Source organism: Phoenix dactylifera, unplaced genomic scaffold (assembly GCF_009389715.1).
Source record: "Phoenix dactylifera cultivar Barhee BC4 unplaced genomic scaffold, palm_55x_up_171113_PBpolish2nd_filt_p 000488F, whole genome shotgun sequence".
NCBI classification, from domain to species: domain Eukaryota; kingdom Viridiplantae; phylum Streptophyta; class Magnoliopsida; order Arecales; family Arecaceae; genus Phoenix; species Phoenix dactylifera.
The window spans coordinates 165,328-268,745 of record NW_024067908.1 but is presented as its reverse complement, the minus strand read 5'-3'; the positions used below and the strand labels follow the sequence as shown (position 1 = coordinate 268,745).

The following is a 103,418-nucleotide window of genomic DNA, read 5'->3' as shown; positions in this document are numbered from 1 at the left end:
TTCCAGCTGCCCTGGTACCTTCATTTGCTGCACTAGGATCAGTTGATGGCGCATTCAAACCTTTTAGAGGAAATACGGCAGCCATAATGCTCTGACCATTAATCCCTTTTTCTTTTTTCTTTTTTCTTTTTTTTTCTTTTTTTTTTTTTTTTTTTTCTTTTTTTTTTTTTTGGTACAACGGCAGTTCACACCCTACAGATGTGGATGTGGTCAACAAAATTAGAAAACAACAAAATAGATAAAGAATCCGACACTCTGTTGTGCTCCATCCATACAAATCTGTCAGGGCCGCATAGGATGTAACCCAATTAGCTGCTCCGTTTCCTGCCTTGTGAGCATCACACTTCTGCAATAGTCTGCAAATGTTAAAAAGTAGTAGCCTATTTTGACTTGCACGATTCCGACCCCAGATTCAATCGATCATTGTGGTCGACTCGCCTTCGAAAATGAGCCGGACCATTAATCCGTTACAGAGTACTGGATCTTCTATGGTGCATATTTTATACGGCAGAGGGCTATACAACCTCGGATGGTGGCCGAGTCATCCATATTGGAGACTGGAGATTGGTACATGCGACTTCATTGAGACACATCATGTTTGGAACCATATTTGGAACCCAACATGACCGTTTCTATTTCTAAGAGGAGCCGAAGCCATCCATCACCAATACAGATGACGCTGGCAGCCAACCAGGGCTGTACAACCTTTTGCAGTACAAAACATCCACCGTTGAGGATCCAATTGTCGCAGAGGCATCATAATTTACTTTTACTTTAACTTGACTCCAGAGGTACCCCAAAGAAACATCAGTTTTAGGGAATGTAATTCCTCATTCCGGACAGGCCAGGAACCATACTGTATCAAAGCTTGTTCTGAATTGGTGCTACGAAACTCTGTCACACGAGACAAGGAGGGAGCCAATTTGATGGGAATTAAATATTCTCCATTCCTATTTGATGGTGAGCGACTAAACATTTCTTTCGCTATTTGATGGGAAGCTTAAAGTAGAACAAGAAAACAGGGCATGGTCGATGCTTCCTCATTGTATTTGAAACAAATTTAAGTATTAAACCTTAAAGAACTGACGCACAAGGAATGAATCCCCAATCTAACTCCGGACAAGAAGTTCAACTCTTGCATATTCTTTTAGGCTTCCGAATCCAGCCGAAAGATTGTGATTTTGAATCGATGGCCTCAGAGATCTGTAGATCTCCTTGATATTAATTTTGTTTTCTAAATCCATCGCCCCACTTTTAACATCTTGCTGTATAGCAGCCCGAGGAAGTTCCCTAAGTTTTACCGCTAATTATTTTTTTATTTTTTATTTTTTGGCTAGAACGGATGGATCATACCTGGCGGGTACGGATACATCCAATAAAGTCAAAAAATAGGATACTTCAAAGTGCCAAGGGCACCTCCCCATCTCCAGTCTACAAGATATCACCGGAGTGACAAGCTACATATGCAGCCAACCAATCCGCAGTACCATTGGCTTCACGGTAAATATGTTTGACCTGAAAGGCCCCTCCAACTCTAACCATAGCCCAAATATCTCGGAGCAATGGGTGGTCACAACCGTAACCCCTTGGACCCCCCCGGATCTAACTAATAACGGTGGTTGAATCACCCTCCAGGATGATGGACCTAGCCTGTAACATGCACCGAGCTTGTCAGAGGCCCGCCTAAGCAGCTCTCAGCTCCACGCTTGGAACCGAAGTGTCGAATAACTGACTGTCCCCAGCAGCCACAACCCTGGCAGACGGGTCTCGAATAACAAAACCCGCACCTCCTCTCGTGCCACCGTCCAAGATTGACCCATCAAAGTTGACCTTGAGAAAACTCGGAGGTGGGGACTCCCAAGTGAAATACACCGTATGGAATACTGCCGAAGTAGAGTAGAAACCCCAGATATCCCAAGCTATCAAGGTCCCTCCAACGGAAGTGGTATGACACATCTCTGCCGCGTTCCGGCACTTTCCACCACAAGGCGACATACGTCGTTCGCGAGCACTCTCCCCACTCCATTCACCAGAGTTAAAGGAGACTGTTCACCAAGTTTAACCCGGTCAAGGCCTCAGAGATTCTTCACCGAGTTTAAGTCAGCCAAGGCCTCCCCATTCTGATAGGAACAGCCATTCTAGACAGAGGTATATTATCACACCAAGGTTCGATAAAGATATTAACAGATTCCCCTCCCAAATAGACCATTTAAATTCTGCCTCTAAGCTCTTCCCTGCAAAGCTCACTGACTTCCAAATTCTTTAAATCAAATACTAATTTTGTTTTAGAAAAAAAGCACTTTTATTTTAAACTTTGAGCAAACTAAAAGAGATCCATAGCAATAAGGCAGTTTTGAATTTGAATGGCATGCTTATGACTTTGGACCCACAAGCGTCCATCACAGTGACTAAAAGAAAAACTTAACAACTAACATAGAGAGTTCAATCCCTACTCTCCCCTAGTATCCAAATCCGATTTCTATTCGATTCCGATTCTGGTCACGAACCAAACATGTCGGAAAATATGGCCAATCCGATTTCCATATTCCAATCCATACTGATTCTGATTTTAGTTGCGAACCAAATACACCCTAAGAGACAATACTAAGATAAAGCCCAAAATATCAAATTTATAAAACTCATATATGAACAGAGTGCAAAGATATAAATCAGAGCTTGTCCTACTGGTCACACGCCTCTCTTGCCAACTAGATATTCTAGTTTGGATGCTTGGAAGGTACATATCCAAAAAAAAAATAACTGTGGGTAATATGGCATAGATCTGGATCTGCATTCTTATAGTGCAAGTCAGTCCCCTTCCTTTCTCCCTAGTCCTTACAAAAAGTTGCAATCACAGGAGCTACTAGCGTCAGCAAAAATGATAACCAAGAATTACTTGTCTTAAAAAAGATCAATCATTCCAATTTCAGCAATAATCTGTGATTAATCTCTCTTCAATCAAATAAATCAGGCGAGCGGCTTGGCACGAGTTGCTGGATCTTCCTTGGATTCCACCCACATCATGAAGAGATAACCAAGCAGCCACAGAAACACATACTGGAAGGGAACCCAACATAAACTTGCAAGAAGACTCAGGATGCTTCCAATATACTGTGGGTCCTTAATGTACCCAAAGGGGAACTCTGTTACCCATGGAACACTCTTTCCGAAGCGTACACCATAGTAAGTGCCTGCCTCACCAAGCAATTGATACACCCTGACAATAATGATTTCTGAATTTAGAGTTGAAAAGATGAGAACAAAAATTCTGCTTCTTGACGAAAATCTCAAAGCCAAGTACTCAAACATTAAGCCAGAAACTCATGTAAACATATAAATATTATTCAATCTATGTATAAGTTTATTATATGCAATTACAAATAGCCCCCATTTGGATACCCTCTACTGTGCAATGGAACAAATATAACACAATAACAAAAGCATGCATATCAATCCTGATCCAAAGTACCAGAAAGTAAAACTGGAGGGGAGTGAAGCTATAAAGAATCCATTAAGATCCAAGATGTTTTTACGTATGTTTGCAGCTGCAGTACTTGGCTTCCTTTTGGGTTAGATGCATGCTATGCCGTACCAACCTGAACTAAATGGTACAGGGCATACCGTATCAATTCTGTACCGGTACCCGGTATGAGTGGCGTATCAACACTCGGTACACAAAAAAAAAAAAAATTCCGTATGATACCATACCGACACTGTGCTAGTATGGCACCGGTACGGAGTCCGGTACCAAGACGGTGAACCTTCGTTAGAAGTAACCATATCTTTGATGAACTAATCTCAGCAACTGAGAACGGACTAATTAACTATGATCATAAAATATCTCGATTAGGCATCCTAGAAACATCTCACAGCAAACACCTAAATACATTTCTACCATAGGTAAAATCATTCATCAACTGATCAGTTAACTATGGGCATGTTTGATATTGTAGTTACTTTTGTGTTTTTGTTTCACTACAAATTAGTGAAATACTATATGGAGATTGATATTGCAGATAGTGCTTTTCCTTGATTTTGTTTTCGGTCTTTTTGTAAGCAATAATCTCTGTTACCAAAAGCTCTAAAGATTTTTTTGCAAGTAATTTAAAAAATAAAAGGGTTTCATCATACATGTTTTTCATTCTAGTTCAATTTTCTTCTTGAGCTTTGAAAACAAGGACAGAAAAAAAAAACACCAAATAGGCCCTAAGATCTTCATAATTCATCCACAAAAAAAGCAGTTTACCCCTCCAGTATATTAGGAAGGTCTCAATTACCACAACCACAGAATTAATGATAAACCATATATCTACTCTGTGCACATATTCTGTTAAAGACAAGCTCTTCGGATGGTCATAATGGAGATGATGAACAAGCTTTGTTCCTCCCATGAACAGATCAGGTAGAAAGATCCAGTGAAATTATTTCAAATAAATAAAGAGAAGCATATGAACAAGCTTTGTTCCTCCCATGAACGGATCAGGTAGAAAGATCCAGTGAAATTAGTTCAAATAAATAAAGAGAAGCGTATGGAGCTGATCAGATGACCCAAAACCAGGACCAATAATCCTTACTTCATTCAAGAACAGCTCATGCAAAAATTAGGTTAGCTAACATTGAAGCACATGGAAATGGATTAAACAATCTGCCTATCCTCCATATTAATGTAGCACACTAAACCTTTTTGTATGTTTGTTTCTTTGTTTTCCGTGGCTGCTATAGAAACCCTTCTTGGAGTGAATGAATATCATTAACTTCTAGTAACTGATCACAACCAGGTCATGGTCTTGCTGGAAAAAGTAAATGCATATTCCTATACCACATCCAACCCTAGCATATATGCTGTTTAAAATATGGATTAGAGTCACAGACAAAAGGGATCTCGTAAACTAACTCTTCCACCATCCTGCTTCTGCTATACATAAGAATAAGGAGGTAATTGAGGATGTCTTAGGTGGGCAAAGTGGAAAAGGGAGATGACCAGAAGGTAAGTGTGGCTTAAAGCATATTAATGAATGCATGGTAAATATAGGAAAGATAATTAGTATATTTGAAGATGTGTAGCAACTACATGAAAACAAGATATGACGGTATGAAAAAATTTGAAATTATTCAGACATGTCAATCCTCGAAGACAGAAAAGCCAAGTGAAAAGGGAATACAAAATTCAGTTTAAAAAGTCAAGAAAGAGAAGTTCGAAAAAATAGATAAAAGGCTGCACTGAAGTAGTGAGCAGTTTATAGATGATTATATTTTGGAGAACTTAGGTTAAGAACAATGTCCAAAGAGGACAAATAAAATAGCACCAAATCAATGAGGCATGGTTCATCTCTTATGTTTATGCATATGTGTACTTGTGCAAAGTGATATATTTAAAAAAGGAAAATATGAGAAAAGGCATGTGGGAAACAAAACAAAAGTAGTAATCGCATATTTTACCATGCTACTAGTTGATCAAAGAACCATGGGCTGATATCCTGTTAGTTGATCAAAGAACCATGGGCTGATACCCAATCTCGACTCGGACCCGGACCCGGACCCGATCCAACCCATTTTTTTAGGGTTAGATTTTACTATTAAGGCAATAATTGCTTGATGTTATTTACTATTATATAGTGAAACTTTAAATATAAAAATGCATAGACCTGGATCTGGATCCAACCCAGATCCGACCCGACCTGAATGACCTGTTGGATCAAAATTTGTAGGTATAGACCCGACCTAAGCCGGCGTCGGGTCTGGGTCCAAAATTAAGACCCGAACAAAAAACCGAGTTGGATCGGGGTCACTCAGAATCCGACCCGACCCGATCCATTTGCAGCCCTAGAACCGATCACCCTTTTAACACAGCTACAATGGTCCTGACCATTTAGCACAGTTACAAATATTCTGATCAACGAGTCGCTGGGATAAATCCCACGATACCAAGGTTAAAGAGAACAATCCATCATGAACGCAAGCATTATATATTTCTTTAAATCCGAACTAAGATGAAAACAATCTTCCATAAACTAATCAAAAGACAAAAATGTGTGCGAGAGAGAGAGAGAGAGAGAGAGGAAGAGAGAGGCTCACTTGAAGTTGAGGTACTGGCCCACGGCGAAGAGGGGGTAGCAGTACCACGGCGGCCAGCAGAATCGGGCGACGGAGAATAGAGCGAGGAGCTGGAGGATCTTGAGGACGTGAGAGACCTGAGCCATCCGATGGGAAGGGTCCACGCCTTTCCCGCATACATCCACCCATGCCTGCGGGTAATTCCATAGAAGATAGTAGAAGGGGAAGGGAAGCACCGTCGCGATGCCCACGGCCACCGCCCCCGGCGCTCCGCCCATGCCTCCCCACTCTCACCCAGAACAAAGCCAAATGGAAACTATCCTGGGTAAATGGACGCGGACCGGGTTGCGCCCTTTTATTAATCCGTAGAATCGGTTCGACCGGACCGGCTTTGGAGTTGCGACCTTGAAGCCGAGGCGGAGGAGGTGTGTTTAAATATTTATTATGAGGTTCCCGAGCCGAGAAGGCTTTGACGGGTGATTCTATTGGAGAGAGGGTAAGGCGGCGAAGCGAGGGAGGAGAAGCGGAGCCCTCCAGGTACGATCCTTTTCTTATGAAATTAGGGTTTCTTTTTAGCTGAAAGGTTTATGGTTTGAAGGCTTCGTTGTCGGTTATTACTGCTAGTTTTTTTATGGACTTCAGACGATCGAGTTTTGGAAGGATTAGGGATTGAATTGTTTGATCTAGATCTAAGGAACATATTTTTCTAGTAAGGTTCTTGTTTTTGTTCAATCGATGTGCTTAGAATTTCTTGTGTACAATTTTTGTTAGTTTATCTGTATCGGTACTTCTTTTGTTTTATTTATTCTTGTTTTAGTTTGATTCCGTCAAAGCCGCGGACACTAACTAGATGTATGGGAGCGTCCATTTAATTAATTTTGTAGATTCTGTTTGATTTGAAAGCAAAATAAGACAAAAAAATTCTGATAGGAGGTGTTTGTAAGAAATAGGAAAATCCATTTGGTATAAAAGTTGTTTTGGGATTGAATACATCATCAGCCTTATGCTCTGTGCCGAGTAGAGAGTCAAATAGCACAGGCCGTGGAGGCATCTGTCGTAGGAGAAGACTGCGACGTTTATCTTGTTTCAAAAACTACGACGGGACAGCTTAATGTCAGATTATAAAGCGTTTCTAAATTTAAGTGAAGCAGTTGTCAGCATGAGGTTTGGGAAGACTAGGCAAACTTGGAGCAGGGAGGAGTTAGATTTGGTGAAGTTGGAAGTTTGAAGGTCATGGTCATATTTTTTTCAAAGATCCTTCTAATCTTTTTATTCATGAGTGACTGGTGAAGTGGTTCATGGTACTATTTAGTGTATTAGAAAGGAAAGACTGGGGCTGCATTGTGGATTAAGAAGGGTTAGTATGCATATTTTGTGGATGGTGACTCATATTAGATGACACATCTTAAATTTTTTGGTGGTAGATCACATCTACATGACAGTAATCTGGTTGGATGTTCATTTGGTGTTTTTTCCTGATAGGAATGTTTTAGTCACAATAATATCATTCGAATTCCTGGTCATTGAGATGGATTTTGATCAGAAGTGTTATAATGTGTATGCATACCCAATATGAGCATGTTTAATTTAATAGCATACTTTTTCATTATTTAAAATTGCAGCATGAGTTGGTGGAAGTAACAAGGGACTTCTAGATTTTATGCCGTGGGAGAATTAGATCAAGTGTGAGGTTGACGAAAACATACCTGGCAAATAGTAGTCTGGTATGGAAGAATGATTAGCAATAAATTGAGGCCTTAATTGTCTTGGAAGTTGTAACTACACCACTTTGCAATCACTTGATGTTATGTAAAGATATATGGAACTGTGGGATTTGGGGGCTTCCTACAGGCTTCTTGCTTGTTTCTTTTATGCTTTGTAAATTTAAACATGAAGGTTTAATTAACTATTTTGTTTCCAGACACCACTAATCTTATAGCAACTCTTTCCGGAGACAATGTTCCATACCCATTTCATCACAGAGATATTTCTTAAATCATTTGTAATTTCCAGAGTTATCCTTCTTTCTGGTTCACTTGTAGGCTTCTTGAATTGCTTTACCAGATGCAGAGGTTCCAACACTGGAAGTTGTAAGTTCCTATATTGACTTAAAATAGGGAAGTTTATATATGGGATATGAGGTTGTGTTGAGAAGCAGGAGATGCCATTGGTCATACAATTGTCTACTCTAGTGATCTAGCGATGGAATCAATAAGTGGATGACTCGAGGCTTTTGAGTTTAGTGGCGGCAAAGTGATTAACTTATTGATATGATATCCACCACATTACAAAATTCATTGTGAACCAAATTAACTCTCTTTGTTAGTTTGTGAAATGATATTTTATAATCCGCAAAGCAACTGTAAAACATGATTAATCTCCTAAAACATTCTTAATTTGACATACTATAGGATCAAAAATCATAACTCTTAAGACACAAATTACTTTGAACTATGAAGATTTACCAAACCAACTGAGGAATTAAGTCAAAAAAAATTCATGTGGGTATAATATGTTTTAATCATGCCTTATTATTTGACATGTTATCCATTTTGCATCACCAATCTCAGTATCTTACAGTTACATAGAGTCTTTACAAATTCTTGGTAGGATCCACTTTAAGGCGAGTCTACTGCATTATTTTGGCATTTTGTCATAGATGGCCACAAATCTTAATTGTATTTTTTTTTTTCAGAGATGGAAATTTTGTTTTTAGTGTGTTGGCATCTTTCTTGTGTCCCTAAGCTTCTGATCTCTTGGTCATCCATCCTTGTTCTCTTTGCTCATCCTTAAGTGTGGCAATGTGGCAGATCATTTAAGAAACACTTTATCATGTCCCATCCCTATTGATGAATTTTATTGTCTCTTGTATGGTTGGCCTCTCTCTCTTGTGATTTTTTTTTTTGTGTAGAAGGGATGTACTATTCTAATATCTTGATAGACATTCTTGCAAGGGCATGCCCTGAATGAATCAAAATTCTTTAATTCCTTTCTTCAGCCTATGCTGGAGTTTTGTCTTGCTCTTATTTGGGTGATTACACACACACACATATAACATTGAAGTTTTGTGATTGTAGCAAAAACAACAGCAACTTTTAAAGGATTTAGATTTTTCAATAGCATCAATCTGTTTTATGGTGGGGAGAGTGAATCAAAGGATTTAAATGTATCTGTGGTGGTTTCTGGGCTTTGTTTAAGTGTAATTGAGATTAATAATGGGAATGACAGGACTCTTATTTGTTGCATTTTTCAAAATCAGATCACCAGTTGAGGTGAGGAGGAGGTCGGGATAATGGATGGTTTGGATGACTAGTTTGATGGAGTTCTGCCTTTGGGATTATCAATGATGTAATTGTTATTACTTAAATAGAGATATTTAGGAGTCTTGGTTTGTATGCAAGTACAATTTTGTAGTGCACTGTGAACTTTTTTGCATTAGTTTTAACTCAATTATGAAGTGATTTGCTGGGAGGGGAGAGTGATGGAAATATGATGCAGAAGCTGTTAAACCAGTTTTCTCCAGATTGAGGCAAGAGAAAAATCCTAACCCTAAAATTATTTAGCATCTTTAACATTGTGGAGCAGACGCCAATTTACTATAGAGAAACTAGTTCAGTATGGTAGATTTGAATTGAATAATTTTACAAGAATATGGTAAACTTTTTGCCTGACATATGCTGTTAAGGTCTAATTTAGTTGATGCACTGTTACTTTTCTGTTTAATGTTTCCTAGGACTATAAGATATGTGATACCGATGACCCGTAAAGAGGGCTGTAGCAATTGCTGATAGCTCTCCTCATGAGGAGGTAGGATTTAGATGAATTTGACCTTTTTGTGAGATTGTCATTGTTTTAAATTGTGACATATTATGGTTATACTCGAGATTTTAAATTCCGTGGGACAAGTGTATCCTAGTTTCTCCACAGAATGGAACGGTCCGCTGTCCCACCCGTCAAGTTCAGAACCTCTGCTGTGTGAGCTTTGCATCGCAAAGGGCTATGCATATTTGAATAGGCAACATATTGCCCATCTCGGAAATGGACAGCTATAACCTATCGTGTTGGTATGTCCCTCTGCAGTGCAAAACACTCACCGCAGAGGATCCTAGCTTCCCTTTGTATCTCTCCCCTTCTTCTTTCCTTTATTTTAGTTGTTTGTTTTTTTTCTTCTTTCCTTCCTTTTTTCGTTCTTTTCGTCCTTTCTTTTTCTTTCTTTCCTTCCCTTTTTTTTTCTTTTTTCCCTTTTGTTTTATTTCTTTCCTTTTTTGCATTCTTTCCTTCCTTTTCTTTTCTCTTTTTCGTCTTCTTGCCTTTCTTTCTATCCTCTTTCTTCTTCTTTCCCCGTTTGGATTGGTTTTTGAGTCCCCCTCTCTGGTCCGGTTTTTTCATAGGAACAAGATGGGATGGCCAGGGCATCTTCTATCTTGCTAGAATTTGAAACATTGGTTATACTAATTGTGCTTTGTCTACCTTTTGGTTAGAGAAACTTCCCTTCTCAGAGAAACTTGCCCTGGATAGGATTATGATAAAATAAAGCCATATACATGACCTGAGAATTCACCTTTTCTAATTCTAGAACTGCGTTTGAAGTTGAGTAAACTTGTTAGTGGTAGTCCGGTAGATTTAGTTGTTTTCTAGAATAGATGAATATTGTAAAATTAGGACATGTTACATTCTTGAAGCATTGACCTGGATGCAAAGAACATACTACAGCTGCTTAGTCAAACTCTAGTCTAAAAAGAGCATAGTGATGTACTCCTGCGTCCTTTTGGATGATCATCTTTTTTTACAAAAACTTTTCTCATAACCAGATACAATTATGATAGCTTATTTCTTTTTGCAGTGAAATAAGGTAATAAATGACAAGATATATTTTGCATTGCCTTGTCTCGTTGAAATTTAATCGAGTCTTTGAACAAAGTTTGTTTGTCATGTTCTTTTCATGACTACTTCGAATTTCATTTCAAAATTCCTAAAAAGGGTCTGCTAGAATAAAAAAATGTCCCTTTGGCAAGTAGATGACTATAACTTTAGCACAGGTAGCTCTGTAACAATACAAAGAACATGAAGCACCATATTGCAAGGATAATAGAGATCTGTTGTCATGTTCTTTAAACTTCTAATCAGATGGGTTGACACCTGAGGGCATGTTACAGATTTCTCATCTGAACTTTGCAAATAACATGAATATATGTGTTTTTAGTGGCTGACATTTCTTTCTATTTTATCTAGCTATATGAGCATCGTATTATTGCAGATAGAGCTACACCTTGAAGCTTGGGAGTTGGAGGTATAATGTTGCCACATGCACTCTATTAAAACCTTCCTCTTTTGATGGTTGCAGGTACTATTGTTCTTCTGGAAATTTGCTAAAATGGGCCACGCAGAGGTTGGGATGCCCTTGCAACCAAAATCACCAGAACATCCAGCTATTAGCCAAAATTTGGCTGCGGCAGGTCCAACACCTGATTCAAAGCCAAGGAAGAAGATCTGTTGTGCCTGCCCGGACACAAAGAGGCTGAGAGATGAATGCATCGTGCAGCACGGCGAGGCTGCATGTGAGAAATGGATTCAAGCCCATAAACAATGCCTTCGGGCTGAGGGGTTTAATGTTTGATGCTTCATAGGACATTTGGAGTCAGCAGTCTTTTCACACCTGTGATTTAGGCTCCAGATGCTTTCTATACCGAGTTAAAATAATTGACCTTCTCATGAAGATTCATGAATAAAAATGGCCAAATGTACTCGAGTGCCATTTTCTCAGAAGATGTTTGATTATTATTTTGCATTCTCATTTAAGTTATTTGATTTTTGTTACAGAATATGCAAACAAACTTTTGACTTCAGCTTAGAATATACTTACAGATGTCCCTTAAACCTCCCCTTTTCCAGAGTGATATTAGGATCTGTCAGGGTAAGATCATTGCTGATTGATTTAATTTTCATTAATTCATCTTGTGTGTACCGGTGGATGTAATATCATTGTTAAATGTTTGCATTGCTGTTGCGTTGCATCTAGTAGGATACTCTTTTGTGGCTGTGATGATTCCAAGTATGCTGTGCGACGGTTCCTAAAAGTTTTATACAGTTGCTTTACGAACGTTCATATGCCAAAACTTCTGGATGTCAATGGTCTGCTGCTGTCTTAGCCTGTACTTTGTGTTGAAATTCCTGACCTTATTAGCTTGCGCATCATCTCTTTTTGCTACATTCGTGCAGGCTTATTTATGCAGGCAAGCAGCTTGCAGATGATAAGACTGCCAAGGATTACAACGTCGAGGGTGTTTTCTGTCCGCCATCTTGTTCTTGCTCTGAGGGGCGGTCTTTAGTAATAATCATTCAAGATGTGCCTAAAACTACAAGGAAACTGAGTATTACGTATGGATTTAATATTTTTTATTCAAGAGAGCTCTCCTAAATTATCAGATTGGTATCCAAAATGACAGAATGTTGATCCTGATAACAGTAGTCCCTTGCATGGGATTTGTGCATCCCAAAGTTTTCACTGTTAAATCTCAAATATACTTGCCTTATTGTGCTAAGTTATGTACTATTACCGTTATTCCCTTCCAATGCAATGCAGGAGGAATATGTTTGTGCTTTTAAGGTTCTAGATACAAATATATAGATTCTGGTGACTAAAATTTGTTTGGCTCCTGAAAAAAAGATTAAGGAACAAGATAGGGAAAAACGACTCCCCCTATATAAAGAAACTTTTCTGCCAATTTAGGATATAAAATCAATTTTAAGAAGCTATGGGAAGTAAAGCATTTTTATTACTACCTGCAAAGCAAAAGGTGTGAATCGTAGGAAACTAGTATGACGACTGATCATACCATATCAATGTCATCTACATGGTGTCTCAACAAAAATCCGTGTCCTAAGAATGGTTATGACTGAAATACCTAATATCATCAGGTAGAATAGGGTGGAAACTATAACTTAGAATTTTATCCAAAAAAAAAGCTAGCCAAAAGGTATTGTTTTAATTTCTTAGTTAGTTATGTATAAAAATTTAAAATCTATCTAGTGCATAACTGATGTAGCATTAATCAATATATACTCCTATTTTAGTCTCAGCATCCTCATTGGATTAGGAGTATTTAAATTCATCCAAATCCAATTACAAATTCTAAGATCCATCCATAATCAACCTAAATAAGCTTATGCTATATCTTCTACCATGTGAGTCATAAATTAAATCCGTTCTAATACCATTTGCAACAATCTAGAACTACATCCAAAAAAAAATCTCCTCAAAAAATATTATACTAAACTTTTTTAACCTATATAAATAGCTAAGATCTATCCGGTGCAACAGCTAATATAGGACTAAATTCATACCTACCTTGTAAAAACAGTGGCTGGCCATAATACACCAGCCCCCGCAATTATCGATGTACCTAGAAAGTTGATAGAGCTGAGATAGCCCACCATTGCGGACTTTGTGAGATGTTATTTCTATTGAGATACATAATATCCTAGTTTGAGAGAGAGAGAGAGAGAGATTAACCTCACAATGGTACTTCAAAAACACTAGACTGAGTTGAAGAGACTAATAATACAAAAGCAGCGTACATATTTAACCGCTCAAACCCCTTCCCAGTCCTTATGGAGGGGATGAGGAAAAAAATTCGAGCATTTGCTAAAACGCATAGAACCATCTCATCAGCTGAAACACATCCCCATTTTTCTATACAAAGGACAAGAACCTCCAACCCAAAACTACACTCACGAAACAGAGTATCTCCTTTGCCTTGACGAAGTCCCAGATGATTTAGCTTCTCCCAGCTTCGCGGAGGTCGGAGGGCTTTGAGAACTCCCTGATGTCTCGCTACTTTTGTTCTCCCTATGCCCTTTCCCAACCCAGAACTTGTCAAGTATCCTCCTTGATCGAGACTGCAGCAATAATCCACCACCCTTGTCCTTGCTATCCCTACTACTCTTCTTTCCCTTGTCACTCCAACACTCCTCTTCTACCTTCAAGTTCCCTAGCTGTTTCTTTGCAGAGGTAAGGTTCTCTGGCGCTGGTCTCTTCCAAAACTCTTCCACATTTGCTCTGGACCTCGTCCGGCCATGCAAGGTGTCATTGGTTGAAGCTGTTAGGCCACTAGCTGTTGCCCTCATCTGTTCAAAGAAGAGGACCTGCACCACCACTCTAAGAGGTAGCCGCTCATTTTGTGCTGCATGCAAGCAAGCATCTGTTGAGAGCTTCTTGACATCCATCAGACTACAAATCCTCTTCTTCTCCACTTTACTCAGGCTTGGATGCTCCTGTGCATTGTGACCATATCAGATTATGAAGATCGGCTTCAATAATTTTAGAAAGTGATAAGGGGGTGGGTTCACAAGGTGGCAGGAATTTTTCAAAAAACCTGCTGTCCTGTGATTTTCTTCTTCTATTTTTAAAAATCTTTACAATAATGCTGAAGAAGTGGTATGATGCAGAGCAGATCTTCATTGTGTTATTCCTGACAGCATGGTGGCCGAAGTGAAGAGTCACTTAAAACAGGAATGCAGGCTAATGAAGACAAGTTCAGGCTCTGCAGCCACTTCTCAAGGTTTTTATTTTAGTACTGAAAAAATGAAAAGAAAAAAAAATGTGGACATGATCATCTAATGTGAAATAACAACAGTACATCATCGAGACTAGTACTCCTATGAAGTTTTTACTCAAGGAGCACTAAGTAATGAAATGGGTGAAATTTATGAAGACACATCACAGAGTAAATTAACAAGATCACATTGCTGAAACCAAGAATGATGGATCTTGAAGAATGATAATGAACATGCAAGCAAGGATCATTTAATCAAAATTAACTACGTACTTTTAAAACTACAAATTGATCATGACTGAAGGATAAAAAGGGGAAAAAGAACATTATTAATATCAAAAGATACTGCTTAAAAATAACTGTAGTTGTGGCACATTAATTAAGCAGAAAAACTGTTTACTGAGAATTTTTGAGAGGAAGAAAAAAAAAAAAAAACAGATAACTTGGCAAAGAAAATATGAAAACTGAGAATAATTGATCATCACTTTATACAACATGAACTAGTAACTGCTACAAGGCACAACCGAATATATATATATGTGTGTGTGTGTGTGTGTGTGTGTGTGTGTGTGTGTATGTGTGTATATATGTGTGTGTATATATATGTGTGTGTATATATATATATATATGTGTATATATGTGTGTGTATATATATGTGTATATATGTGTGTGTATGTATATGTGTATATATGTGTGTGTATATATATATATGTGTATATATGTGTGTGTGTATATATATGTGTATATATGTGTGTGTGTATATATATATGTGTATATATGTGTGTGTGTGTATATATATGTGTATATATGTGTGTGTGTGTATATATATATATGTGTATATATGTGTGTGTGTGTATATATATATGTGTATATATGTGTGTCTATATATATATATGTGTATATATGTGTGTGTGTATATATATATGTGTGTATATATGTGTGTATATATATATGTATGTGTGCATATATGTGTGTATATATATATATATGTATATGTGTATATATGTGTGTATATATATATATGTGTGTGTATATGTGTGTGTGTGTATATATGTGTATATATGTGTGTGTATGTGTGTATATATATATGTGTATATATGTGTGTGTATGTGTATATATATATGTGTATATATGTGTGTGTATGTGTGTATATATATATGTGTGTGTGTGTGTGTGTATGTATATATATATGTGTGTGTGTGTGTGTGTATGTATATATATATATATGTGTGTGTGTGTGTGTGTATATATATATATAACTTAAGCAACAATAGGTAGTCATAGAATTTTCAAGAACATACCTTCAAATAGATATCGATGGCTGTGTAGAGTCCATCATGGATTGGTCTTGCTGCCTCTGGAACTGACATAGAAAGATCAACGAAGCTAGAAATTGACAGATCTGGATCACTGGCTATTTCAGCAAGATAACAGTCGATCAATTTTCCCAAAGTCAACAAAGATTCATGTTCTAGATCAATTTCATGCATCCTATTTTCACTCCTTTCCACGAAATCAGTATTGTGAGTGCTCCCAACCTGCAGCAGAAATCTACTGACCAGGCTTCGCACCAGATCAACATCATAAATAGTGTCACCAAGAGATTTTGCCGGAATCAGAAGGTCCTTTACAGAAGCTTTGTGCAATTGCACACTAATACGGTTCATCAACTCTTCCTTCAATAGATCCCCAGCTCCAACCAAGATAACAACTTTTAGCAATTTTAAAAGGAATCTACAGGAACAAGCTGAACCTTTATCTGATGGCAACAGCCAGATGATGGTTTCTACAAGAGTCCTGTTCCTTTTGGTGTAGTCATCAGCAACCAGGGCATCATAAGAATCAGGCAACCATCTAACTGCATAAGTCTTGAGGGCTTCTCCTATCACATCAGAAGAGATTCTTCCTCTAGACTTCACAGCAACCATTACTCGCTTGTAAAGATCAACATCGAGTTCACATATATCCTCAATCCACCAATGCTTGGGAACAACATGCTTTGTTTGTTGGGATTCAATTATCTCACCTGAAGCTGCTAATTTCTTGCTACAGGTATAGGACCAGTTTACATTAGCAGGGTCAACAGATGCTTTGGAAGCAATGGAATCTATGCATCTTCCAACCACCTCAAGTTCCTCAGACCAGGGCAGCAATGACTTTGTGGTCTGTAGAACAATGATGGAGTCTTTCCAGCTACGGAACACACTGGAGTTCAGGAAAACCTCGATTTTGAATATCAAATTACCTTTTTCAATATCTTCAGTCATCTCTAGGTACTCTGCTGCACATCTAGCAGCAACAACATTGTAGGCATTGAGAATTACAGTCATGCCATAGCAGAATTTAGCACATATTTCAAAGGCTTTTGGACCACCAGGAAAATCATGCATGAAGACTTCATCAATGCTGTCCTCACTAGCCTTGAGGATCAATCTCTGTAACCGGTGGCTCTTGGATAGAAGAGGGAACTGCATATAGAAATAATAAGTCCCACAGCTTCAATTGCTGTTGTGCAAATATGGCTCAATATCATGTCAAAAAGACAGAAATAACAAACAAAACATGGTAAAACAGCGCAAATATGGATCAAGGTCAGGTCAAAAGACAAATAACAAAAGAAACATGGCAAAACAGCAAGATCAATAGAGACGGGTAAAAAAAAAAGGAACTGAAGAAGAAGAAGAAGATAGGAGCAAATAAGAACACAGGCCCCATAGGTGGATGATGAAATTGATGATATTAAAAAAAAAAAGGGAAAAAAAAAGAATGATGAGCTTTCTGCAAGGATGCAAGAAAGGGGACCTTCGATGTAGACTTGTTAAACATCTTTCCATAAACAGAGGAATGAAAATTCCATCATTAAAAATGCAACTCAACTGAGTATTACATTTTTATTAAAAAAAACTTTTAGTGCTTTTTATCATTATTTGTAGCCTCCCTGTTTGGACAAGTTCAAAAGAGACTAGGCCAGGTATCTAGTTTTGCTCTGCAGCCTTATAAGGGGATTAAAGATAATTAAACAAAAGCAAATGTAAGTGTACAGATATATAAGTACATGCTCAGAGCATGCTCAATAAAATTGCAAATATTGTAAGTGCTAATTCAATTTACTATTTGAAAGGACAGGGAATGACCTTGTGCAAATAAAATCTCAATTCACCAACATGTATAATGACATCTGTTGCCAGCTCGGATACAACATACCTGCACCAGCCATCAAACTTGAGATATATATGTATGTATTATCAGAAACAAGAAATAAACCATTATTCTAAATTGATTGCAAGTAGATACTAAATGATTTGGAATAATATTTCTGAATTGTGCATCCAATATATAGATATACTGTCAAGATATAAACCATTATTCTAAATTGATTGAAAGTAGATACTAAATGATTTGGGATGATATTTCGGAATTGTGCTTCCAATATATAGATATACTATCAAGATATAAACCATTATTCTAAATTGATTGAAAGTAGATACTAAATGATTTGGGATGATATTTCTGAATTGTGCTTCCAATATATAGGTATACTATCCTATCACAAATGAACTTCTTACCATCTTCCAGCCAGGTTGCCTTCAGAGGGGCCCAGACAAGAGTTCAAAACAATGAAGGTTGAAGTGAATGATGTGTATCGATAAGCCAAGGAAATGCTATAAAAGAAGCTATCTCATTTCCCACATATATGGGACACACAAAATTCCACTTGCACTTGTATGACTATTTATTGATGGATTGAATTTTTAACTCGTTCTCATTAATCAAAAAAGTCATTTCTATCTAAAGCTTCTCTAACTACAAGCAATTGTATGTATCACCAGTTCATTGAGTATAATAATGGGAGGCCTAACTTCTAGTACCTCTGATTTCACTTTTTTTTTTAAAAAAAAGATCCACAACTATGAAAACAGCTAAATCAGGTAGCGGCATATGTGAACTACTTACTGATGGAAAGCCAGCAAATTAGCAGTCACTTGAGTTCTTGATTTACAAAAGAACTGCTGTATCTAGTTCTAGAAAGATGTTTGAGAAAGGTGTTGGAAAAAAGACTACTTCGCTTTATTTGATTTGAGAAAGATGATCGAGAATGATGTTGTCATGTGAACCACTGTCATGCCCGTCCAGTGAATGATTTGGCATTTCTTTCATACAGTCTCAGTAAATGGGTCTCCGAGCAATATGTAATCTGCTCTCGACAGGACACATTGTGTAACACCAAATTATTGGCTTCAAGACCAAGATGCACTTCTGTTTTTAACTCCCAAACCTTAGTTTTAACATCACAACCATTACGTAAATGTCAAGCTCCTATTCAGATCAGTGTTGCTCTGTCAAATTATGTTCGCGCACTTCATATATCGGCACTACTTGTGCACTCTTCTATCACAAGAAAATCACCTGTCAGTCATGTTCTTACAATTATTCTATCATTCATCCTTACGTATGCAGCATTGCAGCAGCTCAAACAGTGGAAACATGCAAGAAACATCTGCTCCTGCTTCCCAAGAAACCAATCTGGATCAGGCTTGTGACCAAGAAATATCAAGGGGCAGAGAAAAGAAGTGGAGAATGCAAAGGGGAGTAGCTTAGCGGCTAGTCAGTGGGGAAAGAGGATCCGCCTATCTTTTATAATGCTTTCATCTCTACCATACCAAGTTACAAACACAAAAGACCAGAGAAATGGCAAGCACGGACCAATTCGTCTTGGAAAAATTTAGGTCCTAAAAGAGACAGCAGACAGGAACAAGAGGATTTTCCAGCACCACAAATATTCAAGAAAGTAGCGGCGGACAGAATACAAGGTGGCAAAGAACTCTTCATCAAGTCTAGCCAGATTCGAAATTTCAAAAGCACCTACTCTTCCACTTTGATGAGATATATTGGATTGTAAAGTCTCTCCTTTTCTTATTTTCCGCGCCTTTTTTTTTAATGAAAATCCCATTTTTCAAAAACATTTAGTAAAATCCATGGAGCAAGAAGCCATAGAAAACAGGGAGCAACAGCAATGTGCTCTCTGTTTCATGGCCACCTCCCATAGAGAGAACTGTTTGAATCTAAAAACTCCGTATAATTAACCGAAAGAACACCCCTGCGACCAGGAACGGAAAAAACAGTGCCTCTCCCATCCCGAGCAAAGCAGCATAACCACAGAAGAAGGGGGGAAAAAAACTAGTTGTATTGCTTGCATTTCACCCTAACTCTAACCCCATAATCTTAAAAGCGAAATGTTCTAAGAGAATTAAATAACACATGCAGCATTTTAGATATACTGGTTACAGAAAAAAAGAAAACGTTAGAAATCAAAACGACCAAGCAATAGCTAAATCTCATTCAAAAAATTATTTTTATTTTAAAGAATCCACCATGCGGGAAGAAAGAGCAGAGATCAAAGAACAAGCACATAACCAAGCCTCACCTGTCGTTGCTCCCGTCCGACTGGAATGCTTCAGGCTTCGATCCCAGCTTCATAAACTTCATCTCTTCCCCTTACTCAAACCCCCACCCCCCAATCCCTCACCTCACTTCCTCTCAAGCCCACTCCACCATACCGCTCTTCACCGTCCACTTAAATCCCTGTTTCCCCGCGTCCGTACGCCGGCCAAGGCCAAGGCTCCCTCCTAGCCCTCGCTTCTCAGCTCTTTCCTCCTCCTAGCACTTAAAACGCAACAGGGCAAGGAAGCGGAATTAATTGCTCGCTACCGCGACCTCTGTGTCTCTCTTCTCTAATCTTCTTGTCTCGGAGATGATGACCTCCTTGTCGTCGTCGTGGTCGTTGTAGTTGAGAGTCATAAAGAGGGGGGAGGGTGGTGAACTTATCGCATCGTGTTATGATGATGGTTTATCTCGCTGCCTTGCTTCCTCTATTATTTTTTTTTCTTTTTTTCTTTTGTTATATCAATTATCGTTATTATGGTTGGTTGTTTCGCTGCTGCATGCCTGCTTGTTTTTCTCGCATCCAAGAAGAGTAGGATTTTGCGGGAAGCCGTGCGCCCAGAGAGACAGAAAGAGACGTCGCTTTCGGTGGTGCGGCGCTTCTCTCTCCTTCTCTCACTCACTCTCAATGAAAATCTACGGCGGTGGGATGTTGGATCGGCCGGAAGTGGGGGACCAGGATGATTTCCTGCCGCTAACTTCTTAAAATATTACATTTTTCTTATCCTGGAATGTTTACATATTGCCCTAGATTAATGTTTCTACACTGCTACACGCTAAAGGATAAATGTGACGTCAAAAATAAAAATTTTATTTCCATTTTTCAGATTTTTGACAGTAAAAAATATATTATGTTTATTTTTTAAAACAATAATCTCTCCAGCGTCACCACCAACTGTAATATCTTCTTGCACCACCAGATCTCCACTGAGAATAAGAATAAGAAATCCACAGGAGCGACTTCTAAGGGAACAACAACGAGGGGATGCTCTCATTCTCAAAGGATGTCAGGCTAAGAAAGTGTGGCCAACGACTGAGGCAACACCAAGAGGAGATGCTTGATCATGTTCAGACCGGGAGCCATGGCTTCTCCGGACGATAGCAGCGTTGCTTGCTGGATTTCCGCCTCCGATGCCTCCATGTACTCTAGCCTCATCACCCCACCCGACACTCCGCTGCTCCAGATAGCCATCTCCGACGATGGTGACACCCAGATCCACTATCCCGGCAAGGTCAGATCCCTAATCCAAAAGAAGGCTTCCACCCCATGTCCCTCCTCACCTGCTCCTAGATCGCCATCTTGATGCTCGAGAAAGTTGCAGCCAAGCACAGCTCATGTGACGTATTCGTCGGCGCCGACCACGATCTATGGGTAGAACTCACGGAGGATCTTCCAGCCGGCAGTGATAGAGTTGAGCAGGTGGAAGGGAAGGAAGAAGTTGACGGAATGGAGGAAGGGGTAGGCGAGAGGTGCGACGGACGGCAACGCTCTCCACGCCAGCGGTGAAAATTATTCACTTCCATGTTTTTAAAAAATCATAAAAAAAATATTTAAAAAATAAAAAATAAAGTAATTAAATATTTTTATATTAAATTCTACATTTTTTTAAAAAAAAAATATCAAATAGGCTCTACATAATTAATCCGTGCTGGTGTAAGATGCAGGTCCAGTTCTGACTCCTTGCTTGCTGAGCCCCAATCAAGTCTCTGTTCACGTTGGCTTTTGATCGAATTTATATTCAACATACTCAGGTGTACCAACCAAAAGAATTGACTTGATATGGGATTATATCCTCAACATACTTCAGCTAGGCTTCCATCCTATGTTTCGCTGGAAAAAAAAACTTTCAAGATTTAGATTTCATTTTTTGAGTTTCTTTTTTTCCTTCTAAATGGATTATTTGTTGAGGTCTAATTAGGTTAGTCATTGATTTATGATGTCAATACTTAATCCAGTTATAAATTTAATCTTGATACGGAACCCATGGCCAGCTTACATTGAGCAGTTGACAAAATTGGGTGGTATACAGATTGAATCTTAATCCACCCAATTCACATGCAAGCTTGCTATTATTCTGGAGTTTGCCCACCTTAACAATTCATGATGGGTGCATTTCTTTTATTGTTCATTATAATAATTTAAAATTGCACTAAGAAAAGTCACTTGTCTGCTGTAAAGCTTTTCTGTTGTTCCATCATTTAGGACATCAGTACTACTCCAAAAGATTGCCACAATGCACCATAATTGAATTTTTTGAATGTTTTTTTCTGAGCTTTTACTGTATTTCTTATTTCGAAATTTTATTGACACAATCTCATAAGATATCTCTATCTGGACCACTAGACTAATAATACATATATTCTGTTTGTTTTTATTTGGTGAAAAATAGGAGAGGAGGAGGGATGTATCCACTCGCATAGCAGCCCCCACTGGACCTTCTTCTACCAGAGAATGTTCGATGCGGGTCGCAAGTTTCCACGTGCCCTTTTTGACCCATGGGCTTCCTTCACGGGGATCAACACCCACATGTGAGTACGTCATCTCAGCACCACCGAGGCTACCAGCAGACCAATAAACCCTTCGAGTCCACGTATCCGAGCAGGGAGCATCTAGTCTCCTCAATTTAATCGACGCCCGCGCGTTTCGAACTCGGAACCATGGGGTTAGAAGTAAGGTCTAGTTCCACTGAGCTACCACCTTAGTGGCTTCATTTTCTTTTGTACTTATCAATGCGCTATAATAAACAATTTTAATATATTTTAAAATTAGAGATGGGAAAATGTGATGATGATAAATTGAGTATTTTGAGGGACAAATATGCTTTTATATTCACAAAATCTTCCGTAATATTCCTAGCCATCTCAATCACAAGACAAATAGTCTATCGTGAGCATTCTGCTTCATTCCTAGTCAATGCACTGTAATGGACAAAATCAATTCATCTGAATGCCAAGAATAGAGAAAATGATGATAATGAGCAGTTAGGTATTTCGAGCAACCAATATGTTTTTGTAATTTCTTTCACAAAGTCTTCCATAATAGTTCCACCTGAAGCACGAAAAATAATGCCGCGCATGTTGGTATTCCATTTGTATTCTGTCCCCATCCTTGCACCTTGATGATTAAAAAAGCACATTTAAATTTCAGGGATGGACCCAAAAAAAAGAATATGATGGTCATAAATTGGTGTTTACTTCTACTAACTTTATTTTTGCTACTAGAAAGAAGATTAATACTAACTAAATATTCTACAGTATTTTTTTTTAATATATTAAATAGTAGTCAACTAGGAGCGTTCGCAGCTACATTCGCTACATGTTATATCTTTTAAGAGGTCAAAATACGAAAATGAACCATGCTCACTTACTAATTTTACTGGATCTTTTTTGTGGAAATAAATATTTTTTTCTGAATTTTTAGATATTTTATATTATAATTTCTAAAAAAATTAGATTAATAAATTTGATTTATTTAAAAAAAATTCAAGCACATTTGGATGAGAACTCTCACATACGTAGGGGAACCAACCCACAATTTTTTGCTGCCAAAATTGACGTCGCACAATTCAAGGCTGCATCAACAAAAATCAGACAAGCACAGTAAGCTCGAGCCGCTACCACCAATGGAAGGAATGGGCCGCAAATGAGGCTACCCAGTCAGCTGCGCTGTTCGCTTTTCTATAGACATGTGTAGCCCACGAGAGACCATCCTCGTTTAAGAGTTTGCGAACATCGCATAGCAACAAACTCGAAGATGAATCTTTTTTCGTGCGAAAGATGCCAACCCAATGCCTGTGCCCTACGGGCCCGGCGGTGGCATGCACCGTCCTGAGCTTTGTTAATGGGAGGACCGAAAGTTAATTGATTTGTTAATTGGCAGTAGGGGGATTGGATTTGAACAACCATTATTCGGAGCTCACCATCTATAGTTCCAATCATAGTTCTTGATTGTAGGAATCATCTTCCTCATGCCAAACCCGGTGAGAAGATCTCATCATCATGAAAAACTACAAGAAAATTTGTGCTAATTGGTGCCACATCAATTTCCTACTAAACATTTAGTGCAGAGACACTGTTCAGCACATGCTGACATGCCTGCTATCAGCGAATCAACGCATCGTCCATGAACCCTTGGAGGTGATTAGGAACATGAAATGAAGCTTAGTGTACTGCAGGCTGATCGGTATTTTTTGTATTGTTTTGTGGAGCGTGGCTTCATGAGAGAATGACCGGTCTCTTTGGCCCTATCAGATGAAGTCAAACATAGCCTACTGATCTAGATCTAAATAATTAAAATATGTTAGAATTTCTGAAGCATGTGAGTGGCATTACTTTCCACTAAAATTATTTGAACAGCATACTTTACCGTTATTCTCTTTTTTGGTCCAACTTCTGCAACCCGACGCAAAAATATGACATAAAATAAAGAGATTATCTACCTTGTTAAATGGAGCCTGACTATGCTGGTACTCATCATTCTCAGTTGTCTTCTCTTGCACAATCTCGCTGCTGCAATCCAAAAATTTCAGACAAGAACTGCAACTTCTGGTATCTCACGCTATTCGGATGTGATCAAATTGATTATTTCAATACGGGACTTTTGGTTTTCTCTATTTTCTCTGTTTTATATATATATATATATATATATAGAAAAAGGGCGAAAAGGGATGGGAAGAACCTCACCCGCATAGCAACTTCCACTGGGCCCCCTCTTTGCTGGAGAATGTTCGATACAGATAGACAAGTTTTACTCATATCCTTCTTATCCGCGGAGGAGCCTTACTAATATGGCAGCCCCTTTCACGTGTGAGTACGTTACATGCACCAGCACCATCTAAGTACCGGCAGACAGATGGTGACTCCATTGGGCAAACCATGCGGAAGGCATCTGGTCTCCGCATTTAATCGATGCCCGCGCATTTCGAACCCGAGCCACTTCAGTGGAATCTTAGCCCCGTTCCAACCGTGCTACCACCTCGATGGTCTCATATTACTTCTCTATAATCTAATCTGTTAACTCTTTGTAACTTTTTTTCTTCTTCTTTTGTAATTATTTCTATATTTCGATAAAAACTGAGCGGCTGTTTTACTGGCCGGCCTCCTGTATTATAAAAAAAAATTATGGGGCACCTGTGGTTGCTAGAAGTCGGAAGATGCCTTTAGAAGTTACGTGCATGCATTTGAAAGGAGAAGAAAAAGTACCTACATCCCAACGAAACAAAAATAGCCTCCCTCTTTATACAAACTTGCATCAAGAATACGTATCACATGAAGGGTAGACTTTATCCATACGCGTGTAAGAATTAACCATTATCTAATAAAGAGACATTCCACCGCTAAAATTGGGTTCTAGTCACATCATTGAGGCTCCTTTCATAATATCATTTTCATACCTCTCGGTTTGCAAATTCGAATCAAACATCCTATTCCTGACTAACTAGTGTCTGCTCCTACCGGTGCAATGTAGTTTTCATCGGCTCGTTTGGTCCTCAAGTGAACAGGTTCAAATTGCATCAGGTGTAAAAAGGGGGGCAAAGTACACAGGGAAGTATTGTTGTTAGGTAAATTGTTAGGCATTCACATAGTTATGTCAGGAGATATAACCGATTGATACAATTGCCTCCTTATATACCCAACCCACGCCTAGAGGCCCCATTACTTCTGGTCCTCTTGCAGTGATCTTGTCTAATTTATATTATAAATGCACAAGTATACCTTCACTTACACTTCTGTCTTGGTGCAATGGTAAGGCTGCTCCGTCATGACTTTGAAGGTTACGAATCTAAAAACAGGAACAATCTTTTCATACCTAAGGTAAGACTCTGTAGATCTATGCCCTTTTCTTAAGTTGTAAGGTGAAGCAAGATTAATGGCAAAATACTTGAGTAGGTTATTCTCAAAATCGTGTACTTGAGCAGAACCTCAACTACTCTCCGGGGTTAACTGCATTTGGCGAATATTAGGAAGAGCATTTGAGTGCCTTTTTCAGTAGATATCGCATATGTTTCTCTTTATATTTCTATCGAGATGCACCTTGTAAGACAAGATGGCCCAGAGAAGCATATTAATTGTACCATATGACATGTTTTATTTGCATGCCTTTGTCTCCAAGCATGCATATATTGAACGTTGCAAGATCTAGAAAGGAGTAGAAATTAAAAATTTACTGTTCTTTTGTTCTTATTGCTGAGTAGGTTGCAAAATACTCCAAAAGACGACATCATTTCTAGAGCCGACAGCGAGAGAAAGTCATGAAAGTGCCAACTTACCAAACTGGTGAAGTCCTAGGCAATTGTATCAAATGACCTGGAATAAAATCCTAACTTCCCTGACTTTATGAAGGTTTAGGATGGTATTTGGAAGAGGGTTTCTTTCTACTAAAAAAAGTAAAAAAAAAACACATTAAAAACAAGAATCCATCAATATAACTACCACGAACAATTCATGTATTTACTAATTCAAGCAAACATAACAATTATATCCAAATGCCCAGTCGCTTGAATGAAAGGCAATGGAACTTCAACAGCTTGAGTGCGTCTAGGTTTCATAGATGAACACTTCGCCCACGATCAAATTAGACTGATGACATAATCCTAATGGAATTGCGATAACTTTAAGTAGATGATAGTAAAGAACTGGTCAATATTTCTGCTCTAACTTATTAAACAGTTTCGATTCAAACCCCTGATTTCATTAAATGCAAGAGGATATACCACTAAGTGCTTGAATATACTCGCTTCTGCGAAATGAAATGTCATCATCCAAAAACGAATTTCTTTCAGCATTGATCTTGTGCTGGACCCCTTCTCTCGGTGATTATTTTAAACAGTTGGACTCGAAGATTGTGTGTTTGTGCAGTAAAGGTACAAGTTTGTGGGCATAATAATCGTTGTGATGATTTACGACAATGTCATTAATAAAACATATACAATTATGGACCCCACGAGATTAGCATCGTAAACAGTAACCAACAAGTTTCACTCATTTTGTCAAAAGATTTGACTGAATTATATTAGTCTGGATGTAGTCCAACATGATTCATCAAGCCCCTTTCTCCTCCATGAAAGTTAATTATAGGATAATGCCGTAATTGACTTAGTCATACATATCATGCAGACTCCAACCAGACCCAATATTTGTCTAAATTCCTCATGTAGACCTAAACCCTTCCCAATGATTTACATGCAGCGGGACCTTTCTGACTTTAGTAAATCAAATTTAGATCCAAGAATATTGGTTGTTTTCTAATTTATTAACCGGGTATATGGAGAGAGACAACTCGGTCAAAAAAAAAAACCCTAAGGAGTCTAAAATGAGTTGATATTAATATATATATATATATATATATATATATATATATAATAGTACAATGAACCAGGTTGCATGTCATAAAAGCAAAGGCCATCCAAATGATTTAGGTGGATTTTTTGAATTAAATTTTAAATTTTAGATTTTTAATATGTGGTTTGATATGAAGCTGAGATGAAGTTATGGAAACGCTTTCCTCTATCCGTCCTCCTAACTTGGTTCTAATCTTTTTCCAATGGCACGGAAGCCTGGACGGTATAAACGTGGGCATGGCATGCAACTCCCCCGAGCTTCTTTTCAGACTTCCCAACGCCAAAACAACCCGGGTGTCAACGCCATCCGAGGCCGTATTCGAGTGGTCCGCGGTTCCAGAGTCTTAAGACCTTCGTTTTTTGGGCAATTCGATGCATAGGGAGGGATGCAGTACGCTGTGCGTGCCATCTGGGAAACCGGGTCGACTGAACCAGCTCGAATTGCTCAGGCACGGGTTCTGTCTTGCTGGCTAATCGTGCTCGCAGTTTTCATCATTTCAAGTCGCAAGGTTTTAATCTTGCAGCTCACAGTTTTGCTCCATTATCCCAGGCTGTATGAAACGTTATATTTTCTAAGATTGTGGTCAATGATATCATACATCCATGCAATTTTTTCATCTTTCCTTTACAACCTTAAATGTGTTTCTTTATCACAACAAGACCAGTGCTGTAGATTGGCAATTAACCACTTCTTTTTTGGACCCTCTCAAAATGCAAATTTTAGAGCTGCAAATTATTTTCTAGACTGACTCACTCATTTGTACATCTGCTTTAGAAAGCCTTACTTCGACTTCATTCTCCTCTGGGCTATTCCCCTATCCCTGATGCCACTTATATTGGTTGCTGCGAACATAGACTAGATCTTGAATCCTTCCTAAGATGATGGTATACCCACTCTTATCCTTAAAAGAGTTCTACTCTTCCAACATTATTCCATAGTTTTGAATTCTCTTATTGGCTAATTTGCATCATGTAAGCCATTTAGGCCAAGTCCGGCAGAGAGAGAAGGATATCAATCTTTTAAATACATAGATGACCTATATATCCATGTTATGTTTTTTAATTTTAATCTTAATTTTTGCAAGGAGACCTATCCATCTTAATTAGATGCGCTTGAGGCCTAAGCATTTTATAAGGTTTTCAACATCTTTGTATCTAGTTTTGCCCACTGTAGACTTACTGGCAATAGTCATGCCATGCAGGGGACCATCAATATGAGGCCACTACGTTGGATGTCAACAAAATATGGTTTATTCAGTACCAAGCAGGATCCAACACCTCTTGTTAGCCCCACTTGATCTTGAGGTTGCAAAACATCACATTTAAAGACATGAATACAGTGATACAACAAAGCAATTTGCGCGGGTGAGCATCCACGAGCTTTGATGCATTCCAGAATGCATGCAAACCTGCCTAATTGTGTCCTTGGATAATTTAAGACCGCATTGCTCATGCACCTGACCACACTCATGAACCCTACTTCATGTTGCCAAACCAACAAAGTAGGCAAGTGGTTGGCAATTCTACAGGTGTCATCCGAGAAAAGCAAACAAACAAACAGGTAGAAAGCTGAGGTTTGAAACAAGACCACCATCACTGAAGCATGCCTTCCTTGGGTCACTCTCTACATGAAAAGGAAGAAAAGGATAGGGAGCTAAAAGGTTGAACAGAGAGGAAGGATCCTTAACCACTGGAGAGGGCAGGAGAGCCTAGTTTATGGGCTACACAATTGTTAGTTCACACGTAATGGCTTCATCCGGACCACTTTGGATGCAACGAACTGTTGCATGATAAAGCCTTTTTTCCTTTTTTTTCTTCTTTCACCACCCTTTTGACCTATAGTTGAATGATTGAATAGTTTGTCTCGGAATATATGTATGTCCCAAATTGAAAGGGATCAGGATCAGTATTAATGCCAGTAGCCTATTAACTATGGCCTATGCAAGGGAAAAGGGAATGACAAGTTGGAAGGAGAAAAAGAGATGAGCATGCATGGATTCCATTATCATGCAGCCGCTTTTCCTAGTCACCTTTGGAAAATACTATGTCATGCAACAAATGATATATAAGTTCAAGGATTAATATGCAGGACCGAGGCATCGAGTACATGACTCTTTCTGGCGTAAGGTGGCAACTACTAATTATATCTCCATCCAGAAATTATATGGACTTTTTCTTTGATGCAAAATATTATAAGGACCTGTATATCGATATCAAAGTGACTACGTGCAAGCAAAGCAAACCAAGTAGCATCTATCTAATCCATGTCGAAACTATAGTATATATACAAGGCGTGACTTGTATCCACCCGGTTACAGGATTGGACATTATATATAGCTACTGGCCTATTTGGTAAGCTGGAGTTTATGTTTTAACTGGAAAAAATAAAAATCAAGATAGCGTGCAGCCTCTGGGACAAGCCATTAGCTTGTTGGAATCACTGCACCTGCATGTGTTTGATTGTGATACATATAATGGGATACTGAAACTTGCTGAAAAAAACCGAGGTGAGCAGAGATCTTGAAAGCTCATTTGAATGAGTTGGCCTAACTACCAGGAAATGTGATGATTTCTTAGGTATCGAAGAATTAAGGATAGTTCGTAATTAAAAGTTACTCATTCACTTCTCATCAATTGACCCTGCAACTTACCAAACGATCGACATCGACGTAGCCCTTCGATCGCACTATAACGGTGCAAATGCTAATAGAACGCTCCATTTCATTCTCGAATCTTGTTTAACATAACTAACCACAGTAAAAACTAGTACAAGTGGCTCATTTCTTTGTGTTCTTATGCATTTTATGCTGTTAGAGTCCCACTCATATCTACATTGTTGTTTGTACGTATCATTGCGTCTCTTCCCGTGAGATTCTCCCAAAAAGATGCTCTCGAGTCACCTGTGGTACCTCTTCTTTTATTTAGGGGTATCAACCAAGAAGAAAGTGTTTAGAAAAATTGATCATGGCTAAGAATGTCATGCCGAGTATATATGATCAAAACATGGCCCCAACTGAGCTGGACCCGGGCCGAGAGAGAGAGAGAGAGAGAGAATCAAGTGGCAATATGGCATGCATTCATGGCGTGAGGTGTTACTTATGATATTGCCATATGAACTCATGGGTCCAAAGTTTCAACCGAGTACTAGATTGATGGAATGATGGGCAATCATGCATCTCCATCTGCCAAGGAAAGTTGTGAGTGGATTATAAAAAACAAAAGGGCTTGCTTTTCTTGTGATGCTTCCTAGTTATCATGAGCTTTTTGAGGACCACACAACTCCTCCCTTTCTCATTATTAGATCTATGCACATAAGGAAACCCTACATATTTTTTCATTAGGTATATTGGATGCATGACTCCAACAGGACACCACCCTTGCCGTGTCTTAAAAGCTGCTAATATAGGGGTGCAACATGAGCTGGTTTATCTAAACCTAATCCCACCAGAACTTTAATCTGGTCTGAGTCAGGCCATCATATTTAACTTAGGCCACACTTGGGTTGCGCATGTCAGCAAATCTTAGTCAGGTTTCACTTGAAGTCCCAAGCAACAAGATTGAAAGCAACTTCATCAAATTTATATAACAACGCTTCGACCACCTCGAGAGAATTTGAATAACATATAAGCCAATCAGCCCTAAGCATGGTCCAAATTATAACATGAATTTGTAAATGGTGATTAAAACTTCATGATTGACAATTTTGGATTTAGTTCAGGGTTGGGCTTTGGTTGCTACATTTATTTTTGGGCCGGACTTAGTGGCTTGCTGGCTTGCTGATTCTACACAAGGCTTGCATCCTTTTATTGGTTATGTTAATGAAATCTTGCAAGGGAGCCAAATCATTAACCCATCTGAGGTAAAAATGGGTTCGTAGCCTGAACCATTTAGAAGGTGGTCATTCATGAGCACCATCAGGAACAGGGCTGCGGTCTGTAAGAAGGTTAGGTCCAATCTTGGCCCTCGGATTACAGCACAATTGGTGCCGGTGTCTTTTGACTCATCCACTCAGTAGGCTAGCTCATGGCTCTTCTCCGCTATAATCTAATTGCATGAAATAAACCGCGAATTGGATCCATTTTGGTTTGATTGGGTAAGTTTTGGTTCTAGCATAGCATCCTCAAAAACAAAAATATTTTTTTTCCATTGCGTCGTATATCCATTCTAGTATGGGACTTGTAAGTTAATTCATGGTTACATTTTCTAGCTACATGTCAAGTATAGGTTGGATTTCGATATACGCGGAACTAATATATATCCCGCTTAATACAAAGGATATGATTTTTTTTTAAAAAATATTTTTAAAATGCAATATAGCAGTGTAACAAATTATAATAAATAGAAAGATTTAATAGTCAAACTTTATTGCACATGAAACAATAAATTTTAATTATAACCAACTAGAAACTTCCGTCATTAAACCTATGTCATTAACAAGTTCTAATATAGTATGTTTTTCTTTTCTAATTATTTTTTAAATGTAGTATGAGATTGTAACAAGTTCTAATAGATATAAGACTAGCCAAATTTCTATTATACATTAAGTAATTAACTCTAATGATGGCCGAATATATCAATTTTAGTAATGCAACTAATTATAATAAATAGAAAATTTCAATAGCTAAATTTTTGTTATATTATATGAATGAGTAATTAAAAATTATTATTTATAGCTTCTAATTGATTAGTACATGATTTTTATTTTAATATAGAATGTGAGAAGGATTTAAATCCTGTCATATTAATTTTCTTACGGTGAGTGGAGAGCTGAGCATTAACAAAACCTTAATTTTAGTATTAACGGAATAGATGATAGATGATCAGGCTTTCAAGGCGAGGACCTGTCTCAATCTGGCCTACCTTTGACAATCAAATATAGCCCAAAGGCCTAGGTCACAAAAATCGAGGCCATATGAAACGATAATGTTAACCCGACTTGACTTCAAAGCATGATCCAAGGGTTCATCCTCTCGCTCGAATATCACTGGGTCGGATCAGAGCCCCCCAGCCTCAAAATTTTCAACCTGCTTGGCCTTAAGACCATGGACATAGGACACTAGAAGCATGTGTTTGATTCGCGGCTAAAATTGAAATGGCCATATTTTTCGATACATTTAGTTCATGATCAAAATAAAAATTCGAATCAGTTTGAAGATTTGGAGCATTTCTCATTCTTTCCAAAAATTGAAATGAAAATGAGACTCTTCTTAAACAAAAGGTTGGAATGGAAGACTTATTTCTATTTCCATTTCAAAGTCCAATCTTTTCTGCCAAACATACTTTAGAATTTTTTCAAACAGCCGTATCATTCTGTGGACGCTAGATCTCGGCCATCCCAAGTCACATCTAAGTTCTAATTCTAAATCAAGCTCTATGGGTATGACTTGGGCATTGGAAATCAAATAGGCCAATCCCCCAACAGCTAAGATGGTGCAGGTTTCCACTGATCTAATGCGAGCTGCAAACTATTGGATTTGGGCCTGTGTGTCTCCACCTCCTGCCACTCAAGCTCCACTCATTCCATATCACTTCTAAATCGTGTTAAGTTTATGCCTCCTTCATCTTATTCTGATATTATTCTTTTATGTATTAAATTGAAAGAATATTTATCACAACCATCTATCAAATGCTTCATTCTCTTGGACAAAACAAGTGCATTATATGTGCCAAATACTTGATCTTAACCCCAACCCGTTCTCCTCGCCATCGGATGTCTCCTGATTGCAATTCTTGAAATAGCACAAGTTTGGAGACTTGTCATCACTGATCAGGATATTTTTAGCAATCTTTCATTGATCAAAACATACTACATTGTCTGTTTAATGAGGCTGGTTCTACCTCGTTGATGTTCACATAATGACAGTGAGAAGCAAGGAAAAAAAAGTAATAAAAGCCATATAAAATTATTTAGAAAAACTTTATTAATACAATAATACATTAACAAGGCTTCATTTTCAAGAGCATTTTCAACTGTTGGATTGTGCTCTAGTAGAGCCTAGGCTTAATTCTTCCAATTTAGGAATGGTCTAGTAGACACGCAATAATTTTAGGACCGATAATTTTAAAAATTTTAATGCTCAAGATGAAGCTTAATAAAACATTCTGAGCATTTAAGTTTATGTATCTAGAGAAACCATAAAAGGGAACACATGGCCTTAAGAGAACTATATTTTTTCGGGTGACGTTTGGTATACCAAAAGGGATCGCTGAGGTGATCCTCAATATGGGATAATTTGATCCATAATGATCTAAGATCATTACATTTGGTATGATTATGTTCTCGTGATTAAAGATCTCCAAATATTCATGAGTAACTTGTTTGATAGTCTATAGAAATTCAAGATCATTGATCATATAATACCAAAATTATCCTTACTTAATCATATAAAAATAAATTAAAATAAATTATTAATTTTATTTTTTATATTAATTATTATATATTTTATAAAAATATATATATTCAGTTTATAAATTATCAGTCCGAAATTCATGCCACATAATTTTTCTCAAAAAAGAAATTCATGCTATATAATTTATGCATCCAGGCATAAATCATGCACGCATCACAATATTTAATATGAGTCGCATGTTTCCAATCACTGAAACAAAAAGAAATATCTCTTTCAAGAAGAAAAAGCCTCAACAGAATCCACTCCTCTGGATGGCAAAACTCTTGGCCGTGCACCCTCGACAGGCAGCCGTCAAGCCAAGTGCTTCTCTGACTCGGAGGATACCTTTCTTTACCGACCGCTTATAGACCGCCCCCATCAACTCCCCCATATATCAACATGGTCCAAGGAAAACTCGACCGTTTATCGATGTTCAATTCTTGAGGCTGTACGGAAAATAGGCGGCTTCGACCTTCCAGGGGAATTGAATGGGGTCACATACCTCTCTTTTTCCTGCTTACGTCGACGAGCTTTCGCATGCGAATCTCGCTTGAGCCCTTTCTCGGTTGACCGCAACCCATCCTTCCCCAAGCCAAGCTATACGTCCGCATATAAGTAATATACGAAACACGGTCGTTCGTACGAGTTAACTATGCTAATCCATCCAGACCGCTCGTTATATAGCGTCATTCTAAAGAAGCCACAACGCTTTATCATGACGCTAACATAGTCGGTTGATCCTTCTCCCGGATACATAAATTTATGCACACGATAAGAAGAGACACCGAGCAGCATAGCCCCAGCGGTCCCAAGAACCAGACTCGAGCAGTTCTAAATACACCCCCCCGATTGCTCAGGACACCCCCCAAAAATAAAAAAAAAATTAAATACTCTCTACACCCCCCCATTTGCTAAGGACACCCCTAAAAAAATAAAAAATCCTAAATTACCCTTCACCCTCCCCACCCCCTCACCTAAATTGCTCTCTACACCTCCCAAACCCCCCCCCCAACCCCGCTCTTCCCCTCCAAAACTCCACTCCAGCCGGCTTCTCCCTTCCGCCCAAAAAACTTCGCCTCAAGCACCTCAAGCACCTCGCCGGCGGCCAAACCCCCTCCGTCTCCCCCTTCTCCCTCGCCCAAAACCCCCCTGTTCCCCCTTCTCCCTCTCGTCGCCGGCATTCTCCCCTTCTCCCTCTCGTCGCCGGCATTCTCCCGGAACCACCTCCCCGGCCATCTCCCGAGCAACGAGCACCTCGCCGGCGCCTCCACGACCACGTCGAGGTAGCTCCCCGCCCCCCCGCCTCCAGTGCTCCGTTCGGCACTGGATCGCCGAACAGAAGGGTTCTGTTCGGCTGAACAGTGCCGAACAGAAGCCCTCTGTTCGGCAACACTCAACCGAACAGAAGCCTTCTGTTCGGCTGCACGGTGCCGAACAGAAGCCTTCTGTTCGGCTGCACAGTGCCGAACAGAATGGTTCTGTCCGGCTCTGAGCAGCCGAACAGAAGCCTTCTGTTCGGCTCTGTGCAGCCGAACAGAAGCCTTCTGTTCGGCACTGTGCAGCCGAACAGAAGGGTTCTGGTGCGTGCCGTGCTGAATTTTGTGCCGAACATTTATGTATGCAATTGAATTATTTTCTTTGATATAGCCTAACATTGAATTTCTATATTTTCAGACATGGATCCCCGTCCCGCCAGAGTTAGACCTACGGCGCCAGCTAGGAGACGTCGTGCTAGGATTGCTTCTCCCGAGCCTGCTCATATGCCATCGGACTCTCCTGAGTCAGAGCATGATGATATGCCCGCTAGGGGCGAAGACGATGAGTCCGTTGGACCATGTCCAGGAGGTCCAGAGGATGAGTCCGTCCTGATCAGTTTCAGGACGCATATAGCAGCTTCCATCTGGAGGCAACAGGTATTGTTTATTTGTTATAGCATTATATTTTGTTTATTGTTGTTTTATAAAGTAGTAGTAATTATACATTTATATTACAGGAACGAGCTCCACTAAAGTGCATGAACCATACTGCCAAGGTTGGTGAATGGAAGTGGTGGTCTTCAAACCAACCAAATACCAGGTTCAGAGCACTATTGAGGCAGTCGGGCCTCGTAGAGTTAGTACAGTGCTCTTATCGATTCATCGATAAGATTCTGATTTCGGGCTTCGTAGAGAGATGGCAGCCCGAGACGAACACCAGCGATCATTATACTCGTCTCTGGATAGGTACCGAACTCTCTCTGCAGTGCACTCCAGCGATCATTATACTCGTCTTCCGTGGAGGACAGCACTAGTACATTCCAACTCATAATAAATTTATCCCATTTCTCCTTCAATTCGAAAAATTTTTTGCACTTGGCCAAAACATTCCTACTAATATGCCATCTACATAATAAATGTCTAGCAGTAGGAAATACTCTATGAATTGCATTCATCAAAGCCAAGTCTCTATCTGTAACAATCAACTCAGGCAAAACATCATCAGCTATGACACTGCGCAATCTCTCTAATGCCCAAGTATAGTTTTCTTCCCCCTCAGAATTTAAGTATACAAAAGCAACTGAAAATGTCATGTCAGTAGATGTCACCCCCACAATCTCTAAGAGCGGAAGACGATACCTATTCGTCTTGTACGTGCAATCCATTATCAACACACGGGGAAATGCACGGAACAAATCAATGCTGCCAGGGTGTGCCCAAAATAAGTCATGCACAACATCCGTATTAGTACAATTCCTATGCCACTCAATATATTTAGCCTCTGATAATTTACCTAATAGATGTTGCATTTCAGACCTCCCGGCTTTCTCTGCAACCTTAAACCGTTGACGTACATTGTAGATAGTCTTGATAGTCGTAACATTGAGGGCATCTCTTTCCTTCAATGTGGATAATATGTCCTTTGGACGAACCAAACTCTTCGACATATCCACTAACAATTCCGTCTCCTGCTCAGATAATCTCCCTGCATATGAGTGCCCCTCCAGATTCTCTGCAGCGGAATGATTGTGCACTCCACATACGACCAGTAATATCCAATCATCCGCAGTATCCAATTTCTTTCCTCTTAATGCAAAAGGGCATCCACACTTCTTTGTCCCACAGGCAGTCTTTATTCGCTTTTCTTTTGTGGTTCGGTACGTCCCACCCCTCTCACAACCTAACGTAATTCTGGGTTTCTTAGAAATGGTACCTGCATCGGATGATTTGATTACAACAACAAAACCATTTCGCCTCCCAGCTTCACGACACCAATTACACAAGTCCTCTCTACTCTTGAAGATCTATACATTAAACAATTTATGTAAGTACACAGTTGTAAAAATAGCTCGCTAAACTAATACAAAATTGCACAATATATTATAATACCTCGTAAGTTGTAAATTCGCTTGTGTAATCCAGTACAAATTCTGATCCAATTATACTCGATTCGGTTGTAGCATAGCCCTATATATAAAATAATTTATCACCAAGAATTAATGAATCAGAGGATCTGTTCGGCACAAAATTCAGCACGGCACGCGATTTGGCACGAGAAGGCTTCTGTTCGGCTGCAGAGTGCCGAACAGAAGCCTTCTGTTCGGCTGCAGTGTGCCGGACAGAAGCCTTATGTTCGGCACTGTGCAGCCGAACAGAAGCCTTCTGTTCGGTAGAGCGTTGCCGAACAGAAGGCTTCTGTTCGGCACTATGCAGCCGAACAGAAGCCTTTTGTTCGGCGATCCAGTGCCGAACGGAGCACGAACCGTGAAAAAAAAAACTTTCGAAACAAGGTGGAACACGTACCTTTGCGGCCGATTCTTCGTCCCAAATCACTAGTTGCTTGTCCATGCTTCGAATGGGGCTTAAATCTCCTTCAAAGATCGCCTAAACGATGTAAATGGATCGAGGGGTTTAAGGGGGGTTTGAGGGGTGGTTTTTTTTTTCCTTTTCAAAACGAAACGGAGGAGGAGACGGAGGAGGAGGAAGGGGGGTGTACTGAGAAAATTTCAAGGGCAATATGGTAATTACACTAAAGGTTAGTTTGGGTATTTTTTTTTTGGTTTTTGGGGGGTGTCCTGAGCAATCGGGGGGGGGGTGTATTTAGAACTACGGGTAGTTCTATATACACCCCCCCTATTGCTCAGGACACCCCCCAAAAACCAAAAAAAAATACCCAAACTAACCTTTAGTGTAATTACCATATTGCCCTTGAAATTTTCTCATACACCCCCCTTCCTCCTCCTCCGTTTCGTTTTGAAAAGAAAAAAAAAAAACCCCTCAAACCCCCCTTAAACCCCTCCTCCCCCGTTCCCCCTTCTCCCTCTCGTCGCCGGCATTCTCCCGATCTCCGACCACCTCGCCGGCTTCTCCCGGAACCACCTCGCCGGCTTCTTCCGAAATTTTTTTTTTTCACGGTTCGTGCTCCGTTCGGCACTGGATCGCCGAACAAAAGGCTTCTGTTCGGCTGAACAGTGCCGAACAGAAGCCTTCTGTTCGGCAACCCTCAACCGAACAGATCTGTTCGGCTGCATAGTGCCGAACAGAAGGTTTCTGTCCGGCACTGTTTAGCCGAACAGAAGCCTTTTGTTCGGCGATCCAGTGCCGAACGGAGCACGAACCGTGAAAAAAAAAAATTTCGGAAGAAGCCGGCGAGGTGGTTCCGGGAGAAGCCGGCGAGGTGGTCGGAGATCGGGAGAATGCCGGCGACGAGAGGGAGAAGGGGGAACGGGGGGGTTTTGGGCGTTGGCGAGGTGTTTTGGAGGGGAAGAGCGGGGTGGGGGGGGTTTGGGGGGTGTAGAGAGCAATTTAGGTGAGGGGGTGGGGAGGGTGGGGGGTAATTTAGAAATTTTTAATTTTTTAGGGGTGTCCTTAGCAAATGGGGGGTGTAGAGAGTATTTAATTTTTTTTTAATTTTTGGGGGGTGTCCTGAGCAATAGGGGGGGTGTATATAGAACCACCCTAGAACTACCCACCAGACTCTCGACCTATTTAAGGAAAAGCCACTCCAAGAACCCGAAATTACCAAGCCGGCCCTCCCCGTCGCCCATCTTCTCGTTTCGGGCTCCCTTATAAGCCTCCCCAACAACCCCCCCCCTCCCCTTCACTCTCAGTCTCTCCTCGTCTCTTCGCTCACTGTTCATCTCCTCCTCCTCGGCTCCTCCTCCCTTCTATGGACGTCATATGCCCTAAAACTCCCATCGTAAGTCCTTTATTCTCTTCATTTTTTGGATTTGAATCCTTTTTGTTCTTCTTTTTTCTTGCATTTTTTTCCTTTTCTTCGCTGTTCTGGTGTCTTATCTTTGATTTGTGAAACTCGATTTCCCCTTCTTTTATCGGTAGTTTTTTGATCCGTTCCAAGAGCTGTTGCAGTTCTTGGTCTCATTTTTCTCGAATTCTTTTTCTCGGTAGTTTCTTGGAAGCATAGGTCATGATCCAGAGCTTGTTCTCTGCCTGATATGTTTATTTCCGTCGTTTTGATCTTCTTGCGGTTTATGTAACCCTAATTCTTCGCCAAAATAGGCTTCTTCAAATTCTTGATTTCTTTGCTAATGGCTTTCGTTTTGGTTTGCAGGTGTGGGATGGGAAAAGCTTCACGCCCTGCTTCGAGAATATATATCCTTTTTGGGTTCTTAGTGTCTTGATTCATGCCTTATGCCTCTGTAAATAGATTAACGTGATATTCTTGCTTCTTTTTCTTGTTCGAGAATCTTTTTTTCCATAACTTACTGCACAGTATTAGGCTTTGGAGCAAATATGATCACTGTAGCTGCGGTCGTAGTTCTTGGAGTAAATAAAAGGAACGCTACAACAACCAGGGTAACTTCTAATGGGCACTTGGTTCCCTTGTCGCTCCTAGAATCCTAGCTTTGCTCTCTTATCTGCGGTACTCCCTCTTTAATATATGTTTTCTCTGTATTTCTTTTTCTTTTCTTTGTTTTCTTTGAGCTGTTGTCAGCTCTTCTTTTGGCTAGGATTTTCTGAATTTTGCTCCTCTTACTAATGTTTTTAGTTCTTTTCTCTCAACGTAGTGTCTTTCATTGCCTTACCCTTTTGTCGTTGTGGTCACCATTCTATTTGTGTCTGTGCGAGTCTTTATCATTGATTTGATCTGATTTCTCTTTGTTCTCTCATTTTTGTATTGTTTGGACTTTTGACTAGTGTTCAAGTCCTATGTCATCTTTTGATTTCTTCATTACGACTCTGGAATTGAGGGGCTTGGAGCTTCTTTCTTTTATCTTCTGTGATATATGTCTTCTTTTCTTTCTTTTTTTTTTTCTTTTTTCCAGTGCTCATAATTTTCATATTTTCTGCAGAACATCAGGATAGGCCTTTTGGGAAAGGTGTTTTTACACATTCTACCTGCTTTTGGAGCATGCCTTTCTTTCTATGAAATGTTTTTACTTATGAAGAGCAGCCTTGAAGGACATAATGTTGAGTATCATGATTGGCTTTTCAGATGCTCTCAGTTTGCTTCATGGGTAAGCTGTCTGATCACTACCTGTCTCTGGACAAACACAAATTTTTCTTTGCTCAAATCCTGGCATACATTGTGTATGTGTACCTGTGCAGATGACCATTTTGCTAGTCTCAAACTTCAGTTACTGGTTTCATGTATTTTGCAATCCTATCTTATGCTTTTGGTGGATTTTGAAGCCTGTTCTGGAGATCCCTCTTTTGCTCACGAAGTTCTCATCCCTAGAGGTATTATGTAATCTGTGCTTGCATAACCTTTGTAAGCTTTGGGCTTGATTAACAATATGAATTCCTCTTTCTTCTGTCAATATACTGTTCATATGAAGAGAAATTGCCAATATTATACATTTACGTTCCATAGCCACAACATTGTCTGGTGATGTAGCTATGCTGACAAATGCAGTATATTGTGGATTCTTGTATAAAAGTTAGTCATAACCAAGGTAGGGCGTACCGGTACTGAATCGGTACCACTGGTTCGGCATTCTGTAGGCTTTTTTTTTGGAATTCTCTCTCTTTTCCAACTTTTTATATGAATTTAAGTCTAATTTGATATTTTTTTGTTGTCTTCTTCATATTTTTTTTATATTTTTTGATGTTTCTATGATCCTGGTTTAAGTTAGATGAGCATCCTTTTGTTTTAAAAATAATACAATCATAAAATGAACAATGTAAAAGATGTTCAAATCAAGATACAATCAATTACATACTTTTAAAGCACTCTTGGATATCTAAAATCGGGTCGAATGATGATGCTTCTCGTAGATATCCAGATCATCAGCATAATAAGAAGGCAGATCAACCCACCTCTCTAACCAAGCAGTGTTGTAGTCTTGTAGGCTTAATCCCTGAGGAATGCGCGCCGGGTTATAAGAACTCTCAGATCTCTCGCTGAAGCTCTACCTCTGAAAGGTGTCCTCTTGCTGATAATATGGCTATGGAGGAGCCCATCCAAATATGCCGACAGCAAAATCCGACCTGTGAGACTCTTCGGGTTGTATAGGATAGTAGCCATCGGAAGATGACTTCGATGCACCCTGTCCATAGGCTGCCTGAGGCTGCGAATAATAGGATCCAGTATACGACTCGGAACTTGATATATCTATGGATCCTACTCCAAATGCGAGGTCATTTGCAGCTGCATCCTGTCCTCCTAAACGACCTCGAGGAGTCCGTCTTCTATATGCAATGGTATCCTTACGGGCTCTATCAGATGGCCTACCGTGGTTCCTATTTTATGTAGCATGTGTAAACTGGGACTCACCGGTATATCGAAGACTAGCCTCTGCTTGTGTCTCATAAGCAGTACCATATTGTCCTTCACTCTCTCCATGGTTAGCAGATCCATCACCACCAGATCCTTTATCGCCACTACTCCAGGTCTCCTCGTCGACACTATTTATTAGGACCCTTTGTTTTTTTTTGGTTTGCTGGACAGCTACCTTCTTACCCTTCGTGTCTCTCTCTGCCTGATATGTTGCCCTCTTGACCGAGAAGACTGGATACGATAGTGTCCTCGTATGAGCATCTCTCGATCATGTCTTTGAAAGGGTGTCTCATACCAGTCATTTGGTGACTGGCTCCCCTCTGGCTGCGGTTGATCAATTGTTGGAGTGCGTGGAATATTGCGCCCAATCCATTGCTCTGGATTGACGCTAGCCTCACTAGCTATGAAGCCGATCGGTCGTGGAGGCGATTCTAGCTCGTCAAGCTCCGGCTCTTGCTACTGGCCCACAAGGCAGCTGACCATAAGATCATCGTCATCATCGTCGAAAGCCTTATATATTGGATCTGCTTACTTGAGCTCTGCTTTCTCCTGAATGCACTTTAGCCTCAATTGCAGATTGTAGTACATATATACAAGGTCGTTGAGGCGCTTCTGTGTCAAGCGGTTCCTCTACTTACTGTGTATGAGGGCGAAGGTGGACCAGTTGTACTCACAACCACTCAAAAAGACTGTCTAAAAAGGAATCCAGATAGCAATTCACTTAAGATTTTTTGCAGGCACCCCAAAATAAATTCACCATTATGTTGCAAAAAATAGATATTAGTACCATATTAGTAACCCTCTAACGCCAGTTGAATGTCCTCCTGATGCGTAACGTACCTGAATTCATAGTTGTCTTACTCACGACAGCTGCTCGCTGTCGAAAGCTGTTGCTGTCTTCTCTAAATAATTTGGTCTGTGAACAAGAAGCGTGTTGTATTATGTTAATAATAGAAGATACCAGTAAATTTACACATACTACTAAAGTTAACTTCTAGACATAGGGCCGCGACTTCTGGATTAGGCTCCATCTTATAAATGATATCGCAGAGCCGCTAGAAGTTTGTCATCCATACCAATTTTATGTTCGTTGTACTGGAATCGGGGGTTCAGATAGTATGCTGCACGTAGACGAGATCGTTTTAGTAAAATTATACAAGTACAACCATCAGTATAATTATTAATGTTCGTGCTTACCTGCTAGATTCAATTTTCTACCTATTTGGGCTCTCCACCGCCGCTCAATGATGTTGATGTACTCCTGGGCATGGGCTGGATCTGCCTCTATGATCTGAGCCTTTGCCCTCTCCATCATGTGATACAGGAAGCCTATCTGAGGGTACCTCTCGCTATCTACGGCCCGCATCACTTCATATAATGGTTTGATAGCCTTGACTATCGCAGTGGCTCGTTGCCAGAATGTCTGCCTCGTCACCAAGTCTTCCATTTTGCTCCCTTCAGTGTCAACCTGGGCATATCTACTTTTCTGCCACTCGGAACTGACAAACATCTAACGTAAAGCTCCTTTCTTTTCGAGAAGGCTATCAAGTCTCGTATGACTCATAACCTATATTATATATCAAGAATTTAGTGAGGGCCATGCACTTGCTGAGGTACCAATTGTGATCTTTTTCATTCTTATTGTCGACTCATCCATTATGAAATAATGTTGCTATAACATGATTACTATGCTGATTCTTAATCTTCAAAATAGAATTATCTGACTTTTGTCTGTGTTTTACATTTCTTTTCCTCCAAGATGCTATATTTAGGGTGTTGCACTTGCTCAAGAATTTCATTCTTGCATCTTCCCTTATTTATTGGGTCTTCCGATGTTCTTTGAATAATTAAAATGAATGTGATTTGTTGCTTGAGGATCCCATCAAGACCAATATTGGTTGGCTTTAAGTTACATTATGCTATCTACAGTTGTGTTGAACACTAATATATTCGGTGTACCGTAATACACAACCTCAAAATAAGTTTATTTTTGTCCTTTGTTATATTAAATATTCATTCATTTGTTATATTGAATGTTAATCTGGGCATATACCTATTTTTCGTCCACGTTGTTGCTAGTGTTTTACCAGCATATATGAAATCAGATCTGTGATCTTTTTTAGGAAACATGTAGGTAGTAAAAGAAAACCATGAATCTGTATATAGTTTTATTAGACCTAGTGTAACTTTTCTAGAATAATCTTCTTAGGGAGAAGGTATTGGTTCCTTTAACTAATTTCTTGCTATATTACTTATTCAGAATTTCATGTGACAGGTTATAACATGTTTGAAAGAGAGTTCTTCTATTTTTGCTGAATTCATGTTTGGTCTCTTTGTCATTGTGGTAAAAGCAATGCATGCATCTAATGAAGAAAGGTACTTCCTGTTTATCTATTTGTTTCCTGCATTCCTTTATGTCTTATGTTGTGCTGCTGGTTTGATCACCAGATGGCATCAAATTTCTGCATTATAGTTTCCTGCTTTATGGAAGATGCTATTGCCCAGATGGGATGCTGCATCATATAGTTTATATAAAAAAATGTGAAGTTCATTGAATATGGAAATTTAGTTGCAAGTTCTGACAATTTATTTTATTAAATTCAATGCCTCTATGGTTTAAGTGGATGCTGAAATATCTTCTGTAAAAGCAATTTTACAACAAAGAACGGCTATAAATAATGCAATATTCCCCGGGAAATCTTGAACTTACTCATGCAAAGCAATGCTTTTGACTAAGTGATTCTTGTCTCATAAATTGACCAGAACAACTCTTCAGAGCTTGATGTTGTATGCTGAGTGTTGTGGTGTGTGACAATTGGCAAGCTACAGAAAAATATAATTTATATTCTTAGAAAAAGAAAGAGCACCAGTAATTTTTTTTTCTTTGATTCTGATTTAGTGATGAATATACATATTTGGATGTAAACTAGGGCGCACCCTCCTTTGTTCATTGACAATTTCATTTTCTTTGTTACTATCACCAATGCTTGGACCTGAAATACTTCACTTCTCACAGTAAATTTGAACTCTATTCTTTCAAGAGTTCTACTGCATGTCTGTTTTATATATTAATATTAAATATATATGTGAATCACTTTATTTCTTTATTTCAAGGACTCCAATTTCAGCTTAGGATTATGTCAATATATCAGAATCTGTAGGATGAGTTCAATAGAATTGTAAAATTCTATAATGAGGACTACAGAGAACAGCATATCTGGTAGAGAAAAGCAGTAATATTTTATTTTAGCATAAATTGTTGAAAATGAACAAGGGATGAAAGTACGACAAACAAACTAACTGATACAAGTCAATATCAATTTCTCAATATACATATAAATATTTTGCAGCATGCAGAGATTTGCAAGGATCCGATCTGAATCTTACTGCTTTGAGGTTGCACCGACGTCAGATCTTGGAATTTTGGAGAAAAACTTTCATTTTATAAATTATCTTCTCATCACAAATAAGAAAGTAAATGATACCCAAAAACTTGATAACATGACCCGATTATTTTATAATAGTCGGCATGGATCCAAGTTTTCGATAACCTTATCGGTTCAAATTCAGATTTTATATAGGATCTGATTTCTTTTTGGGTAGAACTCGGATTTAACTATGTTTGAGACCTAAAACCAATAGCTTGAATTCTGGAAATGAACTATATATATGGTATATGTATATATAGGAATATAAAGATAATTGGCTACATAATTTGTGTTATATTCCTTTTCTTCATATTTGAATTTACATCTTTTTCTAATGCATGCTCTTCTTAACTCTTACATGTTGCTATTTTAATTCCAAAATCCTAACCAAAATTTAGATTTGGATCATGTTTCAATCAAACTAAATATAATAGAATTTAAATCTATTTCAAAGTGATTAGATTTTTTCAAAACCAGCCATTTACATCTTATATCATGCTCCTTTTGTATTACAATCTGCCACAAACTATTGTGATAAGAGTCCTTTTAGCAAGGGAGGAAGAGTCGTTCCAAACCGCCCGATTCGAGATACATCGAGCCGTACCGGCGGCGAATAGGGCGGTATTGGTGGCGGACTAGGATGGTTTCGACAATGAAATTAAGAAACTGACGAAGGAGAAGAAGAGAGAAAAGGAAAGAGAGGAGAAGAGAGAGAGAGTGGAGGGAGGGAGAGGAAGAGAGAGGAGGGTGGTGGACATTCGGCGGAGGGCTATGGATGCCTGGAGAGCTGCGCGGAGGGGTGGAGGATTGGGTCTGCCTCTGGTTTTCTTGATTCCTTCGAAGCAGGGGTTCTGGAGGGGGCCTTCTTTTTAATGTGTAAAATTTTAAGTCGGGGTCTGCCGACTTTACTTAAAATTTTTCAAATTAAAAAGAACCCCTTTTTGGGACCCCTGTTTCGAACGAAATAAGGAAGGCGGACCCCATTCTCCGCCCCTCCGAGTGGCTTCCCAGCCTCCGCCAGATGTCCACCACCCTTCCTCTCTCTTCCTCTTCCTCTCTCTCCTCCCTCTCTCTTTTTCTCGCTCCTGTTCACCCTCTCCCTCGCTCTCTCTGCCGTGTTGGGCTGCGCTTCGCCGACCTTCCTCTCTTTTCCTCCCTCCTCCCCTCTCTCTTTTCCTCTCTCCCATTTTCTCTCTCCTGTCCTTAGGGGTGCAAATGGGTCGTATCGGACCGGGTCTTGAGTAGCCCCGACCCAACCCTGTTTTTTGTTTGGATCCTAATTTTGGATCCAGACCCAACCTAATAGAATATCGAGTCGGGTCCACAGCCACAATTTTTGACCTAATGGGTCATTCGAGTTGGGTCTATCCAACCCAAAAAATTTGGGCCCGGTTCGGATTTGTGTCGGGTCTGTTTGTTCAGGTCCGGCTCATCAATTAAAAAAAATAACTCATTAAGTCCTAAAACCAATATGATCCACATAGACATCGCGTGCTTTTTCGCTCATGGCAACGGTCCATAATTAATTTCAAAAGGCCCACATGACCTCATGGGCCGATTCTCTAGTCTTTGTACATGGATCCTTTGACAGCTTCGACTCTCTCTGGGTATTGGATAACAACCTGCATTCTCTCATGAGCTCAAACACCTCCATGTCCATCAGAACTAAAATCGTATATACCTTCTTCGTTTAGCTATTTTGTCAAACATGCAGCAAGCGCCAAAAGCACTTGGATTTCCTCAAGTGCTCGGAGAGAAGGTTGGGGAATGGCGAGGTGCGTAGGTTCATGACCTCGACGACCTCTCTCACCTTGGCTTGCTTGCAGCGAGTGCTGAGACCGACGACACGGTGGGTGGTGGACAATCGATGACACATACGTCATCTACTCAAGTCGGTGAAAATTGGATCCTCTTTTAAATTTCTTACGAATCTTGTCTTGTCTTCTTGTATTATTTTAGCCATGCTGGTAGATATTAAAGAATCTCTTCTGCTCTCTCTCGTTGTTGCTTTTCTTGATTCAAACCCATCTCCCATCCTCCACTTCCCTGCAACTTGTCCCAATATTCCTCCCTCCTTTGGCTCTGAATCCCAGACCCCAAATCGTGAGATGCCCTTAGCTGAATCCAATTCATTCCGCACTGCCAGATGGTCTCCTTTGAAATCTCGTCCCAAGATTTAATCCTGCTCGGATTCTCCTGCCGGCGGATGGGTTCTTTCCCTCTGTTGAGCTCCTTCGAGGGCCTCCCGTTGCCGGAGAAGATGTCGGGCCCAAATAACTTCAGTTGTTTGGTTTGCACCCCTATGGCCCACGAGCCCAAATAATTACCAAAAATTCAAATGGGTCGGGTCTAGATTCAGTAAACCCAGACCTGACCCAGAAAATAGAACGAGTCCAATTTTAGAACCCTACCCGGCCCCACGGGTCCTTTAAAACGGGTCGGGTCGGTTCTAAGCGGGTCGAGTCGAGTTAGTTCACGGGTCAACCCGACCCATCCTCAGCCTTACCTGCCCTCTCTGCTGTTTAGTATGGGTCCGATAGGAATGACATGGGGGCGTACTGAATGGTGTTGCCGAACAACTAGTTTGGGACCTAGAACTGGCACAACGAACCTTGCATTTTAGTTTTAAAAATTGTTAACCCTTGGCTAGTCGTGCCACTAAAATCATGCACTAAATTGACCTAAAAAACTCAAATCAGAACTCGGATCTAATTGTTGATTGAGTTTGAATGTGAATTTGGAGCCTACTTATTTTGATAGATTTGAACGTGCATCCGAACATGATTTTTCTTATCGTGTTTGGATGTGGATACAGCATGGATCCAATTTGAATCCATCTCCTCTCTTTCTATCTCTCTCTCTCTCTCTCACTCTCACCCTCTCTCCTTTGTGTGTATCATCCTTTCTTTTACACAAAAGGAATTCACATAGTGATCATCAAAAAGAAAGTGCAATCTTGTTCCTTGATCTAGGTAGTCTTGAAGCTTGTCAGATGTAAAGCAACCTGGAAGAACCTAAAGTCATGTTTTGCATCTGAAATGAGTACAGAAGGGAGAAGGTATTACTCTCAAACAACCGAATTTTCACAAATCCTTGCATTAGAACCTCAAGAAGTTTGATCTCTATGTTTATTGCATGATGACTCATGCTTAACCATTTGTGAACTTGACATTTTGACATTTTCAACCCGAAAACCAGCCTGATCATTTTCATTTGTATAGAAATGCTTAATTAGAATCTTCTCAGAGGCGTGGCTGCAGTCTACCAACTAGTGGATTGATGAAATATTTTCATCTTTCGGTGGCTGATAAGGGCTCCAAATACTCTTCGCATTTCATTCACATCTATGCTCTCAAACTTATTGTGTTTATATATGGTTTAATACATTTTTCTATGAGTTTCATGGTGACTCCCCTAAGCTATGTCAAACTTCTGTGCACTCTCAGAGAATTTGATTCTATCGAAGATCCTCTTCTCCCACGTGATTCAGTGGCAAACAAAAATCACATTATAGATGCAGTAAGTTCTTTATGTTTTCTAATAGGTAAATGAAGAAATTGTTTTGTGGAGCATAGATTTCAAATAATGCTTGTTTGAGATAATACTTTATTTATATCTTAAGTTGATCATAATTTTGTCTTAATTTGATCCCGTATTCTGTATGGTAAAGGTCAGAGCCCTCAGTTAATGATGTTAGTGCTCTATTACTGATTGATTATACTATTACCCTTCCTTATTTGAATTTCCAGTTTTCTAGCATATATAATACATGCTGAAGTCTCCATTCCTTGTTTTTAGAAACCTGAATAGATCCATTGGATAATCGTGTCCTAAATCATGATTATCATATGATAAATATTTGAATGATATAAATCATCAGAATTCAGAACAACTCTCCTCTTTCTTCTGCATTTATACTCATATGCTTTAAAATCCTTCGAGATATCTGCTGTAATTATTTAACGTGTATATGCAGGTACGTGAGTTCTTTACTGTAATATGTTTTGTGGAATTTCACCGTTCTTGTGACCATGGTCTTCACTTGATGTGCATACGGGACCAGTTCCCTCACCTATTAGAAGATAAATAAAGGTTTTTTAGTATCTGGTGCTCATGCTAAGCCAGGGGTGGCTATAGTATGGCATTGTAGCACTAAGAGATGCAAAGGACGTGCTAAGATATGCTAGAAAAACACTTCTTCTACAACTCAACTTAACTTAACTAAGCCTTAATCCCAAACTAGTGGGGGTCAACTACATGAAATCATGAATTCTCCTCCTCCATTCTTCTATGTTTAGAGCTACATTTTCTAAAAGATGTAGCGATATGAAGTCCTTCCTTACGACTTCATCCTATGTCATTTTCGGTCTACCTCTACCCCTCTCTTCTTCTACAGTATAAATAACTCCTTTATACCGGTGCAGCCATTAGCCTAAATTATATGTGTCCAAACTATCTAAGTCGTCCTTCTCTCAATTTATCCTTAATTGGTGCTAGCTCTACCTCTTAGCAAATGACTTCGTTTCTCATCTTATCTTTTCTTGTATCACCACAAATCCATCTCAACATTCTCATTTCAGCCACACTTGTCCTATGCACCATGTTGTTTTACAACTATCCAATATTTTGTACCATAAAGCATAGCTAGTTGTATGGCTTTTGTTCTATAAAGTTTTTCCTTCAACTTGGCAGGTAATTTTTTTATTACTTTTTAGTGACAAATCTTATGTTTTGAACTTTGAAATATTGTTTGAAACTAATCTTGCAAGTTTATTTTGTTCAAACATGCATTTTGTTGCCAAAAAACGTAATGATCATTGAATTATGCATATATTAGTAGAGCTATTTAACCACTTTCTGAGTTTTGTATTTAAAAGATGCATGAAGAGAATTGGCCCAGATTTGTCATTGTTATCACCGTCTGTATGGTTCTTAAGCTTGTAAAGAACCTCCAATGACAGCATCAACAAATCTCAAATCTATGATGGTTTATGAATCATAGACACAAACATACAGGCAAAACACAATACACATTGCTAATATGTCAAATCAAGTTAAAATGGGATGTTATATGGCAAAGATATGACAATAAAATACATAAACACTGACATCCACAATAAATCATAATGAGTTGTCACAATAACCTAGTCCATACTTCATCCAATAACACTGACATCCAAAAACTTCACATGTTGTCACCATTCAGATTCAATTACAGTCGCATCAACATTACAAAGTCTAAAATTGACCATCGATCATGTAAAGGTCAACATTCACTTAAAAAAAAATTCCATTCATTTATGGAGGCATCTAGGAAGTATCCTAAGTATATCCAAGAATTATGTGAAGCCTTTTTTTTAAAAAATTCTTGTATAATAGGATATTAAAATAACTATTATAAATGCACTCTATTTAACAAGTATCATTTTTGATATTGTATCGGATATGGACATGACATACAATTTTTAAATAGCAACTTGGAACTTGTATACATCTATGTATGCATGTATGCTGTTTAGTGTCTTTTGTGCTCATAAGGTAATCTTGATTTGGTGAATTGTTTTATATTCTCTCATGTAGGATTGGAAATTCAGTAGCTGCTTTGACCTTGTGACATTCAAGTTTGTCAATTTGATGATGGATCTTGGTGTGACAAAACAACTTGACTTTAAAGATCTAGTTGAATTGCCTTGTGATCTTATGCCTTCTTCATGTCATCATACATTATTGAGGGGCTGGGTAGCTGAACAGAATAAGCATAACTCTAACCCATCTCTGTTCAGAGCTATGTGTTATGCATATGGGTGGCCATATTTGCGGTTAGGTCTATTGAAGGTACTTCTTCCTCTTATTATCACTTCCCATATCATCAGGATATGATAACTTTTATAGAATTTTTGTACTTTTGATGATAACTTTTCTTTTTCAACATCTATGAGTACAGATGCTTGTATTTGATATGTGGCCTCTTGCCTTTCATCGAGTGGATAATTGTTGGCATAATATTTCTCCTGTATTATTTTAGTCTAGAATATCTGATATTGCTGGACTCTTTGGATTTATCGTACATAGCTTGTGAACAGTGTATTCACTTAATTTGTGGCTGTCTTTATGGATCTTATGCTGTCATTTGTTAGCATATAGCATCCCAAACCATTGAATATTCTGATGCACTTAATCCAGGCTCTTACCAAGACTTATTAAGTTGTTCTTCTTCTAAGAACTCTCTACCTGGATCAGAGCTACCCTCATTATAAGTACCTCATAGAACTTTTGTCAAAAATGACATAATCATATCGAACAATTATTTGTCATTTTATTTTCTATTATGGCTACTCTGTTTTCAAGCTTTCTATGTACTTCTTCATGATCAGCTTTGTTGGTTTAGTACAAATCTTCCTCAGCATCTTTAAATCTGCTATTTACGCATATCTTACTCAATACCTAGAAGCTTATTGTAGCTGATTCCTTGTGACTTCCATCTTGATAACATTTTAGAACTTCATCTAGATTTCATGCACCCTTTCATGAATAAATCTTCAGAAAACATCCTCATTTATCTCTTTCTATATTATGTAAATTCCACTCTACGGTTTGCCGTACTGGCCCGAACCGGGCGTACCATACTGTACTGGTTTGGTACCGGTATTTGGTACGGCAGGAGTACCGGTATCTGGTACGGAAGGCGTACTGAAACATCCTCATTTATCTCTTTCTATATTATGTAAATTTCAGTCCATGGTTTGCTGTACTAGCCTGAATCAGACAGTACAAAGCGTACCATATCATACTAGTTTGGTACCGGTACTTGGTACGGAAGGCGTATCGACACTTGGTATGCCAAAAAGACAACATACTGTACCGTACCAACCAAGGAACGTTGTACCGGTACCGATAGGCGTACTGGTCGCCTATCGGACCGGTACGGTTCCGGCTCGGACTGGTTTAAATCGGTACCGAACCGGCCAGCTCTTTCCCGCGGAAGCGGGTGCGCCTAATCGGAGCCGGGGAGGAAGAAGAGAAGGAGAGAGCGAGCAGGGGAGGGAGGGAGGAGAGGCCTCCGCCGCTCGCGGAGGGCCTCGAGGGAGTGGCGGAGGCTGAGGGGGGGCGGTAGAGCCCGCGGGGGTGCGGTGGAGGCCGAGGCTGTGGCCGCGTTCCCTGTTTCTTTCGAAACAGGGGACGCCGCCGCGAAAAAAATTTTAGAATTTTTAAGTGAAGTCGGCAAATCGCTTGCTGACTTCACTTAAAAATTTTCAAATTTTTTAATTTTGGGATTTTTAAGTGAAGTCGGCAAACAATTTGCCGACTTCACTTAAAAATTCCCAAATTAAAAAACCACGGCCGCGGCCTCGGCCTTTGCCGCGCCCCCGTAGGCTCCCCCAGCCCCCCGTGGGTCCGCCGCCCCCCTTCGGCCTCCGTCGGCCCCCCACGGTCCTCCGCGGGCGGCGGAGGCCTCTTCTTCTCCCTCCCTCCCCCGCTCGCTCTCTTCTTCTCTTCTTCTTCCCCCGGCTCTGGCTGGGTTCGGCATCTACGGGCCCTGTACCGGTTTCCATGGCTCCGCCATACCTGTCAGGGCCCGGACTGATATGGTACGTGCTGAACCGGCCAGTACGGGCCGGTTCAGCATACCTTGGTACCAACGCAATGCTACTCTATGGCGCCGGTACGAGGTCTGATATTGAGACAACAAACCCTGTTCCAGTCAAAGTTTTTTTATATATTTTTAAAACTAGCTAATATGCTTCTTTGGTCTTTGATTTTAATGCATCTCTTGATTGCCAATGAAGCATCATGGTTAAATATATTCCTCTTAATGCAGCAATCAACTTTACTTCTGTTCAGTTCAACTAAATCTTAGAAATTTGCATCTGCGTAATGTTTTCCAGAGTTGGAGTTTTCTTCATCCAGACATTAACCAAGTGTACTGGCATTAGGCACAAGCATAGACATGCAGTTGCTCCTATTAGCAGAAGGATTGTTGAAAGGAGAATGGACAGCTATAGTAATGTGCATAAAGATAGAAAGCCTTTAATAGATGGCTGTTATTAAGGCAAAATAATGTTGCTTTGCAAGGTGATGAAGCCTTTGAAATATATTAGCTAAAGCAATGTGAGTCCACTATTATTGATTTTATAGCTTTTTAGTCAGCACTGACTTTTGCTTGAAATCTCAGACTCACAATCAATTTAATATTTTATTAAAGAATATAGAGAATTTTGATAATGCTAGTTATATTCCTCTCATTTTTTACAAATCTAAAACTCCAGAACTCAGATGATACTTAAAGATTCTTGCGTAAACTTTTCTAACCCATTAATTGGCATAACTATAATTATGAGGCCAAGAAGAAGATTATTTAACCCCAACATCCTATTCCTCATGAATGCCATGAATGCCCTTGATATTTTTTAACTTCAATATTCTGAAAAAAAAGCTTTCCATGCTATGTCAGGTCATTAATGTCTCCTGCAAATATCAGAGAGGAGGGAAAATAGAAGAGGATGGATCATATGTGGACCTTAAGAAATTGCATATCCTTCTCTTTCTCATTTTTAATTGTTCCCTTCATATTTGTCATATTATCTTGAATGAGGGAGACTGAGATGAGGCAAAAGATGGTACAAAATCAGTGGTGGTGGCTATTTTCATGTAATTTCACTTGGTGTTTTGGTAGTTGAGATTGCTTTGAACTTTGAACTTGAAGCATAAGTTTCTAAGTTTGCACAAATTTATACTTTTCTATTCTTTTGTGTTGGTTGGGTGGGTGGGGGGGGGGGGTGGGGGGGGGGTGGGGAGGGTGGTGGTGGTTTTCCCTGTTCCACTAATGCCATGGCCCTTGTGTCTCTGTCAGAAGTTGAACTAATGACAATTTCTGAGAAAGAGGTCTGAGTCCAGCTTATAGTTGCCTGGAACTTTATTTATTAAAAGTATCATTTTTTATTATGTTTAATTAAAATTCCTGACTGGAAAAAATATCAATGCTTTTATTTGTCTATGAAATGCAAGACATCTTACTAAATGAGTATTGGCACGAGGCACTCACTTCACTGTGTTTGAGTAAATATTTTCAAGTTTTGGTGATGCTTTCACCAACTTAAACACAATTTGGCACATTTCTGCTCTTCATGTATCGTGTAAATTTATTGTCTTCTTTGAATTGAATCTTTTCCTTAAGCTCATGAACCCCCTTGAAATCCAAAGTGATCTTGTGTTAATTTGTTATCAATATAATGGAGCACAAGCAACTCAATCATAGTATGCACCACTAGGCCTAATAACCTCCATTCTAGACATGCGCACTCAGACAATATCATGCTTAACTTTGATTCGAACATTTTATTATATACGATCAGCTCTTCATGCAACCTGTTACTTGCAACCATAAAAATCATGACATAAGAATAATTAACTATCTAGAGTATATTTATGTTTCATCAATTGAATAGAACACTTTATTATCATGGGGTACCAATCCTATTAAGATTTGTCAACCAAGTTAACTTTGACTAGATAATTATAATTAAATACATGTGTAACAATCAAAGTTTGTCATAAATCATAAAGATTTTAATTGTAGATTGCTTGGTCACAACTGCCCATAATTTATACAAACTAATAATGAAATGTTGATTCCCTCAACAAACTGACACCAAATTGTTGGGATATGGCTGGATTGTTATGGTTATTATTATGATGTTCTCAACATTTTGAAAAGATAAATAGAGGAAAATTCTCTGTAAACTTGTTTTCAATAGGTTTCCAAGTTCCAACTTCCTTCACTGATGCCCTTACTAAACATTGAATATTGAATTCTCTGATAATCTGATTCCTTGAGTTACATACTAAGTGGTGGATCTTTTAAATCCTTGCAGGCAATAAATGATTGTGTTGGCTTTATTTCGCCACTGCTCCTTAATAAGCTGATCAAGTTTCTTCAACAAGGTGTTGATTCACATCAAACTTATGCATTTCTCAACCTACGTGTTTTTTATGACCTATGTTCATCTAATTAATGGAATTTTTTAGTGCCATATTTCCTTATTGCTTGATAGCTTCCCATCTTAGTGGTGTTATATTAGGTATAATATTGTCAAAATCTTTTCTAAGACATTTGGTTATGTGAAGTAATTTTAGTTTTGCTTTTGCTAATTTACGAAATATGCTGCTTTAGCATCGCAGAAATGAATAGTTGAAATCAAAGATCTATCAGTAGGACCAAGATAATGTATGCACTTTGGATAAATTGTTTATTAACATATGAGAGACAAATTGATCTATTAAAAAATGAGATATACATGTATAAGATGTATGACCAAGGATTGTTGTGCAGATATTGGGGCCTATACAGGTTGCTCGGCTGCATAGTTCGGTAACGCCCCCATGCCATTCCATGCTGGGCCTGTATCGACATAGTAGAGAAGGTGGGAGAGAGGGAGAATGGGAGAAAAGAAAAGAGAGGGGGAGGGAGGGAGAGGAAGGGAGGGTGATAGGGGCGGCCTGACACGACAGAGAGGGTGAGGGAGAATGGGAGAGAGTTAAAGAGAGAGAGGGGAAGGGAGGGAGAGGAGGAAGGGCGGGGAGAGAGACATAGGGTGGTGGACGGCTGGTGGAGGGTCACGGAGGGCTGGGGAGGATTGTAAAGGGGTGAAGGAGGGGCTTCGCGCTCCTATTTCCTTGTTTCTAACGAAACAGGGGTCTCAAAGGGGAGATCCTTTTTATTTCAAAAAAAATTAAGTGAAGTTGGCAAGGGGGTTGCTGACTTTTCTTAAATTTTTTGAAATTAAAAAGGGCCCTCCTCCGGGATCCTTGTTTCGAACGAAACAGGAAAATCGGAGGGCAGATCCCCTCCTCTGCTCCTCCCCAGTCCTCCGTGGCCCTCCGCAGGCCGTTCACCACCCTCCTCTCTTCCTCGCTCTTCCTCTCCCTCCCTCCCCCCCCTCTCTCTCTTTTTCTTTTTTTCCTTCTCCCTCTCCCCCTCCGTCGGTTTCTCGATTTGAGCTTGCTATGGGTCTAAAGTGGATTGTGAGGGGGCAGAAGAGGAATAGGACATAGAGAACTTGTATGATAGCATTGATGGTGGTGGTGTGCTAGATAGTCTGTCTAGAAAGAAGTAGAACATGGGGATGGGGGTGTGTGCTGGCCCCTCTACACACACACACACAAAAGAAAAAGGAAGAAACTCCTGCATGGCTTCCCTTGTTTCCATATTTCTAGATATTAAGATCCTGGTGCATCATTTAGGACTGATGCTATACATAACCAGATTGGTTTTTCTCACAAAGGCAGCATAGGCGATAGATCTGTTGTCTGCCCAGACACTGATGTGTGCATGGCTAAAAATAATAGCAATGCAGGAAACAGTTATCCTGTATTCTGAAAAGCAATGATCCAATAAATGCCAGTGAATGTGAGTATAACTTGCATACACATTTATGCAATAAAGAATAAAAGATAAGCATGCAATATATATAATTACAGTACAAATGTATATAACCTAATGGCCTAATGGATTTTGATTTGATCAAATATAGGCATAAAGAACTCCAAACTGACTTAAAAGCTTAAGATCAATGCCAAAAAAGTCCCCATGATGAATCTTTGTACCATCACACCCTGTTCTACAAGTTAGCGATCTCTTTTATGGTTACAGCAGAACCTTTAATTTTACACCAAAACCTCTTATAATAAATATTGTATTTTCCCTTACAGTTTCTTGAACCATTTAATTATCTTTAATGCTCTTTGGGAATTAAACTAACAGTGACACTTTGATACTTGTTGCTCCATCCTCTCAGGTTCTGGAGATGTGGATGGATATTTTCTAGCTCTTTCCCTGGGTTTTACATCCATCTTGAAGTATGTATTGAAATAAACTACCATGTTTTATTTTGCTTATATATTATATTTTCTGCTGTTAGTTCATCTGCAGTGCCAAGTGCAACTGAACCAAGTTCTTGTACAGTTCAAAGTTCATTTTGTGCACAATTTATAAAGAAGCATGGACATGGCTATAGGATATAGATAGAAGACATTGTATAGACACATTTTGACTTTGATATGATTAGTCCTGAAAAAGAAAAGGCTATATATAGAGCTGGAGGTAACACAATAAAAATATTTTTATGCTTACGAGTATAATATGAAAAATTTTAATTAATTAGAAATCCTAGAATTGTCAGTTGTAATGATCATTAATAGTTTTTTGAGCACATGAGTGAGTGACATCAATCAATCTAGAAAACATGGTCTGCTATACCGCTCAGTACGTGGTGCACCATACCGTACCGGGAGAAAACCGATACAAAATTCAACTTCAAGTCGGTATAAAGCCCGTACCATCCCGTCTGGACCGAGGTCCATATTAGCCTGTACCGAAGCTTACCGACCTGTATCGAGGCATACTAAGATAAAATTTGAGAAAAATGGCTAGAGGACTATTTCAGTACAGGATGCGTACTATATCATATTGTGCTGAACCGATAAGGTATCGATACATACTTGATGCTGAGATTACGAACCTTGCTAGAAAAGATATTGGAAGTGGAGGGTATTTGCCCGTTGTGTCACTTGAGGAGGTGCAAGAGAACAATTGTCTTCCTCTGCCACCAATGCTGTATCCTGCTGCCACTGGCGCTCGAAGGTGACTATGCTTGTGTAGCTCTTTCTGTGGCGGGTGCAGGGACGGGTTTCCTCCTCTATTGCTCCCTTCGCCTCTGGTTTTCTTTCCCTCTTCCTTGCTTGATGAAGTTGCACTGAGGAAAGCAACTAGGAAAAGGGTTTTTGTTGGTTATTGGATTCCACTGTTGAACCCAGGGAACTTGCTCTAGCTGGCATATCAGGCCACTTGATCAAAATATATCTGGTTTGTATAATCTGAACGAAACTGTTTTAAAACGATTAGGTCCTTGCAAAGTATAGGTTACAGGTACTGGCTTAAGTTGCCTAGCTCCTTGGCATATTCATAACTGCCATGTTCTTGTCCGACACATAATGGATATTGTTATGACTTTTCTAACAAGGCTCTTAAGTTTTGAAATGCACCATGGAGTGAAAAGGATCCAAACTATTGTACCGAAAAAAAAAAAAAACAAACTGTAGGTTTCATGTCAATTGAAACTCAAGGTGTCCAATATTTAAGGTAATACTGATTTAGCCAAAAAAAAAAGCAAAATTTAAAGATGAGGGCACTTAGAGTTGGATCAGAAGTGAGAACAACTTTCAATATTCAAAAAATTACAACCTTTTGTTTCATCAAGATGCACTACTATTGAACTTATGGATATGTTAGTGTTGATTCTTATTGTCACATGAATTTCCAATTTTGAGATATTTACTTTCTTATGAGGAGACTTTGCTACCATTTAGGAGTCATATATTAGCTAAAAGATTTAGTAATCTTAATTTTAATGGTGTTTAAAGATATTATTTTGTGATCAAAGGTTTGATTTGTTTATAAGATCATGGACTTCTTATTGTGTAAACTTGGAAAATACATGCCTAATAACTGGTTTGAAGGACCCAAAAATTGAATGGAGAAGTAGATTCTTTTTCAAAAAATATGGCTCCTATGTGGGTTGTTGGGGAGGCACTGACAACTCAAATATTTATTGGAAGAATAAATATTCTTCTTCTAGTCCTTGACTCCTTATTCTTGCTTAACTAGAGAGCAAGAATGCCTCTAGTTATCCTTCTTTATCTCTTGATTTACTTCTTAATCTTGAAAAGTTTATATAGTATTATTATTCAGTTATCTTGGATTGGACATTTGAATTTTATATTTTCTGAAGTGAAATGCTTCATAGTAGATTTCTTGATTAGATCTTCCTACAATGTCTTACACTGTTGTGATAACATCTTGTTATGGTGCAGATCCTTTCTAGACACACAGTATACTTTTCGTCTTGGGAAATTGAAGTTGATGTTGCGATCAAGCATAATGATAATACTGTATCGCAAGGTAAAGAAAACTTGTTTCATACATCTTGTTACTTGAAAACATGTATTAATCTTGTATCTGTATGGAGTAATTAATTTTTTTCCTATCTCTCTTTTAATATGATATTATGCAGAGAAAATTTCTATCCTTCATAATTCAAGCACATTTTGTGTGTGTAAGCTACTTATTATCTTGCTTTTGATGAGATGAAGCATGATGTAATAGGTTGCAGATCATTTGCCTTTTCTATCTAGTATCTACATTCTATTTATAAGTATATTCTTTAAGCATCTTTTTGATCTCTGCTTTAGATTTTCTTACTTCCACCTGCTTTCAGATCTCTAATTGAAAATGACTGATATAAGAGCTGCCATGAATGTGATGGAATCTGGTGGACTACATAAAAACTGCATAGATGATAGATTAATATTTTGAATATATATATATGTGTGTGTGTGTGTGTGTGTGTCGGGAGGGACTATGATGTATGTTAATTCCATATGTTTGGGGTGTTGCCCTCTACAGCGGATTTATTTCATACTTGCATCCTACACATATGCTCCTCTGGTTAGAGTCATTTATATGCGCAATTGTGATGCATATTATATTCCACATGCATCAAAATGTGAATGATGGACTCGTCGTATTGGCAAAAATAACCACTTCGCACTAGTCTATTGAACTAGGCAGTTTTATATTTCTTATTCTATCATATATCACTTTCTTAATTCTACTACATGTAAGCTGAATCTCAGAATAAAACTTTTGCTGCCACAACATGAAATCTCACAATATCTAAAAGATTAAGGATTCAGGGTACGGTGTGCTTTGAATTTGAATTTTGAATTGGGGATTTGGGGCTTTGTTGATTTTTGGGATTTGTCAAGTTTAGATGGGCTTTCAGTTCTTATACCCTTCATAATGAAGTGATTGGATGGGGCTAGTCGCTTCCCGAAAAAGAACCTGTTCCATGTCTGATCATTTACTCAACAATATCTGCACTTTCTTTTTAAATACTCTTTGTTTGCTATATGATTGGACAAAGAAGAAGCAGTCAACTGCTTGCTCGAGCAGATAAAAGAGTGAATTTAATCATAAATTATGTACAACAAAAGGAGAGGTGAAAAAAATTACTGGTTTCTGAAGCACATATGATATGCTATAATTTTAATATAAATATCTTCTCATTGAACCACTGGCCTAGGCTTTAAAACATAAGGTTCTTTTCTTTTCACTTGTATGTGTAGATTATCTTATGATATTGGGCATCCAATAGATGTATAATGCTGATAACTTGAGCAATGAAGGTGGTAATTAATACTTCTAAGAAAATCTTTTGTTGTTATAAATTTACAGGCTAGAACCAATTTGTCAGGATATGAAATGATCTTGACTTCTCCTGTTAAATATTCATATGCTTTTCTTTTTTATTTTATTTTTATTCATAATGAATTTCTGGTTTGCAATTGGCAGTGCCTATTCATTAGCCAAGCCGAACGCTCAATTTTTTCTGATGGAGAAGTCCAAACTTTTATGTCTATAGATGCAGATCGGACAGCTAATTTGTGTAATAGCCTTCATGATGTGTGGAGGTATGACATTCTGTAAGAGCATTGCATGTTCAATTATTTATTTTATATGTACTATTATGTTTTCTTGTCTTTCTGTAACTCAGTAGATTTCATGCTTAAATGTAAACCTACTATTGTATTGCCATCTCGCTGATCATACATCAAGTTAACAAAAAATTACTGTGTCATGGATAGCAAAGTAGGATGTACCCTTTGGCCCCAAGGATCCTTCTTGGAATTCAATAAGGGTATAACATCCATGGTTCCCATAAAAATTACTCTTCAACTTTGGAGTAACATCCAAGAAGAAGAACACAACATGGTCATGCAGTAAAAATTATAAATTATTTCAATATTACGAGCAAGGTCGGCGGAACCGGTAGCGGGCACCGTACCGGTTCTCCGGCGGCACGAGTCGGTACAGGTCGTGTCGGGCCTGCACCAACAGAGGAGAAGGCACGCAGACCGTAGGAGAGGAAAAGAGAGAGGAGGAGAGGGAGAAAGGCCGGCGGAGGGTAGCGGAGGCTGTGGGTGGCGAGGCGGCGGTCGGTTCTCCTGTTTTGAACGAAACAGGGGTCCGACTGTGACCTTAAAAATTTTGCTTGCCGACTTTACTTAAAAATCGTGAAATTTTTAAGGCCGCAGCTAGACCCCTGTTTCGAAACAGGGGAACCGACCGCGGTCTCAACTCCTGCGGCCTCCCCCAGCCCTCCGCCGGCGTCCGCTACCCTCCACCAGCCTCCCGCCCTCTTCGTCCCTCCCTTGCTCGCTCTCTCTTTCCTTCTCCGGCTCTGGCAACGGATTTTGGTTTCATTATCGAAACTGTACCGGCGAGCCGTCGGTACGTCTCGGAACGGCCGGAACCGTCCGATTCGGGACAGTTCTGCCGCCTGACTAGGACTATCTGATAGTCGCACTTTTGTCATGAACCACCAACCTGGCCTGATATAATCAGGTTTAGGTTTTAGGTTTGGCCATTATGAATAAGTATGATCTTGGTTGTATGGTTTAACCAAACCTTTTCCTTGGTTAGTGATAACATTAGGAATTATACATTATCCATCTTGGTAGAGTCTGAAAGAGTTTTGGTGTCAGATCATCATGTAAAAATTAAAGTTTCTAAATTACACGTTGATATAGTAATAAATCGCTATGAATCTTTCACCTTTTTGTCATTTTCACCTTTGGAGACTACCTTTTTCTTCATGCATTAAGACTAGCATCTTCATCTCCAAGATCAACACAATATTTCTCCTGTATACAGGCATGTGACCTCCTCTCGAGTAACCTAGCCCTCCTCCTTGTACTCAATTCTTGTGATTATTCCTCGCTATTCTCTCTCCCTACTTTCCACTTTCTCTTTCCTACATATGGTTGTATGCTTTGTGTCCACCTTTACCTTGAATCTGCAACCAAAGGCCATATGTGATGCCTTTCCATATGTCATGCCTTTTTTCTTAAATGGACTCCTCTCTCTTTTCCGTATATAGTGATGGAAAAGAAGGCATAGACCTGAGACTGGAGGCCTTACAAAAATGACTTGAGACTAGGGGATATGGCTAGTAGACCTTGGTTAGAACTTGTTGATTGAAGCTTGTCGATCTTCTACAGCCCCATGCAAGGTCCGTTGAACAGGTACCAGGATCTGTATCGGTCAGCAGGCGAGTCGGTACCGTACTGGGTCGGTGCCGTATCGACACCGTAACCGGCACACCCATTTTTTTAAAGCTTTTCAGGTTTGTTTCCAGCATGCCCATTTTAAGCTTTTTAGGCTTGATTCCGGCACGCCCATTTTAAGCTTTTCAGGTTTGATTAATTGATAATCAATTTTTTTCAACTTTTTTAATAATTTTAAGTATAATTTGATATTTTGACATTTTTTGATATCTGTATGATTCCGGTATAACCTAAATGATGCATCTTGTTGGTTTAAAGTGATACAAAACATAAAATGATTAATGAGATATTGCATGCTACAAGAAGCAACATGAAATATCCTAAAATCAACTAGTGAGATGAAACATATAAAATAGTACAATCAATTACATATATTTAAAGTACAACACATATATTGAGTGTCACATCCACCACCCTTCCCCCCCAACCCCCCATGCTATTATTTTTTCTTGCTTATAAGCTCTTGAATTTCTGGTCATTTCTTGTTTATTTTTTTTTTTTCATTTTTTACGTATCCTGTATTTGATTCATAAATTTTGTAGGCAAAATGCAAACATAATGAGTGTCGATTTGACTAAATTGTAAACTGGTGCTTATACCTAATTTGTCTTGTCAATTAGTTACAGCATGTTGGTGGGTGTTGATGTTAGAAGGTTGCATAAATAATGCAAACAAGACTGACTCAAAAGCAAAAATAAAAAAATCTGGTCTCATTCTAGTTCTACTTTTTTCACTATTGGTAATGAAATACTTACCATTGGGGAAAAAACATCTTTCTCTCTCTCTAGATCTAGTTTTGACATTGTATGTTTTACCAGTTTGCCCCTGCAGATAGGTGTGGCACTGTATCTTCTATATACACAGGTCAGTTTTGCGTTTGTTTCTGGTGTTGCGATAACCATCTTGCTTATACCAGGTATGGATGCCACTAATTTTTTTCTGTATTGAGGTCATTAGCCCTGTCTTTTTCTTCTCTTCTTCCTTCACATGAATGTTGATATTATCAATCATTTAATCAATCACTGCAATTATATCTGTAGTCTAGGGATCTCTATCTTTTATATTTCTAATTAATCATATGTTTGCTGAATGGCTCAGCATTTTTGTTTGACATCACCACTTTATATGCAGTAAATAAATGGATCTCTACAATGATTGCAAGTGCAACAGAGAAAATGATGAAACAGAAGGATGAGAGGTATATCGATTTGGTTTGTTAATTTATGCTGTAGTAGGAAAGGATAAAACAGATCTTCATGAGACAAAATTGAAAAAAAATATATGGATTAGATCTTATAGTTTGTTATTTTATATTTACCTCCATTGTTTCATGGTTGCAAGGAGTTGAAACCAATAAGGGTCATGTATCCTGTTTTTACCAAATTCTGATAAAATCAAATCTAACCTAGAGATTCTGGATACCTGTTATGGAAGAAAGTAGATGTTGCTTGAGCAACCAAACATAACCATTATATGTAAAGTGGATTGCATTTGTAATTTTGTACCATTGACATTCATGGAATTAGAGAGAATCTTCAATCAAATACTCTAAGTTTCAGCACAATGTTACCTGATGAGGAAGAGTAGTCAATGTTTCTCACAGTTTTAATGAGCCAGTGCCACATGCTTACAGAACTCTTACACTTCTCAGTGAGAGGTTCTATGCACACATCAATGAACCATCCATGTGAAGGAAAAAATTTCCGAGTTGTCCGATAAAATCGAACGCCAGGCATGAAAAATCAGTTTTAATTTTTTATTTTATTTTATTTATAACAATTATAAATATTAAATTTAACTTTTATGTAAAATTACCTCAAGCCCGTAGCGGAAGTTGGTCGAGGTAATTTGAATCTGGATCTGGATCTAGATCCCTGAAGGTAGCTCTGCAAGGCCTGGATCTGCAAGCCCTCTACTTCGCACGCACGTCGAGCTTCGTAGGAAGGTTGGACGATATCTGTATTTTGCAAAACCACTTTTTGCAAAAAGGACCCTAGAAGAAACACTTTTCTTTTCTTCTCCTTCTTCTTCTTCCTTCTCTCCCGTTTCCAACCCGAGAGCTTCAATTTTGGACTGATCGCAGAGGAGAAGAGAGGAGATTAGAAAGCCGGATTTGAATGCTTGCCACTGGGAGAAGATTGAGAGAGAAGGACCACTTCTTCTCTCTTCCTCTTCTCCTTTAGAAAAATCCCACCGAAGCCGCCTCTGTCTGTGAAGTTTCTTCCCAAAATTTCACGGACAGATTCACACCTTTTTCTCTCTGATTCGTTCTATATTCAAGAGGAAAATGTTGGTCTATCTATAGGCCAACGCAGAGAGGATTTAAGAGGAGTAATGACTGTCTTTACGAATCCATACGTTATAAATTCATAACGTTCGTTTCAAAAACAAACGTGGGGAAAAAACAGTAAATCCATCCGATAACAGCCGGATTTCAAAAATCAAATTTAACCGGAATGTAGCTGGTTCAAAACCGGACATTCTGGTCCAGACGGCAGAGCGGCCGGAGGCCAGACGGTGGCACGGTGTGGAGACGAAGTCGGGAGGAAGAAGGCTCTGTTTTCTCCTCCCAGGCTTTTGTCCATCGCGGTTCACAAAAAAATCCTTAAGGGTCCATGAGGGGGAGTGGTCCACGGGTCCATGGGAGTTTAAAAACAAGTCAGCCGTAACCATTTAAATGGGATTAGTCAAATAGGAAATGGGTTAGCCCATTTTGAAATAAAGCAAGCCTATTTGGTTCTAAACCAAATTGACAGCCCATTTGAATGATTTTTGACCCGAAAAAATTCCACATGAGTCCGACTAATGAGAGATACAATTAGGTCCAGTTTCGGCTCGATCCAAGTCCGACTTAGATCAGAACAAATACGAAATTAAATCCCAATTAAATCATGATCGAGCCCAATTACACTAATTTAGACCCAGTCAAATCCAATCTCAACAATTGAGTCCTGATCAAGTTCAATTATATTAATTAAAACTTGATTGACCCGACATACAGACTTAATTAGTTGTTCATCCATGAAATTTAGCATGTACCTCATGTTCAGTGCTAGCTGAACATAGACAGAACCAAATTCCAAATGACCCTCAATTTAATTCTTAATTAAATTGGGTCAAGACCTTCCTACTTAGCTTGACTAATGTGCGTGACTCCGATAGGTTCGAACACTAAGCCGGTAGTACATGGACTACTTCATGCACTAATCGAGGTGACCATCTAGCAATGATACCCGACGTCCGGATAGGTCGAATATGCAAAGCAACATTCAAGAACCTAGACGTATGGTTGTTGCATAATTCATCCCTATGACCATCGATGCTCAAGATGACCTCAGAGTGGACTGTCGAACTCTGGGTCCGGTCATCCATAGTGTATTTCAATTAATCAAATCAAGTGACCATCACTTGGTTTACCTTGGCCAAGGTTTTACTGAATTGAAATGCAACGAGACATCAACTCCTATAATCTGGAGCGGTCAATCCCATCTTGACTCGTACACAGACTTCGCGAGTACTTGACTGCACCCAGCATCCTTCCGATCCCTGAATTAGAAATTCAGATCATCCAGTGTCTAAGTACAGTGAGTTGCTTGCAAGTCACCGTGACAGTCTCAGGTCTAAGGGGTACTTATGCCCATACGTTTTGCGAGCTAACTCCCGACAGTGGAGTGCTACGCAGGTGAGTCACTGTTCAGTGATGATGTACTCCTACATCTCACCTGTATGCCATACAGTGTCTCCACACTTCTTGGTTTAAGAGGACAACCAACTAAATGACACACAACGACCTATACTTGACATAGCTATTGTCCAATTGACAGCTCATCATTTGGTCGCGAACTGGTTTAAGGACTAAATGATAAAACCTCTTTTATCCACTAAATTAGTCCTAAGGACTTTATCATAATACACAGGAGTTCTATTTGAAGATGTAACACTTGTGATGAATAGAAAATTGCCAGAATAAATTTTTATTCATTTTAATAAAATATATACATAATCCAATTTCTTACAATTAAAAATTGGCTTTGGGACACAATTTCCAACAACTCCCACTTGGACTAAAGCCAATTTGTACAGTATCTTATACCCATCTTTGATTTGTGATAATCGAACTCCTTTATAGAAATGGCTTTAGTGAATGGGTCAGCTAGGTTCTCCTTTCCATCGATCTTCTGAAGATTGACGTCACCTCGTTCCACGATCTCTCGTACAAGGTGGTAGCGACGCAGAATGTGCTTGGTCCTGTGGTGAGACTTTGGCTCCTTTGCTTGTGCAATGGCTCCAGTATTGTCACAATACAAAAGAACTGGACCGTTGATTGAGGGAGCAATACCAAGTTGATTTACAAATTTCTTGATCCAAACAGCTTCCTTTGCCGCATCTGATGCAGCAACATACTCTGCTTCGCATACGGAATCGGCTACTGAATGCTGCTTGGAATTTTTCCAGCAGACTGCTCCTCCATTCAGGATAAACACAAATCCTGACATACTTTTACTGTCATCATGGTCTGACTGAAAACTAGAGTCTGTAAACCCCACAAGTTTTAAGTCAGATTCTCCATAGATTAACCATTGGTCCTTAGTATTTCTTAAATACTTAAGGATGGTTTTCACCACCTTCCAATGGTTCTCACCCAAATCAGACTGATACCTACTCGCTACTGCTAGTGAGTAAGCAACATCCGGTCTTGTACATGTCATGGCGTACATGATAGAACCTATTGCAGAAGCATATGGGATTCTACTCATACGCTCTCTCTTCGGAAGTTGTCGGACAATCTTTCTTAGAGAGAAATTCTTTGGCCTATCGGAAGATAGCCCTTCTTGGAATTCTCCATGTTGAACCGCTTCAACATAGTGTCGATGTACGTGGATTGGGATAATCCAAGCAACCTCTTAGATCTATTTCTATAGATTTTCATCCCTAGGATGTAGGATGCTTCTCCCAGATCCTTCATGGAGAACTGTGATGACAGCCAGAGTTTCACATTTTGTAATGCAGGAATGTCATTCCCAATTAAGAGAATGTCATCCACATACAACACAAGAAATGTGATCACTGAACCGTTAACCCACTTGTAGACACAAGGTTCTTCTTCGTTCTTAACAAAGCCATATGTTTTGATAGTTTTATCGAAACGTATGTTCCAACTTCGAGAAGCTTGCTTAAGTCCATAAATGGACTTTTGTAGCTTGCATACTTTGGACTCGTCTATGGATGTGAAACCCTCAGGTTGTATCATATACACCTCTTCTTCCAGCTCTCCATTTAGAAAAGCTGTTTTCACATCCATTTGCCAGATTTCATAATCCATATATGCTGCTATAGCTAGCATAATCCGAATAGATTTTAGCATTGCCACAGGGGAAAAAGTCTAGTCATAATCGATACCATAACGTTGACGATACCCCTTGGCAACCAGACGGGCTTTATAGGTCTCCACCTTTCCGTCTGCGCCTCTTTCTTTTGAAGATCCATTTGCACCCTATGGGTTTTATCCCTTCGGGTGGATCAACTAGTGTCCATACACTATTGATTTCCATGGATTTCATTTCGGATCTCATGGCATTAAGCCATAACTCAGAGTCGGACCTTTGCATAGCATCCATATAGGTAATCGGATCCTCATTGTTCTCATCAAGCTCAATGGGATCTGCGTCTTGGACCAAGAAACCGTAGTATCTGTCCACTTGACGCGGTACTCTACCTGATCGCCTTAATGGTGCTTCTACATTGGGCTCCGGGTTTGATCTAATCGAATCCGGTTCTGTGGGTTCAGTAGTTTGTGTTAAATCTTCCATCTGCTGAGCTTCATTAAGTTCAACCTTAGAGGCAACAATTCCTTCACTAAGGAATTCTTTTTCCAAAAAGGTTGCCTTAAGTCCTACGAACACCTTTTGTTTATTAGGAAGGTAGAAGTAATAACCCCTAGTTTCCTTGGGGTACCCTACAAAATAACACTTATCGGATCTAGGACCAAGTTTGTCAGTTTGAGAACGTTTAACATAAGCCGGACATCCCCAAACCCTAAGGTATGAAAGTATCGGCTTACGCCTAGTCCATATCTCATATGGAGTCTTCTCAACAGACTTACTTGGAACCTTATTTAGTATTATACACGCAGACTCTAAAGCATAACCCCAAAAAGATACAGGCAGACTAGTAAACCCCATCATGGATCGAACCATGTCTAACAGAGTTCGATTCCTCCTTTCGGATACACCATTGTGCTGAGGTGTTCCTGGAGGGGTCCATTGTGAGAGAATCCCATTCTCCTCTAGATAAGTCAAGAAATCACCAGAAAGGTATTCTCCTCCTCGGTCTGACCGAAGGATCTTAATACTCTTTCCAGTCTGTTTTTCTACTTCATTACGAAATTGTTTGAACATTTCAAATGATTCCGACTTATGCTTCATCAGATAGACATACCCATACCTGGATAGGTCATCTGTGAAGGTTATGAAGTAGGCATAACCACCTTTGGCACTTACGTTCATAGGTCCACATACATCAGTATGTATGAGGCCAAGAACATCGCTGGCTCGTTCAGCCTTTCCAGAAAAAGGTGACTTGGTCATCTTACCCAGAAGACAGGATTCACAAGTTGGCAATGATTCACAATCATTGATTTCTAAAATGCCCTGTTGGGCTAACCTGTTTATCCTGTTTTTATTTATGTGACCTAACCGGCAATGCCACAAATAGGCTTCATTGACATTATCTAACTTAGGGCGTTTATTAGAGGTGTACATTACATTCACAAGCAGTGATAGAGTATAAATGTCATATTTCAATTGTCCACGAAAAATTTTAATACCATTCAAAATGATATCACAAAAATTTTCTTTTATTGATAAACAATAACCATTTTTGGCCAAAAGGCCTACAGAGATGACATTCATTAAAAATGTTGGACAATAATGACAATCATCTAATATGACTACTCTAGATTCAAAAACAAGCTGAATGACTCCTAAAGCTAGGACTGGAACTGATCTTCCATCTCCAACGTTCAGGAATCTCTCGTCATTCTTGAATCTTCTACTAACTTGAAGTCCCTGCAACGAATTGCAAATATTAATTGGACTTCCGGTATCCAATACCCAAGTGGTAGAATCATAAATTGAAAAATTACAAGGTGTTATCATATAATTACCTTGTGCAGCAACTGTTTGCTGCTTTTTCTTCTTAGGCCTGTTTGGATCAAGGGACGCTATGTAAGCCGGACAGTTCCGCTTCCAATGACCCATCTTCTTACAGAAGAAGCACTCTGCCTTGCTCTTATCGGCTTTACGCTTCTTAGTCTGGCTGGGCTTAGAGACCCCAGCACGAGCTTTCTACACCTTTTTCTTCTTTCCTTTCTTAAAGGAAGAAAGTCCTGCAGAAGTCCCACCTACCACATTCACCGACTCCTTTTTGAGTTGGTGATCCTTCTCATAGGTCTGCAGTAAACCTAGCAAACCATGATAGGATACTTCAGGTTTAGTCATTCTATAATGACTAAGGAAGGTCAGGTAGGACTTGGGAAGTGAATTCAAAATGACATCCTTGCCCAATTGCTCGTGCAAAGAAAAGCCAAGTTTACTTAGGCGATCGATTTGTTCGACCATGTACAATACATGATCGGTGACCGATGCCCCTTCCCTCATGCGGGCATTGAATATAGCGCAGGAGGTCTTATGTCGTTCAACATCATCAGGTGTGCCGAAAGACTCCTTCAACATTTGAAGGATTTCCACTGGCTGCGCTTCCTCGAATTTACGACTAAACTCGTCATTCATCGAGGCCCTCATGATGCAACGCACTGTAGTGCGATCGTTGAGCCACTTCTGATAAGCATCTCTGATTGCACGTGGTGCATTGGCTGCAGGTTCCTCAGGTGCAGGATCTGATATCACATACAGGATCCGCTCATGCTCTAATACTATTTTCATATTTCGATACCAGCTATCGAAGTTAGGTCCATTAAGCTTATCATTATCTAATAGTGTTCGGAGGGATAATGAGTTAGCCATATCTGAAAAATAAAGAAAAAACCCAACTAATCAGTATATGATTTATTTAATTCTAAAGACTTGGACTTTAGTCTAAAGTTTTTTCCCACTATTTTAATCGAATTAATAGCCTCTACCTTTAATTCGAGGAATTACTTTAATTCCCTAGTGGGTACTAGAATCCGCATAGACTGCATACGGGCCCAAGGAAGGCACGGCCAACCCATGTGCATCTAAGGGTAGGTACATTACCAATTATTTCTCTAAACAATTTCTAGCAATCAATTTTGCCCCAAGTGGTAATCAGTAGGCGGAGGCCTCCACTGAAAATCTTGGTTAGGTCCAACCATTAATGAACTAACTCGATGATACTACCTAATGTATGATCAGGCCCGAGGAAGGCTCGGCCAACCTAATCACAATTAGATAGCTCAAAAAGCTATCATATAATGAAGGATAATTTCAGTATTTAGAGGAACACCAGACGGAAGCGTCCTGCATGTTCAACTGTAATATTGGACCTATTATCATTCACCTTAATGGGAGGCTATGATCTAGTTATCTATATAACTTTATCATTTTAAGGACCTAATAATTTAGAGGATTTTAAATGATATGTAACCTGATCGATAATTCTAAATCCTCCCACTGATTTCACCAAATCATATAGAGAACTAGCTCTTATTGGTCTATTAGACACCTAAATCAGTCACACTGATTTCCTTAATGGCATGGGTGAGTGCCAAGTCTCAAGGTACCTTAATCAAAACTTGATCGACCAAATTGGCCAGGTAAGAGAGATCATGGGAGGGTTACGCCATTAACCTCTTTCCTAGACACCAACTATGTTGGCCAGGTAAGAGGTAGCCCCAATTAAAAACCATGATCAAATGCCGACTTACCTTAGACACCAATTGGTTTATCAAGTTGATTTAGGTTATCCTTGGAAACTCGGGCTCGACCACTGAGCCACAATCAGATCCAATTGAAATATTTGGATATGATAAACTACAACTATTGAGTTTGATCATTTTATAATCCTTGATTTAGTATAGTTCAACTATTGATTAGATTAAATCATGTTTCTTAAGTTAGTCCATTTCAATTTGATTTCATGATTAAGTCTAACCTAGTCAACTAATCTGATTGTGCTAACCCATGCCCCAAATCCGATGTTCAAATTTAAATTTTAATTCGAATTTCAAATTTTGAATTTTAAATCTTTATTTGAAATTCAAATTTGAAATTTTAAATTCAACATTTAATTCTTTATTAAATGCATTATGATCATGGATTCAAGGTGTCAATTTATTCCAAATATAAACAATTTATATTTAAATTTTGTGGTCATAATAAATTTAAAACTGAAATTTCATAAACATCAATTATGCATAATTTCACAAAAATAAACTATTTATTTTATGATGCAAATTAATCTCAATTTTGTGCTAGGACAACCTTTTCACTATAAGGGGTTAACCTTATAGCAGGACAACCTTATAATTCAGCACAAGATTGATATTTTATCAATAAATCTAGATCTAATCTAAATTTAAAAATTAAATCATGCATAATTCTAGATATTATAGGCCAATTCCATCGGCCAACCTGGCTCTGATACCAGTTGAAGGAAAAAATTTCCGAGTTGTCCGATAAAATCGAACGCCAGTTATGAAAAATCAGTTTTAATTTTTTTTATTTTATTTATAACAATTATAAATATTAAATTTAACTTTTATGTAAAATTACCTCAAGCCCGTAGCGGAAGTTGGTCGAGGTAATTTGAATCTGGATCTGGATCTAGATCCCTGAAGGTAGCTCTGCAAGGCCTGGATCTGCAAGCCCTCTACTTCGCACGCACGTCGAGCTTCGTAGGAAGGTTGGACGATATCTGTATTTTGCAAAACCACTTTTTGCAAAAAGGACCCTAGAAGAAACACTTTTCTTTTCTTCTCCTTCTTCTTCTTCCTTCTCTCCCGTTTCCAACCCGAGAGCTTCAATTTTGGACTGATCGCAGAGGAGAAGAGAGGAGACTAGAAAGCCGGATCTGAATGCTTGCCACTGGGAGAAGATTGAGAGAGAAGGACCACTTCTTCTCTCTTCCTCTTCTCCTTTAGAAAAATCCCACCGAAGCCGCCTCTGTCTGCGAAGTTTCTTCCCAAAATTTCAGGACAGATTCACACCTTTTTCTCTCTGATTCGTTCTATATTCAAGAGGAAAACGTTGGTCTATCTATAGGCCAACGCAGAGAGGATTTAAGAGGAGTAATGACTGTCTTTACGAATCCATACGTTATAAATTCATAACGTTCGTTTCAAAAACAAACGTGGGGAAAAAACAGTAAATCCATCCGATAACAGCCGGATTTCAAAAATCAAATTTAACCGGAATGTAGCCGGTTCAAAACCGGACATTCCGGTCCAGACGGCAGAGCGGCCGGAGGCCAGACGATAGCACGGTGTGGAGACGAAGCCGGGAGGAAGAAGGCTCTGTTTTCTCCTCCCAGGCTTTTCTCCATCGCGGTTCACAAAAAAATCCTTAAGGGTCCATGAGGGGGAGTGGTCCACGAGTCCATGGGAGTTTAAAAACAAGTCAGCCGTAACCATTTAAATGGGATTAGTCAAATAGGATATGGGTTAGCCCATTTTGAAATAAAGCAAGCCTATTTGGTTCTAAACCAAATTGACAGCCCATTTGAATGATTTTTGACCCGAAAAAATTCCACATGAGTCCGACTCATGAGAGATACAATTAGGTCCAGTTTCGGCTCGATCCAAGTCCGACTTAGATCAGAACAAATACGAAATTAAATCCCAATTAAATCATGATCGAGCCCAATTACACTAATTTAGACCCAATCAAATCCAATTTCAACAATTGAGTCCTAATCAAGTTCAATTATATTAATTAAAACTTGATTGACCCGAAATACAGACTTAATTAGTTGTTCATCCATGAAATTTAGCATGTACCTCATGTTCAGTGCTAGCTGAACATAGACAGAACCAAATTCCAAATGACCCTCAATTTAATTCTTAATTAAATTGGGTCAAGACCTTCCTACTTAGCTTGACTAATGTGCGTGACTCCGATAAGTTCGAACACTAAGCCGGTAGTACATGGACTACTCCATGCACTAATCGAGGTGACCATCTAGCAATGATACCCGACGTCCGGATAGGTCGAATATGCAAAGCAACATTCAAGAACCTAGACGTATGGTTGTTGCATAATTCATCCCTATGACCATCGATGCTCAAGATGACCTCAGAGTGGACTGTCGAGCTCTGGGTCCGGTCATCCATAGTGTATTTCAATTAATCAAATCAAGTGACCATCACTTGGTTTACCCTGGCCAAGGTTTTACTGAATTGAAATACAACGAGACATCAACTCCTATAATCTGGAGCGGTCAATCCCATCTTGACTCGTACACAGACTTCGCGAGTAATTGACTGCACCCAGCATCCTTCCGATCCCTGAATTAGAAATTCAGGTCATCCAGTGCCTAAGTACAGTGAGTTGCTTGCAAGTCACCGTGACAGTCTTAGGTCTAAGGGGTACTTATGCCCATACGTTTTGCGAGCTAACTCCCGACAGTGGAGTGCTACGCAGGTGAGTCACTGTTCAGTGATGATGTACTCCTACATCTCACCTGTATGCCATACAGTGTCTCCACACTTCTTGGTTTAAGAGGACAACCAACTAAATGACACACAACGACCTATACTTGACATAGCTATTGTCCAATTGACAGCTCATCATTTGGTCGCGAACTGGTTTAAGGACTAAATGATAAAACCTCTTTTATCCACTAAATTAGTCCTAAGGACTTCATCATAATACACAGGAGTTCTATTTGAAGATGTAACACTTGTGATGAATAGAAAATTGCCAGAATAAATTTTTATTCATTTTAATAAAATATATACATAATCCAATTTCTTACAATTAAAAATTGGCTTTGGGACACAATTCCCAACACCATGCACATCACGACTTAACTCTTGTAAGAAAATGGAATCCATGCATTGCATTCAGAAAATGAGATTCTCTGAAACCACTATATTCACTTTAGTTTTACCTATGTTTTTGCATAGGCAGTGTAAAAAGTTTTTGTTGCTTGTCATATCTCATCCATAATAGATAATGTTATAAATTTCTGGTATGAAAATAAAGTCCATTGACTTTGCAATGCCATTTTTTTATGTATCTTATCTTTCAACGATCATCTTGCAAACTATGAGTTACTGTCCAGTGTTGGATTGTGACCACCTAAACATCTAATATAATTTTAAAGTAAACAACACAGGATACCTCAACATATGACTTCTATCAGATATTGGAGACCTGGATAGAGTCACAATTTCAGATATTGGAGACCTGGATAAAAACTGCAATAGTACTATTCAGATAACAGTGACTATAACCATCTTTGTAAGTGTCACAATTTCATGGATCTTGAATGCATAGAGAAAAGAAATTATTGCAAGGCCTCTGTAGCTTAGTAGCAGGAATAATCTACATATGGTAACCTGCCTGTTTTGGAATTTTTCCAGAAGTTTGAACCTGCACCCACTTCCTAAGTTTCTTACTTCAAGTGTTTCTTTTTTGAAAAAATCTGCTTCTGCACGCCAGCACTCAAAGCCTATCCCACCTCCTGCACCTGCTCCTGATTTTGGCAGCTAAACTTTATACATACAGCCATTCTTGACATATAGTTTTTGTAATTCATCTATACTTTGCATATCCTTTTGTAAGAGAAGGGGGTGGAACTATATTTTGTATCTTCTGATACAATAGGTCTTGCTACTTGACAATGTTCCAAGTTAGATGGCAAGCCCCTTTGTTGCCAACTTCTGACTGGGTCATTATTCCAATTCTAGAGTTGACAGTTAATCTCAGTTTGAGAGCTGGTCGTTGAACTTAGGAAGGCTTTAGTGAATCATAATGTGATCAAATATACATAGAAAAAGGCTCCAGACCAAGGTATGTGTTACCGACCGAACCGACGCACCGGTGGAGACCGGTACCAGTTCGGTACCGATTGGAATCGGTACCGAATTGGTTCAGAAAAAAAAAGAAAAGGCGCGGACGCACGCACGTCCGTGTTTTGCCACAGAGTGGCATTAAAAGCCCATGCAGGCTGCTCCGCGTGGGCTCACTGCCCTGCGCGGAGAACCGCGCGCGCGAGGTTCCTTGCGCGTCGACACGCGGTTCGCACCACGTGGAGCGCGCGTGGGCGCGAGTCGGGGACGCGTTTCCCCACTCGCGCCCGCACCCCCGTGTGCGGGCGCTATTCCCTCGGCCTCTCTTTTTTTTCTTCTCTTTTTTCCCCTTCTCCTCTTCTTCCCGAGTCGTTCTCTTTTCTTCCCCTCTCCTCTCTTCTCTCGTTCCCCCCTTCTCCCGCAAGCAAGGGAGGTCTTCTTCCCCGCGAGGTGCTCGGGAGGAAGAAAGAGGCCTGGTAGTCTTCTTCCCCGCAGGAGAGGTCTTCTTCTCCCCTTCGATAGGTAGTCTTTACCACTCTCTTCTTTTTTCTCTTCTTCCTCTTCTTTCTTCCTCCTTTTTCCTCTTCTTCTTCCCCGCGAGTACCGGTGCAAACCGGTGCGGTTCACACCGGTACCGGGCTTGTACGGGTGCGAACCCCACCGATATCGGCTTGTACTGGTGCGAACTGCACCAGTTCGCACCGGTACGGGCAAGGAACCGTTCGGTTGGGGCCGGAACTGAATTCTATGGCTATACCATACCCGTGGCCGGCACCGGTATGGTACAGACTGAACCAGTCGATTCCGACCAGTTCACCAGACCTTGCTCCAGATTGAATTTTAAAGGTAAACTTCATGGTAGTGATTCCTCTACATTCATAAATTGTACTAACTTTTCAAAAATCTTGCATATAATAAGGCATCGTGTATTTTATTGAGAACCCGCAGCAGTATCTATGCCCATAAGTCAAGGGGATAGTGAGTTACATCAGCCTGCTATTTTCTATAATATAAAAATTCATATTTTGCAATATTTAAGCCTTCAGAATCAAAGAACTATAACAGTTAACATTTTTGATTTCTTTTTAAACCATTTATGTATGCTATCTTCGCTTAAAGCCTGCGATACCTCATTTTTTTCCTGCACATAATTCACATGCGACAACCTGAATACTAGAACAGGATCAGAGGTGCTGGAGAACTTATAACATATATCCGAACATTAAAAATGTATAGCTGGGAGCATCTATTCACCAAGCGTTTGATGGAAAGAAGAGCGATGGAAGTGCAACACCTCTCAGTATGTAGCACTTAGTTTCACCTAAAAGAAATTTATCATTGCTTTAGAATTTACATGCTGAAAATCAAAGCTACCATTTCTAGACAAGGAAATACTTGGATGCATGGTGTGTATTTTTCTGGGCAACAACACCGACACTTTTCTCTCTATTTACATTTGGCGTCTTCGCATTGATGGGTCACTCATTAAGTGCTGCTACGGTAACAAAATGACGCTTATTGTTCCATTTGTATGATATTTTATTTGTCAAAACACTTTGGACTTTAGTTGTAATTTGTGTATCAAAATGCCTCCAAATTTATCTTCTTGCAGGTTTTCACTTGTGTAGCCCTTTTCAACACATTGATCTCTCCTTTAAATTCTTTCCCTTGGGTGATCAATGGATTGATTGATGTAAGTTGTTCGTTTGTTATTTTCTATTTTATTATTATTATCATATTAGAGGTATGTTGTTCAAAATGCTCCATTTAATGTGAAATACATCACAGGCCATGATATCTTCCAGGCGATTGAGCAAATATTTGTCTTGTCCTGAGCATAATTCTGAATGTGAGCAGTCTTCTGGTGGACGACTAAACACATACGGTCCCTCACCTTGTCTCTTTGAAAGTGAGGTTGATGCTGGTGCTAATCCCAAAGCTATTGTTTTCCAAAATGCAAGTTGTGTTTGGTCTAGCAGCTATGAGGTGGGGAATAGTGTAATCTTGGATGGCATCTCACTGGACTTTCCAAAGGGCATCTTTGTTGCTATAATTGGAGAGGTGAGTGTATTAACTTTTTTTTTTGAAGGTTTTTGCTGAATTTGAAGAAGGAATTGGATTTCATTGACTACTACATCAGCACTTAATTATTCATAAGCTTGCTTTTGATGACTTCTGTAATTGTCTATGGAGAATCTTTGAACTACCTTGGCTTTAGGTCATATTTGTATGAATCGTAACAAGTTTCAAGTCAGGATGATCGCTTGTTAGGAAAAATAAATCTTAGAGATCTGCCAAGCTTGCTCAAGTGTCTTTTATAATGGTCTATGGGAGATGTTCAAATGACCTTGGTTTTAGGTCATAATTATATGAATGATAACAAGTTTCAGGTTGGAAGTATTACTAGTTAGAAAAATGAATCTTAAGGATGTGGACCAACTTTCTTTGAGCAAGATGAAAGCCATAAATGTTGTGTCTGTAAGGTTATTGTGTAATGGATTTGGAAAGAAACAAAAAAGATCTGGTAATTTCTTGCTAAATTGGCTGACTGTTGACTCTTCTATTAGGATTTATAGTATTGTATATTGTTCTTATGGACATTGATGTTAAAATATGGAGTTCCCTCTTGATCAAAAAGGCCCTAAATGATCTGGATGTAATCCTTGTATCGGCATTAGTTATATATTATCGATCATACAACCCCTTATATCATTAAATATCACCCAATCATTTTTAGCAACATATTAAACTTTATAAGTACAATTTCTATAAATTGTTTGATTATATGACTTATATAATTACGTAGTCCTTAAGCATATAAATTTAACAAGTTATTGCAGTTTTTAACTTCCAAAAGCAAAAGAAAGAGTATTGGACTTTGTGAAGTTAAAAGCAAATGACATGTTTAAACCCATGGTTGAAAATATTTTTCGTAGTATACTCAACCCCCAAAAAAGAATAATTCAATTGATATATAAGAGTTGCTATCAAATTTGGACCCATTCCATAAAATATAAGGGAGCTAATAACGATGTTAAGGATTTCATAAAATACTAAGAAAGATGTTAAAAGGATAGTAAGGCTAATAATTTATATGATAGGTTGGATTCAAAAGAAAGTGAGAATGGATTTTACAAAACAGCTAAAGATAGACAAAGGATCAGGGTCGGCGGAACCGTCCCGAATCGAGTGGTTCCGGCCGTTCCAAGCCATACCGGCGGGTCACGGGTACGCTTCCAGCAACGAAAACGAAATTCATTGCTGGAGTCAGAGAAGGAGAAGAAAAGAGAAAGCGAGTGAAGGAGGGAGGGAGAGGGAGAGGGAGAGGGCGGGATGGTGGCGGAGGGCTGATGGAGGCTGTGGCCGGTTTTTCTTTTTCAAACGAAACGGGGGTCTGACCGCGGCCTTAAAAATTTGCGATTTTTAAGTGAAGTCGGCAAATTGCGAAATTTTTAAAAATCGTAAATTTTTAAGGTCGCGGCTGGACCTGTGTTTCATTCGAACAGAAAAACGGGTCGCGGCCTCGCCTCCGCCGGCGTCCGCCACCCTCCACCGTCCTCTCTCCCTCTCTCCCCCTTCTCTCTCTCTTTTTCTCTCTTCTACGATCTGTGTGCCCTCTTCTCCGTCGATACAGGCCTGGCATGGCCCGTACCGACTCGTGCCGCCGGAGAACCGGTACGGTGCCCGGTATCGGTTCCACCGACCTTGCAAAGGACAAACTAATGATGTTGATCAAGTTAAATGTATTTAAAGTGAGGAAAATAAGATATTAGTTAAAGATGAGGAAATTAAATAGAGATGGAGACATTATTTTGAAAAATTGTTAAATAAGGATTTTATGGAAGAGATCTTTATTAAAAAAGTACAATTAGGGAGAAGTCAAGGTTTTATTTGTACAATTAATAAAAGCAAATTGGAGATAGCTTTGAGAAGAATGCAAAAAATTAAAGGCATCAGGGCCAGATGAAATACTTATTGAGATTTGAAAAATTATAGGAGATATTGGCTTAAATCGGCTTACTAATCTATTTAATGAAACCATGAAAACTAAGAAAATGCTAGATGATTAGAGAAATATTGTTGGATTGGTCTATAAAGGTAATGTACAAAATTGTTCTAATTATTGGAAAATTAAGCTTATGGGTCATTGTGAACAAAAAGAACCGTTTCAAATAATCAATTTGGATTTTGCTTGAAAGATCTATAGTGGTGGGGCTAGCTTTGTACTGAGACAATTGGTAGAAAAATATAGAGAAAAGGGAAAAATCTATATATGGTGTTTATTGATTTAGAGAAAGTTTATGATAAAGGTGCCAAGAAGAGTGATCTCATGGGCTTTAAGAAGGAAGGGTGTCTAGCAAGTATTATAAGAAACTAAATGAGTTGCATGCATATATATTATATTGAATCTAATTTATTAGCCATGAATTTACATTATGTTTGTGGTCTCAGTATTTTGTTTATTATTTTTGCCTTGTACACTTGGTTGTTGGTTGTCTGTTTTCAGGTTGGTTCTGGCAAGTCATCCTTGTTAAATTCTATTCTGGGAGAGATGCATCTTATTCGTGGTGTTATACAAGCCTGTGGGTCAATAGCATATGTGCCACAGGTTATCCTTGCATTTCTAGTTCAAATGAAACTATAATCATAGTAGAAAATTTTTATGATTGTTGTTACGGGTCAATGTAGGTTCCTTGGATCCAGTCTGGTTCAGTTCGTGACAATATTTTGTTTGGAAAGGAGTATGATGCTAGAAGGTGGACTTTAGTATATGTAACATTTTACTCCTTTTTATCAGAAATTGCCTTCATTAAATGTTTATTTTTGTTTTCATTTCAAGCAAGCCTTGCTTTAATATTTTTATAGAGGTTGAAATCTTGTTCTGTTGTAAGTTAATTCTACCGTAGTTCTACAAAATGCCTGGCAGAAATGTTTTTCTGTTGCACTTCCTGATTGATATTTGGAATTTTATTTTAAAACAGGTACAGAGAAGTATTACAGGCATGTGCACTTGACATTGACATTTCACTGATGATTGGAGGTGATCTAGCATATATTGGAGAGAAAGGAGTCAACTTATCTGGTGGGCAGAGAGCCCGTCTCGCATTGGCAAGGTGAAGTCTCATTTATGCAGAAATTGTCATTATGAGGTTTAGACCACTGTCTGTTAACCTTAAAACTACCTTAAAACATTGCAGGGCTGTCTGTTGTGACTCTGACATATACTTGCTTGACGATATACTTAGCGCAGTTGATTCGCAGGTTGCTTGCTGGATTTTACAGAGAACTATACTGGGTCCTTTAATGAATCAAAAAACACGGGTACTATGTACCCATAATGTTCAGGTTTGCTTTTAGGAGATCCTTCACCATTATTTTGCTTGATGTAATAAGTTATATGTTAAGTTTTATTGTAATGGTCAAATGAATAAAAAATTAATGTTTTTTTTTAATAATGTCGTGCATTCCTGATAATTTCATGGACAATAAAGTTGCCGCTTTGCTCGTTTCACTTTTTCTTATCAGTGCTGACATAATATCATCACGACATATGTCAGTACATGTACCAACTAGTTTTACTTTTTATATGGTTACAATTTGTTTTACTTGGATACTCCATCTATACATATAGTTATTAAAGAGTTGTAATAATATTAATAGTCTCCTGAAGATGGTCGATAACATTAAATTTTTCTGCTATGAAACAGATGAAGGAAAAAATTACTTTTTTCTGTCTTTATACAGGCAATTTCTTCTGCAGATATGATTGTGATCATGGATAGAGGACATGTAAAGTGGGCTGGAATGTCAGCCAATTTCTTAGTGTCACCATATTTGGCAACTTATGTACCAAATAATTCAAAGTTCCCATCATCTCAATTGTTAGGAAAAGAAAGCATGATATGTGCTTCTGATGAATTGAGGTCTAATGTTCTGCTAGAGAGTGGTTTCGTAGCAACTTCTGAGGAAGCACAAGAGACTGCTGAAACAGAGTTTAGAAAAGAGGGAAGAGTTGAACTTAGTGTTTATAAGTGAGTGATTATTTCATTAAAGTTTGTGCCAGTTTAAACCAAAATATCTAAATTGTTATATATTATTATGCCAGTGAAATTTATTGGTTTGTTCTCTCAACTTTTTCCTTGTATGACTGAAAAGTCATTGTCTTCACTTCAACAGGAGTTATGCTACCTTTGCCAGCTGGCCTGTTGTTTTTGTCATATGTGTTTCAGCATTTTTTATGCAAGCATCTCGCAATGGAAATGATCTCTGGCTATCACACTGGGTTGATAATACCACTGGAACTGAGAACACAAGATTTTATCTGGTAAGGTTTGCATCTTTTCATTCATCCAACTTGCTATCAAGAGCTGGTTATGCCATCTATGAAAATGTTGTAATAATATGTTGTTTATATGTTGAAAATCTACTTGATGGAAGGAACACATATTCTTACATAGCATAGTAGTTGAGTTTTGATTGTTTCTATAGGTTATTCTCTCCATCTTTGGCTTGGTGAATTCCCTTTTCACTTTAGCAAGGGCATTCTCATTTTCATACGGTGGTCTACGTGCTGCAGTTCAGGTGCATACCAAGCTTCTGAATAAGCTTGTCGATGCACCTGTACATTTTTTTGATCAGAATCCTAGTGGGCGAATACTCAACAGGTTATGATTAGTATGGTTTTTTAAAAGCTTCTTGCTGTTCAAAAATTCCTACTCAACAAATTCTATTATTCTATGCAGATTGTCCTCAGATTTGTACACACTTGATGATTCTCTTCCTTTTATTCTCAACATCCTCCTAGCCAATTTCTATAGTCTATTGGGCATTGTGGTGGTTTTGTCCTATGTGCAGGTAACATAACTCTTTGTTATATAGATACAACATCAAATTTGATATTATTCTCCATTACCAAAAATTTTGCATCAAATTAACTCTGCTTGTCATCCTTACATAACATTGTGCAGATAATTTTCTTGCTTTTGTTGTTTCCATTGTGGTATGTTTACAGAAAATTGCAGGTACTTATCCTCCCACGTTTTTCTTCTGATTGTCATAAGCTATTTCATTTCCTAGTTTCTATAAGATAGTGTCAAACTGATAAAGGCCTATATTTTGGGATATATATATATATATATATATATATATATATATATATATATATATATATATATATATATATCAGATCTAAATAATATTTTATTAACGTCCAACCCAAAGGCTTAAGTTAGCAGGTGGAGAGGCCTATGAGTATTTTATGCCATCAAAGGTACTTTGCCTATCCAATCTGGGACTATTCCCATTCTCCAACATGACTAACACCCCCTCTCATGTGTTGAGTTTGGAAGGATGGACATGTGGATTCGTAAGTGGGAGCATGGAGATGTTGGTAGACAAGGAAGACAGTTGGACAGTTGGCCACTTGGCCCTCATACCATATTAAATTATTTGACCAAAGGCTTAAGCTAGTAGGTTAATACCAACAAAGGTCCTTTACCTATTCGATGTGGGACTATTGCTATTCCCCAACAATTTGTACCTTCTATTTATTTTTTAAGGTCAATTAACGTTATGGCAAGCTTTCAAATGCCGATATCCTCTAAAGAACAGACCCTCCTCCTAAAATGTAATTTACTATTGCAATGGAAATAACAGGGTCCAGCCTAACTGGTTTTTATCAGAATGAAATATTGGACTGTTGTTTGCCATTTTAATGTTAAGTAATGGACATTAATGACAAAATAATTTGTTTTTTGCAAAATGATATATTATTTTTTGAACTTGTTTCAAGTTTTGGACTTGAAAAAGGAAAAATATTCACTGTATGTAGTCATATAAAGAGCTGAGGGATAGTTTAATTGTCATGATTGTTGTACAGTTCTACTATAGGTCCACGTCACGTGAACTGAGGCGGCTTGATAGTGTTTCTCGCTCACCTATCTATTCATGTTTCACGGAAACATTGGATGGCTCATCAACTATAAGGGCGTTCAGAAAAGAGGTAAAATATGGTATCCTAGTTTCGTTCGGGCAACCTCATTATCAAATTTAGTCATTTTATTATTTATTATCTATTGTTACTCTCTATTAGGCATATCTTATTGCAGTATGTTGCTAAATCATGTGATTTTGGTTGATGTTTTTTTTTTTTTAAGAAAAATGGTCATTAGAACCCCTATCTAAGACAATCCCTCAGGGTGGCTGAGATATCCATATACGTTAGTTGAGTTACATGAACCGATAATAAGATTTTGAAGACCAATCCATATTTATGCCTTGGCACTGTCCCTAGTTGGGAAGTCAGTCAGCTACATCACATAAAAAAGAAAAAGACCAATTAATTCCATTAACTTCTCTACATATATTCTCTATCTTGACTTCTTCAAAAGCTACAAAAGTATCAAAATGTCCTCTATGATAAGTCGTATCATCCAAGGGATTTGGTCACCTTGATGCAGTATAGAAAGAAGGGTGAGCAAATCTGTTATGGTTCTGAATCTTTGTATCCCTGTACAATGGCAATTTGCATGGCCTCCCTGATTGCCCAAGACTCTGCAAATAGAGGACCATGTTCAGACACTGATTCATGTTTTATGACATTATCAACAATCCTAAAACCTGTCACAAGAAATATTGTGCAATGCATTCACAATAGTTACTCTAGTATAGATGAGATGGTTACGTTGCTATTAAAAATTATCTACAAGCCTCTAATGAAACTTAAAATAATTTAATATAGATGGGATGATTACATTGGCGGTTAAGGCAAAAAGAGAATGCTGTAGAAGACTATCTAAATGGAGGAGTGGAGGCACATATGAAGGCTATGAGCCTATGAGGTGGCTAAGAAGGAATTAAGAAAGTGGTACGAGAAGGTAGGTTCAAGATGCATGAAGAGTTATATAAGTTAGAAACTAAATTTGGGGGAAAAGATTCCTATAAGATTGCAAGACTAAGAGAAAGGAAAACTAGAGACTTGACTCAGGTTAAATGCATCAAAGATGAGGAGCAAAGAGTTTTCGTAAAGGAAGGTGGACCAAAGAAAGATGGAGAGGTTATTTTGATAAGCTATGTAATGGAAGTTAAGACAATTTAGGATACCTTACTAGTTCCATTGAGGATAGAAATGTTAAGTTATATGTAGAATTAGAGTATCTGAGGTAAATGAGGCATGAAATGGATGAAAATAAGAAAAATGGCTGGATCTGATGGAATCCATATTCAAGTTTGGAAGTGTTTAGTGATGTGGGACTAACTTTGTTGACAAATTTATTTGATAAAATTTTAGAGAATGATAAGATACCTGGTGAATGGAGGAAGAGCATTATAATCAATGTATAAGAAAAAAGGTGATATTAAAAATTATCTACAAGCATCTAATGAAACTTAAAAATTTTTTAGGCCTAATTTTCTTTTGAACATTCTTGAATCTGCATGTACTTTTTAGGGAAAAATTGAATCCCTAGTAACACACCCAATATTTATGTTGGCACCAGCAGGGTCTATATTGGCAAATATCTAAATATTAGTTATATATGACATGTACATATTTTAACAGTTGCATGTATTTGTGATGAGCTGTGCAGATATCATATTATATTAATAGTGGTCAAGTAAATGAATTTGTTCATCTTTTACCACGGTTATGATATTTAAGCACCATCCAAGCATTACTATATCCAGGCATTACCTCCCACACTGTAAAGAGAACATGAAAGTAGCCTAGCAAATTCATCACATAATCATGTCCTCTTATAATGGGTGAGAGTTCCTAGAACTTACAGTTTTGATTTCAAATGGTGTGAGTTCTCAATAGCTATAAGCAAGGTTCGCCGTACCAATACCGGACCCCGTATCGGTGCCACACTAGCATAGTGTTGGTACGGTACGATACGGTAGGAATTTTTTTGGCATACCAAGGGTCAGTACGCAGCCCGTACCGGTATCAAATTGGTACAGTATTGTATGTCCGGTACCGTCTGGTATGGTACGGCATACCATGGCTATAAGTAATATCAAGCATGTGAAGAGTTTAATTATGCAAATTTAGGATGGCATGAATGATAGATATCTTTCTTGTGAAGTCGATTTGAAGGCCTGCAGCTTGCTTTAGCATAATTTTTAATACTTCCAATAATTTCGTTTTGACTTCCAAATTTTAATAAAACTTTCAGAACTTCTATTTTGAGACATAAATTTTTCACCTAATGAGGTAAATGGACAGGAATTTTTCCTGGCTAGATTCATGGAGCATATCACATTGTATCAGCAAACTTCCTATTCCGAACTAACAGCAAGTTTGTGGCTCTCTCTGCGACTCCAAGTATGGTTCTTTCTTTTTTATTATTTTTAGCAGTACATATTCATTCTGTACTATTGAACTCCCTTGCATATAATCAGCCACTTGAAGCAGCTGGTTGTATAGGATATTTAGCTTTCGTCACTAATAGTGGTTGTTTTCAAGAGTCATATTTGTTGCAATGACCAGAGAAATGTTTTAGTTGCTGGCAGCATTTGTTATTTTATTCATTGCCGTGATGGCTGTTGTTGGCTGCCGTGGCAATTTTCCACTTAGCTTTGGTACACCTGGACTGGTAAGTTTTCCCATGAAACATATTCTTGACTGTTAAAAGCCACATTCTTTAGGTCTTAATTTCAGCAAATGAGCAAAGTCGATATTTGTAGAGGTCATCTCAAACTTATGCCTGTCTAAAACTTAGGGATAGTTTGATTGACTGCAGGTAGGCTTGGCCCTGTCTTATGCAGCGCCAGTTGTCTCATTGTTGAGCAGTTTTCTTACTAGTTTCACAGAGACAGAGAAGGAAATGGTTTCTGTTGAGAGAGTGGTTGAGGTGAATTGATAATCTTTATATGGTTCATTCAAATGTTGACCTATCACTGATGCATTTTCTACTTTTTGTAGTACATGGATATTCCTCAAGAAGGACTTCAGGGATCACGATCTGTGCATCCAGAATGGCCTATGCAAGGACAGATTGAATTTGAACATGTTACTCTTAGATATAAGCCATCATTGCCAGCTGCTCTAAATGATGTTTCATTTTATATTGCAGCAGGCATGCAGGTCAGTGCATTGTGGAGATCTGTTACAGAAATGCAAACATCAATTTAGTTGATAGATTGCACTATGGATGCATGTTATCTGATCAGTGCTTCAGGTGTTATTGCACTTGCTTTTGAGATTGTTTGCAGTATCTTTTCTGACCATTGTTTATTATACCATGCTAGGTCGGAGTTGTTGGAAGGACAGGAGCTGGAAAATCCAGTTTACTTAATGCACTCTTTCGCCTTACTCCCATTTGTAATGGGCACATTTTAGTTGATGGCGTTGATGTGGCTGATATTTCTGTCAGGAATCTTCGTGGACATTTTGCAGTGGTTCCCCAAAGCCCATTCTTATTCGAAGGCTCTCTAAGGTACCTCCAAGCAATGAAGTTTGTATTATGATCCCTCTAAAAGATTAGTTTTTCTTTTTTTCTATGTTTCTCAAATTAACATGTTTGTAGTCTCTTTAATGCATGGGATTTTAGTACATAACATGTACCATGTACTTCCTATTTCATGTATTTAATTTTAAGCATGCAAGGTTTTTAATTTTGTCTTCCGCATGTCCTAGGGAAAACCTAGACCCATCTGGTATGACAACAGATGAAAAAATCTGGGAAGCTCTTCAGAAATGCCATATTAAAGCTGAGATAGAATTAGCTGGTGGACTTGACCTTCCTGTAAAAGAAAGCGGCACATCATTTTCAGTTGGTCAGCGGCAGCTTATATGCCTTGCACGGGCAATTGTTAAGTCTTCTAAGGTAAGACACTCCAATATGACTTATCATGCATAAGAAATTAAGAATTGTAACTTTGTAGGTATTTAATGTATTCTGTCTGTATAGAAATATAATACATATGAACAGCTGTAGTATGCATGCCTTCACCTAAATGCAACCACAGGAAGTTCCTAAATCAACATTTTCTCCTGTTTGCTTATTGTTTCTCAATTATACTGGCATTATTAATTGATTTGCCTGGGTCTGTTTATATATGAATTAGTACAACATAAACATCCTCCACAAAGCCATTGACCAGTATAGCTTCTGAACAGAGCACACATTATTTTGTGTTTGACATTAGTTTCTCCTCTTTGGATATGGTTTAGTTGTTATACTGGTGCTGCTAATACTAACAATGGGTTTTGTAAACATTTTCTCCTGTTTGGGAATAGTTTCTTATTTGCTTCATTATACTGTGCTATGCGTACATATGCCTGTACCTGTTTAGCTATGTGACAGATAAATCTGGATTTGTTTAGATTAAAAAAAGTACAACATAGGGAACTTCCCAAAGCTGTGTTCCTCAATTGTTGACCAGTATAATTTCCTAGGAATGTGGGCAGGAGTTTATGTTTGCTATTAGCTTTAACAAAATATTATATGGGATATTAAACCTGGGAGCATATGTTCTCAAATTTCCGAGATAATTTTGCTGCAGCGAAATGAATAACATGATGGAGCTTCTACTACTTTGGTTGATAGGACTCTTCCGACTTCTAGATTTATTTTTTTGAGCAGTTGTTTTAGTAGGATGTGTAGACTATTGCTGAGAGTTTCTAGTTTAATTTATGGCGAAAATTATAGTGATTGGGTGTTGGCTGTGGGATTAAACAGTAAACAGGGGAAAATAAAGACTGAGGTAGTGAGATCAATATATATTTCACCTGAAAGGACAACCAAATTTAATTAAAGTTAATTCTTGCCTTTCCTATGGCTACTTATTTCCTGGAAGGCTGTAGCTGTTTTACTTTATTTTGCATAATTATTTGTCTATTTAGCTTACCAATGTGGATGTAATGAAGTTCAGTCAAACCAACATTTAAGCTATGAAGAGTGTTGCCAAAAACAGCTGTTGAGCAAAATGTGGTTTCATCATAATAGTGCACTTTCTGCAGAACCAGTGACTATTGTGCATGTTGCAACATGTAGTGGGCGGATGAGGATGTTGCCATTGTTGTGGAATATGACACAACAGATGTGATTCTTACTCCTTGTTGTGGAATATGACAATCAAGTGGGTCATGTGGATGGTAGGCTACCTGGCATGAATACTTCATGCCAGTCAGTGATCATGTTGCAAGATTTTGACCACTATATGGTAGATGTTGCCATTGACTGAAATCATGCAGACCTGAGGTCACACAGGTAGAAACCAATGACACAAATTGACATCAGATTTGTCAATCTCCAATACGAAGTCTGAATCTGTATCAAGCTTGGAAGGTAATTCTATTGCTTTACACCATGAAGTTTGTAGATGCAAGGCCGCATTGTTTGCAAGAAAATCCACTATTGTGGAAAAATGCCCTACATATATAATTACAAAGGCTATAACCTTCCATGTTCTGTCTCCAACAATTTTCTTAAATATTCTATATGTGGCGGAAAAGTTTCAGTTCTTAAGCAAGGGGCGCACATGCTCGCTCTCATGCCATGATGGTCAATTTATATGTGTTTTTTCCTCTTCTCAATTGATAATGCATCCATCAACAATTGATAAGTTCGTGTTCTTAATACAATGTATATGCTGACTTCAAACAGAAGAGTAAGTTTCAGAGTATGGTTATCATTGCTCATATGTTGTTTGTGTCTGAGTGTGCATGCATACTTGTGCATAGAATACGTATCTCCAATGGTATTCTTAAATATATTGAAGTGGCATAAGAAGTCTTGGTTCTTAAACAAGGAGGACACATCCAACTTCTCATGCCATCACAAGTCAATTTATCTGCAGTTTTTTTTCCTTTTCAATTGGATAATGCATCAATCACCAATTTGAGTTTGTGATCTAAAGTAAAATGTATATACTATATGCTTATACCATATCTGATATAGATGTTTGATATTTATAATGCCAAAATGCGATCCAAGATTTCAAGCATAGATCGTGTGTGCATGCACACATGCATACTCTCCTGCTATTCAAATCAATCTATGCTCCACAGTCGGCGGAACCATCCTGAACTGCCCGGTTCGGAGCGTCCCGAACCGTCCGGGTTGGGGCGTCCAGAGCCGTACCGGCGGTGGACCGGGATGGTTCTGGCAATGAAACCGAGACCCATCGCCGGAGGGGGAGAAGGAGAAGGAAAAAGAGGAAAAGAGAGCGGAGGAGGGAGGGAGAGGAAGGAGGAGAGAGGCCAACCGTCCAGCGAAGGCCGGGGAGTCTCCGCGCAGAGGAGGCGGAGGCTCCCCGGCAAGGTTCGCCGTGCCGGTACCGAACCCCGTACCGGCGCCGCACTAGCATAAGCGTACCGAATGTCGGTACGGTACGGTACGCGGTACGTCAGGCGTACCGACACTGGCGTACCGATACCGGTATCCATCGGTACGGGTACGGTACGCCCGGTACCGACCTGTACCGATCGGTACAGCATACCATGCTCCCCGGCCTTCGCAGGATGGCCCCGCGTGGAGGCTCCCCGGCCTTCGCCGGCTGGCCCCGACCATCTTCTCTCCTCCCTCTTCCTCTCTCTCCCTCCCTTGCACTCTCTCTCTCTCTCTCTCTCTCTCTCATTTTTTCTTTTCCGTTCTTCCTCTCTCCCGCCTCCACTGTGTCGGTACAGAGCCGACACAACATGGCGCAGGGCCATACTAACCCGTGCCGCCGGGCAACCGGTACGGGGCCTGGTACCGGCACAGCAGACGTTGCTATGCTCATCTTTTTCTTCTCATTTGGATAATGCCCCAATGACTGATTGATGAATTTGTGATCTTAAGTGCAACATATATGCTATATGCCTATACCATTGAAATCAACTGGCCCAATGGCTGAAAATAGCAGATAAGGTATCTCAAACATAAGACTAAGTTTTAGAGTATGGTGGTTATTATATAGATGTTTGATATTTATACTTCTGAACCAGGATTTTCCGCATAGATTGTTCTTTACAAAATTGAAAGTTTGATTCTGTCTTGTGTACTTTATAATTTTCAGCATAGACCCTGTTTTACAATTTTATATATTTTATTCTCAAAAAGTTTTCTTTTTTTATGTACTCATCTGATCACAATATTGTGGCATGGTGCTTGAAAAGCATGCTGATAATCAATGATTGAAAACAATAGTTAGCATCAGATTATTTTTTTATACAAGAATTCATTAGTGTCTCACAAATGGTTATCAATCAATATTGTTAAGGCTTAAGAGTAACTTAAGTTGCATTATATATCTAACTCAAACATTGCTATTCTTCGTCTTGCAGGTTATTTTTTAACCATAGCTAGGAAAATTCAATTAAAATCTTGCTTAACAGACCACTTTTTTTAATGCAGATACTTTGTTTGGATGAGTGCACAGCCAATGTTGACACTCAGACAGCAATGATACTACAAAATACAATTTCCAATGAATGTAACGGCATGACAGTTTTGACAATAGCACATCGCATTTCTACGGTGTTGAGCATGGACGAGATTTTAATTCTTGACCATGGGAACCTGGTAAGATTAAACCAATTTTCATATGTATATCCAATTTATGTATATAGAGAGAGAGGGAGAAAGTTCTGCTCAAATATTTTAATCATTATTGTTATTTGACAAGAATCTGTAGGTTTATAGCTAAATATTAGAATACTGATCATAACCAGTAACCTAATTTCATTTATTCGATGAAGTTGGTGCACATTGTTTTTAAGCATTCATCCTTGCCTAAGGTCATAAGTTCCATCACAAGGGACACTTCAAGTTCTTTTTCACTTGCTCCATCCTGGACTTCTATTGTCTTCCCATGCTATTCTCAAACTCTTAGGTCATACATGAGCCCCTTTATTGCCCCATTTTCTAAGAGAAATTTTTAGAACTTTTTGGCTTTTTTGTCTAATTGTATCTTTTATAAGTACTATTCTATGTTTGTTTTTTCTATATTCATTTTCTAATGGTATTATTGTATTCTGCCTCTCCATATTCATGGAGTTTTCTAGATAACTGTATAACTTTATTTTTAAGACTCAACTAAGTCTTAATCCCAAAGTAGTTGGTGTCTGCTATTGAGCTGAATAGTATAGGAGATAGATATTCTCATGAAGCATCCGAGAGGCATAACGGAGGTGATAAAGGGCAGTCAAAATGAGTGGAGTTAGAGCTTCCGACAGTAAAAGAAAGATTGATCTTAAAGAATCAAACCAACAAGGAATATTTGAAGAACCAGTGGTTGATGCAGAAGTCAGCGAGAGGCTTCTCAAAGATCATCAAACAATGCTGAGATGGGAAAGAGCTCAATGGTTAAAACAAACATGAAACAAAAGAACAATGTCAGAAAGGAACAGTGTGGTGGAAAATAAAAGATAACAAGGAAACCCAAAAAACTTGTAAGAGGAAAAAGGGTTGAAAAGGAGGAGAAAAAGGTTCATACAAGCAGCCCACCTCCCACCCCATGCCCTCACCTGACCAAAACAACAACATGCATACACAACAAAGGGACACAATTGGGTATATTCATAATATAGATGTACATACATCTATATTATGAATATCAATTATGTTAATGTTCAAACCCCTGTGCGACAAAATGGATGATATAATTGATGTCCCATTGTTCACACTGATGCTTTATCATAACTACTATTGTCTATAATTGCATCTAAGTTGATATTTGTTATATGTGATCACGTAGTTGTTGCCTATATCTGCTTTGTGAACGCTAACATGATTTATTTGATATGATATCAATTGAAAGCCCTTTTTTCCTTTCTTTTCTTTTTAATTATTGTATTGTTGATCTCTTTGTAGGTTGAACAAGGAAACCCACAAGTTCTTCTGAAAGATGAATACTCTAGATTTTCGAGCTTTGCTCGAGCATCTACAATGTGAATGAGAAATGATTTTTGAAGCTAATGCATCCACTATGTTTCCTGTATGGTCTTTTAAATGCTAAGGTTTTGTCACTAAGACGAGATTGCTGCATCAATTTACCACCTGAAAGATCATAGATGATGTAATGAAGATATGTTACTGCTTGGATCAGTCTCATTTAGACTATATTGAAATTTCTGTCATGTTGCAATTATATTCTTTTGTGTTTGTGACTTGATAGGGTTGTTCCTGTGCTCTTTTTAATCCATTGATATGCTTGTTAATCCGAGCTGTACTCTCAAAAGTGAACTTTATAGATTGAATATTGTCAACATGCGAGGAGAATAGGTGAGACCACAGTTTGTTTCTATAAAAGGTGTCCCAAAGCTTCGAGTTCTGCAATATAATTGAAACTTTAGGATGAAAAATTGGGAACCAATGGAGCTTGTCCATTGAATGCAACATGGCTATTGGATTCTTCTTCTGAGGCTTATCTCTAGATATCCAAGCTTCGGACATCTACAATGCGAATGCAAAATGATTTTGGAAGCAAATGCCTCCACTATGATATCTGTATGGTACTTCAAATGCCACCATTTAGTATCTAAACTGTTCTGAAATTTCTGTCTTTCACATGCTGCAACTATATTTTTTTGTTTTTGTGACTTGATAGAGTTGTTCTTGCACTTTTTGAACCCTTAGATATGGTTTTTGATAGTATGGCCTTACATTGATACATGGCTATTGAATTCTTTTGAAGCTGGTGGTATCGAGCATTGTTGTTGCTTGAGCTATATTGCTACCTCAAAACTTCATAAGTGGAATAGTTTGTTGGGTTATTCTTTCGAACTAAAACAATTTCTATTGTGAATATGACATATTTGTAGCCCTTCTCAATTTTAGAATTTTAGCCTTTTTTTTGCTTTGCTCTTTGATCACAGAACTCTAAAATGTGCCATTTATTATCTGAAGCCAGAAAATGTCTTCTCTCATGCTTTTAAATTATGGTACTCATAATCCTATAGCAGTCTGCAGTTCTGTGCGCCTTTCTACATTATGTAGATATGATGGTTACATAATATGAAGATGCATTGTACATACAAGGTGGGTTGGTGACCAAGTGTTATAAAGTTGTAATGGCTATTTTTGAACTCATTTAAGAATATTCTATAATAATGTGAAATTATAACAAGAAAATTTATGCCCGTCGTTTGTTATGTAACTGTTATATTTTTTTATGGTGATACCATATTTTCCCACAATAGCTACTATCTAGTATTTATCTTACTGCTGTTATTCATTATTTCTTGGTGTAACAGTATTTCTTGCCATAACAGCATAGTTACCAACATAGTGCAGCAACAAACGAGGAAAAAACTTTTGGACATTTTAGCGAGATAATGGTCTGTTGTATGTCATTTTCCTGCCGATACAAGTTATAGTCTAACTGCTGCTGAACTGTTGACAATTTTGTTGTCAAAACCTTTCAAAAAGCTACAAAGTGGTTTTTATGATTTTATGCTTTGTTCTCAGAACTCATTTGGAAGGTTATAGACAGCATTCAGTTACTGCAAAATCATAAACAACTTGTAAGTTTAGGCGTCCTTCCCTTGCAAAACTTGATATCTGACCTTTAATCATCCTGACGGCTTCCATGTAGCTTCGCGCTTTGTAGGCTTAACTAGCATAACCTCCAAGTTCGCTTAACTTTTTCGCTGCAGCTGTTCGCAATGTTGTGGTGCCAAAGTCTGACATGTTCTAGGTCCATGATGAGCTGTTGGCTGCAAACTTCATAGCAAAACCATGCTGCAACTCTCCTGGACTTTTGTCTGTCATGAATTCTCAAAACAAAGCAGTACTCAAGAGGAGACGCTTTCCTATTGTTAGATAGTGATATCAGAAAGAGATCACTCATATTTTATATTTATTTATATAAATTATTATACTTATATACTATAAGTTTAGATATAATAATAATCATTGTTGTTGTTCAAATTTGGCGCGAGGGTGACCACGCCGGGGGAGTCAAGGGAGCTGCCGGCTGGAGCAGAGGAAGGAGAGCCACCTCCCGCGCGACGGTGTACCTGCACAAAGTTTCACCACCCCCCGCGCGATAGTGTACCTGCACAAGTTAGAGTGGATTTTAGTTGGTCCCCGAAAAAGGGTCCCCCTTGCGTTACTTGATGGGGGCTATCTATAGTCTCTGTAGAGATGTTTAGGTGGCAGAAGTATGGCCCGTTCTCATCATAGGAGGAGATGGATTTTAGATAGATGGCGCGTAGTTAGAGCTTGCTTGAGGCGCACGGTGTAGACTGTTCCTGTGGACGGTAAGGCGTTGATAGGTGTGACGGATTAGGTTGGAGCTGCATGGCGTTATCCTTGGCTGTCGTTGGCCAGCAAGCAAAGCATGACGTGGTGACGTGGTAATGTACGGCCATGTAGGCGGGCTTAGGCACGCACGTAGATGCAGTCGTGGGTGAGGCTGAGCTCGATGAGAGGCCACATCATATATTTGGCAAGGTCGGCTTGGCGGGTGCTGAGGTCGGCCTCGCTTTCCTGATTCCGAGGTTCGCTCGGTAGGGCGGTCGAGGCGCGTCGGTGAATATAAGGGCGCCCCGACTATGGGCGAATATTCTTGCGGTCGAAGGAGTTCTTGACTCGCAGTTGACACAACAAGGTATTCCGAGCTCAGGCCTGGAACGTCATTATAGGCACCAGAAGAGGTTGCTGCGGGTCGTAGCGGCGGAGGAGCCCGACCGAGGTCGACTGGGCCTTCGGCGGAGTCCGAGATCGGGCTGGTTCTGGGCAAGACCTCGGTCGGAATGGGATGACCCGGTCGGTGTTGTGGTCTGCCCGGTCGGGATGGGACGATCCCTTGCCTTGTGCAGGACAATCCATTTTGCCCCCTATCAATCATAATGATGTATTATATTGTATAAAATAATTGTACATGTAAATAATATATGATTTCATGGACCATATATAGATTATAAATATAGTTATCTTGTGCAATATTTGACTGATTAAAAATATACTATATATTATGATTAATATTTAATGTATATTGCGTTCGTTCTCAAGATCTGATGCCGGAAACCTAACCAAGGACCTGTGCTTGACACTTGTTTTAGATATACTGCTGGCTGCTAAATTCATTGCGGAAGACTTTCCTTTTGTCGACGCTCTACGCCCAGTCTTGCAATGTGAAGCCTTTCATCTGGCCCCACTTTCCTGAAATCCTTTTAAATCTTTCTTTATAGCATTTTTAATGGAAGTACCTCTTAGTTCACGTTCTAAATTCAGCAACCTAGAGGAATCAAAAAGTGAGAATATAGTTATCAAATATCACAAGTGTTTGTTCGGGTTTGTATCCGTTCTTGGTATTTGGGTAAGGTGGTGGGGATTTGGTTTCGGTTTGAGCGAAAGGTGAGATGGGTATAAAACAGAATGTTAGAATTAATATTTCCTAATCTCGAAAAAAGAAGTATTTATTAAATAATATAAATAACAAATGCTACGGAGACATTGACAAGCCATTTTGGCTCCTCTTTCGGCCCCCATCCTAGTCCAAGAGTATACTAGCGAGAGTTGCCAAAGTGGATGTTAAGCTACAAATTCAGAATATAACATGGCTATACCATCAAAAAGTACTTCTCACAATGATATAAAGCCAACCATTATATCTTAGCTTCCAAATCTAATTCCAATAAAATATAATAGATAAAAAAATCAATTTTATCATTTATTAGATAACAAATTCAACATTCAACATCGGTTCAGAGCACCTAAATCCAAATATTTAAAAAATTACTAAGCTACAATTAACAACCAACTAAAGAATAAATATTCTGCTACAAATCGCCAAGCTTGCTAGTGCACTCTAAGCTTAGACCATCCTAATCCTACTCGCCTGGAAAAAAAAATATAGATATGTGAACAATACAACTTAGTAAATAAATCTTACACTACTTTATCGGATCAAGCATAAGTTTTTCGATGTCAATGCATTATTTAAAAAAAATAGCAGTTATAGCAATAATAATGTATTTCATGGTACAATATATCAAATAAGTCATAAAACAGATCATGCATGAACAAATTATCCATATTTCATAAATATGTTTATAAGTTCATTTTGCAAATAAATTTTTAAATTATTTTTTTGCCATTTAGCATATCATAGTTCAAAATATTGCTCATAGATGTTCGTACTACGGTCTCTTTATACCTGTGACAGTACCCATGTTTGCAATAGATATAGATTCATATTTCGTATGACAACTTTATACCCACTAGCAGGGCTTGTACTCATATGGATGCTAGCTCCAGGAGTCGATCTTCCCAATTCTAGAAATCATATATAGCTATTTGAGAGCCTTTAAAAAATTTATATCTTTTTTTCTTAAAACATACACATAAATAGATGAAAAATACTAAATGGAATAATCATATCCATATTTTATAAAAAAGTTTTTTCATTAAGACATTCATAGAACTTTTTTTTATAATAAAACATAATTATCATAACATATATGCTGATCTATAATTTTAAGAAAAATATGATATTTTTGAGGATAAATTTTATGCGTAGAAAACATGATAATTTGAAAAATAAGGAGTATAAGGTCTACTTACCTTTTTTATCTTAGATTGTCAGACTTCGCTAGGCGACTCCTAGCTAGACCTATTTAAAATATTAAAAATAAAATTAATTTTCATTCAATGACTTGAATGTAATTAAAAATAATAAGAAATATAGACGATTAGTTAGATGATGGCGCTCGACGGTCCAGGTGGGTCAGGCCTAGGTGAATCGAACAATGAATCATAGGGCATGAACTCGATTAAGATCAAGATCGTTCAACAAGGTTCATCATCAGTAGGTTTTAGGAACACTCTACCGAGCTGGGGTGGTCGGTCCGACAGGCTACCCGAGTACCCGTGCAATTCAGGGCCTCTTTGAGGGTCGACTCAAGTCCATAAAATAGGTGGACGGACCCGTACTGGAATTCATAGATCTATTTAGGGAGAAAAACATGGAGATGAGAGAGAAATAAGCGAGAGAAAAGAGAAAAAAAAGAGAGAGATGGGCTCTCTCTCCTCCTCCCCTTCTTGTTCTTCTCTTCTTCTTTCTTTCTTTCTTTTTTGGTAAACAGGAAAGGAAGGGAGTGGATGATGGCTGGCCATGGTGGCCCAGCAAGGCGACAGCAGGTGGGGGTGGCGGCAGCAAAGAGTAGCCGGCGGCGGCCAGCCAGCCGAATTCAACCTAAATACAGGGCCGAGAAGTGATACTTGGCTCGGTTGTACTCGGATCCCAACTAGTTTGCCAGCGACTGGGGGTCTAGCTCCGGCAAGAGACCAACATGAGGGATCGGTCTTGGGCTTAGGCGATGAACGCCGGCGACGGAGATAGATGGAAAAAAGAAGAAACAAATTAGAAAATAGAGGAAGTGGAGTTCAGCTGATTTTTGGCCAATTTCTTTGCCCACAGTGGTGGTTTGAGGCCGTGGAAGGAAGAGAGGATAAAGGAAAAGAATGCTATAACATTACCTTGGCTCGGATGATGTTGCCAGCCTTGATTTCCGGTGAGCACAGTAACAAGCTGCTGCAATTCTAAAGCGAGAAAAGAGGAAGAAAGAGAAAAAAAGGGCGGTGGTAGTCGATCATGGTGGTTCGCCGACCACTGGAGAAGGAGGAAGAAGGAAGAAGCTGGGGAGGTGAGCGGCAATGGGTTGACTGAGGGAAAGAGGGATTTAAATAGGATCCTTGGGAGGGGGATAAGCTCGGACGAATGATGGCACCGATCGGCCATTCGCCGATTACAACAGCCCCCAACGGCCGCTACCCATTCACACCAGACCGGAGAGTTCGCACCAATTGTGCCTCAGTGGAGACCGTTTGAGCCGTTCAGGCAGGGGATCGCGATTCTCTGTTCTGACTCTTTCCATTTTTTTTCGATGGAAGCTTGTGCTGAGCCAAGCTCTAGTTGGGCCGGTCAAGTGGACCAGGCCATCGCACTGGACCGTTCTCCTTGGCTTGCTAGATCAGCCAAGGAACTAATTCAGTTTAATTCACTTTGTATTTTTCCTTCCCATGGAACAACAAAACAGTAGTTTCCCACCGGGTACAAATGCAAGCACTAACTATATTTGACATCATTCTTATTTAGTTTTGTTTTTAATGAACCCTTGAAGAAGCTTGCCACGTTGTCACCCTTTTTTTTTTTTTTCTTTAAACGGGTCTCAGACAACGCGTGTCCGAATACACGCAAGAAAATCAAAATACACAATCTCACGTAGTGCCAATGGCAGCTCTCTCTCTCTCTCTCCTGCCCACAGGACGTATCCGGAATGGTGGGCCGCGTATGCAGCCACCCAGTCAGCCGCCTCGTTGGCCTCTCTGAATACATGCTTGCCTCAAAGGCCACGCCATCCCTCACCATCATCCTAATATCCCGGATCAGAGGGTGGTCAGTGCTCTCACCACTCGGTCCCCGCCGGATCCATCCAATAACTGTAGCCGAGTCGCCCTCCAGGATGATTGAGCTGGCCCGCAGCACCTGACGGGCATGGCGAAGACCTGTCCAGGCAGCTCGCAACTCTGCCCCTGGAACTGATATGTCGAACAACCGGCAACCGCTCGCTGCCACTACCCTGGATTGAGGGTCCCGTATGACGAAGCCAGCCCCGCCTCGCGTACCTCCATCCAACACCGACCCGTCAAAATTTATCTTGAGGAAACTCGGGGGTGGGGGCTCTCAGGTGAAGAACACCGTCCGAGAAGCTGCCTGAGCAGAGAAGGAACCCCAGGTGTCCCGAGCTATCAAGGGTATGTCTGATGGGGTGGGGAGTCTGGACTCCATCGCCAGTGCTCGAGCAGACTCCGCAACAAACCTCGGCGACATCCTGCGCTCGCCGAAAGTGCGAGCGTTCCTTGCCAGCCAGATCTGATGGGCTGTGCAAGTTGCTCGGATGGCCTCCTGACATGTCCCGGGACTGGCTAACCACTGTCGTATCAGCTGCAGGAAAAGTCTCCTCTCCTGCCACACCTCCTCCGGGATACCTGTCCACTGCCATGTCGACCTCGCCCAAGTGCACCGAAATAATACATGATCCACAGACTCATCTGCACCGCAAGCCCCGCACTCTGCAGGGATCCCCAAACCACGCCGACTCAGCACTGCTCTCGTCGGAAGGCGGTCCCACATCACCTTCCATAAGAAGAGTGCTGCCCTCGGATGGAGCCCGGACCTCCAAATCCAGGCGCAGTCTTGTCCCCGCTGGATAACCCGGGACAGATCACCCAGCCTAACACTGGCCCTGCATGAGGTGTCCCAGACCCTGACGTCTGGTCCCTTGCATCCTGGTACTGGAAGGGATCGGATCCTCTCAGCAAGATGTGCCCCAAACAACTGATGTAGTCTGGAGTCGTCCCACTCTGTCCTCCCTGGTGCTAGGAGGTCGCACACCCGGAGCCCCTCTGCTGCCTCAGTATCCACCATCGTCGGTCAACATCTCAAAGGAAAAGTATCCACCCACGGATCACCGGTCACATCAATGCTCCGTCCATCGCCTATCAGCCACCTGGTATTAGCCGACACAGTCGGCAGATACCTCCCAATCTCGCGCCACATAAAGGAGATTCGGCGGCCTCTCCATGCCACCTCAGAACCCCCTCGGCCATATCTGGCTGCCATCACCCGGCTCCAAAGCCCCTATGGCTCTAACAAGAAACGGGCTGCGTGCCGAGCAATAAGGGCCTCACGCCGCTTCAGGAGGGACTGCACTCCCAGGCTACCCTCGCTGATGGGAAGGCAGACCTGCTCCCAGGCCACCAGATGTACCCCATGGCCCCCACCGTGAGACCCCCACATGCAAGAAGCTCCGGAGAAGACGTTCAATCTTCAACAGAGTCGTCTTTGGGACCACAGTGTTGGCCATGAGATATACCGGCATAGATCCTAACACCGATCTGACTAGTGTCAGGCTCCCCATCATGGATACAGATGATGCCATCCATCCCTCCAGCCTACTCTCGACCCGCTGTACCAGCCCCGAGCACTCTGTCACCCGTAGTCTCCGGCCTGTGATAGGGACTCCCAAGTAGACCAATGTCCCCTCCTGCTCTGGTATCTGCAGAATCCTCCTGATCTCCAGTCTGACTCTGGTCTCCTTGCTAGGGCTGAACTGAATGGCTGACTTCACGAAGTTTACTCTTTGTCCGGACGCCGCACAGTAACCTGCCAGCACTCTGCGAAGTATCCGTGCATCAGAAACCCGCGCCCTAGTCAAAAGAAGACAATCGTCAGCAAAAAGTAAGTGAGAGATAGGTCCTACCCCCAGTGCTGGGACATAGGCCTCCAGCTCCCGGCTAGTACACGCACCCTGCAAGGCACGAGACAAGATATCAGAACAAATAATGAATAAGTAAGGGGATAAGGGACATCCCTGCCGCAGCCCCATAGTGGACTCAAAAAAACCCGACGGTATGTCGTTGACCAAAATAGAGAACTTTGGCCCCTGGATACACCCTAGGACCCATCCAATCCATCGCCTGTGGAAGCCGTAGGCCTCTAGTGCCCTCCAAAGAAAACTCCACCTGATCCTGTCATATGCCCTCTCCATATCCAGCTTGACTACCATCAAGCTGCGTCGCTTCGATGCTTGCTGAAGATCATCTTCTGGGCCAACATAACATTGTATCGCATTCATGACCGGCACAAATAGGTTCTTTTCTTTCAGTAGAATGCGGAACATTGCCATAAAGTTAGCTTCCATATTGCTTTAAAAATCCAACTCATGCATTATCGCAGATTTTTTTTTTAAAAAAAGCTTTTAACCGAAAAGAGCAATTTCACATCAACACTAAAGAAATCTTCATTACAGGAAGGCATCATCACAATTTAATTATAAAAGCTGCTAATTGCTTTTTTTTCCCGTCTTCTTTTAATCAACTAGCTAGGAAATCCAAGGCCTTGTGGAAAGCCAAACCGAGCTTTCTCGCAACATCCATGGATTTGCTATATATAAGTTACCAAATACTAACATAAAAAGAATTGTGACAAGAGGGGAAAACAGGAAACTCCAACATGAACGCAACCTTCCTCAGCTCGTTAAAAGCTGGCACCCGCATCACGTCATGAGTCATTAGCCGGATCACCGAGCGCTGCCATCTCCACCGCCGGCGATGACCTTGGCGACCTCGCTTGGGGTGCCGTTGGGCTTGGACTTGGCGACGAGGGTGAAGTAGCCGAGCGTGGCCACCATGAGGAATCCTCCCACGGCCATGGCCGCCGGGCACTTGGGCAAGCTCCGCCGCTGGTGCAGCACATCGCCGGTCAGCGGCCTCGGTGGCTGCTTCGACTCCCCCGCCGCGTGCCTCGTCATCTCTCTTCGTGCGTGGATCAGAAACTGGAGAGAAAGGTTTGCTTGCACGCCGATCGAGAACCCGGTCATCTTAAACACTGCTGTTTGACATGTTCTTCGTGACACGTGGCATCATCATATGAATTGGCCATGAATAATACGAGATCTCCACCCGACCCGCATTTAGACGCGGCCTCAAATCTTCTGGAGACACACCACGTAAAACAACGTAAATCTCGAGAGAAATAGACGGCATTTGCGGCCAATCCAAGCAAAAAAAAAATCGGTCTTCTTGCCTACCAGTGGCAGAGCCAGACCTTGTCGCCAGGTTTCGCCCCACCACAAATCTTCCAGTTTACGAAAACATCTTCTTGTGGTTCAAATCTGACCGAGGGTGGCTACACCGGAGGAGTCGAGAAAGCCGTCGAGATGTCGGGGAAGAAGGCGAGATCTGCCGCCCGCACGCTGGAGTACCTGCACAAACACTGGTGAGGATCTTCCGACCATCAAGTTAGGGAAGTATATATTTAGTTTTGCCAAAAAAGAAGGTCCCTTTGGTGTTACTTGACGGGGCTATTTATAGTCCTGATAGAGAGGCCCAAGTGGCGGAGACATTACCCGCTTTCATCATGAGGGGGGATGGCTCTGAGCCGGATGGCGTGCAACTAGAGCTGGTTGGTAGCGTGCGGTATCCCCATTCCTGAGAACGATAAGGTGTTGACAGTCGTCTCAGGGTATGGTCGAAGTAGTCATGGAGCCGTCCTTTGACTGTTGTGGACCAGCTAGTGAAGCGTGGCGTAGTAGTATTGCAATGTACAACGTGGGCGCGCACATGGATGCAGCCGTTGGCAAGGCCAAGCATGTCGAGAGGCCGCATCATGCATTCGATGGGGTCGGCTTGACGGGTGCTGTAGTTAGCATATTGCTGAGGAGGGCGCCCCGAACTTGGTCGGGCAAGTCGACGAATACAGGAGGTTGGGAGAGCTTTCGGCGGAGTTCGAGGTCTGGCTGATTCTGGGCCGAACCGAGGATACATTCGATTGGCATCGGTGCTTATTGGGCCGAAATTGTGTGGCCCTTTTGTTATAGGTTGAACGATCCATTTTGTCCCCCATCACATCTTGTATTTGTGTTTGATTTGCAGTGCAAAAGCGAAGGAAACGATTTAGGTATGCGGGACGCCCACATACAGCGAGATGTTTTGATCTGCAGTTGCCAACCGAACCGTTTCGAAAAATAAATCTGTGGTACTGGAGTTTTTAGCATCTAATAGTAGATTTAAAAATTACTTAATTCATTTTCTTTAGTGTCCTAACGAATTCATAGTCTACTCATACTCCATGCACCCATGTCCATTGTCCTATTTGCTCCCAGCATCCATTTCGGCTGTTACACCATCACAGTCCATAATTTCATCCAAAAAATTTAACTGGAAGATATCATTTAGGTTCTTTGGTACTATCACAATCCACAATTCTGCATGGATTTTGACATATTCCTCCCGTTTAACCATGGCGTCTTCGTCAGATTAAAAAATTAAATTCCAATAACAAGCACCATAATCGACTCATGGTCAGTGTCTCAATGGGTCTATGTCTCCTAGTTCATATAAGCCATGGGTCGGATTTTACCCCAATAGCATTTGTTATAACCCACGACTTCATTTAAAAAACTCACTAAAATGTATTATATAGTTTCTTGACCCTATATATATATATATATATATATAAATATATTCAAGATTTACCCAATGTATAACTGATATGGTATTACACATATACGCCATTCTTCCTACTTAAATAACCACACATTTGTTATCCTCCTCTTCTTCTTCTTCTTCTTCTTCTTCTTCTTTTTTTTTTTTTTTTTTTTTGGTAAAACGGCTACTCATCTCATATAGCTCGAATGTGAGTACAGCCCTCCAAATAACCACACATTTGTTATCCTCTCGCTTTCTTCCAAAAGCATGGGATGCAAATTTTGTTTGAACTAAAATTCAGAAAGGCAAGCAATGTTTCACCCATCTGCGCCCCACAGATAAAAAAACCGCCAGCACCCGCGGCACATTGCATTCGTAGGGATCCATTTGCTT

At 39.5% G+C, this 103,418-nt stretch overlaps 5 protein-coding genes and 1 long non-coding RNA gene across 11 annotated transcripts; 2 read left to right on the top strand and 4 right to left on the bottom strand.

Annotated features, from left to right (window-relative positions):
* Positions 1-2,605: 2,605 nt before the first annotated feature.
* LOC120106192 (phosphatidyl-N-methylethanolamine N-methyltransferase-like) lies at positions 2,606-6,589 on the bottom strand. The gene is made up of 2 exons (XM_039119102.1): positions 6,076-6,589; positions 2,606-3,217 (listed from the first exon to the last, which is right to left on the bottom strand). The coding sequence occupies exons 1-2, from the start codon at positions 6,330-6,332 to the stop codon at positions 2,968-2,970; spliced, it is 507 nt and encodes a 168-aa protein (XP_038975030.1). The 5' UTR covers positions 6,333-6,589; the 3' UTR covers positions 2,606-2,967.
* A 4,809-nt stretch (positions 6,590-11,398) lies between these two features.
* Positions 11,399-11,935, top strand: LOC120106193 (cytochrome c oxidase copper chaperone 1-like). Its single transcript, XM_039119103.1, has one exon. It carries the CDS (start codon positions 11,429-11,431, stop codon positions 11,669-11,671), a length of 243 nt encoding a protein of 80 aa, XP_038975031.1. The 5' UTR covers positions 11,399-11,428; the 3' UTR covers positions 11,672-11,935.
* A 1,638-nt stretch (positions 11,936-13,573) lies between these two features.
* Positions 13,574-20,405, bottom strand: LOC120106191 (BTB/POZ domain-containing protein NPY1-like). The gene is made up of 4 exons (XM_039119101.1): positions 20,035-20,405; positions 17,744-17,813; positions 15,911-17,077; positions 13,574-14,328 (listed from the first exon to the last, which is right to left on the bottom strand). Exons 1-4 carry the CDS (start codon positions 20,094-20,096, stop codon positions 13,786-13,788), a joined length of 1,842 nt encoding a protein of 613 aa, XP_038975029.1. The 5' UTR covers positions 20,097-20,405; the 3' UTR covers positions 13,574-13,785.
* An 18,430-nt stretch (positions 20,406-38,835) lies between these two features.
* LOC103717193 (ABC transporter C family member 13) lies at positions 38,836-92,177 on the top strand. 6 transcript variants are annotated; one of them, XM_008805483.3, is made up of 36 exons: positions 38,837-38,955; positions 39,328-39,368; positions 39,488-39,572; positions 40,070-40,234; positions 40,326-40,457; positions 43,772-43,872; positions 48,371-48,443; positions 50,505-50,759; positions 54,797-54,866; positions 56,720-56,780; positions 58,794-58,881; positions 60,334-60,452; positions 62,927-63,024; positions 63,240-63,306; positions 76,336-76,399; positions 76,483-76,599; positions 76,712-76,792; positions 76,888-77,160; positions 79,607-79,708; positions 79,789-79,856; positions 80,082-80,213; positions 80,298-80,445; positions 80,845-81,131; positions 81,277-81,424; positions 81,589-81,764; positions 81,843-81,954; positions 82,068-82,121; positions 82,979-83,101; positions 85,325-85,423; positions 85,602-85,694; positions 85,842-85,952; positions 86,024-86,185; positions 86,350-86,537; positions 86,738-86,927; positions 90,441-90,608; positions 91,899-92,177. In XM_008805483.3, the coding sequence occupies exons 1-36, from the start codon at positions 38,926-38,928 to the stop codon at positions 91,977-91,979; spliced, it is 4,362 nt and encodes a 1,453-aa protein (XP_008803705.2). In that variant the 5' UTR covers positions 38,837-38,925; the 3' UTR covers positions 91,980-92,177. The 6 variants fall into 6 exon arrangements, with proteins under 6 accessions (XP_038975027.1, XP_008803705.2, XP_008803704.2 ...); XM_008805482.3 differs by having other exon boundaries at positions 76,282-76,399; XM_039119099.1 differs by lacking the exons at positions 90,441-90,608; positions 91,899-92,177 and adding an exon at positions 88,064-88,401 and having other exon boundaries at positions 38,836-38,955; positions 76,282-76,399.
* Positions 92,178-93,325: 1,148 nt separating this feature from the next.
* LOC120106189 lies at positions 93,326-98,086 on the bottom strand. Its single transcript, XR_005508404.1, has 3 exons — positions 97,512-98,086; positions 96,597-96,645; positions 93,326-94,083 (listed from the first exon to the last, which is right to left on the bottom strand). It is a non-coding gene; the product is annotated as an uncharacterized LOC120106189 (long non-coding RNA).
* A 632-nt stretch (positions 98,087-98,718) lies between these two features.
* LOC120106197 lies at positions 98,719-99,462 on the bottom strand. Its single transcript, XM_039119106.1, has one exon. It carries the CDS (start codon positions 99,460-99,462, stop codon positions 98,719-98,721), a length of 744 nt encoding a protein of 247 aa, XP_038975034.1.
* Positions 99,463-103,418: the final 3,956 nt, after the last annotated feature.

What these genes read in the sequence shown, in the direction of transcription:
- LOC120106192 (XM_039119102.1), bottom strand. Translation starts at nt 6,332, where the DNA reads ATGGGCGGAGCGCCGGGGGCGGTGGCCGTGGGCATCGCGACGGTGCTT. An exon ending in GGCCAGTACCTCAACTTCAA is followed by an intron (nt 3,218 to 6,075) that starts GTGAGCCTCTCT and finishes CATTATTGTCAG; the next exon opens with GGTGTATCAATTGCTTGGTG.
- LOC103717193 (XM_008805482.3), top strand. Translation starts at nt 38,926, where the DNA reads ATGGACGTCATATGCCCTAAAACTCCCATC. An exon ending in GGTTTTACATCCATCTTGAA is followed by an intron (nt 56,781 to 58,793) that starts GTATGTATTGAA and finishes GTTATGGTGCAG; the next exon opens with ATCCTTTCTAGACACACAGT. An exon ending in GGCTCTCTCTGCGACTCCAA is followed by an intron (nt 85,424 to 85,601) that starts GTATGGTTCTTT and finishes GAAATGTTTTAG; the next exon opens with TTGCTGGCAGCATTTGTTAT.
- LOC120106193 (XM_039119103.1), top strand. Translation starts at nt 11,429, where the DNA reads ATGGGCCACGCAGAGGTTGGGATGCCCTTGCAACCAAAATCACCAGAA.
- LOC120106197 (XM_039119106.1), bottom strand. Translation starts at nt 99,462, where the DNA reads ATGGTGGATACTGAGGCAGCAGAGGGGCTCCGGGTGTGCGACCTCCTA.
- LOC120106191 (XM_039119101.1), bottom strand. Translation starts at nt 20,096, where the DNA reads ATGAAGTTTATGAAGCTGGGATCGAAGCCTGAAGCATTCCAGTCGGAC. An exon ending in TCGGACGGGAGCAACGACAG is followed by an intron (nt 17,814 to 20,034) that starts GTGAGGCTTGGT and finishes TGGCTGGTGCAG; the next exon opens with GTATGTTGTATCCGAGCTGG. An exon ending in CCATCGATATCTATTTGAAG is followed by an intron (nt 14,329 to 15,910) that starts GTATGTTCTTGA and finishes CACAATGCACAG; the next exon opens with GAGCATCCAAGCCTGAGTAA.